The 144,179-nt window shown below is 39.2% G+C and overlaps 1 protein-coding gene across 2 annotated transcripts; it reads left to right on the top strand.

The window, feature by feature from the left end:
* Positions 1-4,369: 4,369 nt before the first annotated feature.
* On the top strand, positions 4,370-114,475 carry LOC101154949 (chemokine-like protein TAFA-2). 2 transcript variants are annotated; one of them, XM_004070474.5, is made up of 5 exons: positions 4,370-4,825; positions 73,258-73,358; positions 106,458-106,607; positions 109,679-109,803; positions 113,592-114,475. In XM_004070474.5, exons 2-5 carry the CDS (start codon positions 73,259-73,261, stop codon positions 113,601-113,603), a joined length of 387 nt encoding a protein of 128 aa, XP_004070522.1. In that variant the 5' UTR covers positions 4,370-4,825; position 73,258; the 3' UTR covers positions 113,604-114,475. The 2 variants fall into 2 exon arrangements, with proteins under 2 accessions (XP_004070522.1, XP_011475424.1); XM_011477122.4 differs by having other exon boundaries at positions 4,423-4,830.
* The last annotated feature ends 29,704 nt before the right edge of the window (positions 114,476-144,179 follow it).

The raw sequence follows: 144,179 nt of genomic DNA on the forward strand, positions 1-144,179 counted from the left end.
GTTGAACACCCTCAAAAGCAACCGTCCTATGACCAAGTGTCTTCATAAAAACATGAAGCATCACAACGTTTCAGAAAAAAGATTGTAAACTGTGAACTAGTGAAGGCTTGGATCATTGGATGTGGTAGTGCAGTTTTTTTCCTCACATTTACTTCACATTAAATCTTTTTTAGAACATTTAAAAGAACACATTCAAGACCCCAAAACTGGCAGATGTACCTGACGATGGCGTGGAAGTGTCTCTTTCATTCACCCACTGTGGCTCAGAATGTCCAGACCCATTTGTTTTTGAGTTGGTGGAAAGAAAATGAAATGGTGAAGTTAAGGTATGATCAGGCCACAGACTTTATGGGACCAAGGAGTGTCTAAACGCAATGACAGACATGATCATAAACAGTTGAAAGAATATGGATTCCTCGTGTACCCCCCCTTTCATGCAGTCTCGTGGATGGGGTATGAGAAAGACAAGTAATCAGATGTGACAAAAACAGCAAATCATTAATCATTCAGCTAGAAGAAAAGCAGTAATGGCTATAATGGAAAACAGACCGAAACATTGGAGTACTTAAATGATCCTAATGCGCTTCAAACCTCGGAAACTAAAATGCATATTTATTGTGGAGTTTGACATTGTGTTGCAACCTCCCGGAGAGTCTGTGAGTCAAGATTTATATTTGCTCATTATAAGGCAGCAAGTTTAGATTTGTTCTGATATGAATTATCAGCATGATGGAAAAAGTCTTGTGAATCTTCAGCAGAGATAAACGTTACAACTGAAGAAAAGAGTGAAAGAGGTTAATGATACCGTCATCTTTTAAGATGACGTTTCATGCAATCAGTGGAGGTTTGCTAAGGTAACAGAGGTTTACCAAAGCTCTGGTAGTATAGAGTCAGAAAAGTACAACTATTATTCAGTGATTGAACTTTAAATACCTGTTTGCAGCAGAATGGTTTCATACGGTTTATCTTATCGTGTTTTGCACAACATTCAATAATGCTGCATCAGGTTAAGAGGTCAAATCAATCAGAGCAATTTGATGGGGGTTTGATACCACCACTCTCAGTATAATTAAATTTGCTTTGTAGATTTCTTTGTTGATGTATGCTGTATATTTATTTCTATGCGTTTCTGAGGGGTTGGAACCTTTGTTTCATGCGGTGCTGCACAGGGAAACTTCTTTATTGTTGCTCTGTTCAGTCAATGGATTTTAAATGGCAGCTTTGTAAAAAAAAGAAGTTATGATTGGTGCTTTATTTTGTGTTTTTTGCTCTCTTGTAGTGTAAGGAGCAGTGGAGCAGTATTTTCTTGGTCTTCGAGCACTTTTAGGAGGTTGGCAGCAATGTTTTCTCTTTGCCTTTTCCACTTTTTACAGCCACTCAGATCACTGTGATCATTTTAACCACTTTAAAAAAAGAATGCTTTAAGTCATCATTTAATCTCTGCCAGTGTTGCTGGATAGATTCATGGTTTTCCAACCCAGATGTCATCTAAAAGCCACAAGACCAAACAAACAAACAAAAACACCCCAACTATTTATCAGTAATTAGTTAGCATGAATTAATCATCCATTATTAATTATTTCCTGATTTGATTGAAAGTACAACTTTAACACATTTTTAATAATATTTCATCCACCATGTTTGCAGTCAGAGTAAAACATGAAAAAAACGAACTCCTATTAAAATTTACTCACAATCACTGATGTTTTGTTCAAATATTAGGAACAATGAAAAAAAGGAAAGTGAAAAAACCCCACAAATAATTAAATACTATAGGAGTTGTAGTTTAACTTATTAGCCTATCATGGACAAGGACACACATGTCTATCATGGACAATAGTAAAATAAAGCAAATGTCTTTGTGAAACATAATAAAGAGGGATTTAATTTTCAAAAACCTGTTCTTGTGAATATAAAATTAAGAAATTAAGAAAATTACGAAAACAGTGAAAACTAAATCAAATATCACCTGATATGACTCCAAAAGGTATTTGTAGTTGTTCCAACACCAACATTAAAAATCTCCCCAAAAACGAAGAAATGAAGAAATCACATGTTGTCACTATCAGAGCACAACTGGCTTTACATATTCTCAGTGTGAAGTTTTACAAGTGACAACTGCCAAATAGTGCATTGTGTAATATAATTAATGGCTGTGATGATTACGAGTATTAGCAAAGAGCCATGTGGAAAAATCCTCATGTCTCTGAGGATTATCTTCTGGTCCTGCAGCGTTTGTCTCCATTTCAGCTGACTTAGTAAGCTGACTGAGGGAAATGTATGACAAATGAATTTGATTGGTCTATTCTGAGCTTCTCTATTATTACGTTCACACGGCCTGTCTATGTGCATGCTAGCATGTACCACTCGTGTACACTCAAAACCTGACTCCCTAAGGCTGTCATGTGATCCACAAAGCTTCTCTCTAAGGGAAATGATTATCTATTCTGTAACAGAAATGCACTGAGGTCTCCGATTGGCACACGTTAAATCCCTTTCTGTGTCATTGAAGGGCCACCAACTGGTGTGTAATTGAGTATAGTTTGTGTGCGCACATGTGGGTGCGTGGATGTTGGTAAATGCCATAGATCCCAAATGAACAATGTTGATTTTAGAGGGTTTCCAAGCAGTTAAAGGGCATTGCATGCATGTGAGTCTCTGTGTGTTATCTCGCAGTCCAAATGCTGACTTTGACTGTGCTGCCAGGGACCGGCACTGAAAATAAACGGTTGGGTTATCCAGGTTATCTAGCTTATCTGCGACTCACCAGTTTCACTTCAGTAAAAACAAGCAAAAAACACAGATAAATGAGGGCAATTTAACTTCCTAACAGGTAAAACAGGAGAAGGCTCTTGGGTATCCCAGCCAATAGGGAGAACTTGAGAGCTGAACATTTTTAATCAATATAAAATACAATTTGTGAATTCTGTAGTTTTTTTTTCCTACCAATGTATTTGTGTATATTTTTGTTATGAATGTTGTAGGTTGTTTGAAAGTCCTGTTCCAATCATCTTTTTATCTATAGTAAGATGAAAGACTCAGTGGTCATTTGCCCTTTTCAGCCAAAATGAAAATAAAAACCTGTGCTGTTTTCTAAGACATGGTTTCTGCAGAGTAGAAATTTGCCTCTAAGTTGTAGGCGACACCATTAACGCAGAGTAAGTATTTCTCCATTTCCCATTACCCATCTGTTTACGCTCTCCCCCGCTAGCTTACAGCCCTTCACAACTCCAACCTAACAGATGTGCAACAAAAATCACGAGTAATATTGGAGCTATCCAGCTGTACAGTTTAGAGCCAAATACCAGCTGAGAAAAGGAAGACGTAAATGGATTTAATCATCTAAAAGTGGATGGAATGGAGCGGAGCAGGGAGCTTGTGGCTTGCTGGTGTAGGTCTTATGTCTCATCTACAAGCTTTTTCCAATTAAATGTTTTCACTTGAAAAAAGAAATACTCAGAAATGCCATCAAAGTTGATATTCTTCATATGTCCTCCATCATCATAAAAAGGCTACAAGAATATGTTACAAAACACCATAAAACACAATTTAAAGAGGTCTATCTATCTATCTATCTATCTATCTATCTATCTATCTATCTATCTATCTATCTATCTATCTATCTATCTATCTATCTATCTATCTATCTATCTATCTATCTATCTATCTATCTATCTATCTATCTATCTATCTATCTATCTATCTATCTATCTATCTATCTATCTATCTATCTATCTATCTATCTATCTATCTATCTATCTATCTATCTATCTATCTATCTATCTATCTATCTATCCATCTATCTGACCCTCAAAGTAAGTCAGCACACCAGAGTCCACTGAGTGGTTTCTTGTGACTAAACGTCTTTGGGCAGTTCTTGTCACCCATGGGAACCCACAAACACACACAGAGGAAGCCACACATTGTGATGCTGGTCAGCTTGGTCTGCATGCTGTCCATCACCCTTCCATTCCTGCTGGTAGACTCTACTGGGGAATGCACGCAATTCATTTAAAGTGAATAAAGTCAAGAACACAAAGACATCCACCAATGTACAATCAAGTTTTATTTTCTTCACATCAAAACTGTCTTTTTCCAATCGAATCTGCATCAGCATCAGAGCTGGTCTGATGCACTATCTGCACGTTTGTGTCATTCGTGGTTCTTTCAGTTATACAGCCAAGCATACTGTCATCAGATGACTAATATCATGTATCCAACGCGTCCTGGCGCAGCCCATATGGCCTTCTTCACGTTACTGTACAGTATCATTTACGTTAATTGAAAGTGTACGTGAAGGAGGCATTCCCTCTTAAGCCACTAAGGGGCGCCAACCCGCCTCATTAATGAACATCACGCTCTGTTTTCCGGGCAAGATGAGAAGAATCGCAACGACATTCTGTGTGATTCCCCAGCAGAGCCGCACTCCTGCCCCGTCACAGGGCAGCTGTCCGTGTCAGTCCGGAGGGGACAGAAAGAACAGCAAAGATTCAAAAACACAAAAGACGTGGGTGCCCCCCTCTGTCGCCATGGCTTAACAACTTTCAGCTGAAGAAGACGGGAGAAGCGCAACTTTCAGGCGGACCCTCTGCTGCTCAGGAGCTGCTTTCACCGGGAAGTCACGTCATCTGCTGTCTTTTTCCGTTGCCGGGATCCGGAGGGGTGGATGGTATGGTGTAACTTTCAGTGTCCAGTCCAACCTGAGCGGACGGCGGAGCCGCTTTGAGGACTGCGCCGGAGAGGGGATGCGTGCGTCCCCGTCGGAGTGGCTATGAGGAAAGAGATTCACCTGCTGGGTTAACAGAAGAGCGCACCGCACCAACAGGTAAGGTACGGCTCACCTGACACCCCCTCACACCCGGGACAGGGCGGCTATTCCTTTGAGTGCACTTTTATAGTTATGTCTTTTTTTCTTAGGCTCATATTAGTTGGAGATCGGAGCCTCTCCATCCTGACAGCTTTGGGTGAGAAAGGGGTAAAAATAATATTTGAATGAATATCAGATAATGGGGAAGAGCTGACATAAGCTGCCTGATCTGGAAGCAATTTTATTGAGAGAGCTGTGATTTTTTTTTGCCTTTGAAGCGGAGATAAATGATTGCGGTGTTTCAGGTGTTGCAATGTCCGCGCGCACTCTCCACAGTGTCCTCTTTGCGCATTTTACACTCAGTTATTCCAATCTCATTTCCCCGTTTCGTTGGTTGCACCCCCCTCCTCTTTTTTTTTAAAGATAATGACACTTTTGTTCCTTATATTCTGGTTAAAACACTTTTAAATAGAAAAGGTTGGAATTGCACCGCCTCTCCACATACTGATGATAGGAGGATGTTTCCAACATCAGTCAGATGTTGTTGGAAAATCCTCCCATCTCCAGCATTAGAATCTTGGAGCAGGATCTTAGAACAGAAGCAGAAAAAAAAAACTCCTGATGCTGGGGATGATGCTATTTCCTGCACTGGAACAGTATTATTTTTTTTATTTTGGGGGGCCTAAGTCTGAGGAGCCCAGACTTTGTGTACACAGTTTGATATCAAACAAAGAAGGTCGTCTCAGCTCTGAATATCTTTTTTTTTTTAAAAACATTCTCCCTCCTTCCTCTATGGAGAACAGAGGAGGTAAGGCAAAGAAGCGGAGTGAGGGAGTAACAAAATGAGCAGGAAGAGAACTGACAGCCAGACAAGACTGACAGGAGAGGAGAGAGGCTGGGGAGGTGCAGTGAGAGGAGCACTCAGGGAGTTTGGATTGGATTTCTGGGCTTTATGGGGAGATAGTGAATACATTAAAGCAAACTAATTTGTGGTTGCTCATTGGTAGCTCCAGGAATGGTTCTCAAATGTATTTTTAATGTAGCCATAGAATGATATAAATCATCATATGTTGCTGCAGCATCGCAAGTTTATTCAATAAACAATTTTGGTTTTTCTGCTCACTGTATTAATCACAATCAGATAGATGTGTCAGGCAGAAGAGGGGTAGGCATGCAGAGAATAAAAGGAAACCAGGCCATCTGAGACTTAAGGTAATTGAAGCAGGAAATAGGAGATTTTTATTTGTATTTTGATTCAGTGATTCCGTAAAGCCTGTATGGATTTATGTAAGTTCCAAAGCCTAAGTATATAATTGCAAATGCTCTTTTGAGCCATATGATGTTTAATGTCTACTGTTGAGTTTCCTTCAGATAATGTGTGCATGCATGGGGCCGTTTTGAAGTAAATCAGAGGCTTTGATTTCATACGAACCATAAAATAATAAATAATACAATTTTTTCCTCTAATTGTAACTAGAGAACACATCAGTATCACTCATCATCTAATCTCCTAGAATAAACATGACAACAGCTTTGAGATACTCTGCTAGGTTATTTCTTTTCATGTATGCTTCTTTAGAATTAAAGAATGAAGTGATGCTGCCTCCCATTTCCACTGAGTTGTCAACATTTCCTCCATCTTCACTGGAAATGCACTTTCACAAAACAGCTTCTAATGCACTTTACTTCAGCTGCATTTTATTTTGTGTATATTTGGCAATTCAACAACAGCCAGTTGGAGAGGTTTGTAAATGTAATCTTTTGATGCCTCCAGATTTGTCATCGTTATCTGACAAAAACACTAATGAATGTTGTATTTTCCAGAGCTTGTTGATTCTCTAAAAAAGGTTACCACTTAATTTGAGTTCAGGAAAGATTGATCCTGCCTTCCTTGCCAGAAAACACCCTCCCTGCATGTAACTGGACATCCTTGGAATGTTTGTCTCCAATCAGAAGAGTTCTCAAAGCTTTTTTAATTGTCTGTCCCCAACTTAAACTGGACTCTAAAATAAATTTTACTAAAATAGTTGTTTTTGTTTTCAAATTGTGCATTTTTTGTTGTTTAGTTTAATGAGATTAAAAATATTAACTTAAAATTGTAGAAAGGCAACTTTTTAATTCCTTTTTTTCATGTAGCTTTTGAAGCTGTTGGCATTAGTATTGGAAAAAAATGTGCTGCCAGTGTCTGTTGCATGAGCTCCAGGGAGTAATGTCTTGGTTAATAGCCTCCTCTGAGTTTGTCCGAGTTGGAAGCCCCACATCGGAGAGTGTTCAGTTTGTCACTTCCGTCTTGGAAAACAACTTGGAAAATGAGTTCCAAGTGCAAATGGAACACAGCAGTGCTTCTCAGTTTTCTTTTCTTCCTTGCCAGAATCTTGTAGTTGCTTTCTGTAAGCTGTTGCGCTGCTTCCTGCCCCACTTGTATCTTTGCAAGTTTAGTTTCCTTAAAGTTTTGCTCTTGCAGCACTTTCTGCTCAAAAGTTCACTTTTGTTACCCAACTGACATCTATCCGGGGCGCTATGTGACTCCAAAGAGAGACAGAACCACAGAAGAGAGGGCAGTGGCTTCAGAAAAATGAATGAATTCGCACAAAGCCAGCACTTTAGATGACACACATTTTGTAAAGTAGGTTTATAAACACATTACAATACAGCAGGGTGGTTTTCAATAACTTTTAATCATATTTCTGAACTGTCTGGAACCTGTAGGGTGTTTATTGAGCCCATTTTGCAATGCAATTTTCTTTAGTCTGTTTGCCTCTCACTCTTTTTACAGCTTATTCGCATAAAAATCCACCCATCCATCCATGCCTACTTCCTGTGGAGGATGGTCACATGGGGTTTTGCAGAAACAAACTGACAAAAACGCCAAAAATATGCAGAAGCATGCTGATATCCAAATCTATAATAAAATCTTTGAGGTCACTCCATGCAGTCTGGAATTCTTTTCAAAAACGCTGGCACAACTACAGATGCCCTGTTTGCTGCTCACAGCATGATGTGTTTGATCTCGGCTATCTGTGTATTTTCATGTGGACTGGAAAATTCTAGCACAGTTATGGTTGGTGGCTCACATTGAGATGTGTGACAGTTAGTGTGAAATAACATACTTATTAGTGGACTTTTAATAATAACGATGTAGATGACCTCCCCTTTCTTGAAAGCTCCATCCCAACTTTCAGCTTAACAGCCAACACCTGGACACAGTTCTGACCATACCTCTGATATGTGGTTGTGACTGGAGTGTCAGATTGGTGAACAGATTGTGTTTTTTTCTGCAGTGTGCTTTACTCCATAAGCTCCATTCATCACAAACACATTCAAATGTCAGTTTCATTCTGGTGTACTGATGTGCCACAAAAGTCATTTGAATTCAATCTGAGTTTTATTCCAATCTGGGTACATTTTTAAAACAGCAATTATAGAATAACAGATTATAAAAAAATAAATAAATAAGATATAAAACAATTTCTAACAGCTTTGCAATTACATTCATTGAAATAGTCATCATTCTGAGAATGCATGAAGAGACAGTGAAGGAAATTGTCTTCCACATTATATGAGGCCATTTATAATATTATTGTCTTCCAAAAAAGAGTGAAAGAAGAGACAAAAACAGAGACCGGAACATCTGCTTTTTTTTTTCTATAACCAAACTTTCATTAATTGTTCCATTAGCAATCATGTGTTGATTGTAGGTTCAATTTTAGACTCTTTGGTATGACCCAACTGTAGGGGTGTAACAATTCAATTTACTAAGGATTCGATTAATATTGTAATTTAAGATTGCTGATACAATTTATAGTCAATTTTAGTTCATTTTGAATCATCCGATTCAATACGATTCACTGACCTAAAATCAATCCAGGACATTTTTAGCCAAAAATTCAAGTAGTGTGACTCTGGGAGAAATACCTGGGTACTGAATGGGGCAGGTTAAGTTTTCCAGATTCTTTGTTTTTATTTATGATAATCAAGTGCGAATTAAGTATGTGTACAAAGAAACAAGTAAACAAGAATTAATGTTGTTTTTCCACATCAAAATAACACAAACGGAACATTATTAGAACATTCTAGCACACTGGATGGTCACGTCTTTACAAAATTCAATGTTTCCACACATTGAACTGTAAGGATGGCTTGATCATTTTTGTTGATGACATCACGTGTGTTGTCCGTTGTGATGCACTTGTTTTTTTTCTTGATAGTAAAATAAACCTACTGTTTCTCAATCCAAATGGTATTTTCTAATAGAGATATCATTGATTTATTTCATTTTGGAACGATTTTTTGATGTCATAGATCTATTCGATGAACAACTTGCCTCAGGCAGATTGATCTAGTTGGATCGAATATAAACTGATTTATCGACTAAGGTGATTAATCGTTACACTCCTAATAAAAGGTTTACATAGGCATATGTTGATGCAATTCAATTTGCTTAACAAGAAAAAAAGAAAAAAAGTGTAAGAAAAAAATTTTGATTTAAACATTTAACTAATTTTTACACCCTAACCAACTAGCAAATTGATTCCACAATTTGCAGTCACTTCACCTATGGCTGGATAGTTAGATGCTTTAGGAGTAGTTTGGAGGTTTAGCACCTTTTTAATCACCTTTTGATGCCTGAAGGATTTCTATCTACTTACACTATCATCTTACTTCACAGATCCTAAAGGTGTTTGGAAATGGGTCAATTTGATGCATAAAGAGAAATTTTCTATTTTGCAGATCTCACTTTGTCACATTATTTTGTACTGTTAACATGCACTGTGCTATTTAGTATCCTCATCATTGACTTCAACCACATATCTCACTAATAGGCTCTCTGGTTCACAGATGATGTCAAAAAAGACAGAAAAAGAAAGTAAAAATAAAAGTATCCTGACAAATAATAGAGTTTGTATCTCACAAACCAGTCTTTCCACATTAGTCAGCTAAATATATTTGCTGGGCATTATCTGAATCAACATCACCAGACTAAGACTCTTTAATGTAACACAGAGGCAAGAAAAATAAGAAAAAAATAGACAAGCGCGAAGGATAAATGAAAAGAAGTAAAAAGCATGTGTCCTGTAAAAGGCTGTGCTGTATTTCATTAGCCATCTCCAGCAGCTGTGTCTGGTGCTTTGAGGCCCAACAGGGACGAGTAGCCACACTAAATGTGTGTAAGTCACATAAAGAAATTGTTTCTGGGAGATTGGGCCTCGTAAATTCATTTCTTATCTGTCAGCCTGTTTTTATCTTGCCTCCCAACGGTGGACTACAACATCCAAAGGCATTTATTTATTTTTTAGACTCTTTTTCTCTCTTTTGCATACACCTTTCTTCCACCAAACAAGCAGACGCTGCACCCAACGTTTGCCATGTTTCACACACACATACATACACTCTGTTTTAACATCCAATTCTTCCGAGAAAATGCACATTCTTGTAGGAAAAACATATGGACTTTGCATTACTCTGAAAAGGCTTGTACGAAACGGCAACAGTGACAGATGCAACGTTTGCGCCTGCTGAGGAACAGCAGAGAGAAAAGGGCGTCAAATGCTGCGCTCGCAGCTCCAGGATTACCTTAGCCTGAACAAACTCCATTACTGCCTCTATTACCCAGGCATACACAGCCCTGGAAAAAGCACTTGCAGAACTACTGTTTACTGTGGCACCTTTCTGCCCCACACTGTTTACCTCAACTGCAGAGTGAGGATGGGGTGAAGACCAGGAGAAGAGGTTCATTGGAAGAAAGGGGGATGCTTTAATCTGACTTGTCACTGTCTTATTAAGGCTGGTGTGCAGTGCAAATGCAGTACTTGACAGAGTTAGTGGTCAGATTAAATAAAATTAATTATAGACCAGTTAAATTCATGTGAAGAGCCTCTGACATATCCAAGGCGTGGGCTGCCTCTAGCCTGATGACGGCTTGGAAAGGCTCCAGCTCCTGGAACAGGAAGATGCAGGTGAAGGAGGAAATTATATTTAGACATGCAGTTAATTATCTACAGTTCAGATTTATTTCGTTCAGCTAATGGATTATAAACTATAACAATCTGCTGCTTCTTAAAGTTTAATATTCTAAAAACTAAGAAAATATAAGTAATATTAAGTTAACAGAAAAAATTGTCAATTGGGTTCTTTTAGACCAAAGGTGAAACTAACGGAAAAAAAAATTCACACTATTTCTGAGGAATTAGAAACATTTTTATTTTTATTTTAGATGAACTGCTGATTACATATTGATAAGCAAAACTTTAGCTAATCGTAAGCGTATTTTAAACTGGCACGTTCAACCAACAGCAGCTGAGATAGGCCCCAGCAACCCCACGACCGCAAAAGGAATTTAGCAGGTTCAGAAAATAAATGGATGAATTTATAAAAGTTAGTAAAAACTATTTAAGATTGTTTGACACCCTGATAAGATGATAGGTTTAGTAAAGCAAATAATGACAGAGAAAGTAAACTTGACTACATGTAACCTAGGTGCTGGTAAGAGTTCTAAATAATTTTAACCCTTCCAAGTTTGTTTATTTGATTTTATTTTGACAAATGAGGAAAGTATTTTAATTAAGGGAACACACTTATGGATGTATAAAGATGGATGAAGAGTGTGGTCATGTGACCTATCCAAATTTGTAGCTCCCTGACTGTCACAGTCTGTTATGGTCTGCCTTAAAACCATTGACAGACTGCCTTTTGTAAGAACATCATAAGCAAATAGACAACAGCAAAATAACACAAAAAAGCCTGAAATCTGTTGGAACACATCTTGCAAGTTGTAGAACTGATCTGTTGACCAAAACATGACACAATTTCATCGTAAACTTTAAAACCAAAAATCCAATAAAAGAGTACAGAACACAAAAGTTCATTGCGACTGTTCTGCATTTTTGGTTTGTTTTAGGTACTGATCCGTTTGTGGGGTGTTCTACCTTCTCTAGTTACCATACTTTTATTTTTCACAAGTGCTTCAAACTTCAAACTGGAAGTCAAAGTAGAAGGCATTAAAGGAGACAAGTGATTCATGTGATGAGGTACAGTTTGAAAGTGTGTGTGAGGTGAGAAATGAACTGCCATGTTTTTGAGTTAAAAGTCATCCATCACCCTCATCAGTAACTCAGGATTCCCGTCATTACGTTTCCCTTCATTTACACTTGTAATGGCCATTTTTGTCTGCTTTTCCAAAATGCTCCTTCCTTTTTAATCTACAAAATTGCACTACAGTTTAAATGCCCCACATTGCTGTTCATTTAGTGAAAATTATGTTGTTCATTAAATGAACGTCTTCCTGTTATAGTAAAGGCGTAGTCTCCTGGTTCATTTGTGCATTCACTCTGCTGCTCGTTGAAGCCGTTAAATTCAGTTGGGTACCAAACAAGGCAATTGCAAGCGCTGTTTACAAGGTTAATAGCCCAACACTGAGTTATTAATGCTTAAGTTATTATATAATGACTATGTGGTTGTCTGAAGAATTTTAATGAGCTATCAACTGGCAGTCACATGATGTCAAATACATCTTAATCACTAGTGGAGGAAGCACCAATGTAAAGTTATTCATATTCATTTTTTAAAGTCAATCTATATAATTCTGCATTCAAAAGAGGCAATTTGTAGTTTTCAATTTAAAAAGAAATAAACAAAAGTAAACAAAGTGTATTTTCTCCTTTATTTTTGTTTATATTTTTCCCAACTGTGTGTTAATCACTAGAGGTTTTAATTGGATTTTAAGCAGATTGTTGAAGATTTTTCATAAATTTATACATCAGCCAACATATACATTCATTGATAACTCCATTAAAGCTGCCCTCTATATGTAATAAGTGTCAAGTTATCCAAAGAGCAGCTGTAATGGGGGACTTTTGGTGTTGGCTTTGCTTCTGCTTTAATTCTGCAGGATCAGGACTCTTTGTTGGTAAATCAGCGATAAAATAGTATTGGTTTGAGCATCCTTTACGCACAGAACAAAACAACTACGCCATAGAGGAGCTTCAGTCACTGTCACTGTTCTTCTTAGGGTAAGTAACTAAAGGTTTTCTGAATCCACAATAAAACAACACACACAATATGTGTAAATAAACACATTTGGGGGCTTAATTTAACAGAAATATGTGTGGAGCTCCCTAAATTATAAACATTTTTTACATCCAATTCTTCTCTTCTCTGTTTGATTAATGCTTAAGAAAGTGGCACTTCAACCAAAATAGTTTAATAGTTCTATCTGCTTTTACCTTTATTTTAATCAGAATAAGATCTGTTAAGGATTTTGGATAGCTTTTTTTCCTTCTTTATTTATCTCCCCCATCAAGAATATTTATATTATGCTAACATTATATAGTTGTGAATTGAATGTATCCTGCTATTTTACTAGCCTTGAATATTCACGAGGAACCAGAGGCTTTGGTTTCTTTATTTTTATTTAACTTCCATTACATTTTTTTCAGGACCCTTGATAGAAAGATTTTACTCTGCCTAATGTATCTCGTCTCCCTCTGGATAGGAGAGTCCACCCCACCAGTAGAACCATGTCAATGTGGGAATTTATGGATGTTAAACCAATATGACAATAAACAAAAGTACATGAAATCATCATTATTATTTATCACTTTCAGGAGAATGGCTACATAAAAAATAAGCGTTTTGGCCCAGTTTTGTTCATGGATCAAAAGCTGCATCGTAAATTACATTAAAGTTATACTTACCATTTATTTTCTAAATGATGATATTACAAACACAATTCCCTTGAAATTACTGCGTTACCTGCAGGCACCTTTCCTTGATCCTCATAAAACCTTAACACATAATTTACCTGCAATGCTGTTGAGAAAAATTGATGATCCAAAAAATATTGTCATTGTCAGTAAATCATTGTTAACATACATGGAAAAATGACAAAATTTTGACCTCAGAAGAAGATAAGTAGTGTAACGAGCTGTTAGATCCTCATAAAACCTTAAGTTTTCATTGTTAGTGCTATAAATAGCCGCGTTGTAGCTAATCTTAATCCATTTTAAGTTTGGTGTGACTCTACAGAGCACATCACTGAAGTGTGGCTCATCTTATTGCTATAGTTGGTGTTGTTGATATAAACGGCCCTTGAGGGAAGTTACGGATACTGATGAACTGAGTCACTGTTGATGGAATATAATGAGAGTGGTAAACTTACTCACCCACTCTGTCTTATCTTTTTTTAATAATTTCCGCTGTATTTTTTTCCTGCTTTTTGCCCAGGGCCTGTTCAGCTGGCTGCTCATGTTTATCTTTTTATACACTTTTATCTTGTAGTCTTTGATTATGTTCTTACAAGTGGAACCACCAGCTATTTTACAGCAGCCTCATTAGTTTGTCAGGCAAGCCCACAGTGCATGCAATTATATGTAATTATGCAATTATGAATCGAGTATTAAGCGTTATATACTATAGCATATTTGAGCTGCAACACACACAGCAGTAATGGTTGCAGGTTGTGGATGTAGTTTGTTTTGGAAGAAAACAAAGTAAAAAAAGATTCATTAACACTTCGGCTCCTTTTTGAGTGACCATCGAAACGATGGTTTTGCTGGCACACAGTGCAGATGTGATTAATGAGGCGAATATTTGAGGCACACTTAAGAAGACATCAGGGTCATGGGATCAACTACGGTTCTGTTGGTTCTGAGACAGCGGTCTTCCTGTGTTCTTGTAGTGTTTCAGCTCATCACTGTTCTTTGGTTGCACACACTAGTTACATCTTTCTGAGACAAACTATTTTTACTTTGTTTATGAAATGGCCAAGATGTTTTTCATGCTGTCTTCATAAGACTTTGTTTTGGTTGTGTTAGATGTGTGATTTCGCCTGACAGTTTAGGAAATTAATTAGGAAGGAGAGACTCCACAAGGACCGCTCATTTTGTTCTTTTTAAATGTTTCTATTAATTTCCATTTTAATTCATTTTTAATAACAAGACAACAAGTAGTGATAGATGAGGGTTACAGAAGCATTGTTTGTGTGTGTTTGTGGCTAAAGTTTTGACCCCACAGGACCGTTCTGTATTTACTCAGCAACAACACACCTCATCCAACTCTTAGCTTGGCTACATTCCCAGTATGCTGCTTTTGTTCTGGGACTCTTGACTAGCTTTTAATGAGCTTATCCTGTATTAAATATTCCGACTGTGTACCTGAGTTCCTACTAGTAAAGCAATAATTTTCAGTAACAAAGATGAAATTAACGTGACTTTAAAAGTAAATCCTAGATTAATGTTCTGCCCCCATGATTAACAGCATAGATCGTTGGTATTGTATGAGTACAAGAAGACTGAAGCTCTGCATCCTCAGAAAACATTTTATTAATGAATTGAAAGACAAATGAAAAAAAAAATGGCTGGAAACATATATATCACACCTCTGGCTATACACTTCCCTAAATATTAGATGATGCAACCGCCAAAAAATAAAATAAAGCACTATTAGTCCACTTTTATCATGTATGCATTTCTCTGCAATATTTTCACCCCTTTTCTGAAATCAATCAATGAGACTATCAATGACTAATATAATAGTAATAATATATTACACTATTTTTTCCAGCCTTCTGAAAGTCAGACATGTTTAAACTGTACTCAGGCAAAAATAAATATTGATGTGAGTTACTTTTACACTTAGAGTAAAAATACTTCTTTATTATCATTCCTTTTTTCTGTTAATGATTTTAGGCTTTAGAATTTAATAATTTCCTCAATTAATCTGATCTGTTTATCAAATGAAACAAAACTGAGAGGAAACAATCTGTTTCTTTCACAATAAATCACAAGCTTTTTTATTCATGTGCCTCATAAACACAAATGTGAAAAAAGATGAATGTTGATCTGTTTAGTTTGTAGTTGAAATCTTTGGCATGGGCCTTTCTTGTTGACATTTCACATCTTTTTAACCTGACTATGTGGTTTCCTTCCCAAATACTCAAACTTCCAGTCACAGCCTTTTATGTTTACTGGTAATAAGCTGGAAGCAGGAATTTTCAATTTAAGCAAGTGGAGATTTAGATGTAATGCAATAAAATGTCAAAATTGAAAAAAACATTAGCCATAATAAAGTGATATCTCTTACATGAATGCTGCATTTTACAAAAATACCACAAACCACACTGAGAATTTTGTTCTTTTTGGTTCACAGAGACCTCATTCCTATTCATTCCTTTAGGAACTCCTCTGTTATTTTCTTTTTCAACTTTTTGCCAGCAGACACCTTTCACAGCAGCTTCTCAACAGGGTTCTGAGGAAGACGAGAATGAGCTACAATAGGTGGTGCTCTTCAGTGTGTCGTATTTCTCCACGTATGCTATTGGCGAAAGCATGCAAGGCTGCGAGGCTCCCAGTGTGTGTGAGAGACGGCGTTGACAGTAATACAAGCAGTATCCGGCACCCCGTCCCAGGGGATCACATTCTTAAAGTGGTTTCTCTTACTAATCCCTGCCTAATATGCCCAATATTATGACACTGCCATTAGCCTCAGCTCTCATCAGCTGAGGGGACATGCAGACATGAAAGACAAAGGGTTTTGCGTGCATTCACACAAACACAAAATGTGTGGGTAGATTTTAAAGTGTGCTGGATTTCCATATAAATAAGGCTCCTAACAACACTTCAGAGATCAGGCTTTTTTTTTGCATTTCCTGTTGGCTTTTGAAATCTTTAGTGCTTCCCATTTCTCAAGAAATCCATTTGTGTACACCTAATGATGTTTTGTGTATTTTTGCTGTCTTTGCAGGAATGTGATCATTAGATGCACTTGACATGATAGCTCTCCAAGGCTGTCAGTGTCATTTTTTTAAGTGTACAAAGGGACAAAACAATGAAGGAGTATTAGGGCCACCATTAAAGAAAAAACAAAACGCTCATATTATATATATATATATATATATATATATATATATATATATATATATATATATATATATATATATATATATATATATACAGTATTCCCCCCGTATTTGTGGGGGTTAGAGACCAGAGACACCTGCAAATCCACAGAATCCGCAACATGGAGAACCACCCACCACCCCTCACGGCCGAAGAATGTCCGTCATTGATCATTACTCATCAAAAACACTTGTGAAACATTTATGATGCTCTGTAAAACATTCATTAAAGAATATTGGAATATTGCTTAACAATTTTTCTTCCTTCATCAGTTAAGTGTGAGAGGTCATCTGCTACCAGAAGAAGCCTGTTTCATCCATCATTCATTCATACAGATGATAATTATTTGCGTGATTATCTTCCTCATTGTATCAGGATATTTTCTGGCTGCTTATGGGCCAGCCGTCAATTGGTAACGATTCATACCTGTGATATATTCCTTAAAGTCGTCCTATCATGAAAATCACGTTTTTGAGTTTTTGACATGTAAGTGTGGCATTTTTCTTAAGAAATAGAACAAATGTAGTCAAAAAGCATTTCATTTTTGCATTTTTGAGTATCTCTTTTTAAACCGTTGTCAATCAAACTGTCACAAAGATGCTTAATGTAAGTCAATGAGCCGTTGTGGTGTCACAATGGCCCAGTAGCTTCTGAGCATGCCGCAAGCTCCCTGATTTGCCCTGTGCAGCGTGCACAACTTCAGGTGCGTGAGAAGAGAAGATGGCAGATTAAAGCATTCCCCGCACACATTTAAGTGAGTCCGAGGCTGGATTCTGTTGTTGCACGCTCGTATTTAAAATGAAACTTTGTGTGAATGCAGCTTAGCCCTAACCTGTCATTCTAAATTTTAACCCTCCATCAGGGTCCGTGCAGCCAAGAAAAACGTTCAGCACGTATTTAGAAAATTACATGCGTATAGTCTAAGGTCTATAGAAAGGGTGTCAAACTCATTTTCACAGAGGGTCACTTCAGCATAGTGGCTGTCCTCAAAGGGCCAGAGATAACTTACACATGAAACTAAATGTAAAGTAAAATAAATTTAACTACTCCTTAATGTTAAAAAAATAAACATTATTTATTTATTATACCTTTTTAAAGTGACAATTACAGTTGTATAGAAAACATATGTTTGCTTTTTACTCTAGCATAAATCCTTTTAAATTGGATTCTGTCAGGTTAGATTATATGGACAGTGTTAAAGTCCTAATGTATAGTTGCCCGATCCGATATTTCAAGTCAAATTCCCCCAGATATGAATAAATACACACCAATTTTTAGTTTTTATTTTAAGAAATAAAAAAACTTTCATGCTCTCGCGGGCCACATAAAATGACATGGCGGGCCACATTTGGCCCGCTGGCCTCGAGTTTGACACATGTGGTCTAAAGTATAAGGACATTGAAAAGAATTAGCAGGATACTGCCTCTTTAGAAGAGGATTCTTGACCCGTATGGCGTGGAGTTTTGGAGGGTGCGCCATTTATGCCATCGGCAGTATAGTTGTGGAGGTCCAAATGCATTATGGCACATACATTACTGATGATTAACTAAAGTCTTATGGCATTGGACAATAAAGGGTAGATTGATGGATTAAGTCGGCATGCAATGTGGATGGAGGCTAAGACAACCAATTACATTTTTGAAAAATCATACCTTTTTCCTTGTGAAATGGCAGTTTTTTTAAAAATATTGTTCTCGTAAAATGTTTAATATTGTTTTATACTCTTACGACTTTATTCTTGTCTATTAATGTTTTTTCTTTCATGTTAGTCTTAACACTCCGTCATACAAAACACACATGCAACATCCCAGAGCTAGGATGAAATGGGCCCCCAGTGTCCTAGGAAAGGTTATGTCAAACTGGGGCCCTGTGATGAACAGCTTCCTTCTGGTGCTATACCTGTAGTTGCACCACGTAGAATGCAAAAAAGGGCAGTTAGACTGTCCAATCAAAGAAATCTAGTTGATATCCCTTGCAAGAAGGTTTTGACCAGTCCCAAGGAAAGTAATCTCAAACTTGCTGCACTCAATGTCAGATCTTTATGCAACAAATCATTTTTAATCAATAATCTTATCTCTTCTTTTAATCTTGATTTTATGTTTTTAACTGAAACATGGCTTGACAAAAACACAGGAAACATAGTTCTAGTCGAATCAACTCCCCCCAACTACAAACATGTATCGGAAATACGAGAAAATAAAAAGGGTGGAGGCGTTTCTGCACTGTTTAGAGATAATATTGCAACCTGCAGACTATCATTTGGTGTGTTTTCATCATTTGAGTATGTGTCCTTTAAGATTGAGTTAAAACAAACTCCTCCCTTACTCTGCATAGTCATGTACAAACCTCCTCAGCACAGCCAAAGTTTCATTGATGATTTCACTGAAATGCTCTCAGTTGTGTGCACAGACTTTGATGGTCTAGTCATTACAGGTGATTTTAATGTTCATGTTGATAATGTCAATGACAGAAATGCAAAAGAGCTCAATGCTGTCCTTGAAACCTTTGATCTAATTCAGCATGTAAGTTGCCCCACCCACAGCAGAGGGCACACTCTGGACCTGCTCATCACAAAGGGGGTTAATATTTACAATGTCAGTGTGGTTGATGTCGCCCTCTCTGATCATTTCTGTGTATTCTTTGACCTGTCTGTTGCTCCCAAACCACCGCCTGGCCCTGCAGTTGTCCAAAGGAGACAAATAAATGAGAGCACTAGGGCACAGTTTGTAGAAATGATAAACCCTGAAAACGTCTCTGGTGCCAATGTTGATGAAATGCTGAATTGACTTGTGGTGTGCCCCAGGGATCGATCCTGGGACCCCTTCTGTTCAACCTTTACATGCTGCCACTAGGGCAGTTAATACGCAGTAATAACATATCTTATCACAACTATGCAGATGATACTCAGATCTATGTGTCACTGACAACAGGTGAATATGGGCCGGTGGATTCACTCAGCCACTGCCTCCAACAGATCAGCGCGTGGATGCAGAACAACTTTCTCCAGCTAAACTCAAACAAAACCGAAGTTATTATTTTTGGCCCACAGAAACAAAGAGAAAGTGTCAGCAGCTACCTTCATTCTCTGTCTCTTAAACCCTCAAAGTCAGAAATCTAGGGGTAGTCATGGACTCTGACCTGAACTTTAACAGCCACATCAAGTCAGTAACATCAGCGGCATTTTATCATCTGAAAAACATTGCCAAAATCAAAAACATAGTGTCAAAGCCAGACCTGGAGATACTTATTCATGCATTTGTCTCCAGTAGGTTAGACTACTGTAACGGCCTGCTCACCGGCCTGTCCAAACGAGCTGTAAAACAGCTTCAGTACATCCAGAATGCTGCTGCTCGAGTCCTGACCAGAACCAGGAAGTATGATCACATTAGTCCTGTGCTCAGGTCTCTGCACTGGCTCCCTGTACCTCAAAGAATAGACTTCAAAGCAGCTCTGCTTGTGTACAAGTCTCTCCATGGCCGAGCACCAAAGTACATCTCTGACATGTTAGTGCCATATGAACCATCTCGTACTCTGAGGACCTCAGGGGCCGGCCTCCTGTTGATGGCCAGAGTCAGAACTAAACAAGGGGAATCAGCGTTTCAATATTCTGCAGCTAAAATCTGGAACAGCCTCCCTGAAGTCGTAAGACAGGCCTCTTCTGTGTTCATGTTCAAATCTAGACTTAAAACATTTCTGTTTAGCCGTGTATATGACTGAAAGGTCCTATCTGCACTTTTCTTTCCTTTCCTTCCTTTATTTTTAAATCACTTTTCAATATTTTTTTCCTTTTCTTATAAAGTAAATTTTACGTTGATTATTTCTATGATGTTTTGTGATTTTAATGCATTTTTCTGTTTTGTGAAGCACCTTGAATTACTTTGTGTACGAATTGTGCTATACAAATAAACTTGCCTTGCCTTGCCTTATGGGTTTTTGGATGTTTTACCTGAAGAGCATCCTGGACTGACCAGGCTCCTGGGGCACCAGACAGAAAGAGACGGCATCTTTAAAATGTGCATTTTAGAGGCTATCACATCAAAGGAGATTAGCATGTCGATCACTTTGTTTGTACCACAACATTCTTTTAGCCAGAAAGACTCACCCTCAGAAAGTTAGAGAGAGGCTCTGAATGCAAAATAAGGATTCTAATTTTAAAGCCATGAATTAAAGACCGCTTTCAATTTGAATGAATCAACCTTTATTAGCATTCTGTTTGCCTTTACAAGATGAGGCTAAGCCAGCCTTGTGTCCTCTCCAAGACTGCAGCTGTGGTAGTGAGGGCGGACACAAAAAGGGGCTTCACTTGAGATGCTGATCCCCTAAAGGCACTTTATCACAAGAGATAACATTGTCAATTATTTATTTATTTATTTTTTTGATATGTCTTTACATGTTTTCTGCTGTCATTTGACACAGTGTCTTCCAATTGAAGAAATCAGACTACTGGATTATATTGTGTACTATTAGTTACAATGAGTAAAAAACAAACAAACACAGTAATACATTTATTTGACTTTTTTGTAATAAACTGTCTTGTGGATAAGGTTACGGGGTAGGGTACATCTTGTACATCTTCATTTTCTTAACTGGCACAATTTAACTGTTCTCAAAAAGCTAAACTACACATAGGAAAGTTGTGGAAAATCCACCAATAATACCTATGAGAGACGTAGTTTATGTGCACTTGCTATAAATCATCAGCTTGTCAAAGTGGAGGAGTGTGAATGACTCTAGGAGCTCAATGCCCATGAGGGAAAAGCCAGTCTAAAAGTGATTCCTAAGAACCTCATGAGTACAAACGCATTAGGGCTCCAGGTTCTCTCCCCAGGACAAGGTCATCTAGGGGTCTACCTCGGACCTGTGCTTGGTGAAGTGAGTTTATTCTAATCTGAAAAGTTACTTTTAAGTTGTTTGAAAAATGTTTTATCTGAAATTTAAAGGTTTCCTGGTAAACACTACACACCCTATCCTTACTTTAAATTCCCAGCACTTATTAACTGGAATGAGTCATATTAATAATTATTGAGTCACAGAACGGCACTAAACAGATAACATCAAGATTAAGGAATAAAATACATCCTATTGAAACAGCTACAGTAAGAAAAGAGTTATAATGAGTGGGCCATTTTAAACAGATGCGTTTTGAGTTCATTGTTGACAATGAAAACGAAGTGTTTATTAATTAAAATCTTCTCACAACAAAGCTGTTGTAAAATAGCTGCTCGGTATCCTTCAGAGGTTTTAATTCTGTTGGGATGTAATTAATCTGTCTCTGAATGGATAAATTGATATATCAGGCAAAATTGTTACCCCCCACCCCTCTGCTGTGTACTGGAGGCAGTGGTGTCACACTGAGCTGAAGATATTCTTTATTATAGTGTGCTTTGAAGTGGAAATTTTCTGCACAACCTGGATGCCCACGACTTCTCTAATGACGTCCCTAAAGGCCCTCCGAATGCTCATCGGTATTCCCTGACTCGTGTCATTGAACGCCACTTTAGGAGATGTCCATGGTTCTGACCAGTGAGGCAGTGCTCTCTGATGGAGCTGTCCATGGTGGTGCAGGAGTGATGTGCAGCCTCACTACAGCAGCGGTCACTGTAACCGTCTTTGTATCCAAGTGTCTTAGTTCCCACCTGACAAGGACAAGTCCTCTGTTTTACCTGTGAAAGGTTCAGGGACTGTGGTAAACAAAATATTTTATTTACGATAGGAATTCCCAAGCAAAGATACAAGTTCTGACAAATCTCCTTTAGATAGTATGGTAACCTTAACTCCTAAAAATGCTTGGAAAAGAGATGCTGCTGATGTGATCCATGGTCTAAGGCATATCCATCTAATGAAGGCTTGTTTTATTAGGAAAGATAGCAGAGGACACTATACAACTGCAAAGAAAAAACTTGAAAATGTACAGCCAAAGCAATGAATTACAAACAAGACTATTAGACATTTGAAGTTGCTGTTGGATTTTTCTTTGAGTTTAGTTTACTAGAAATCACCCACACAATACATAACCTCTTAATTGTATGACTTTTATTTTATTCCTTGCTGAAAACTCAAAGTCTTTACATTTTTTTTCTAACTTGGGCCCAAATTTTCTGTAAATTTCGAGTTCAAATAAGTATATTTGTGCACATATTTGGAGTGCATGCATCTGGAAATCTCTATCTACATCTTTCTTAACAGAGACCTACCTTGGCTGAACTGAACTTTGCAAATGCATTAGGAACCTCTCAGACTGACCATAAATGGTTTTGACTTGCGAGGTTTGTCAGGACTTTAATGGGAATCGGGGATGGCGTTGAATTGAAGCTGGTGTAGATGTATACATGTGGGTGTGTGTTGTGTGTGTGAGCAGGGTAAGCCTAGGGGTAAGCTTTTAGAGCCTGAGCAGAAGGGTGTAAGTGAGAAGGAGAAGACAGATTTGAGCAGTTATCTCTCCCTGCAGACCTTCTGTCCAGCCTCCACGTATCCACAGAGACACACTTACATAAAGGGTAGAATATGTGGGCACACACACATGCATTCACCATTCCGATCTGTAATCATGTTTGGCATGCCATTTGCACGCACACACACACAGAGTTCAGTCAAATGGACAAATACATCAGGCTCTAAAAGAAAAATTATGCAGACTGAGTTTGCCTGCCCTCTATTTGTTGTGCAACCAGTGCACAATTTATCCAGTATAACTCCTGTTGCTCATTTAAAACAAGCCATGAGCTCCAAGCAAGACGAGCACTACCTGGGATTAAGGAATAGATGCTATTTTCTGTTGGGAGTGTGATGGGGATGTGCTGAGAAAATTATACACCCCTCCACCTTACTTTAATTAGAGCGCCTACACTTCTTGCTTCCTCATCTGTCTCTTTGTAAGACAAAATAATACATGTTAGAGTGGAGCAGTTAAATAGATGAACCAATAGCTAAATTGACTGAGAATACAATTTTTGATCACTTTTTTCTGCAAAAACAAAAGAAAAATTGCTTGGATCAAGCCTGTGACCATAGGTGCATGAAGACATATGTGTGTTTGTGCGTGTTTGTGTCTGTGGATGTATGTGTTTGTGTATAGGTGGGTGCGTGCATGTGTGCACATCTGTGTGAGCTTATAAACCCAATGCAGATGGGTTACAGTCAACAATGCAAATCAATGCAGAGAATATAGTGGCAATTACCACAGCGGCCTGCATGTGAATCTAGTGGAAGAAACTAACTAATGCATGAATAAATAAGCACAATGAAATGGAGATGTGTGTGTGTGTGTGTCTCTGTTTGTGTGCGCACACGTGTGTGTGTGGACTGGTCAAAGACTGTCCTCTGCTGTGCCTGCCAATTAACGAAGTGTGTAAACCGAGCTCATTAAAGAAACACAGTGCCGGTCACACACACTTTCACAAACACAGTCACACCAGCACAGTGTATGTAACAAGCCAGATGCTTCCCATCTTTAGGCATGTATCCTGCAAATGTTTATTTTTTCTCCAGAAGCGTAGGTCGCAGACAGCAGAATGTGTCTCAATTGTATGTGTGTGCCCTTTTCTGTGTCCACGTGCGAGTGTCTCAATGGGTCGGCTCGGACAAGCCGTAAAAGATTGATTTGGAGTTTGTTGCTTTGAACCACCTGCCAAGTGCTGCCTCGCTAACCCTCCGTGTTCAGAGAACAAAAGCTTTTCACGGCCCCCACCTGCTAAGCTTTCCTCTGTGTCTGTCTGTATCCCTCTCCCCACAGCTCTGTGCTTCTTGGCTCCTTTTCTTGTCTTACACTCATGTATTTTAATCTGGGTTCTCCATTTCTCTGACTCTGCTCTTCTGTTTGCTAATGTGGATTGAGCACAGCACAAACACAAGCTCTTCCTTTGCTTGGCAGTGTGGTATTACTGAGTCATGAAGGTGCTGCTTTTTTGGCAATGGCAGTGAGAGCCAGGTGCTCATGTGTGTTAACCTTACCCTGTCTGCCAGACTGAAATACAAACAGCCAAGACACAAAATACTTTATCCTCGTCTGCTTAGTAAGTGGGATTGATGATGGTATGTCGGCCATTAGTAGTACAATTTGAACATTTTGTAAACATCCAATGACAGTAATTTCAAACAGATTTTGATCAATATTGTGCCATTATCTGATATTTTAACTTTTGTTTAACCTGTTAATGGTAGGGGTGTAAGGATTCAGTTTAACAATGATTCAATTCATATCAAAATTTGTGGTTGCTGATACAATTCATAGTCGATGTTGGTTCATTTTGAATGATCTAATTTGATCCGATTCACTGACCTAAAATCAATACAGGATTTTTTTAGCCAAAAATTTAACCAATGTGAAAGGTGAAATTTTCCAGATTTACAATACAGACAAGTAGGAAAACAAGAATTAACGGCAAATCCGTATGGTCACATGTCTGCAAAATTACCACACGTTGGACTGTAAATCATTACAAGCCATGAGGCTTGATCATTTGTTGCTGTCATCACATGTGTGTTTTCCATTGTGATGTCACTTGGTCGTTTTTATGTTATAGCAAAATAAATCTATCATGTTTCAATCCAAATGGTATTTTCCTTTATCAGTTATTGATTTATTTTATTTTGAAACAATGTTTTTATTGTAGAGATCTATTCAAATAACAACTTGCTTCAGTCAGATTGATCTGGTTGGATTGAATATAAATTGTTTTATCGATTAAGTCAATTAATCATCGAACCCCCAATTAAAGGTTTACCATAAAGTCAGAATTCTACTTCCTAGGGGGTGGTGGTGCTGGGCCTGGGGTGTCTGCGCCTCCGGGGGTGGGGCCCCGGGGCTGGGTGGGCCTGGCCCCCTTGCTGGGGGGGGGGGGGGGGGGGGGGGGGGGCGGGGGACGGCTGTTTGACCACCGGGGGACAGTCTATCATCTGTCCCCAATTTACCCCCTTCCTCACATAACCTCATAATAGGGTGAAGGGGTGGGGGGCTTAGCCTGCGATGAGCCTTGGGGGGGGGGATTACTAGGCAGTGGCCCCCCTCCTGTGGTTGCCGTATGGAGTGGGCCCCCCCTCTTTCGGTTTTATTTGCACCTTAGACATGTAGGGCCCTTGGTAGGGGGGGTGCTTGGACATCACTGCCAGCAAGCAGCGGATGTCCTCCTAGCACCCTACCCGCCAATTTTAACCGCACCTTAGACATTTAGGGCCCCTTGGTGGGGAGGGTGAGGGGACGTCACTGTGAGTAATCAGGAGATGTCCCCTTAGTGCCCTACCCGCCAATTTTAACCGCACCCCCCTTAGTACACACACCCCTCCCCCCTCAATATATACATCCCAACATAAACACACACACATGCACACACACACTCTCTCAAACACACATACACGCACACACATTTTGCAAGGAAGGTGGGACCTAGGACCATCTGTCCCCTGCCTCTTCCCTGGTGGGGGGTACGGGCCCCTTTGCAACGGCGGCTGTGTCCCCGGGGTGCCGGCTTCCTGGGCCCGGCGGTGCTCTCTCCGCGCGGTGGGGGGGTTCACATTACATCTGAGCCGGGGGTGTTCGTGTCCCTGGGGGGTGGGTTCTGGTCCTTGCTCCTGAGTGCTGGGCCCCGCCAAATTTCCAATTGTGGCCGAGCCTGGTCGGGCCATATTTACAACACCCCTTGTGGGCCCTCTTTTTTCCCCGGGGTTCCCCCCTCCTGGGCGGGGGCGGCGGGCCCCTGCCTCGCTCCTCCTTGGACCAACCGTCGGCCGGGCGGATGGCTGCCTGGAGTGCGGAGTGGGTCTCCCTTGGGGGGTCCTGGCTCGTACCTGGGGTTGGGGCGGGGGGATGCCTGGAACTCCTGGGTGGTGGTGGGGTGCTCGTCTGGGGCTGTGGGCGTCCTTCTCCGGTGGGGCCCTGCGTTGGGTTCTCCCGGCGCGGCGGGGGGGCTGCTCTCCTGGTTGGGCTGGGGCGGCGCCCTCTTTCCCTCCGTGCCTCCCTGCTCTCTGGCTCTGGGGGCCTTGCGGCGGCCCTGCTGGCCCCGGCCTGGGTGGCGGGCTTGGTCGCCCGGGCGGCGGTTGTTCCCTGCCGGTTCCTGTGTGGCGTTGGGGGGATTCCGGCTGCCGCTGCTGGTGCGGTGGGGGTCTTGGGGTGGGGATGGCTGGGCACTCTCCCTCCTTCTTTTCACGTTCCACCATCCATTTTAGAAGAACATAAACACTCACCTGAGCACAGGTGTTAGCTCAACAGACTGAATGACTGAAATATTTCACACTAGTTGGTTTTAAGGCATAAGTATGCGTGTGAACACTATCTGTTTTGTGTACATGTCGACAGGTGGACATTTTTGCAACTAACAGGTGTGTTTATAACATTTGAGTGTGTGTGTGGACAGGCTCCGCCCTTTTTTTTTTTTTTTTTTACATTTAAACCTTACCATAATGATTAACAACCAGTAAACTTGTTGCTTCATGCTGCTTCATGGTCTTATCCCCCTTCCCCTCCTATTATCACCCCCTACCCCCCCTCTCTCTAACGTCCCTCTCTCTTCTTCCCCTCTTTCCTTTTCCGTCCGGTCCAACACCAAAGATTTTCAGACATGTTTGAAATTAATAAAGTTTGGCCTCAATTACAAAAGGGATTTATTCAGACATACCTTTGGTTTGTCTGAGGATTAATAACCCCTCTTGTTAAAGTAAAATATGTCCAACCCAAGAGGCCCTCAGCTCTCATCTGACTGCCCAGCTGTTGGACAGGACAAGTTAAAAAAAAAAAAAAAAAAAAAAAAAAAAAAGAATTCTACTTTAAGATTTAAGATTTTACTTTAAGATTTCAGCACCTGGCAAAACACGCAGGCAAATCAAATGTCCAAAACAAATTAAGCTTAATCCCATTTAAGGCACAAAAATTTGATTTCAGTTCAAGTCCCGGCTGGGGGACATGAAAAACACAACATCAACGGGGGGACCTTTCTGTGTGGAGTTTGCATGTTCTCCCCGTGCATGTGTGGGTTCTCTACGGGATCTCCGGCTTCCTCCCACCATCCAAGAACATGCTTCATAGGTTAATTGGTTACTCTAAATTGTCCCTAGGTGTGAGTGAGTGTGAGAGTGAATGGGTGTGTGATTGTGGACATTCTACCCTGCGACAGACTGCCGACTTGTCCAGGGCATACCCTGCCGTCGCCCACAAGTGGCCGGGATAGGCTCCGGCAGCCCCGTGAACCCGAAAGGGAAAAATGGATTAGATGATGAATGAATGAATTTGTCTGATATCTTCAGTGCAGGTTTTATTCATATTTATTGAATCCTTTTCTTGTAAAAACAGCTTACAGTTTTTGGAATTTGAGATGTGTGGGAGGCTACATGGAAAAACGGCATCTATTTAAGGACGGAGGCACAGCTAATCAATATTGACATGATCAATATCATTTCCTGTAACTGCTATAAAAGGTGGTGGTCCCAAACTTGAATTTAGTTGAGAACTGGGATAAGGCTCATAAACCAAGCCGTTCCCAACAAATTAATTTTCCACTTAGTTTGACCTTATTAATGGTCTAAGACAATAAGGGCAAGATTGTTTACTTAGTGCATCGTAGCCTTCAGGTGCTGATGTGAAAAAGCTCTGAATCTGAGGCCTTAGAGTTCATCTGCTAAAATGTAGAGGGTGCACGTCTCCCCTTCGGGTTAGATATAGGCCGAGCTGTCCTGTTAAAAGAGTGTTTGTAGAATATGGAAAATGAAATCTAGTCAACAGCTAGCTGAAGTGGTGCTGGGAAATCCAATCTCTGGTGTGAAAGCACTGCAGAGGTTGGGAAGAAAATTTTTAAAAAGCCTTCGAAGGAATTTATCAGACAGAAAGAGTCTAAATCTAATGACAGCTGCTTCTACAGCTGCCTGTCTTGAAAATCACACAAGTTATCAGTCCCTGCAAGTGGCTGGAAGTTTGAGGTCACCCACGGTCAGATGACTTATTTTCAGTTTATTTCCTGGAATAGACTACTGGTTTTGTGAAAAGCAAAGTCTGGAGAAGGTATCTACCTGTATATGGAGATGTTCCAAACTTTACCATTAAACTTACTAGGTTGGAATTGTTACATTTCTTTGACCAGATCTTTACTTCCTCTTATATAATTCATATAATGCTGAAATAGCATTGAGCAGAAAGGATAAATTAAACTAACGGATAAATTCCGTTCTGACATTGCAGCTCACACAGAGCTTTATGCTTTGGAATGACTAAATGTGGTCAGTTTTCAGTGAGTTTTGTTCAGTTATACAATTACTAATATCCTAATTTCTTCTAAAACATAGAAAAAACAAAGATGGGAGGAGAAACTTGGAGTATTTGATACTTGGGGCATGTTTGAAGTAATCTTGAACCATTTCCTTCTCTCCAACCAGTGGAAAAGTTCCATTTAGAGTTAGACTTTAAGGATGTTTAAAATTTACCAGTAAATAACCTCTGACCTTGTATTTCAGAGCAGGTGAAAGTGTGCAAAAGTACAGAAAGTTATCTGTAATCTGTGAAGCAAGGAAGAAATCTTCAATGTTAAAGTAAAGGCGAGTGCTAATTGTTTTATATCTGTGTTCAACCATGTACCACGGCCTCAGGGACATTGAAACATTTTATTTTATCTTATTTTTAAATGCAAAGTAAGCCACTCCTACAGTTTAATACTTTAACACTTTGAATTACCATAACTTTTTGACTGCAATTATCAATTACACTTTACAGTGGTTAAGTATTGCACATCAGTGCAAAGCTGCTTTTCACAGTCACAGTCAAAGAATTATGGTAGGTCATTAGACATGTATTATTTTCTGTCGTCAGAGACATCTCTGGCGGTAAAGGGTTTACAGCTTGTCGTAGTTGCCTTAGTCACAACTGCCTTTACACGGGGGATACTGGCTGTCTGAAGGCGAAAAATGGGCAAACCTGAACAGGGCACGCAGGACCCTCAGAAAATTCTAAGATCATAGACCACTCGGTGAGGCCACACAGCAAAAATGTTCATTCCTGCCGGTGAGATGTCGTAGCTAACGCTTAAACAACATGTAAGACTAAAGAAGGGTGGAGTCGGTGAGACCCAGGCACATCATACAGATTTATCATTTTTCCCAGTCCACCAAAACCTGGGCACTGGGCAATGATCCTCTTAGTACTGTTCAAATGACAAGTCTGTGCTTCTAGCACACCCCTTGCGTGCAGGTGGCACGCTCCGTGCTTGCTCCTGACTGTTAGAAATTAGGAAACTAGACCATCAGAGTGTTATTTGTATTGACAGCCTACGGGGGTCCTGTGGCACTTACATCTGCACATCCCATGCGTGCAACATTTGCACGGTAAGTAAGGACATCTTGCTAATGACTAAACTGTTGTATAAGGGCACCACACGTGACAAGTCCATGCATCTTACATTATCCTTGCAAATACTTCACAATACACACATCAGATGCATGACAATGGTACATTCCGTCGTCCCTTAAGTTGGCTGCACGAGCCACAAGAGAACTGCAAGATACACTTGCGCTTTCTTTTAAGATGTGTCTGTCTGTCTATGACCCTCCCTTGGATTGGAAAACCAAGAAACCAGCGGGGTCAACCCCTTACCGGGTGCATGTGACTAAGACATTACTTTGCTATAATCTAAGAATGAATGGGAGGAGAAGAGAGCTAAGCTAAGTAAACATTTGGCACAGATTCTATCTGGTCAACCCAGTGCATCCAGTGGACTTGTGGACTTTTACGACACAAAACAGGATTTTTGTCTCTCCATAAAATTCAAATGAGTGTATCAAACTACACTATCACTATCAGCATGCATTTAGCGTGAAAGTATAGCCAGCTAACTGTCATACACCAGATTGGAGGATTTATTGCAAGCTAGATTCTGCATAGCTCAAAAGAAATTCAACATTTGTATCATTTTTAAATGCTTGACGCTGTCTTCAATCATACTATAATACTCAAGAGCAAATCTTCGCCCGAGGCAAACTTTCATGAATTCGCATACACTATTGGAGCTATGCAGCCCACAGGTCACTCTTCACTCAACAGTGCGCCACAAAGCACAGCTGATCAGAGGGGTGCGGCAGATAATTTGTTCAAATAGCTCAAAGAGATGAAGGTACAGAAAGAGTCTGTGTGTACTATGCGCTCATGAGCTTCAACCTTCTATTTATCCATTTATCTCAAGTTTGGGTCCTTTTTACTGGCCTGCAATGTGACAATGGGAGCTGGCAGATTGTGGGGCCGTTGGGGTTGATGTGATGCCAGCAGTGGCAGGTGGTGAATCTGTGAGAGATTACAATGCTTGGTCACCAGCTACCCCTGCTCGCTGTCTGAAGTGCTACCCCTCGCTGATGGACCAGGGTAGTAGGTGTCAGGGGTTTGGGTGACAGGTCAAAGCTTGGCCTCATCTTCTTCCTCCAAAAGAGGTTTGCGGCAGGTCAGTCAGTAGTAACGCACACTATGATGTGCATGGCAGACCAGCTGCTCCAAACAAAAGGTTTTAAATTGTTTCTCATGTATAATTGGTTTCCATTTTTTTGTAATAGTCATAGATGAGAGATAAAAACAAATGCTATGTAACAAAACTTTAAGAAATGTTTTCTAGTATTTCTCATTCATATTTTTTTTTAATACAGAGAGCATGCTGTGACTGTCGCAGACCATTCTACAATTCACACTGGCCATAGACTTTACATGCCTTTTTGTTTGGTTTTCCTTTTCCATTCATACTACAGCGATCAGTTAGCTTCATTTTCACAGCAGATGTTCTTCCTGACACAACCCTCCACATTTTGCCGGACTTGGGACAAGCAAAGTGTAAACTGCTCCCATTTGGTTGCAGTAACTTGTTAGCCCCTGGTATTAACCCGGTTAATTATATAGATAAAATTCAATTTGATTCAATTCAATTATATTTGTATAGCCCAAATTCACAACAACAGTCGTCTCAATGGGCTTCGTACCAGTAATTGTAAGGTAAACATACAATCAAAAAGGATCATAAATGCATAGAATTCAATAGGATAATACTAAACTTTAACTAAACAGACTAAACTAAACTGGCATCACTGCCTTAGACCCTCCTTCACGGTAAGGAAAAACTCCTGAAAAAAAAAACGGACTCTGGGACAGGACGGATAGGCGATTTACCAGAACTCTTGGAGAAGAATTAACTTATCTAAATCTACAACTACATATTTAAAGTCCAGCAAATGATCTTCATCCAGATAAAGTTGGGGGACGGCTTGGGGCGCAAGACAAGCCGGAGACAGGATGTAGGTGTAGGAGCAGTAGTAGAGGCAAGCCAGAGACGAGGGACACGGTCAGGTACAGGAGCAGGTACAGGAGGGGAGTGGAAAAGAGGGACAGTACATGAATCGCACTGCACCAAACAGAGGCATGGAGAACTAAATGATAAATAAATGATCAAGAATAGAGGAGAGAAGGAGAGTAGAAGTAAGTGAGAATAGAGGACAGAACCCCAGTGCACCATAGTTACTCCAGCTTCAAACTTCTAGCAGCCTACTAACAACTTTTTGTTATTGTTAAGTTTAATTTAAAGAAATTAACAGTAAGGTAAATATTCTCTGAACACTAACTAGTCTGACAATAAGCCTGTCCAAAGAGGAATGTTTTCAGTCTAACTTTGAATGTAGAAACTGTGTCGGCCTCTCTTACATGAGCTGGGAGTTTATTCCATAGAACAGGGGCTTGATGACTAAAGGCTCAACCTCCATCTGTGCTTTTATAAATTCTGGGAACCACAAGCAGTCTTGCATTTTGCGAACGGGGTGCTCTGTTTGGTTGGTAAGGCACTATGAGGTCTGTAATGTAGGATGGGGCCATACTATGTAAGATTATAGGTTAGCAGGAGGATTTTGAACTTGACTATAGAATCAACTGGGAGCCAGTGAAGTGAAACTAACACAGGAGTGATGTGATCTCTTCTGCTAGTTCCTGCTAACAATCTGCTGCATTCTGAACAAGCTGGAGACTTCTTAAGGAACTCTTTGGACACGCTGCTAACAAAGAATTACAGTAATCCAGTCTAGACGTAACAAATGCATGGATGAGTTTTTCAGCATCACCCTTAGAAAGTATATTTCTGATCTTAGGAATATTCCGCACGTGAAAAAATGCAGTTTTACACGCCTGAGATATGTGAGCCTAAAATGATGAATCCTGGTCAAATAAAACCCCAAGGTTTCTAACTGTGGAATTGGGGTTATACTTACGCCATCCAGGGAGACTATCTGAGCAGACAGAGCATATCTGAGGTTTATAAGACCTAGTATAATGACCTCTGTTTTTTCTGGGTTCAGGAGGAGGTAATTAATTGTCATCCAGGTCTTGATGTATCTGGTGCAGGCATTCAGTTTTCTATATATGGTCATTTCTTCATATCATCTGCATAACAGTGAAAATTAATGCTGTGTTTCCTGATTATGTTTCCTAAGGGTAGCATATAAAGCATAAACAGGATGGGTCCTAAAACGCAGCCCTGTGGGACTCCATAGTTAACTCGAGTGCACTGAGAGGACTGTCCATTTACATTAACAAACTGGTACCTATCGGATAAATAGGTTTCAAACCACTGGAGGGCAGATCCTCTGATCCCGATGTCATGCTCTAACCTTTGGAGCAAAATACTGTGGTCGATAGTGTCTGTGAGGAATCGAGCAGCCAAAGAGGACAACAGAAGTTTAGCAAAAAATGAAACTGGGCCCTTAAAAGAGGTCAACAGAAACATAATTAACTCAGGCAACAAACTTAACTTTAACTTAACCAAATGAACAGACCAAGTAACAGAAACAAACTGACCTAACCAAAGACACAACGGGGTAACATATATAGTGGCTGATCAGACCACTTGAGAAACATGGGGGGAAACTAATAACTACACAGACATTTAACAAAAACTATAAAGACAATACTAAACACAAAACTTGGTCTGTTAGTGGAAAAGAAAAAATATATTTTAAATTTAATTTATAATTAGTACAATTTTTCTCTAAAAGACTTGTCCATGACTCTTACAACTGGTTTTTCCAAACTTTTAATTTAAATCTAATTAAACTAATGAGTCCAAGAACCATACCATGTCATTTTCTTTGAAGGGGGTTTTAAACAGGCTCTTTGAAATATTTTTTTATTCGTTAGTCTGAAGGTAATATACATAGAGTGAGAGGGAATATGGTGAGTGTCATACTGCGTTAGACTGTTGTGCCATTAGCTCACAAAGTGCTTTCAGAACAGTTGAAAGGAGAGTGGAAAGATGATATTTTTCCCTTGTAGCTAAAACCATTTTGTTGAAGGACCCTGCAGTGGTCTCCTTTGCATTGTGTCTGCAGTATCATATTTATGCTTGTCACTGGGGAGCTGTAGACCTTTTACCTGCTCTGGTCTGGCTGTGTTAAAGGTCAGATATGAGAGCCTCTCAAACACTGGTTTCGTGTATCAACACTGCCTACCTCCTTCAACTTGGATTAAGAGGTGAAGAGACGATGGCTGCCAGGACATCAGCCCGTCAGTAGCATTCTGTATCTCTGTCAGGAGGGAGTGTGTGGACAAGAGAGAATAAGACAGAGATGCGAGGCATGTGCACATGAGCTTGCAATATCAACACCCCACAGAGTGTCTTCTCACTGCTGTGAGTCTCCATGCAACTCTGTTTGCAAAAATGAGTTTGCAGACTGTGTGTTTGTGTTTTTGCTTGTGTGGGAGTGATGCCCAGGTGTGAGTCTGAGTGTAATGTTTGCAGTGAGAGATCTCAGTGTTGACAGGGTTGGTGCTGCTTATTTTTACATGATGCTATCAGGAGCAGCGGGAAACCTGCTTTGAGAGTTTGTGTGTGGAAATTCAGTTGCCCGTCTGAACTGCTGTCATGCACAGAATACGGCAGCCTGTAATTAGGCATAATCAGGTGATGCGAATAATGGTATGTGTGTGTGTGTGTTTGTGCGTTACTCTGAAAAAGCTCAGTAGGAATCAGGTTTAATTATGGACCCGCCCACACCTACACACTACTGCAAACATTTCAGACAGACAGCTGTGCATAAACATTTCTGACAGTCTGCTTCTGTAATTCTGTAATTCTGTAATCTCAGTGATCACTTAATTGTTTATCCACTGTTGTTTTTAGTAAAAGCAATACTGAACCTTCTAGCAACTTACAGCTGCTAAACACCAGAACCAATGAGGGGGCAAAGCAAAGTTGCCTTTGCCCTATAGGGAATTCCTGCTGCATGTGATTTGCACCACATGAATGGCAAACCACCAAAAATTGAGAACACACAACGTCAGACAGATTATGAAAAATGACAAATTTTTTCTCAGCTATACCACAAAAGCTAAGAAAAAGCATAGTTATGGCTGTGATAGTATATTCCTCCTCTTTTTATTTTTTACATTTTTTCAAATTTTTTTGTTTTTGTTTTTGTTTTATCCACAATCTTTGTTTCTGCCTTAGATTGTAAATGAGAACTGGACTGAGTAAATACATTAAAAACATTTGCAATTGCATGCAGCAGATGTTACATTTTCCAGCCTGGCCAGGTCAAACTATCATTTTCCATCTCAGTAAAACAGCTTATAAGGCAGCTGACTAAAACAAACAGCCTGGTGTTTATGCATATGCTCAGAGTTATGTTTTTAACAGAACATAACCATGACCCAAGTGTATCAAATCCAAGCTTTCTGTAGATACGAGACTATGGATACCATAAACAGTTTGAAAATTCAATCTGGGCAATTTTTATATAATGAGGAGGTGAAGATAAATATATAAATCCATAGGATATTGAGTTTTAAAATGCTTGAGATGTTTGAGTGATATTTAAAATTTGGGTTATTTTTTACGTTTTCCTTAAGCTCCATTGCACATGCAGAGGTGAAAGCACAGTCTAACGTAATATGAGTTCCACTGACTCCAGCAAATGCTTTCCTATGCTGAATGCCGCACCAGATCACAGCTATGGCAGATGGTGCTGGAAATAATGTGAGAGAAAGATGTGATGCATAAAACTGTGAAAGCGCCCAAAAGAACACTTTCCCACAGGAAGTTTAACTAAAATAGGCCCACGTTTTATTGAGTTTTTTTTTTTGCTATTGAGAGAATAAGGGAAGTATGAAAATAATTATCAAGTTAATGAAAAATGTACATGTACATAACGTTAAAAAAGCTTTAATCCAAAGTGACTTATAAATGGAGACATTGTGAAATTAGCTGCCCTGCGAAGGGAAACACTGAGTCAAAAATTAACCCCCCTACCTGCTAATTTGTTGACAGACTGGTCTAAGTAGGCTGTCCTACATTTTCTTTGTTTATGTAAAGACACACCTACATTCCTAAAGTTACTTTTTCTAGCAGTTTGTTAATATTATCTTTCACAATATTCTTAATTTCACTACAGCTACAGCCTCTTCCTCTATAGGTCTGACAAGGAGCATCATTTGGTAGATGAGGAACGCCTTCATAAATGATTTAGATGATCACAGAAATAAACAAGGCTTTGTGCTTACCAATTTACATGGTTAATTTGAAAAGATTTTAGAGATGACATGTCACAAACTGTTGTCGGTTAGCAACATTTTAAAAAACTGTTGCTTATGTAAACAATGCTGTTACTTGTGTGCATGTGCATACCTTCACTTCTAATGCAAGTGAACCAAGAATTGTGAAGTCTTTGGATCAACTTTGTAAAAAAAGTTGACTTTTGAAGACCTCAAAACATTCATTTAATGCAGAAAAGACCATTTCAGCACAGCACAAGAACGCAGGATAACTTCAGACAACAGTACCCAAGGGGTGACAAATTAAACAAGCCATAACAAAATCAGTTAGATCTGAGCAAGAAGGCCTTTTATTCATTTTTATTACTATCACTTATGCCATCAGGTTTATGCAAGACCAGAAACAGACACAAACAAATTAAATAGGACACAACCATAACACAAAGGTAACAAAAGTTGTCGACTGAAGATCAGTTCAAATGAAAGATTGACTTAAGTGCACTAAGGAAACCTACTTATACCTGAAGCGGCTGTGGTGTTTTCCAGCTGAAAGTGTGTGGGAACAAGACTCAGGGGGTTAAATAGTCACATAACATTAGAAACTTAGAGTAAATATGTATCAAATTAAACAAGACGACATTTTCAATCACCGCTGCTTCCTAGATCGGAGTTTGAACCTACAGTAACAATTTCTTGCTATAATTTGTATGTTATTTTTCCCCTTACACATATTCCATCAGGGGTCGCCGTGCAGCGAATCAAGAATCTCTGCCAAACCAGAGATTCATGATGCCCTTCCTGACACAACCCTGTATTTTTTCTGGGGAGACCCAGACTTGGGCCCCCTTGTGGCGATATAGTTAGGCAGTAATGTGATGGGTCTTGACTAGGGACCCACAATGGATGAAGCTCATCGTACCCCTGGGAAATGAACCCTGGTGTCCCATGCACCAGTGCTACACACACCCACTGTCCCCTGTAGCCGCTTATTCCAATTATTATCATATTGTTCTTATTTATCATTATTTTACTTCCCTAAATGAACTTTTTATTTAAGATTTAAAAAACTTTCTACAATGGCAGAGATTCCTGGACTTTAGGTTAACGTGCGAAAAGTTGGAGGTTAAACTTCCACCCTTAAAAGTTGAAGTGTACAAACTGTGATACAGCTGAAATAAGGATCACTGTGCAAACATTTGTTTGTTTGTGTACATGAGTGTGCCTGTGCACGTGTGTTCAGGTTCAAAAAGTGTCAGCTTGTGCATGCATGAGTGAAACACGTCAAATTTGTAAACTCTGGAGAGGACAGGCTGTCATGGGAATTTACAGTGAAGCCAACAGACAGGGATAGTGGGATGTGGAAAAGGTATGTGGGGGAAAAAAGGGAGACGGGAAGATAAATCCCATGTGAGCATGCTGCCTGTTCATTAGGGATGTGGGAATGTTTGTGTGTTTGTGTGAGTATGCTTACTGACTCTGTGTGCGCATGCTGAGCGTCAGAGTTTTAACTAGGACATATTGAAGCGAAGTCAGAATCCTTAATTAGACTTCTTCAAGGAAGTATTGTTTTACCTGTCCATCTGCATGTAAGATTGGCTTGACTGAATCTCCATTATTCCTCTTACCATGCTCCGTCACTGACTTGTTAATTAGACTTGTTTTCGATGAAACAAGACTGTGTTTTTTTGTGTCCACAGTGAACACAGCAGCCCAAGACGGGTAGAACCAAAGAGCCACCTGGCAGCCATTTTCTTTTCTATATTTTTACCCCACCACCAATCTTCAAGATGTCAACCTCTTAGCTTTTTCCACTTAATATTGCATGTGTTTCTCTCCCTGGTGTTTTGTGCTGTATTTGCCACAGCATTTTTTGCTCTTTGTTTTCAATTTTTCTAAGCCAGCAATTGTTTTATCCATCCCCAGGCAGATTTCCTCTCCCGGCTCTAAGCAGGACTTCCAATGGAAAAGGTCTTATTTATTCATAAGGCAGACATACTCACCTCAGATTGTTCCAAATTGCATTCATGTTTTTGGGTGTGCATTCTTTGGTGTGGTGAAGATTAAATAAGACTCGAGAAAGGGAATCGCCTTCAGAGAAACATGGGGGATGGCTGTGTTTCTCAGCGAGTGTGTTTGTGTGTCCCTGATAGTCAGAGGGAAGGATGTGTTCCATTAGACGAAACCAGTTTTCTGTGATCACAGCTCTGATAAGAATTGTGGGAAACCACTGTCACAACATGAAACCCTTGAGTATCAGCTACACACACGCACACACACATTTTCTGTGTATGTGTGTGTGTTTTACATACACACAGCTCCAAAGCATAGAGACACGTTTAAGCTGGAGGCAACACTTTGCATCCATGATTATTTATCCCTTAGATGCAGTTCGATTCATCACTTTAAATTAGGTTTTTTTTCTGCATACATTTTTAAAAAGAAACGGACTGTGTTTAGATGAGCATTAAAAAAAGACTAACTTCGTTCATAGTTGGACTTTCATACACTAGTCTTAACCCCAATTTCTATTATTTAAGATTTTGCATGAGTTTGGAATTCTTATGCATTGATCTCATGTTGCACTATTAAAGAAAAGGCTATAGCTGCAAACATTACTATCCATTGCAATGTTAGCCAGAGCAATTTGGTTTGTTTTCCAAGCATGGAGCACTTTATTTCTCTGTCTTTTAATCTGGTTTTGACAAGGTGGCGTCAAAAAGAACAAATCTCACACTCAAACACTTGATTTAGTAAGACATAAATCATCAACTATACCTTGTACACTTTGGACAAGGGGTCATCTTGAAGAGTTTTCTTTTTCCAAGAGAAAGAACATTTATCTGTGTTAGTTGCTTCTGTTTTTGCATATATCGTAAAAATGCACAATTTATTATTAAAACTGAGGATACAGATACTCAGGTCAAATAAAGACAGAATTTTTAATGATAGGAATAGACAGTGGACGAAAAACGCTAGGTTAAATAAATGTCTACAGTACGACTAAAACATTACATTATTTGAAAAAAAGAAAAAAAATGTTGATGTTGGTGACATGGCTAAAATATCTTTCTGGAATACGAAAACCAAAAATGTTTTTCTGAAAGTCCGGCAGAAATGATTCTGGTATTTCTGTCTTTGCTCATTATTGGCGGCTATCACATTATTTACAGAGAACAGACTGAGCAGATTAAACCTAAAAGGATACAAAAAGAAAAGTGATTAATTCAATTAAAAAAAAGATACAAATGCAGCACCTTACATGTTTATATTGAGTTTCTACTCATTCTTTTAATTCATAGTGGTCTGTTTCACTCAGGAAGTTAAACAGCACAGTCTGAAGCAGCGACCAGCAGACCAAACATAGAGAGCCAAATGTTTCTGCAGTATTTTGGACACAACAAGGAACACTGTGACCATTATCGATTGTATGTATTCAAATAAAACTCCAAATTATTGCCAAAATGCCTTTGACGTGTCGCTGCTTGCTAAAACAGTATTAACATGATACAGAAAAAGATGAAAGAAACCTGGATAGTTATTAATTTAATTATTGAATGTAACTATCCTATCCTAGGCACTTTAACATTGGGAGTTGGGTCATCTAGACCCACTAGACAGTGCGCTGAACCTTTTTTCTTCAATGATTTGTGATCTTCACTGGTGTCCATGGATTACATGAAATCTTTCCACCTTTATCTACCTTTGTCATGGTAGGAATAACAGATCAATGCAAGGGTGGGGTCATCTAAGATAGCACAAGGGTTAAATAATTAAAGCACATGAGTTGTAAACGCAGTTAATATTAAGTTCATAAGATTATTTAAAGTCCTTTTCTTCTTATCGCTCTGAGAGAGGGTAAGGATGGCAGTGGGAAGACTCAGACGTTTGTTGGTCTGTCTTTCTCCGATTTTTGCCAGCCCAGATGTTAATCTGTCTGGCCCAGTGGCTGCAGTTCTCTGTTATCATGAGTGATGGAGGAACGTGAAAAGAAGTCAATAGCTCATACTGATCTCTTGGCAATAGGTTGTGATGAGAGATGTGCCTGGGTGTGTGTGGGTGTGTGTGTATATGTGAGTCAGTTCCAAACATCTGCCAGCGATACTGGCAGAGTAAAGAAGCTCCTGCTGAGTAGAATATGCCATGACAGGATAGATTGTGGTTGATCGCTCCGTCACTAACTTCTGTACGAGTCTGTGCAGAATTGCTCTTTTTGGGATCAAAACAGACCCCCTCCCATGTTCCATCAAAGACTAAAAACAAATAAAAAGCCCCGGCTCTGCATGCAACCCCTTATCTTTTTAGTTTCTCAACATTATTAATGTAAGACAGCGTTTGCACGAGTGACTGTGTGCATGTGTGCGCAAATGGACTCCATCTGTTGTGGATGCTGATGTGGCAGCTGCACCTGATGGGGGGAGCTGACTTACACATTATGGAAACACAGACACCCTCCTCCTCCACCTAAACACACACGCAACCATTCACACATACTGAGTCGCTAACACTTGACACTGCAATTACAGCCTGTGATCATAGATCCTTTCTTTAGTCATCTTCCTTCGGGTGTGGAGTGACTTCCAATAATATCAGCACAAGAGAAAGAAAAGAAAAAAGGAGAGGGATGAAAAAAGAAGGAAAGGATGAGCGTGGATTGATTGAAATAATAAAGCAAAGGGAAATGTTTTTTTTTTTAGGAAAATGGGGGAGGATGGACAGTGAGCGATAGGCTGGGACACATGTTTACGAGCCGGAGGATGTGTGTGTGTTTTTGATTCATTCATGGTTGTGTGTGGCGTCTGCGATTACAGGCAGGTTGTTTTTGCACCATAGTCGTGTGTGTTGACCTCACCTGCTGCTTTACTGCTGCATCATTGCAATGAGTTATACGTCATTACTTTATTGCCGCTGCCCTCAGCTGCTGGTTGCAAATGCATCTCACACATCGCAGACGCACAACAGCACACAGGTCCCGCAGTTAACACAAAGAATGTCTGGTACCTGTATATAAAAGAAAATACAATACATAAGTTATGGGTGTCAGATTGTGAGGAAAAATAGAAAAGATACAAGGAGTAATCTGACAAGAAGTGTCAAAACAAAGGAAAGAGGTTATTTAAAGAGAGGGTCTCGCTGTGGAAGTGTTGAGGGGGGGGGGGGGGGGGGTGATGGCAGCACATAAGAGCAGAAACCATAGAACTCCAACAATATGATGTTGTTGATTTTTAATGGATATAAATGGAAAACCACCTTTTTAGTTTGGCTGATTGTAAAATCAATGTCTTGTGAGGTCTCCTGTCCATCAATTACAGTTTCAGTCCATGAAAAATGTATGTTTTACAAAAAGCCTGACCTAATTAAAAACAAAAATATTATTTTTATTATTTATTTTATGTGACCCAGACATTTTTCTACCAGTACTCCTGGAAATTGCTTTTCATACACCACAACTCTCATTTACCAAACCTGTGCATATAAAACTGAGGATCCAGACTGAAGTTTGCTATTTCAAAAACTGTCATGTGCCACACTATTTTTAAATAGTGGTGTGTATTCCTGTGTCTGTCAGCTTGAGCTTGATAAACATGGGCCTACAGGGACCACCCAGGCAGATGCTTCATTTACAAAATTATGCATGTAGGGCAGAGAAATAGGTCTGAACTGGGGGAGATTAGAGCTAAATAACCAAAGCCAACAGGAAGTCAACAGCAAGATGGCACATTGTTATTTTAATATTGTTCTAATAAAGAGGAAGAACTTTAGAAGAAAAAAAAGAGAGAATCTTTGCCAGGGTTCTTGTCCCGATGTTCCCTCTTTCACACATTTGTTAACATTGGCAAACTTTTTTTGAGGGCAGCTTTGAGATGAAGCCCCCCCCCCTCCGCCTCTCCTCATCATCACTCATCATCAAAGTCTCGTCTCTTCCTTCAGTGTCTTCTTCCAAAAGAACAATCTAACCCCCTAAAAAATGAAAATGTTGTGGCTGTTCCCTTCCTTAGTTTTCTTTATCATGTCCTGCAGTTTTGTCTTTTTTCTTTTAACCGGCAGCATTGGCAGACCTACAGTAATACACATTCCCTATTAATTCACTTTTTTTCACATGAAACATACAAATATGAAAGACTAAAGAGGCTTTGAACTCCTCACTATTTCAATCAAATATAACCTAAAATTTCAGACATTAAAAATGTGCCAACATTAAATTAGACCATTTAATAAGACAAACAAAGACATTTTCTATTGATTCACTTTTATAAAGTGAATCAAATTTTATAAAGAAAAGTGGAAGAACTATGTAAATTTGGAACCTTTCATGTGAAACTAAAGATTGATGAGTCCTTTCAAAGACCCACGCCAATGAAAATTTTGTTTTTGGTGTTTTTCTTGATGGATGACATTGTCAATTAAATTAAGAAAAACTGCATTTCTGAGTCTTTCTTTATTCAAATAGTGGTGAATCAGGACCAGATGAAAAAATTACTTTTGAAAAAGCTTGTAGATGTTGTGTACAAACTACAATCTGCAGGCCACAAGTTCCCTGCTCTGCTTCATTATGATGCATCCACTTGTAAACAACTAGATTCATGTACATCTTTGTTTTCCCCGTCTGAGCTGGTATCTGGCTCAAGCCCGAAAGGCGAGATAGTTCCAATATTTCTCGCCAGGTTTTTTTTTACATTTTTGCTAAAAACAGCATAATCATAATCAAAAGACCACTGGGAACACTTTAAAATAGATCAAAAGATGATTGAAGTGGGACTTCAATCTTTTAATTGCCTTTAATTAGAATCAGTTTTAATGCAACAGACCTTTTAGGCCACATTCAACACTGATAGGTGGATTTTTGCTGGATTCCTGAAAAATGCCATAGGTTAGAGTAGCAAAAAAAGCATGGCTAATATATATATATATATATATATATATATATATATATATATATATATATATATATATATATATATATTTCTTTTTTTTTCTTATCTGTCATGCATGCAAAAAGACAAGTCAAATCTTAAAAAGGGTTTTTTATTTTCTGAAACCTCCTTGACTGTTTTTAGTAAGTTAATGTCAGGAACTGGTGGTCTCTTGGCCGCACAGACCTGGAGGAAGGGTTAAGGTTAGGATTATGGTTGCAGTTAGTTTAACCACCAAATAGTTCCTGAGCACGGCTGTTTATTAAGCTCACAGCTCCTCCAGGGGATGGATTGAAGGCGGAGAACACATTTCACACACACCTAGGTGCCTGACAGATAATGGGACTTGTTTTTTAAACGTGCGGTCAACAACAAAATTCAACCTTGAACGTAAATTAAATGCGTTCAGGCAATGCGCATCTTGGCTGCACAGAATATGTGAAGACAACATGAATTTCAATCACTTTTTGTGATTGAAATTGATAAATATGTGCGAATAACATCAATCATAAATACATTTGAACACGCCAAGCCCCATGAAGAAACAAAAAGGTGACAAAGCAGCTGAGCTGACAAAGTAGAACTGAAAACCAGACACTCAAATATACTGAGGGTAGTTAACAGAAATGACAACAGCTAAGATGATTATGAACATGAACCTGGTGTGACTGACAGGGAGACAACTCAAGAGAAAACATGACCTGAAATCACTGAAACACCAAACTAAAGTGCATGATCCTCACAGTCGGCAGTTGTTATCTTAACCATACTTCTTTTTTTCTTAAAGGTGCTTTTATGGCAGTATTGTGTCAGTGTTTTCTCTTTGAATGATTTTAAATAGGTAAAATCATGCCTGTTCATTACTTTACAGACCTGAAGCAAAATACAACTGAACAGTCACTCCTATGACTAAAAATTTGGAAGTGTATTACAGATCCACGGATACCTCACATGTAAAGACTATCGATTTTTCAGATTTAAATATATATGAAATGTGATTTTTCACCAGGAATGGACAAAAGATCCTAAAACATGACAGTTTTGGAAGTGTTTTTCTCTAATATTGTTGACACATCTATTCAGCAGTTAATAACGAGAAACACAGCTTTAAGTGGGACACTGATGTGATGTGCATTGATGATGATTTACTATACTCAATACAGAAAAAAAAATCCAATTTTTAATTCAATTCCAATTTAAATGTATCTATACAGCCAAATATTACAACAATAGTTGTCTCGCTGGGCTTCATACCTGTAATTGTAAAAGAACATGACATCAGTCATAAAATCCAATCGATAATTGCTAAACTAAACAGACTAAGCGAAAAGGGCATCTCTGCCCTTAGACCCTCCTTCTTGGAAAAACTCCTAAAAGAAAAAACGTCCGGGAAAATAAAAGTAGAAACCTCAAGGATCCTGTCCCAGGATGGACAGGCAATGTACCAGGACTGTTAAAGAAAAGTTAGCTTATCTAACTCTACAACTACACGTTTGAATAGTGTAGCAGATGGGCTTTATCCAGATGGAATTTGGGAAGAGCTGGTGATAAATGACAAATAAATGATAAAAAAAAATATAGGAGAGGAGAAGTAAATGAGAATAGAGGACAGAATTTTGGTATAATAAATCACTTTCTCACAATACAGAAAAATGTTGCAACAGAGGAGAGTTTTTTTAGGATTTGATCTGGTTTTAGAAAGGCATTCAGGCAGAGCGGGAGGAGAAGCGTCCACAATTATTGCATGTGGAAGGTTAAAACCACTGTCATGAAAATATGCATTTTGGGACTTTTTTATAATGATTCCATATATCTAACATCAAAGAAAACTTCAGTATATTAAGTTTATTTAAAACACTTGTAATCCTTATGTTAACCAAATAACTTTGACTGTCAATCTTGAAACTTGTTGAGTCTCATACCAGCTATTTGCAGACTTATCCACCACAGCTACAACTTTATGGGATGGTTTTTATGGCTTAGCATCTGGATTTGAGCCTTACGCCCCCAATATGCAAAGTGATGGAGTGTTGCAAGGAATGATTTTCTATCTAGTAATCTGTTAGAAATCTGTTTTGTTGGAGACACCTAATGAGATATTCTGTCTGTGGTCTGGTTCCTGTTATTGGTATGTTCCTCCTTTTCTGATCTCTGCCCATTTCCTATGATTGTTGCATTTCTTTAGTGCTTTATTTAGGTAATCACAATGAATGGTGGCAAATACATTACATATTTCCAGTTAGTACCTGCCTCCTTACTTCACAACTTCTTTAGATTCTTATATATCAGCAAGAGATGGTAAGGTTTACCAAGGTGGCTTGAAAGTGGGACCAAGGTTTCTTAGTTACCGGTAATTCTGTTAAAGACAGATGCCATCTAACTTTTCTGAATGAATAAATTAGGATTGTTGTTGTTACCTTCTGTGAAAAAAACAGGGGCAACGAATACTAAAAATGTAAATCATACTATGCATTCAAAACGGATCTGAACTTCCTCTGTTTATGGGCCTTGATGAGAATTGAGAAATCTTCTTTGGACTGACTATTTTCCATCCATCCATTTTCTATTCCTACCTATTCCTGTTTTGGGTTCACAGAAATGCTAGAGTCTACCCAGCTACTGTCAGGTAAAGATGGGTGCACTCTGAACAGTTGGTCACTTCATCACTGGGCCACACAGAGAAATACAACCATAAGGATTCACATCTCAGGGACAATTTAGAGTCACCAATTAGCCCACAAATCATGTGTTCTTGAGTGCCTAGACAAAACCTACACACAAGGACATGCAAACTCTGTTCAGAAAGGACCCAGCTGGGATTTGAACCAGGTCCTCTTGGCTGTGAGCTAATAGTGATAACCACTGCACCACTATGGAGCCCTTGTGGTATTTTTCAGGCTGTATGTTATGTTATGTTATTCTTTATTTTTTATTTTTTCAATTTGTTTTTTTTACCTCTAAATTAAATTAAAATACAAAATATAATCCTTTTATTAAGATAGTTCTAGTGATGTTGTAATGGGACAGGAAATTCCTAAATCTTAATTTGAACAGCATGCTTATCGCTAGTAGGTCTAAATTAAAGAAGCTGTCTTAGCCCTCCTAAATGTCTGAGGCAGACTTCTCTTTTTTTTATTAGTGAGGAGCATGCAGAGAAGGTCATTTGCATTTACTTTCACATTTCTTTGCTTGGATAAATCTCTTTTTATTGTTTTTTGTTTACTTCAAAGTAATTATTTTTGTTATTTCTCAACCTTCAAGAATATTAGAATAAAAATGCAATGGAAGCAGTGTGCTGGCTGTGGTGTTTAAAGAGCCTTTGATGTTATTTTCACAGAGTTAAGTCAGCTGGCAGCAGTGGTGTAGCGCATGGCCGTAGGTGAGATCTGGCAATTCCCTTTTCTTTTATTGTCTAATGCAGTTGGACTAGTGGGTGATAGAACAGCTCAGACAGCATGACTGCGTTTACCACCTGGATCTGCAATGTCAGCAGACACACACCACACCAGGGTATTATTTTTAAATGTGTGTGCATCTTTGTGTGTATTTGGCCCAAGGATGTTTCAGCGGAAGCTTCATCGTGTGCTGGCGATGGATCGGTGGGGACATCGAGATTGTAACCTGCGGTGAAACAAGTTCTCCAGGTTAGCACAGCCATCAGCAGACCTAGATGGCGTTCAGATGGAGAGAGGATGGAAATGGATGCAGTGTGACACCCCGGGGTCAGAGCATCCTTTCGGCGTGTGTTAAAGAACACGAGCAAAGCATCAAAAGCTGATTTAAAAGATCAGATTGTCAAGTCTATGATGAGCACTCCGCTGAAGTCAGAGATTGTTAACAGCTGTGTGACAGATTTAGGAAAAGCCTGAGAAAAAAGGAGCAAATGGCCAAAAGCTTACCTCCCTATTTCCTTTTCTTTCCATCTTTTTTTTCACACAAAAATCTGCACACATGCACATCTTAAGTATTGAGTGTCCACAATGTTTAGTTAAATTGCAAGCTTAATTTGGAACCACTGGGTTTCAGTCTAGTCACATGGAGTCAATTTATCTGCAAAAGCAAAACTGGGGGTTTGATTAATGGAACACACACTTATGCACACACACATGGATGCTTGTAGCAGGATCAGGGAAGCCTAATCAAGTGAGATCTCCTGAGGTTGCAATTAGGTTTGGAGAGTCTTTGCAGCCCTAACTATGTCTCCAAAACAAAAGCGCCCTTTAACTTACAATAATACAGACTCCTTCTGACAAACCATCATTCAACTGTGTTTGTTTGCACAAACTAAGGGACAACCAGATTTGTGGTAATTCAGAAAATGAAAATGAGGGGCAAAACACCTACAAGTATTCCTTTTGTGAAGTTTTATCTTCTTCTCTTTTTTCAAAAATGTTATTTAAATAGTTCAATGACTAGTTCCTCTACTCACTGGCCAATTCAAGAGTATAAACCTGCGTATTTCAGTGCAATCCAAACAAGTTCCTTTTATAGTTTATCCACTGAAGGTTAGAAATTTATCCTAAAACTTAATTAATATAAGGTGATTAGGTTGCTTGCATGTTTAGGCCTCCTTAATATTCTTAAAAACATGCTGTACCGTATATAGTGCTGGATATACCTTAGTTTTTTGGGGGAATGATTACAAAGTTGAAATCAACATAGACAATGTGGTGTTTTTTAATGTGTGCATCGTCTTTTAGATGAATTACTTTAAGAAAATTTCAGAAGAGACAATTTCATAGCGCGCAGGGATCTGGTTTTTAAAACAGTAATTAACTGGGAGAATGAAAATTCCTAAATATTAATGCGTTTCCACCACCTTTTCCCTTTTGACCACAGGGAGCTCAAACACAGCTCCAATGCCTATAAGATGTCTGTCCGGCCCAAACTAACGTGCATACAAACACAAATCTCCACGCGTTCTTACAGAAATATAGAGTGGAAATGCGGTGAGGAAACTGATCAGCCGCATGGACCAGGGAGGGCATTCCAATGGGACTAATTAAAGAGATGGAACAGACTGCAGAAACCATTTGAGAGTACCACTCTTTCTCCGGCACGGTTTCTTTCTCCACTCGCTTTTCTATTCACTTTTGCTCCTCTGTGTTCTGTTAATGAAAGCAATATAATAAAAGGCTATAGGATCCACTGTGCCAGTGTTCTTTTCTTCTAATATTCATACTGAAAGACAGTAGCATAATTTGATCTTCAGCAACTAAGGTGTTTTCAAGGGGTTCCACAGAATCACAGCTAAACAGTTGTAGGAATTGTTTCAAGTCACGTATCCAAAGAAAGATGGATACCAAAATTTACATCTGGTTGTCAGTGCAAAAAGCATTTATGAGAATTTTAGAACAGATGTACTAGTGCGTTGATGAGTCAGTCGCTGATGGCTTTGAAGAGATGCCGACGAAGACTCAAGTTGTTCAGAAGCTATCGATCTGAATCCCTCTTTCCACACACTCAGATGCACATACATGATTACTTGCACCCCTCAGTTTTCTCCCTCTCTCTCCTCTATCATGCCCCGTTTCTTTCAGAATCCATTTCTACATCCCACACCCCCTCATTTTGCTGCAGACAGACCAACAACCAGGCATAATGAAGTGCCACTGCACCATCAAAAACACAGCTGTGCGTCTAAATGAGCTGGAGAAGAATCTGGCAGTGTCCCTGCTTTGTTCCTAATTATTTACTTCTCGCAGAGCAGAGGTGAGAACAGGAGGGTGACAGGAGTGGGGGATGGTAAGACAATATCGAAAAACTTAATGTAAAGAGTTGAGGTGAGAGACAATACGTGAATAAGTGAATAAATATATAATATTTTAAAGACCCACTCCAATGCAAATCTGTTTTTTGTGTGTGTTTTAACCTGTTCTTGTAGAATTTTATTAAACTTTTATTTTTCCCACGATGGGAAATTTTTCTCTGCATTTGAGCCATCTGGGAATTAAACCCTGGATTTCTGCATGGCAGCTCTTTGCCATACCAACCAAGCTACCCAGCTGCTGCCGGCATCATCATTTAACACATGACTGTACATATATAAAGAAAAGAAACCTTAAAATGTCCTTTCTGTGTATTTCCTTATTCAAATGTGAATTAGGAGCAGACGCGAAAATGCCATTTGAAAAAGCCTGTAGATGTGATGTAGGTGCTACAGTTGGCTGTCCACGAGCCCCCTGCTATCCGATGCATACACTTGCAGATGACTAGAATCCACATACGTCTTCATTTGCGTTGTATGCTTGTATGTGGCTCATAACTTTATGTCTGGGTAGCACCAATATTGCTCGGTGTTATGTTAGCTTGGGGTTTTGAGCTGTACGCTAGCGAGAGAGAGTGCAAACAAAGACCTGATGGGAAGTCAGGGCAGGCAGGCCGACTACATGCCATAAGTCCCACCCACAACTAGAAGAAAATTTCTGAAGAAGTACAGAAACCGCGTCCTAGAAAACAACACATATGTTTTGATTTTGGCCAAAAATGGCATAATCGTATTTAAAAGATCACTGGGAATCCTTTTACAATTGATCAATTGGGACTTTAATAAAACTTTTTAGCAATTATTACTAAGGATTTAAATAATAGTTCAACAACATTGTATCTTCCTGCAGGATATAGCTTGGTAAAATGAAATTTGTGTTAAAATGTATCTTGTATTTGTTAATGCTGTGGATGGTCTTTATATCTAAATGTGGTGGGGTGGTGTCGTTGTATGTTTGATGTCCTTTATAAAGAATCAACCTCCGCCCAGGCTGTCTGGCTTTGGAGCCTGCTCTAAAAATGCCTTGCTGCATGGCCAGATGACTCACCAAGCTTAGTAAAATTAAATCTGTGTTAAAACATATCTTGTAGGTGTTAATGCTTGTGTTAGAACTCAAGCCAGGACCTAGAAACTACTTACTTACTGACTACTTTCAAGATGAAGATTCAATTCTTTACTTGTAGACATTTGATGCCTTCAGTGTTAAGCTACGTACACACCGGGAATGTGATATGTGTTCAAGAACGTGCTGAATGCAGTTCTTCCGCTTTTAGCATATGGTGTTCACACTGGACAGTTCCCACCTAATATTAGCGCACGTAGCTACAGTTGGAAGACGCTTGGTGCGAAATTTCAATTTAGTGCTAATCTCGTAAATCTTGGTCCAGGCTTTTTCTTTTATGCCTCTATTCTGATATATAAAAGACTTGGTGTCACATAATTCCAAACCTTTGCGACTTCCATGAATTAGAATGGACGCCACCTATGAATACCTACCCTGATTGGTGAAAGTTCAACTGGTTTAACTTTTATCTCGCATTCAAAAGCCACACATTTTGGGCGTAAAGCAGAACACAAGTTTAATTAAAGCTACAAGTAGCATTTAGCGGGCCCGAGCACGTGCGACCGCATGGCACGAGCGACCGCCCCGTGAGCAACGCCCTGCTCGAGCCATTCTCGTCGTTTTTTCTTGTCCATTCTGGAGCTCCAAGCTATTGTTAATACGACAGCTGCCTGGGGGGGGGGGGGGGGGCTGTAATCTGTTGCCTTAAGGGACAAAGACTTTTGCATATAGCATGAAAAAAATTCAAGCAATGATGATAATTGCTATCACTGTCCCTAAGGATGAGAACAATAGAACTCATTCAATTTCCACTACAATGTCTAGATGAGTGTCAGCTATGTCTGATAACTTGGCCAATTAGCTGGACCGGGATCTTGCAAAGTGCAGGTGGTTAACGTCCAGTGTAATGAGTCTGTGGACGGCAACAGTACAGCATAGCTTTTGGTTTCCACAAGAGAAGAACTCCTGACACATCTGCCCTAACAGACAACTACAAGAGGAGTTGAAATGTATAACACGGTGAAGGAGTTTTTGTGCAGAAAAAGGTACAATTAGAAAAGCTGGTAGCAGTGACTGCAGATGGGACTCCTGCTATGATCAATAGACAAACAGGTTTCATCACTCACTGTAAAGCTGACCCAGACTTTCCAAAATGTCTGCATTACTGCTGCGTCATTCACCAGCAGGCCTTATGTGCAGAAGTGATTGGCTCTGGACATATAATGACTCTTATTCTGAAAATCGTAAACAACCTCAGCTGCAAAGCAAAACAGCACAGGATTTTTAAGGTGCTATTGGAGGAGATGTCTGTTGAATATGGTGAATATGAACATTGTGAATCTGAACTTGCATTCTTGACTGACATTACTGGAAAACTAAACCACTTGATCTGCGAGCTGCAAGACAATGGCAAAACTATTTTTTTTTGACCAGCCTGCCTGAGCCAGTGTTTTTCTTGTGGGGATCTTTTCTGCCAGGGCTTGTCAGCTTGGTCAGTGGATGTTGCTGCAGTTGTCTCCCTTGCTGGGACAGCTGGAGTTAAACACAGCAGCTCACGGCTCTGAAGTGGACCCCGTTGCTGTCCCAGTCTGGATGGGCACTGTGGCGATGTTCCAATGGCCAGGCTGGCTCCTGGTATAAAGAGATTCCCAAATACCATTTCCTAACCGCAGAGCCAAGGATGTGTTTACATGTTTAGGTCAAAAATGTGATGGACAGCTTCATTTTGTCTAAACATGCCACCCTGTTATTAATCCAGTTGATATGGTTCTCCATCTGTGTCTAGGTGATAGAAAAGCATTTTTTTTTATATTTACAGCTCTAAGCAAACAAACAGTTGTCTATATAAAAGAGCTTTTACAATTGTGCACTTTTAGCAGGTCTCTGAGTTCATGTGACCAATGTATGGTGGATTTTCACAGACCTTGTTTAAAACTGAAGGTGAGAGAGACTTAGAGAAATGGCTTCATTGTTCTGGAGTTCTTTGTTTCATCCACAGAAGAGTAGAATTGGTGATTGATTTTGAAAAGCTGATGAAAAAAGTATCTTTTCAAATTGCAATTTCTAACTTGGGTTTTACATTTTGTGTTCCATTTTTTGTGCTTTATTTGGGAAGCATTTGTTATTTGTTTGGTGTTTTTAAGGTTCTGCAAATATACACATCATTTTTTAGAGACATTTGTTATCAGTTGTGTTTGTTGATTTGTAGTTTAATTTCATTGGATGTATAGATGTCGTGTGGGGGGGGGGCTCGACAGCAGGTAGGACCCAGGCGCAGAGACGGGAGGCAAACGGGTTCAGGGCAAGTGGGTTTATTTAACTAACAAAAAGCGCTGCAGAGCAGGATGACAAAACTAAAAACAAAAACTTACTGTGGCATGGCAAGGGACATGGACGCCAGACAAGAAGACGTGATCAACATGAGCAGAAGTTAATGGACCAGCACAGGAGGAAGGCAGAGACAAGACTTATATACAGACAGGGCAGACAAGACACAGGTGAACACGATTAGGGCAGATGGGGACCAAAGGAAGTAAAACTCAAGAAACATGACAAGACAGGAAACCTTTCAAAATAAAACAGGAAACAGAACCAAACAAGACAGAACAAGAACTAAAGCGAAAAAAAAGACAACAAACTGAAACCATGACAATAGAAAGGAAAAGAAGTTCAAACATTGATTATAAAAAAGGATATAAGAGATAAAAAAAAAGAAAAAGGAAAAGAAAAAAGATAAAATATTGATTTAATTGCATTTTGAATGAATAAAAAACAATGATTAATAGAATCAGAAATCAGAAAAAGTTTTATTGCCAGGTTCAGTAGAGCGCACTTTACAAAACGAGGAATTTGACTTGGTGTATAGTGCAATTAAGAATAAGTTAAAAATTAAGTTAACAACAACAACACACTATATACAGTAGAGTAAGGTGAATTAAAGTGGGAGCACAGATGGGCTGGGATGGTGGGGCCTGTAAGTGGCACCGACAGTCCTTTGGTGGGCGGGGGGGGGAGGGGGGGTCACCTGGGGGAGTTGGGGTACTGTTCAGCAGGCTGACTGCAGTGGGGAAGAAGCTGTTCTTGTGGCGCGAGGTCCTGGTCCTGATGGACCGGAGCCTCTTGCCAGAAGGGAGGGGCCGAAAGAGATTATGTCCTGGATGAGAGGGGTTGGCTACAATCCTGGCTGCCCGCCTCCAGGTCCTGGAGATGTGCAGCTCCTGGAGAGACGGGAGGTGGCAGCCGATCACCTTCTCTGCTGAGTGGATGACGCGTTGCAGCTTGGCCTTGTCTCTGGCCGTGGCCGCAGCGAACCAGACTGTGATGGAGGACGTGAGGGTGGATTCAATGATGGCGGTGTAAAAGTCTACCAGCATCTTTTCAGGGAGGTGAAACTTCTTCAGCTGCCTCAGGAAGTACATCCTCTGCTGGACCTTCTTAGTGATGGAGCTGATGTTCTGCTCCCACTTGAGGTCCTGGCTGATGATGGTTCCCAGGAAGCAGAAGGACTCCACAGAGGTCACCGGGGAGTCACAGAGGATGACAGGGGGGAGGGGGGCTGGGGCCTTCCTGAAGTCCACTGTCATCTCCACTGTCTTCAGAGCATTAAGCTCCAGGTTGTTAGCGCTGCACTATGACACCAGCCTGGCTATTTCACTCCTGTAGGCCGACTCATCTCCGTCAGAGATGAGGCCGATGAGTGTGGTGTCGTCAGCAAACTTCAGGAGTTTGACAGACAGGTGACCAGCTGTGCAGCTGTTTGTGTACAGGGAGAGTAACAGGGGTGAAAGGACACAGCCCTGGGGGGATCCGGTGCTTGTGGTCCGAGTATCTGAGACGAGCTTCCCCAGCCTCACATACTGCTGTCTGTCCGTCAGGAAGTCTGTGATCCACCTGCAGGTGGAGTCAGGCACATTCATCTTGGAGAGTTTTTAATACTAAGTCTAGACAGATTTAACACAGGTTTTTGGATGAAAAAGGATTTTTTATAAATCATCTGTTACACTTTTAAGTCTGAAAAAAATATGGAAGGCAGCAAACACAGATCCCTACCGTTTTTAATTTTTTTGTGCTGATATTTGAAAGATAAGTTATGCAAAAAAATAGGTGTTTTCAGTTTTGCCTAAAAAGACGTTTTCGGACCTTTTTGGATCAAATGTTGTCTAAAAGTTCACCTGTAACTTCAATCATTCTGAATTTTTTTAGGAAAACTAAACCACTTCAACTGTGATCTGCAAGGCAATGGTAAAACTATATTTTTTATGGAACAGCCTGCAGTGTTTCTTGTGGGGATCTTTTCTGCCAGGGCTTGCCGGCTTGGTCGGTGGTTGTTGCTGTTACCAATCCAGTTGATATGGTTCTCCATCTGTGTCTAAGTGATATAATCAGAATCAGAATCGTTTATTGTCATTGTACATGGGGATACAATGAAATTGCAGCAGCCTTGGAGTGAAGGAGTTACATAAAATAAAAATAAAAATAGAATAGAAAAAGAAATACTGTATTTACAACTCTTAACAAAAAATGAACAATATGGACAGGAACTGTTAAATATTAAATATTTGTGAATAAAATAGAATGGAATTACATGAGTTGCTGTGAGCACAGCTTAATAAATATCAAGTTATTGCACAGTGACCCGGTTAGACAGTCAGGATATTGCACGCATTGTAGTAAAATTAGAGTGAGGTGTGGTTGGTGGACGTATGTGCATTCCGTATGATAATTGCCTGTGGAAAAAAGCTGTTTCTTAGTCTGTTTGTCCTGGTTCTGATGGACCTGTACCTCCTTCCAGAGGGCAGCAGTTCAAACAGAGGGAAAGCAGAATGGGTGGAGTAAGTGGTGATGCTAGTCACTCTGCTGAGGCAGCGAGACTGCTAAATGTCCTTCAGTGAGGGGAGGGGGCAGCCGATGATCCTCTGCGCTGTCTTTACCACTCTCTGGAGACTCTGCCGTTCTGCTTCAGTGCAGTGGGAAAACCACACTGTGATGCCATAGGACAGAATGCTCTCAATGGTTGAGCGGTAGAACGTTACCAGCAGCTCCTGGCTGACGTCGTTCCTCCTAAGTTTTCTCAGGAAGTGCAGGCGTTGCTGGGCCTTCCTGATGACAGTCATGGTGTTGTTAGACCATGTGAGGTCAGCAGAGATGGTGGTGCCCAGGAGGGTGAAGCTGTGGACCCTCTCCACACAGTTTCCATCGATGTAGAGTGGGGGTGGATCTGTTCTGTTTTTTCTGAAGTCCAGGATGATCTCCTTGGTCTTGGTGGTGTTCAGGATGAGGTTATTAGCCTGACACCACCTTGAGAGTTTCAGGACTTCGTCTCTGTAGGCCGTCTCGTCGTCCCCAGAGATCAGCCCCACCACAGTAGTGTCGTCTGCAAACTTCACCACGGTGTTGCTGGTGTGGGCTGGTCTGCAGTCTGCTGTGTACAGTGTATACAGCAGAGGACTCAGCACACATCCCTGTGTGGAGCCTGTGCTCAGCGTCCGGGTGGAGGAGAGGTGGGGGTCAAGTTTGACTGTCTGTGGTCTGTTTGTCAGGAAGTCCTTGATCCACGAGCAGGTGAGTGGGTGGAGTCCTAGTTCAGACAGTTTGTTGACCAGAATGTCAGGAATGATTGTGTTAAAGGCTGAGCTATAGTCCACAAAGAGCATCCTGGCGTAGGTGTCTCTGTGTTCCAGGTGGCTCAGCGCAGTGTGGAGGGTGATGGAAATGGCATCATCCGTTGATCTGTTTGCTTTGTAAGCAAACTGGTGGGGGACGAAGATTGGAGGGAGGGAGTCTTTGATGTGTCCCAGGAGCAGCCGCTCCAGACACTTTGTGATGACAGCAGTGAGTGCAACTGGGCGGAAGTCCGTGAGGAAGGCTGTGGATGAGGACTTTTTGGGTATCGGGATGATAGTGGATGACTTCAGGCAAGCAGGGATGAAAGCCTGAGCTAGCGACAGGTTGAAGATTTTTGTGAAGACCTGGGAGAGTTGATCGGCGCAGGCCCGCAGAACCTTTCCGGGAACTCCATCAGGTCCCGCCGCTTTCCTGGGGTTTACCCTGCTGAACATCCGTGCCATCCGTGCCACGTCCATAAAGGCATTGTTTTTATATTTAGAGCTCTAAGCAACCAAACAGTTGTCTATATAAAAGAGCTTTTACAATTGTGCACTTTTAGCAGGCTGAAAAAATTATCTTTTTAAAATTGCCATTTCAAATTTGGGTTTTAAATTTTGTGTTCCATTTTTCTGTGCTTGTATTGGAAGGATTTGTTATTATTTTGTTTAAAAGTGCTACATATTGTATATACACATAATTTATTTAGAGAAATTTGCTATACGTTGTGTTTTTTGGTTTTGTAGTTTAATTTCATTGGATTTATATTAAGGAAAAGAAGTTGCAGCATTGATTAAAAAAGGATAAAAGAGACATTTACTGTCTAAGTCTTATGTTACATCTGTAGAACTGTACTGAGAGTTGGGTTTTGTTTTGGAGCACATTCATATGTTTTGTTTGTAAAAAAAAAAGATAAAATATTAGGTTAATTGCATTTTACATGACTAGAAAAGCAATGATTATTCATAAAAATCTATGAAAGACATACAAAACAAATGAAAAAGCAGTCTGCCCTCCCTCTTGTGTCTAAACTCTTGTCACCTCACTTCTGGGTTAGTTAGCATATGAACTGGCAGCTGGTGTGTGTGTGTGGGGGGGGGGGGGGGGGGGTGAAATTTGACTCCAGCAACAGGGATGATTGAGGAGCAGGCTGCAGCATGAGGAAAAGACTTAAGCATGTAAGAGGAAATGACATCCTACAGTTGACCAGTTCATTTTATATCTGTAAAGAATATTCAAGAAGCATTTAGACATGTTCAGCTATATGCGTGTGAAACTTGGTGTGGATATTTGAAGCATAAGTAATTTTAAAACACACTTGTTTGGAGTCCAGACGGAAAAAGCACAGGTTTTGGGATGAATCAGGATTTTTTTAAAATCATCTGTTTCACCTGGACTTCTGAAAAAAATATGGAAGGCAGCAAACACAGATCCCTACATTTAAAAAAATAAATGGTGTTGATATATGATGATTAAGTTATGAAAAAAAATAGGTGTTTGTAGTTTTGCCTAAAAAGACGTTTTCGGACCTTTTTGGATGTAATGCTCTCTAAGATGTCACCTGTAACTTCAATCATTCTGAATTTTTTTAGGAAGCAGTAGCACATAAATGCCTATGAAAGTTGAATTCTTGGTGCTGATAACCTAAACAGAATTTATGCTAAAAATCTTTGTTCAGTCCAAAATTTCATTAAAAAAATCAAGTGATGAAGTTTCTCGTAGACCCTATAGTGTTACATATCAAAGCTGGAGGTTATTAAAGGCATCTAATTCTGAAATCTCAGCTTCCTGAGACAAACGGCTGATTTATAATAAATTTCTATTATTTGGGTGCACATAATCGACCACTTCCTGTTACGCAGGCACCGTCAGGTGTACACCCATGAAACTTTACATGATGAGAGAGGACCCTTCTGAGTATCTCCAGTTTTAATTTCATGCACATCGGACAAAGCAAAGAGAAAATACAGGGCAGAATGTGCCCAATGCAATAACTAGGTGGCGCTATAGAGCTCGTCCAAGATTGTCATATCCATGGGTTCAGAATAGAAGCTTCATCATATCCATTGAATTTCAGTGAGATTGGACAAGGAATGTGCACGTGAGAGCAACTTTTGTGTGCATAGCGAGATGCCCAACTTTGCCGCTCTGTCACGACCACACCCCCGCATTGAAAGTTATGGTTTTTTGTCAGAGTAAACTTCAATGGCTTTTCAACAGGTGGACGTCATTTTCAGGTGTGTCGGCTCATCCTACTCGGAGTAGTAATGCTCCAAGTAAAACATGTCATTTCCTCTTGCCAGCAGGTGGCGCTACACTTTTTCCAGATTTTTTCACTGCAGATGTGTTCAGAGTCAGACTACAATCATGCACATCAATTTTGGATCAGATTGGATTATGCATGGCTGAGTAATGGCCATTTTTCTTTTCATGGCGTGTTTTCGAAACGACCTCCAATTTTGACGCGCCGCCATGGTCACAAACATCCATAAAAACTTAAAAGCTTTGCAATTTAACATCGGACATGTGTCTAGTTTACAAAACCAAAGTTTGGAGTCATTACTCTCAAATCTCTAGGAGGAGTTCGTTCTAGAGCGAGGCCTGCAAATGACCAAAATACAGCAAAAATGACATATTGTCATCAAAATATCAGACTTCCTGTGCGACTGACAGCTTGGTCCCAAGAGACTTTTTTGTAGGTTTCTATCCGATGAACATGCCCTGTTAAAATCAGGTTTGTACTATAAAGCATATGGAGGTGCTCGCGAAAACAAATTTTGCAGGTGGCGCTATCGAGCCATTTTTGTTTACCTATGCCGTTCTCCTATAAAATATGAAATTTTTCGCGACTCCTGATGTGTATACAAAATTTGGTGAGTTTTGGGGTATGTTAAAGGCCTCAAAAAGGCGACGGAAAAGTCGGAAGAATAATAATAATAATAATAATAATAATAATAAACCTAACAGATACAATAGGGTCCTTGCACTCCGTGCTCGGGCCCTAATAATCCGAGTAAATACAATAGGGTCCTTGCACTACGTGCTCGGGCCCTAATAATAATAATAATTAAAGCTACAAGTAGCATTTAGCGGGCCCGAGCACGTGCGACCGCATGGCACGAGCGACCGCCCCGTGAGCAACGCCCTGCTCGAGCCATTCTCGTCGTTTTTTCTTGTCCATTCTGGAGCTCCAAGCTATTGTTAATACAACAGCAGCCTGGGGGGGGGGGGGGGGGGGGGGGCTGTAATCTGTTGCCTTAAGGGACAAAGACTTTTGCATATAGCATGAAAAAAATTCAAGCAATGATGATAATTGCTATCACTGTCCCTATGGATGAGAACAATAGAACTCATTCAATTTCCACTACAATGTCTAGATGAGTGTCAGCTATGTCTGATAACTTGGCCAATTAGCTGGACCGGGATCTTGCAAAGTGCAGGTGGTTAACGTCCAGTGTGATGAGTCTGTGGACGGCAACAGTACAGCATAGCTTTTGGTTTCCACAAGAGAAGAACTCCTGACACATCTGCCCTAACAGACAACTACAAGAGGAGTTGAAATGTATAACACGGTGAAGGAGTTTTTGTGCAGAAAAAGGTACAATTAGAAAAGCTGGTAGCAGTGACTGCAGATGGGACTCCTGCTATGATTAATAGACAAACAGGTTTCATCACTCACTGTAAAGCTGACCCAGACTTTCCAAAATGTCTGCATTACTGCTGCGTCATTCACCAGCAGGCCTTATGTGCAGAAGTGATTGGCTCTGGACATATAATGACTCTTATTCTGAAAATCGTAAACAACCTCAGCTGCAAAGCAAAACAGCACAGGATTTTTAAGGTGCTATTGGAGGAGATGTCTGTTGAATATGGTGAATATGAACATTGTGAATCTGAACTTGCATTCTTGACTGACATTACTGGAAAACTAAACCACTTGATCTGCGAGCTGCAAGACATTGGCAAAACTATTTTTTTTTGACCAGCCTGCCTGAGCCAGTGTTTTTCTTGTGGGGATCTTTTCTGCCAGGGCTTGTCAGCTTGGTCAGTGGATGTTGCTGCAGTTGTCTCCCTTGCTGGGACAGCTGGAGTTAAACACAGCAGCTCACGGCTCTGAAGTGGACCCCGTTGCTGTCCCAGTCTGGATGGGCACTGTGGCGATGTTCCAATGGCCAGGCTGGCTCCTGGTATAAAGAGATTCCCAAATACCATTTCCTAACCGCAGAGCCAAGGATGTGTTTACATGTTTAGGTCAAAAATGTGATGGACAGCTTCATGTTGTCTAAACATGCCACCCTGTTATTAATCCAGTTGATATGGTTCTCCATCTGTGTCTAGGTGATAGAAAAGCATTTTTTTTTATATTTAGAGCTCTAAGCAAACAAACAGTTGTCTATATAAAAGAGCTTTTACAATTGTGCACTTTTAGCAGGTCTCTGAGTTCATGTGACCAATGTATGGTGGATTTTCACAGACCTTGTTTAAAACTGAAGGTGAGAGAGACTTAGAGAAATGGCTTCATTGTTCTGGAGTTCTTTGTTTCATTTACAGAAGAGTAGAATTGGTGATTGATTTTGAAAAGCTGCTGAAAAAAGTATCTTTTTCAAATTGCAATTTCTAACTTGGGTTTTACATTTTGTGTTCCATTTTTTGTGCTTTAATTGGGAAGCATTTGTTATTTGTTTGGTGTTTTTAAGGTTCTGCAAATATACACATCATTTTTTAGAGACATTTGTTATCAGTTGTGTTTGTTGATTTGTAGTTTAATTTCATTGGATGTATAGATGTCGTGTGGGGGGGAGGCTCGAGAGCAGGTAGGACCCAGGCGCAGAGACGGGAGGCAAACGGGTTCAGGGCAAGTGGGTTTATTTAACTAACAAAAAGCGCTGCAGAGCAGGATGACAAAACTAAAAACAAAAACTTACTGTGGCATGGCAAGGGACATGGACGCCAGACAAGAAGACGTGATCAACATGAGCAGAAGTTAATGGACCAGCACAGGAGGAAGGCAGAGACAAGACTTATATACAGACAGGGCAGACAAGACACAGGTGAACACGATTAGGGCAGATGGGGACCAAAGGAAGTAAAACTCAAGAAACATGACAAGACAGGAAACCTTTCAAAATAAAACTGGAAACAGAACCAAACAAGACAGAACAAGAACTAAAGCGAAAAAAAAGACAACAAACTGAAACCATGACAATAGAAAGGAAAAGAAGTTCAAACATTGATTATAAAAAAGGATATAAGAGATAAAAAAAAAGAAAAAGGAAAAGAAAAAAGATAAAATATTGATTTAATTGCATTTTGAATAGATAAAAAACAATGATTAATAGAATCAGAATCAGAATCAGGAATCAGAAAAAGTTTTATTGCCAGGTTCAGTAGAGCGCACTTTACAAAACGAGGAATTTGACTTGGTGTATAGTGCAATTAAGAATAAGTTAAAAATTAAGTTAACAACAACAACACACTATATACAGTAGAGTAAGGTGAATTAAAGTGGGAGCACAGATGGGCTGGGATGGTGGGGCCTGTAAGTGGCACCGACAGTCCTTTGGTGGGCGGGGGGGGGAGGGGGGGTCACCTGGGGGAGTTGGGGTTCTGTTCAGCAGGCTGGCTGCAGTGGGGAAGAAGCTGTTCTTGTGGCGCGAGGTCCTGGTCCTGATGGACCGGAGCCTCTTGCCAGAAGGGAGGGGCAGAAAGAGATTATGTCCTGGATGAGAGGGGTTGGCTACAATCCTGGCTGCCCGCCTCCAGGTCCTGGAGATGTGCAGTTCCTGGAGAGACGGGAGGTGGCAGCCGATCACCTTCTCTGCTGAGTGGATGACGCGTTGCAACTTGGCCTTGTCTCTGGCCGTGGCCGCAGCGAACCAGACTGTGATGGAGGACGTGAGGGTGGATTCGATGATGGCGGTGTAAAAGTCTACCAGCATCTTTTCAGGGAGGTGAAACTTCTTCAGCTGCCTCAGGAAGTACATCCTCTGCTGGACCTTCTTAGTGATGGAGCTGATGTTCTGCTCCCACTTGAGGTCCTGGCTGATGATGGTTCCCAGGAAGCAGAAGGACTCCACAGAGGTCACCGGGGAGTCACAGAGGATGACAGGGGGGAGGGGGGCTGGGGCCTTCCTGAAGTCCACTGTCATCTCCACTGTCTTCAGAGCATTAAGCTCCAGGTTGTTAGCGCTGCACTATGACACCAGCCTGGCTATTTCACTCCTGTAGGCCGACTCATCTCCGTCAGAGATGAGGCCGATGAGTGTGGTGTCGTCAGCAAACTTCAGGAGTTTGACAGACAGGTGACCAGCTGTGCAGCTGTTTGTGTACAGGGAGAGTAACAGGGGTGAAAGGACACAGCCCTAGGGGGATCCGGTGCTTGTGGTCCGAGTATCTGAGACGAGCTTCCCCAGCCTCACATACTGCTGTCTGTCCGTCAGGAAGTCTGTGATCCACCTGCGGGTGGAGTCAGGCACATTCATCTTGGAGAGTTTTTAATACTAAAGATGTATGAAAGACATACCGAAAAGATATGTCTTTCAGTGTTTAACTGGCTGTCTTTGGATTATGCATGCCTGAATAATGGTCATTCTTACTCCTCATCTCTCTGTTCACTGCTTGCTAATTTACATAGCAGGGGTCCCAGCAGGAGGGGGCGGGGTTGTAACACGACTCCTTCAGCAGAGCCAGGCTGAGAGAGGCTTTGACATGTAAGATGTTAGATGTTAGAATGCCAGATGTTAGAATGACCAGTTCATTTTATATCTATGAAAATATTCAGGTAGCTATGGGACATGTTCAGCTATAGGTCTGTGAAAATTGGTGTCGATTGTTGAAACATAAGTTACCATAAAAAAATGTTTGTTTGGAGTCTAGACAGATTTAACACAGGTTTTTGGATGAAAAAGGATTTTTTATAAATCATCTGTTACACTTTTAAGTCTGAAAAAAATGTGGAAGGCAGCAAACACAGATCCCTACCGTTTTTAATTTTTTTGTGCTGATATTTGAAAGATAAGTTATGCAAAAAAATAGGTGTTTGCAGTTTTGCCTAAAAAGACGTTTTCGGACCTTTTTGGATGAAATGATGTCTAAAAGTTCACCTGTAACTTCAATAATTCTGAATTTTTTTAGGAAGCAGTAGCACATAAATGCCTATGAAAGTTGAATTCTTGGTGCTGATAACCTAAACAGAATTTATGCTAAAAATCTTTGTTCAGTCCAAAATTGCATAGGAAAAACACCGGTATGAAGTTTCTCGTAGACCCTATAGTGCTATCTATCAAAGTTGGAGATTTGTAAGAGGCATCTAACTCTGAAATCTCAGCTTCCTGAGACAAACGGCTGATTTGCTATGAAGCTTTGTTTTATGAGTAAGTGCAATTGACCACTTCCTGTTTGGGGGGGCCTTATGAAGGCACAGTCAGATGTACACCCATGAAATTTTAGATGATGAGAGATGACCTTTCTGAGTATCTCCAGTTTTAATTTCATGCACGTCGGACGAAGCGCAGAGAAAAGATAGGTCAGAATGTGACATAAAATGTATTTGTCAATATCTAGGTGGCGCTGTGGAGTTCGTCCAAGATTGTCATATCCATTGGTTCAGAATGGAAGCCTCATTACCTCCATTGAATTTCAGTGAGATTGGACAAGGAATGTGCACGTGAGAGCAACTTTTGTGTGCACGGCGAGACGCCCAACTTCGCCGCTCTGTCACGACCACACCCCTGCGTTGAAAGTTATGGCTTTTTATCAGAGTAAACTTCAATGGCTTTTCAACAGGTGGACATCATTTTGAGGTGTGTCGGCTCATCCTACTTGGAGCAGTGATGCTCCAAGTCAAACATGTCATTTCCTGCTGCCAGCAGGTGGCGCTACACTTGCTCCAGATTCTTCCACTGCAGATGTGTTCAGAGTCAGACTACAATCATGCATATCAACTTTGGATCAGATTGGATTTTGCATGGCTGAGTAATGGCCATTTTTCTTTTCATGGCGTGTTTTCAAAATGACCTCCAAGTTCGACGCGCCGCCACGGTCACAAACATCCTTAATACCTTTAAAGCTTCGCAATTTAACATTGGACATGGGTCTAGTTTACAAAACCAAAGTTTGGAGTCATTATTCATAAATCTCTAGGAGGAGTTCGTTCTAGAAGGAGGCCTACAAATGTCCAAAATAGAGCAAAAATGACATATTGACACCAATATAGCAGACTTCCTGTGCGACTGACAGCTTGGTACCAAGAGACTTTTTTGTAGGTTTCCATCTGATGAACATGTCCTGAAAAAATCAAGCTTGTATGTCAAAGCATATGCGGGGGCTCGGGACAAATGTCACTGTAGGTGGCGCTGTCGAGCCGTTTTTGTGCGCCCATGCCAATCTCCTGTAAAATACGAAATTTTTCGCAACTCCTGATGTGTGTGCCAAATTTGGTGAGTTTTGGGGTATGTTAAAGGCCTCAAAAAGGCGACTCTTCCGTCGGAAGAAAAAGAATAATAATAATTAAAGCTACAAGTAGCATTTAGCGGGCCCGAGCACGTGCGACCGCATGGCACGAGCGACCGCCCCGTGAGCAACGCCCTGCTCGAGCCATTCTCGTCGTTTTTTCTTGTCCATTCTGGAGCTCCAAGCTATTGTTAATACGACAGCTGCCTGGGGGGGGGGGGGGGGGGGCTGTAATCTGTTGCCTTAAGGGACAAAGACTTTTGCATATAGCATGAAAAAAATTCAAGCAATGATGATAATTGCTATCACTGTCCCTAAGGATGAGAACAATAGAACTCATTCAATTTCCACTACAATGTCTAGATGAGTGTCAGCTATGTCTGATAACTTGGCCAATTAGCTGGACCGGGATCTTGCAAAGTGCAGGTGGTTAACGTCCAGTGTAATGAGTCTGTGGACGGCAACAGTACAGCATAGCTTTTGGTTTCCACAAGAGAAGAACTCCTGACACATCTGCCCTAACAGACAACTACAAGAGGAGTTGAAATGTATAACACGGTGAAGGAGTTTTTGTGCAGAAAAAGGTACAATTAGAAAAGCTGGTAGCAGTGACTGCAGATGGGACTCCTGCTATGATCAATAGACAAACAGGTTTCATCACTCACTGTAAAGCTGACCCAGACTTTCCAAAATGTCTGCATTACTGCTGCGTCATTCACCAGCAGGCCTTATGTGCAGAAGTGATTGGCTCTGGACATATAATGACTCTTATTCTGAAAATCGTAAACAACCTCAGCTGCAAAGCAAAACAGCACAGGATTTTTAAGGTGCTATTGGAGGAGATGTCTGTTGAATATGGTGAATATGAACATTGTGAATCTGAACTTGCATTCTTGACTGACATTACTGGAAAACTAAACCACTTGATCTGCGAGCTGCAAGACAATGGCAAAACTATTTTTTTTTGACCAGCCTGCCTGAGCCAGTGTTTTTCTTGTGGGGATCTTTTCTGCCAGGGCTTGTCAGCTTGGTCAGTGGATGTTGCTGCAGTTGTCTCCCTTGCTGGGACAGCTGGAGTTAAACACAGCAGCTCACGGCTCTGAAGTGGACCCCGTTGCTGTCCCAGTCTGGATGGGCACTGTGGCGATGTTCCAATGGCCAGGCTGGCTCCTGGTATAAAGAGATTCCCAAATACCATTTCCTAACCGCAGAGCCAAGGATGTGTTTACATGTTTAGGTCAAAAATGTGATGGACAGCTTCATTTTGTCTAAACATGCCACCCTGTTATTAATCCAGTTGATATGGTTCTCCATCTGTGTCTAGGTGATAGAAAAGCATTTTTTTTTATATTTACAGCTCTAAGCAAACAAACAGTTGTCTATATAAAAGAGCTTTTACAATTGTGCACTTTTAGCAGGTCTCTGAGTTCATGTGACCAATGTATGGTGGATTTTCACAGACCTTGTTTAAAACTGAAGGTGAGAGAGACTTAGAGAAATGGCTTCATTGTTCTGGAGTTCTTTGTTTCATCCACAGAAGAGTAGAATTGGTGATTGATTTTGAAAAGCTGATGAAAAAAGTATCTTTTCAAATTGCAATTTCTAACTTGGGTTTTACATTTTGTGTTCCATTTTTTGTGCTTTATTTGGGAAGCATTTGTTATTTGTTTGGTGTTTTTAAGGTTCTGCAAATATACACATCATTTTTTAGAGACATTTGTTATCAGTTGTGTTTGTTGATTTGTAGTTTAATTTCATTGGATGTATAGATGTCGTGTGGGGGGGGGGCTCGACAGCAGGTAGGACCCAGGCGCAGAGACGGGAGGCAAACGGGTTCAGGGCAAGTGGGTTTATTTAACTAACAAAAAGCGCTGCAGAGCAGGATGACAAAACTAAAAACAAAAACTTACTGTGGCATGGCAAGGGACATGGACGCCAGACAAGAAGACGTGATCAACATGAGCAGAAGTTAATGGACCAGCACAGGAGGAAGGCAGAGACAAGACTTATATACAGACAGGGCAGACAAGACACAGGTGAACACGATTAGGGCAGATGGGGACCAAAGGAAGTAAAACTCAAGAAACATGACAAGACAGGAAACCTTTCAAAATAAAACAGGAAACAGAACCAAACAAGACAGAACAAGAACTAAAGCGAAAAAAAAGACAACAAACTGAAACCATGACAATAGAAAGGAAAAGAAGTTCAAACATTGATTATAAAAAAGGATATAAGAGATAAAAAAAAAGAAAAAGGAAAAGAAAAAAGATAAAATATTGATTTAATTGCATTTTGAATGAATAAAAAACAATGATTAATAGAATCAGAAATCAGAAAAAGTTTTATTGCCAGGTTCAGTAGAGCGCACTTTACAAAACGAGGAATTTGACTTGGTGTATAGTGCAATTAAGAATAAGTTAAAAATTAAGTTAACAACAACAACACACTATATACAGTAGAGTAAGGTGAATTAAAGTGGGAGCACAGATGGGCTGGGATGGTGGGGCCTGTAAGTGGCACCGACAGTCCTTTGGTGGGCGGGGGGGGGAGGGGGGGTCACCTGGGGGAGTTGGGGTACTGTTCAGCAGGCTGACTGCAGTGGGGAAGAAGCTGTTCTTGTGGCGCGAGGTCCTGGTCCTGATGGACCGGAGCCTCTTGCCAGAAGGGAGGGGCCGAAAGAGATTATGTCCTGGATGAGAGGGGTTGGCTACAATCCTGGCTGCCCGCCTCCAGGTCCTGGAGATGTGCAGCTCCTGGAGAGACGGGAGGTGGCAGCCGATCACCTTCTCTGCTGAGTGGATGACGCGTTGCAGCTTGGCCTTGTCTCTGGCCGTGGCCGCAGCGAACCAGACTGTGATGGAGGACGTGAGGGTGGATTCAATGATGGCGGTGTAAAAGTCTACCAGCATCTTTTCAGGGAGGTGAAACTTCTTCAGCTGCCTCAGGAAGTACATCCTCTGCTGGACCTTCTTAGTGATGGAGCTGATGTTCTGCTCCCACTTGAGGTCCTGGCTGATGATGGTTCCCAGGAAGCAGAAGGACTCCACAGAGGTCACCGGGGAGTCACAGAGGATGACAGGGGGGAGGGGGGCTGGGGCCTTCCTGAAGTCCACTGTCATCTCCACTGTCTTCAGAGCATTAAGCTCCAGGTTGTTAGCGCTGCACTATGACACCAGCCTGGCTATTTCACTCCTGTAGGCCGACTCATCTCCGTCAGAGATGAGGCCGATGAGTGTGGTGTCGTCAGCAAACTTCAGGAGTTTGACAGACAGGTGACCAGCTGTGCAGCTGTTTGTGTACAGGGAGAGTAACAGGGGTGAAAGGACACAGCCCTGGGGGGATCCGGTGCTTGTGGTCCGAGTATCTGAGACGAGCTTCCCCAGCCTCACATACTGCTGTCTGTCCGTCAGGAAGTCTGTGATCCACCTGCAGGTGGAGTCAGGCACATTCATCTTGGAGAGTTTTTAATACTAAGTCTAGACAGATTTAACACAGGTTTTTGGATGAAAAAGGATTTTTTATAAATCATCTGTTACACTTTTAAGTCTGAAAAAAATATGGAAGGCAGCAAACACAGATCCCTACCGTTTTTAATTTTTTTGTGCTGATATTTGAAAGATAAGTTATGCAAAAAAATAGGTGTTTTCAGTTTTGCCTAAAAAGACGTTTTCGGACCTTTTTGGATCAAATGTTGTCTAAAAGTTCACCTGTAACTTCAATCATTCTGAATTTTTTTAGGAAAACTAAACCACTTCAACTGTGATCTGCAAGGCAATGGTAAAACTATATTTTTTATGGAACAGCCTGCAGTGTTTCTTGTGGGGATCTTTTCTGCCAGGGCTTGCCGGCTTGGTCGGTGGTTGTTGCTGTTACCAATCCAGTTGATATGGTTCTCCATCTGTGTCTAAGTGATATAATCAGAATCAGAATCGTTTATTGTCATTGTACATGGGGATACAATGAAATTGCAGCAGCCTTGGAGTGAAGGAGTTACATAAAATAAAAATAAAAATAGAATAGAAAAAGAAATACTGTATTTACAACTCTTAACAAAAAATGAACAATATGGACAGGAACTGTTAAATATTAAATATTTGTGAATAAAATAGAATGGAATTACATGAGTTGCTGTGAGCACAGCTTAATAAATATCAAGTTATTGCACAGTGACCCGGTTAGACAGTCAGGATATTGCACGCATTGTAGTAAAATTAGAGTGAGGTGTGGTTGGTGGACGTATGTGCATTCCGTATGATAATTGCCTGTGGAAAAAAGCTGTTTCTTAGTCTGTTTGTCCTGGTTCTGATGGACCTGTACCTCCTTCCAGAGGGCAGCAGTTCAAACAGAGGGAAAGCAGAATGGGTGGAGTAAGTGGTGATGCTAGTCACTCTGCTGAGGCAGCGAGACTGCTAAATGTCCTTCAGTGAGGGGAGGGGGCAGCCGATGATCCTCTGCGCTGTCTTTACCACTCTCTGGAGACTCTGCCGTTCTGCTTCAGTGCAGTGGGAAAACCACACTGTGATGCCATAGGACAGAATGCTCTCAATGGTTGAGCGGTAGAACGTTACCAGCAGCTCCTGGCTGACGTCGTTCCTCCTAAGTTTTCTCAGGAAGTGCAGGCGTTGCTGGGCCTTCCTGATGACAGTCATGGTGTTGTTAGACCATGTGAGGTCAGCAGAGATGGTGGTGCCCAGGAGGGTGAAGCTGTGGACCCTCTCCACACAGTTTCCATCGATGTAGAGTGGGGGTGGATCTGTTCTGTTTTTTCTGAAGTCCAGGATGATCTCCTTGGTCTTGGTGGTGTTCAGGATGAGGTTATTAGCCTGACACCACCTTGAGAGTTTCAGGACTTCGTCTCTGTAGGCCGTCTCGTCGTCCCCAGAGATCAGCCCCACCACAGTAGTGTCGTCTGCAAACTTCACCACGGTGTTGCTGGTGTGGGCTGGTCTGCAGTCTGCTGTGTACAGTGTATACAGCAGAGGACTCAGCACACATCCCTGTGTGGAGCCTGTGCTCAGCGTCCGGGTGGAGGAGAGGTGGGGGTCAAGTTTGACTGTCTGTGGTCTGTTTGTCAGGAAGTCCTTGATCCACGAGCAGGTGAGTGGGTGGAGTCCTAGTTCAGACAGTTTGTTGACCAGAATGTCAGGAATGATTGTGTTAAAGGCTGAGCTATAGTCCACAAAGAGCATCCTGGCGTAGGTGTCTCTGTGTTCCAGGTGGCTCAGCGCAGTGTGGAGGGTGATGGAAATGGCATCATCCGTTGATCTGTTTGCTTTGTAAGCAAACTGGTGGGGGACGAAGATTGGAGGGAGGGAGTCTTTGATGTGTCCCAGGAGCAGCCGCTCCAGACACTTTGTGATGACAGCAGTGAGTGCAACTGGGCGGAAGTCCGTGAGGAAGGCTGTGGATGAGGACTTTTTGGGTATCGGGATGATAGTGGATGACTTCAGGCAAGCAGGGATGAAAGCCTGAGCTAGCGACAGGTTGAAGATTTTTGTGAAGACCTGGGAGAGTTGATCGGCGCAGGCCCGCAGAACCTTTCCGGGAACTCCATCAGGTCCCGCCGCTTTCCTGGGGTTTACCCTGCTGAACATCCGTGCCATCCGTGCCACGTCCATAAAGGCATTGTTTTTATATTTAGAGCTCTAAGCAACCAAACAGTTGTCTATATAAAAGAGCTTTTACAATTGTGCACTTTTAGCAGGCTGAAAAAATTATCTTTTTAAAATTGCCATTTCAAATTTGGGTTTTAAATTTTGTGTTCCATTTTTCTGTGCTTGTATTGGAAGGATTTGTTATTATTTTGTTTAAAAGTGCTACATATTGTATATACACATAATTTATTTAGAGAAATTTGCTATACGTTGTGTTTTTTGGTTTTGTAGTTTAATTTCATTGGATTTATATTAAGGAAAAGAAGTTGCAGCATTGATTAAAAAAGGATAAAAGAGACATTTACTGTCTAAGTCTTATGTTACATCTGTAGAACTGTACTGAGAGTTGGGTTTTGTTTTGGAGCACATTCATATGTTTTGTTTGTAAAAAAAAAAGATAAAATATTAGGTTAATTGCATTTTACATGACTAGAAAAGCAATGATTATTCATAAAAATCTATGAAAGACATACAAAACAAATGAAAAAGCAGTCTGCCCTCCCTCTTGTGTCTAAACTCTTGTCACCTCACTTCTGGGTTAGTTAGCATATGAACTGGCAGCTGGTGTGTGTGTGTGGGGGGGGGGGGGGGGGGGTGAAATTTGACTCCAGCAACAGGGATGATTGAGGAGCAGGCTGCAGCATGAGGAAAAGACTTAAGCATGTAAGAGGAAATGACATCCTACAGTTGACCAGTTCATTTTATATCTGTAAAGAATATTCAAGAAGCATTTAGACATGTTCAGCTATATGCGTGTGAAACTTGGTGTGGATATTTGAAGCATAAGTAATTTTAAAACACACTTGTTTGGAGTCCAGACGGAAAAAGCACAGGTTTTGGGATGAATCAGGATTTTTTTAAAATCATCTGTTTCACCTGGACTTCTGAAAAAAATATGGAAGGCAGCAAACACAGATCCCTACATTTAAAAAAATAAATGGTGTTGATATATGATGATTAAGTTATGAAAAAAAATAGGTGTTTGTAGTTTTGCCTAAAAAGACGTTTTCGGACCTTTTTGGATGTAATGCTCTCTAAGATGTCACCTGTAACTTCAATCATTCTGAATTTTTTTAGGAAGCAGTAGCACATAAATGCCTATGAAAGTTGAATTCTTGGTGCTGATAACCTAAACAGAATTTATGCTAAAAATCTTTGTTCAGTCCAAAATTTCATTAAAAAAATCAAGTGATGAAGTTTCTCGTAGACCCTATAGTGTTACATATCAAAGCTGGAGGTTATTAAAGGCATCTAATTCTGAAATCTCAGCTTCCTGAGACAAACGGCTGATTTATAATAAATTTCTATTATTTGGGTGCACATAATCGACCACTTCCTGTTACGCAGGCACCGTCAGGTGTACACCCATGAAACTTTACATGATGAGAGAGGACCCTTCTGAGTATCTCCAGTTTTAATTTCATGCACATCGGACAAAGCAAAGAGAAAATACAGGGCAGAATGTGCCCAATGCAATAACTAGGTGGCGCTATAGAGCTCGTCCAAGATTGTCATATCCATGGGTTCAGAATAGAAGCTTCATCATATCCATTGAATTTCAGTGAGATTGGACAAGGAATGTGCACGTGAGAGCAACTTTTGTGTGCATAGCGAGATGCCCAACTTTGCCGCTCTGTCACGACCACACCCCCGCATTGAAAGTTATGGTTTTTTGTCAGAGTAAACTTCAATGGCTTTTCAACAGGTGGACGTCATTTTCAGGTGTGTCGGCTCATCCTACTCGGAGTAGTAATGCTCCAAGTAAAACATGTCATTTCCTCTTGCCAGCAGGTGGCGCTACACTTTTTCCAGATTTTTTCACTGCAGATGTGTTCAGAGTCAGACTACAATCATGCACATCAATTTTGGATCAGATTGGATTATGCATGGCTGAGTAATGGCCATTTTTCTTTTCATGGCGTGTTTTCGAAACGACCTCCAATTTTGACGCGCCGCCATGGTCACAAACATCCATAAAAACTTAAAAGCTTTGCAATTTAACATCGGACATGTGTCTAGTTTACAAAACCAAAGTTTGGAGTCATTACTCTCAAATCTCTAGGAGGAGTTCGTTCTAGAGCGAGGCCTGCAAATGACCAAAATACAGCAAAAATGACATATTGTCATCAAAATATCAGACTTCCTGTGCGACTGACAGCTTGGTCCCAAGAGACTTTTTTGTAGGTTTCTATCCGATGAACATGCCCTGTTAAAATCAGGTTTGTACTATAAAGCATATGGAGGTGCTCGCGAAAACAAATTTTGCAGGTGGCGCTATCGAGCCATTTTTGTTTACCTATGCCGTTCTCCTATAAAATATGAAATTTTTCGCGACTCCTGATGTGTATACAAAATTTGGTGAGTTTTGGGGTATGTTAAAGGCCTCAAAAAGGCGACGGAAAAGTCGGAAGAATAATAATAATAATAATAATAATAATAATAAACCTAACAGATACAATAGGGTCCTTGCACTCCGTGCTCGGGCCCTAATAACTCTTACAGATACAATAGGGTCCTTGCACTCCGTGCTCGGGCCCTAATAACTTGCGTAGTGATGCATGAATGTAAAAGTTTTGATTGCAGAAGCCCAAACTGACACGCACGTTTACATAGACTTTTCATTGGAAGTGGTCGCTTTAATGCGTGTTGCCGAAGCTGGTGTAAATGTAGCATCACAGCTTTTATGTTTCTGTTCACCTCAGTTTTGGTATAAGATAGAACTACTACTAAAACAATAATGTAAGTTGCTTAGTAAGCAACATTTTTGCATTACAGAAACCCTAAACCTACAAAATCCTTAAATAATTCTAATGGTCTCTGTGGAATATTTTCTAATAATAAATGTAATTATAACATACCACGTCATTTGTATTTGGTCTTTGTACAACTATTTACAATATAGAAAAATATATTTTGATATTATTTTTAAAAAATACTGCTATCCATTTTTAGATTCACGATTTTTGTGTGGGAATGTAAACTTAATGTAATACATATAATGTAATAAACAATTATATAGTTCAAAAAATTTCTACAACACAAAGAACTATAGTGTCTATATTAAATGAACAAAAGTGAGTCAAATTTAAAACTGTGGTGAAAAAAATACTTTTGTGCAAACCATATTATTAAAATAACAAATAATTTTAAAAGAATGTATTTATTTTCTATTTATTAGCAGGTTGGGTAGGAATCTGGACGGGTGTAGCTCAGTGGGTCAAGCAGCTCTATTCCAATCGATTGGTCGGCAGGTTCAATCTCATGCATGACTGTCAAGCATAGATCTTTGCTAAGACCCATGCTGAGATTGCTGTCAGCTGTAAGAAACTTGTAAGTTGCTTTGGGAAAAGCCTCTATGAAATAAAACTGTTATTCACCTGTCAAAGTTTAAAATTTTAAAACGTTGAAATGTCAGGAAAAAAATATCAGGGACTGTGGAGAATCTTTTATGCTGGATGTGTTTGCAAGAGAACTATTCCAGCTAGATGATCATTATAGAATAAATCGTGTTGGGCACATATTGTGTTATTATTATTATTTTTTCTCATAGGAAAAACTATAAATATGGAGGTTATTTCTGTTGCATTCTTCTTCTAATTAGGACTTTATTTTTTATCTTCCAGAATGCGGGAAAAGGGTCCTTGCATTTGTGGAGTCGGTGTGTGGAGTCTACTGCTATCCCTTTGTTTGGCTTCCCTCACCCATGCACACCGGAGTCACACAGGTACGTGCACACACAACCACATGTCTGTCTCTACAATGAATTGGAAGACAAACGGGAGAGAAAGTGTACAGAACAGCAGCACTATCAAAGATTACAACAGGAGGGATTCTCTGTAGACAATTTCTTTTCACGTGTTGTTCAGTTGAAGTGAATAGGCCGTTTCCCACCAAGGGGAATGCCGAACCCAGATCTACAATGAAACACAGGTGTACGAGGACGCACACAACAACCTTCTGTAATGAAAGCAAAAAGAAACACAACTAGTTCAGCTAAAAAAACTTTACTCAAAGATGCTTGACATCCTTGCAGCGCCATCGTTGTAAGGTGACTGGGGTTTGTTTGTTTGCTCGAGGGTTACAACCGAGTCAGAGAGCAACAAGCTCTATGGATTAGTAATTCCCAAATGCGGGAAATCTGTGCTTCTTGGGCTGAGTGGTGATACTACTGCATGGCTGAGTGCAAACAGTTTTTATACTTCTTAGTTAAATTCCCAAGTGATATCGAAGCAATTCTGTAGCATAATTAAAAATAAAAGTCAAAATCAGAAATGCTTTTTCATTTTCAAAATGAAGCTGCATTTTTTGACTCAAAATTCAAATGAAAAAGCAATCCGCCAAAATGCTTTTTTATTTTCTTCTTCAACAACAAAATGATATAGAAAAAGGTTATTTGAAATTTCATTTTCAAAAAGTTATCTGGTAAATGTGTAGCAAAATTCATTTAGAAATGTCTAATTTGACATCTTAAATGGATTAACAGAAATGTTTTTTTTAATTTTCTACTTAAAAACCACTTATTCTGTGTCATAATTAAAACGAAAATGCACAGAGAGGGATTGCATTTTCATTTTAACATCCACCCTGCGAATAGTGTCGCATAATTCAATTCGATTTAGCATTTCCAGAGGGATGGCGGGGGCGATGAAGTCAGTGCTATCTCCGTGTTTCCTGCTGCTAAAAGAAACAGACACTAGGAGCAGTGCAGCCAAGCTTGTAGCTTCGTGATAGCGGCAAAGGAGAGGGCTTTGTGACTGTTGTGCACACCTGATGATTGTACACAGCTTCTCAGGACTACGTAGCAGCATTTCCGCGGTCCTCCTTTGGACGCATCGCGGTTCCTTAAAATTTTCCCCAGGACTAGCTTTGTCTTCGGACCGGCAGCCACCTTCGCATAGCGGAGCGCGAAGCCCCGCGATCCGAAGCTCCAGATCACCGAAGGCGGAAGTCCTGCCACGCAGATCTGAGAAACTCGAAATCATCACAAGAATATGTGTTTCCAGTGGTGTCCAGACAAAATAAAGGCTGATTGAATTCCCACATATTTACATCCAAGATGCTCATTCAAAATGAAAAAGCATTTCTAGTTTTAACTTATTTGGTGAAAACCAGTTTTCTTTTTCAATTTTAACTGTTCCTAAAGAAATAGCAGCACAGTTGCAGGCATCTTATAGACATGATTGCAAAGTGTTTCATCTGACACTTAAATGTGTCCAATGTAATTTTTTTTTTTTCTTTAAAGGGTCAATAAGTTGCAAGCATTTAAAGCTCTTTCAGTGTAAAATGTAGGACTATAGGAATAACTGAAAATAAACAGTACATACCAGGGCTTTATTACTGCACTTTGCAGAGTCTTTGCTGTTGAGTCCACCTACGGGTCCACTGACCTGCCGTCTAAAAAAAGAAACACTCTCCTAATATAGCACTTGTTTGAACTCAATAAAAATTTAAATGGCTAATTAAAATATATATGTGGGGGTTTGGTGAGAACTGTTTGTTGGTAACCTTTAAATTAATTTCTTTGTTCTTATGTGTTGTTTCTCTACTGTTTAATGCCATATAATGAGACAATTATGACACTGTGATATTGTAGAAAGTATTATTTCATATGGACATGGTCATGTTTATAATCAGTTCATAACTGGTTGTGTTTATTTTAGCAAATAGTTTGTAGATATATCTGTCAGGGTTTCCTTGTTTTCTGTGTTGTACATGGAAATTTATACTAGGAGTTCCTGATTGCTTAATATAACTAATTCAACAAATAATTTTTGTGTCTGATAAATATCTATATTATTGGTACAATCCAAATTAAATGGAAAAATGTAAATAAAAATAACAAAATTCTGTTGTAATTGTACCTTAGAGAGGTTTTGCAAACATTGTATGAAAAGGTGAGAAGAAAGAGGCCACAGCTGTTAGAAAATAATTTCATCTTTCATCCAGACTGTCTGCACAGAGCTCTCAGTGAACAATTCCCCTTTCTGAGCAAGAAATGCTTCTCAGTACTTTACCACCGCCCCTTTATACAGGCAGCTAGCAGCTCTGTGGCTGTGGAGAGAGAATTCATTGAAGGAGACATTATCTAAAATTTAAGAATAACTTATAACACCTTAATATTCTACCTGTGTGGACTTGAAATGTATTTAAACCATTGACGTTTTATGAGAACTGGACTTATCAACCCCCCCCCCCCCCCCCCCGACCCCCCCCACACACACACACACACATTCCAAGTAGGAAGTACCCGCTGGTCCCACAAATCTGAAATCCCATTTCTAATGACTTCTAATGAAAAATAAGCAGCTTTTACTCAGTCATTATCAAAGATAAAATACATCTAAAGATTTTTGTTTGAAATTGTCTTAGTGTGTATGATACCTGCAGAATTGTCAAATTGCCATAAAATGGGTTTTACAGGCTAAAAAGTGAAAGCGGCGTTTGCTACTGTGTAATAATGATTTAAGGACTCATCAAAGCTGCTGTCTCTTCACTTTTTCTCTCCTCTCTGCTCTCCTCACACAGTCATCATGTGAACTGATAGAGCAGCCAAACACTTACCTTCTGTCGCTGTTCAATCAGATGTGCTGAATCTGACAAGCTTATGGAAGACCTGGATGAGTGACTGGACTTGGGGCATGAGATAAGAATTCCCATGAGCTTCTTCAAACAGCTGTCACCTCCAGTGTAATAAATTACAGCAGTCCAACAAAAACAGACTTATTTCTAAGCTAAACATAGTTACAATGCAGAGGTACAGACTATTAATGAATCTTTAGGGTTACAGTGACAGTAAAGATGCACCTGCACACAGCAAAACACACACTCAGCTTGGGGACAGCAGCATCAGCAGGGAAGCAAGAACTGACACACTGATCTGAGTTAAATTAACTACTGGATCTGCACTACTAAATGCTGTCCTGTTATCTTTTCCCCTCTTTCTCTTTGTAGTTATTTCTTTTATCACTGCCAGACCAGCAACTTTACTTTATCTTGACTGCTCCAACTTGTTTGTTACATAAGAGCATACTTCCATATCCTTTGAAACTGATGGGAAATCCAGCTTCTGAGGTTGCAAAAACTTTTAAAGGAATGGAATGTTCAAAACAGTCACTGTCTTAGGTTGGTGTTCACAAATGTTTCTAAGCTAGAGGCCACAATGACCCTGACAGTGTTACTGTTTTATCTTGCTGTTGGCAATTTTAAAGAATTTGATTCAGTTCAGTACAGGGCAATACAGAAAGTTCTTTATAAAACCAGTAAAAATTGTACTTTTCTGAGAAATGTCAATCTTCAGCTGTAGTTGCAAACTCAGCATTGTTACTGCAGTTACCAATTAGCCATTGAGGCTACCCTAATTGTCAGGAACACAAGTCTATTTTACCTGTTGGCAGCTGGTGCTTTTGGCAGGTCAGTCTACTCATTGTGATCAATTGTTGTTGAGAAACACAGAATATCAGGAATGCAGACCTTGGAAAAGTAAAGGGTTAAATTTGACATTTTGTCATGGTTCTATATCTATTGATGAAGCGGTTGTAAAGTGGAGGATCAGAACCATAAAGTCTGGCCTTGTTTCTGCTTCCTGTAAACCAAAAAGGTTAAAAACAATTCTGACCTGTAATGTAGCATTTAGAAGAGATTGGTGCCCGGAGAGAGGTTGAGCCTATTTTTCAGGGTGGGTAGCTTGGGGATTCCCTGCAAAACATAGTTTCCAACAGAGATCATCAGCTCATGATTTCTATTCTAAAAGAAACAAGGGGAATCTTGAGGGACCATCTGCCCTCTACTGCTCACACCAGGTGAAAAATATGAGGGAATCGTTAAATACTATAGAATCCTTCTGTACGGGTGAAACTTGTTTTGTGTCATGCTTCAAGAAAGAAAAGAAGTACTCTACATAAAAGCTGTAAACGGAAAAAGCTTTTAGGAGCTGAAAGCTAAAGTATATTTGCAGATTCTTGTTTCTTAAAATCTACCATAAAACTTTCACCGCTTTCATTTTTCACCTTACTTTTAACCCTGTTACAAAGAGCATTTTCTCTAGTGTTTACATTCTTTCGACTATGACGACTGTTATGCAACACTTTACATTAGTAATGTGTTTCACATTGGTGCAAAGCCGATATATAAAGCCGCTTTTTTTTCGCATCAGAATCAGCTGATTCAGGTTGATCGCATGAACAGTCAAGAAGGTACAGTAGGTTAAAGAGTGTTAGTGTTTTATAAACATTAACCTTTCTCGTACAAATCACAGTGTACAAAACATGATTTTTTTTAAAGGATTTATGCCTGGACCTTAAAGTTGTTACAAATAATATCTACATTTTAGACAATGTTCAGCTCTTGTTAAATGTCTCAGTGGCTTTACCAGTAGTCTTAAAGAAAGTGCTTGGCCTGGACTTTATAGCGATTACTCTGATCGCTTTGCCACACCCTGTCAATTCATTGATCCTCAGCCTACTGGCTGTGTACGCCATACATTGTATCTGATTAGAGGCCAAAGATATCTTAATTTGCTCTGAGAGGTGTTGTAATAGCCAAGAGTGGAAAAACCGCTATAAGGGCAGAGAAATATAAGCCTTTGTTAAGCATGCCAGTCCAGCACGCGCTCAATGAGAGACATTTAATTCGAGTCTTGAATGCAGACAAGCCATGCACATGCAGCCATTAAACAAATACATACGCAAACTCACACACACACACACACACACACACACACACACACACACACACATCTGCATGCAAATGTTTTTTAAAATGATGAGTGCAGACGGGTTGTCTGGCTTCCTTAGTAGCACGCTGCAGTAAAGCTACACTCCATGCCTGGTTGCAGCATTGTTTTGTATCGTTTCTGACTTGTGAAAAATTTAAGTTGAAAACCACCAAATAGTTTGTTTTTTTTCTTTCCTTTACTAACCCACATCTGTACTGTCTTTAAAAATGTAATTCACTGGTCAGGGTGTCCAACACACTCTCAGAGTTACACATACAGTATGCATAAACATCATAAAAACCCATGATAACATCAGGTCAATATATATATAAATATTTTTTTTCATCTGTCAACCAGAAAGAGCTCTTTTATTGCAGAAATGTGCTCTGGCACTTCAGCTTTTCATGCCATTTTTAACAAAACAAGTACATTTTCTGATGTATGTGTGGACGTATGTTTGTAAAACAGCACCAGCTATATATCTTAGTTCTGCATTTTTCCTCCTAAAGGGAAACTCTTCCCACTCTGAAGTCTTTCTTTGACAGTGAATTTGTACAAAATGCCACTTACTCTTGCTATTTTGTGCAATTGATGACTACAATCTTGAAGTTAGTAGGAGCTTTATTAAAATGTAGAATTAACCAATATTTTATACCTAAGCCTATCATATAAAAAAAAGTACACTATGAAACACAGAGCCAAAGTTTCCAATAACTTTTTTTGCAGAAAATTATGAATGTGACAACATTTCTGATTGAATTGACATATTTGTGTGGGTTGCATTTGAGAGGGATTTGGATTTTGTTTAGGCATTTTTGTAGAATGCCTGAACTCAGACTGATAGCCACCATTACACTGTTCTGCTAAAACACCAAAATGCATCCTTCTTTTCAGGTGTGTGTTCTGTGTCAGCAGCTGCGTACAGATAAACTGATGGATACCTTCAAAATCAAACAAAGTCAAGATACATGACATCAAAAGACCCTTAATAGTTAATTGTTTTACCTTTTTTGTGCATTTCTTTGAACATTTCTTTGCAATTAGAATAGAATGTGTATTTTCCAAACGCAGGTAATTTATGTTGATTAGGGTAGCTTCATGACCAAATAGAATATTTTGTAGTTTTTCATGGCTGTTCTGTTACTTATTGATGATTTCTTTAGTCAAAACTAACATGGAAGACCCTCTTCTTCTCAAAGTCATGTTCTTTTTCATTTTCATCTCATAGATTTAAAGTTAACGTCCGCTGAGTTTATAAATGTTATTCTTTTATTAGTGTATGTAGGTTTTTGCACATGCAGAGATGTTTGATAGCTGGTGCCTTTTGCTCCAAGTCAGAATAATTACAGCTAAATTCAAACTCCTGTGTATTTTATCTTAATCCGTACAAGTAAAGACGGAAAGATGAAACACTTTTCTCTTAACCCACTAACTAACTAATTGGCATCAGATGTCAGCATATCTGTCAAAGGTCAACACTAAATAAAAACAATATGAGATACTAATATTGATAGCCTACTGCCAACCTAGAGTGCAAGTAATTCATTTTATTAAGAAATCTGTTAATCGAATCCGAGTAGATATTCTTAAACTAAATTGAAGCAGAGTTGTGTTAAGCAACACTGCTGATAGTGCTTAGCATAGTTGCCTTTTTAATTTGGGGTCAACAAACTCCATATAGAAAGTCAGCAACTGAAATATAAATCAGCACCTTGCTACGATGTAATGGTACTAACCACTACCTCGCCATTTAACTCTATATGTAGGAGGCAAAATGTGGTTTCTTTGCACATTTCCTGGTTTTCTTTGTAGTTTTGCATATTTCCCCTTAATTTGAGAACTAGCGACACCTGGGTTTAAGGTTAGGTAAACACCCGCCCCCCTTCACTTAGGATGCTGCTTATTTTTACCGTCGCTACTGTTTTCTTTGCAGTCACTTTTTCTGCCATTGGTCAGTCAGGTTCATCAACTCATACAAAGTCAACTTATTATTTTGTCTCTCTATTTTCTTTTTTTTATTTTGTAAATAAAAATAAACAATTTTATTGTTTAGATAAGCAAATATCTAAACTGTGGGATTGCTTTCCCAATCAAAGACAGTTTTCAATGAAGTGCAAATGATTAAACATTGTTGAGGGAGGTAGTTGTACTCCCCATGTGGTTCTATGTAAGGATTCGTTCTTGTCTGTCCATTCAAACGGAGACTGACATTTCTTATTGTCAGTGTATCGTTGCTATTCAATGTCTGACAATTTCTGAATTTTTTCAACCCAAAGTAGTGTTTTTGTCCCTTAAAAAGTTTTTTTTTTTTCATTTCTTTACCTTCTTCTTTGTTTTTTTTTCTTCTTGCTTCAAACACCTGATTACATTTCCATTATCTTTATGGATAACCCGTTCAGCGCACCACAAAAGCATGAACGTCACAGTTGTTTTTCAAACAATGACCACTCTTTCTCTGGTATAATGTGCAATTAAAAGATAAGCCTTTTGCTGCTTCCAACCCACTGGAGTTACACCATTTAAAATGAAACATACCTACAGTAAGATGTAAGCATAATACAGGACAGTATGCATCTTTTGTGGCATGATATAGGTAAAAATGCTTCTGATATTTCTTTGAATAGTGAACATGCTTTAATTCTTGCATTTCTCTTGTGCAAACAGATGGGGCTAAAAGGTTTAACAAAAGGCCTTTGCTGGTTACATTGACAGTGCGCCTAAGAGCTCAGATCAGCAACTAATTGTCAGCTGGTGTAAATTGAGAGTTTCCTGTGACTGCACAGCAAGATTACCACACTGGGACCCTCTCATTGCATTCATTAGCACAAATCATTACCTGTTGGCTCCTCAGCCAATGCGGCGTAGAACCAGATTGGTGCATCCCTATCATGTTTGAAGTCAAAGCCCATCCTCCATGGACCATGTAACTTTGGTTAAATCACTGAATGAAAATAAAACACAAATCAATCTCCTTTTACAAAGAAAACTTCATGAGGATGACATATATTGCTCTAAACATTAAAATGGACCAAAAGAAATTTCAAAAATAAGAATAAAAAAAAAACCTTATATAAAAAACTTCTCTGTGCAGACTTTTAAAACACTGACCACATTTTAATAATGACTGGTGATAATGGGTTTTCAGTGTTATTTACTTTGTCAGTCTGTCAGGTTCTTTCGCCTTGCTCCACTGCCACTCCTTTCTCGCCGTTTTCCTTCTGTGTCATATTCTCTCCTTCCTCGTTTTCCCAGCTTATACTTTATTTCACAGCTATTAAACCAGGAAATTTCAATCAGGTAGCACAGCGTGAATTTCTGCAGGGGCAGGAGAGAAAGACTGAACTTTTATTTAATGCAGCTGTTCTTTTCTCCTCTCCACCTCCATCTCATCTCTCTTTTCTTCCGCCGCTGAACTCAACCTTGGCTCTTTATAGTTTATGATTCAATTTCCAATTTGTCCTCTAGAGGTATTTGCCTAGTGGGTGGCACAGTGCTTTTGTTCTTACATGTTTGCACAATACTAGCCTTTGGTGTTTAGTGGAACACAGGCTTACAGATGGTTGCATTGGATTCACAATGCTGTCTGCAGCTCTTTTGTCCTCAGAAGAGACTTGAAACTTCTTTTTCCTCAAATTACTCCGCATCTTACTAAAATCAATGCATGTTATGTAGCGTTATTCAGGTGGAGAAGGGATCAGAGAAATTTACTCATATCACGGTGTGTTGCTCATTACCTTTCAAAAATAGAAAGCTACAATAGGTTTGGTTTGTACTCATTTAAATGTCAGTGCAATTTCAATTTTCTTTTATCTCCAAGAAGGGAAAATAAAAATACTAGTGTGATCATCTATTAAAGACATTTCTTTAAGATGAAAATCATTAAATAACTGTATTTGAGTGACCCAGTAGAAGTGGTAATGCAGTTTTCAGGGCATCTGCTCCTGAGCTTTTCTCTAAGGCTACTCAAAAAACAGACTCTAGAGATGAATCTGATTAGTTCACTGGTTTGTTCTCGCAACTATAAAATAAATAAATGACAGCCCACAGAGTCAAATATGAAGAGAACTCCAGGCTCTAACAGTTTGATTTAATAAAATGGTTTCCTAAGAGCAAAGGGGAAAAGAAGCATTAGTGGACTGATAGGAAAACAAGTAAACACCGATTTGGCTGTTTGATTGATACCAAGCTGGGCAGACAGTTTGGCAGCAGTGAAGTGGCTCTTCATGGCTTTTAGGTTTAGTGAGTGATGACTGAATAGCAAAAAGGTGGACTCAATCAGAAAAGGAGCCTGTCGGGACATTGAACATGGTAGTGGGAGAGGGAAAAAATGAGAAAGCACCTCGACATTCCTTCTGTACATCCCTCCTGTAGTTGGTGGCATACATATCTGTCCAGTATATGCCACTGTGATGGTGTGATGCTATGGGGGCAACACATTTAAAGGAAAACGGTTGGTAGTTGCTGAAACATAGTTCAGAGTTGAGGATTTGACAGTCAGGACTACTAAAAGATCCCACTCCATATTGTTTTGCTGCTATTCTTGGTCTCTATTGCACTGGAATAAACAGTTATTAACTGGCCTTTGTAACAAGCTCCTGGTGGTTTCTAAGAGAACTGCATTCATTTGAAGTTACTTTTATTATTTAAAGAGCTTCAACCTAGAATTTAAGACCCACTCCAATCATCGTTTAAGCTATTTTAACCCAAAATAACCCATGATGACATCACTTGAACAAAAGATATCAGAAATGTGTTATGTGGTCCACTTAGTCAGTGTATCCAACATCATTCTTCTTTTAAGGAAAAATGGCTCCCTCAGAAAGCTACGCTAATTCTTACATGTCCCAAAAAGGAAATAATAATATTGACAATAGTTGCATATATCACTTTCTGTTTTTCCATCCTACACACTTGGATTGATGAGTTTGTGTTTAATGTTGTGCAGAAATCAACAAACTTGTTTTATGGTGCAGATCCCTGATGCCTTTCTCTCACTGTCTTGCTTCTAAGTTGCCCCTCTCAGAGTTTCCCAAAAGTGCAGGCTTGCTAGAAGCTATGTGAATAATGAATGTAATGTAGTTAGCCTAGATTAGAACTTTTCATATGCTGGCACGAAGCCGTTGAAATGCAAGTTCACGAGTTCACCTCCCAAACCTGTCTGTTACAGAAGCAACAGGATTTTAATTAGATGTGGGCGAAACCTGGAGTTTGCAAAGTAGTTCAACTAGCCGTGTGACTTAATTACAAACTAACAAGTCTGTATTAGGAAAATTCAAGTGAAAGTGGATCATGGAAAACATTTACTTTGGTTTTGGGTTGTAACTCAGATAAATGGTGTCAAATCAGTTTGTGAAGATCATTATATGCATGTTGACTTGAATTTATTTCACTCAAAAGCATTGGAACCACACAAATCTGTTGTCTTTTGATATGATTATTGCTAATATCCTATGTTGGTGATTGGGATGGAATCCCATCACCATTTAGATGAAAAATCTTAATTTGTCATATTTTACTTGTTATGACAATTGAACAATCAATATCTGAAATAAAGCTGACTTAGTTTACAGTATCTATCACTGACTATAGAGCAGCCTCTGTTTTAAAGCCCAGAGAGACCAGATGAAGTTGCAGTAAAGACCTTAAGGGCCAATTTAGCAGCATCTTTAGTTTTCATGATAACTCTACTGGGGGGATTTGTTTTGTACGTGCCCTTTTGTTTTTGATTTGAACCTAACATTGTGCACAATTAGGGGGTGGGTAACTGGTGGACAGTTTTGTGAAGTCCTGAACTCCAGAATACTTCATACATGCATTCATATTCACCCCAGATGGTGATGAACTATTTACAATAATCTAATACAAATGAAAAAACAAAACAAAAGGCTATCCATGTCTATGTGCAGTCAATAGTGGGATTACATTAATTGACAAGAAAAAGTCCAGTTCACTGCTGCGGAGGTTATGCACCATAACTATTTTTGTGGAAATCTGTGGTGAATGTGAAGAGCCGTTTCAGTATTCTTACCAGGAGCGCCAGAGCCACTCACAGATGGATGGGTTGCTCTTTACTTTACTGATGTGCTGTGATCAATTCTGATGCATGGAAAGAGAGCATGATAAAAAGACAAAGAGAAACTGGGGGCGAACGTCAAAGTGCTGCCTCTGCAGATCTCTCCTGTTCTGTCTCTTTTGCTATCCCTCTACCTCCTCTCCAGCCATCCTGCAATAATCCATCCCCCTCTCACTAAGTTTCCCACTTATTTGATCCTGTCAATATCTGCATATGTTGCACTTTCACCAGCATCATTGCCGGAATTAAGTGGGCACTATTTTGTGCAAAGCCACTGGTTCACAGGACAACTTTTAAAAGATTACCAGATTAGAGATAAAACATGGGACACTGAGGATGTGCGAATTAGTTTTTTAACATTTATTTTCAGAGCTGGTCTTTAAAAGAGCACAGAAGTACCATGTTTATCTAGCTGTTGGACAAGCCTCTCATGTAGCCTAAATGTGTTTAAGAGGCTTTTATTTTTAGTCTTTTGCTGTTGTGCGTTAAATAAAGCAGCAGTAATACAGCTTCTCTAATCCTCTCATGCAACTAATCCCAGCAAAACACCACTGTAAATACTCTGTGGGCTGAATTAAAGCACCAATCACTCAATCCCTCTTTGGGTGTTTTATGCTTATTTTGGTGCAGATTCATCAAATCTTTTTGTTGTATTTTTTAATTTGTGAAAAATATTAAGAAAATATCTGGGTTTCCTTTAAACCTTTGTTGCTTTTGTGTTTATGTAAATGTGTGTAGTGAAGAACACACTGTACTTCTACACATTCTGATGATCAGTCAATACAGTGCTGGAATAAACAGCACTCATAAAATGAAAGTGAGATGACCCATGTATATTTAACGCCCATTACACAGAGGTCAGGCTACTGTTAATAGCAGCTGTTTCAAGCCTGTGTGGGCTGCTTTAAACGGCACTGCAAAGGAGCTTGAAGGTTATGTGTGCATCTGAATAACTTAAATCTTTAGATTTTTACAAGTTCTAACAAGTAGCATGAACACTTAATGGAGAAAATAGGAATCTGACTTAAGACTCGGACTTGAGTTGAACCTAAATCTCAACTGACATGATTTGACCTCGAAGACTTTAGACTGGACTTGGGAATTGAGGTTCGGGACTTGCGAAAAACATTTGTTTGTTTCCATTTTTTAGCTCCAGGTCATCGCTGCAGATTTAAATATAAAAGCTCTCTTTACAAAGTTTCTGACTATAAGTGACTATAAAGATTTCATTTTACTCAAGTTTTAAGACTTCCATCTTGACTTGGACTTCCAGAAAGGGGCTTTACAGATAGATATTTTTTTCTTCTGAGGATGTATTTGCTGGATCAAATAGGGCAGCATTTAGAGAGCAGCAAAAATGTGGGTTATAAGTGAAGTTGAGTCATGATTTTTGAGCAGAAGCAAAAGCTTTTTTACTGGTTTCCTGGATGTTTTGACTCTTAGAGATGGCTAAATCTAAATCTATTTTTAAGGTAATAGGATACCAATCAAAGTAAAAAGAAATATGCCCATAAATATCCTTCATGGGAAATGGAAGACTTACAATGGATCACTGTTAGAGCAAGCTGTACCTTTTACATTGAGCAAATGTTAAGAAATATTGGCTGATGCAATTTATACAGAGGCAATAATCAGGAAAACACCTAAAATAGATTTGCATGACATGGCATCCATCTTTGCAAAAGTTCGGATGTTGTTTGTTTTTTAGGGGGAAACGCAGACACGCTGTTGTCATGAAATGGGTGGCACCCACACGGAGCGAACGCTGGTGCCTCAGAGATCGATTTGTCTAACTTCTGGGTAGAAAAATAAACTGTGAAAATAACTGACATTTTTTAACAATTTTTTTTTTTTCTGTGTGCCAAAGGTATTATCATATACATGGATATAGTTTACTCTAAAAGGCATAAGAAAAGCATGTTATAGGCCCTTAAAAAAAGTAAAACTCCATCAAAACAAACATCAGAGGACTGGAGTGGCACTTTGCCAGAAATTTAGGGGATCTTACTAGTACACAGCTGAAATAACAGTATTCTTTTCATGTTTAAAACATTTCCCAGAGGGTTTGCTTCACTATTTAAGAAATTATACAGTGTTATCAAAATAACTGATTAAGGTTTTAGATTTACAGTGGTGTAGTGGATATACTTCTTGCCTCACAGTGAAAAGGCTCTGGTTTGAATCCCAGCTCCCAATAGTGGCTGAGACAGGCTCCCAGGATCCGAAAGGGACTGAGAGGGATTGAGTGGGATTAGAGGTGGGAGGGAGGGAGGGATGGATGGATGGATTCTTACCTAAATCAGACTCTTTATTTAAGACTTTCATGTATCTCAAAGTGCCATAAAAAAAAAAAAACCTTTTACATGTTTTTTTTTCTGCATATGTTGATATGCTACTATGCTCAGTAGTATGCTCATAATTTGTTATTAAAAACCCAAATGATCTAGAAATCTAAATTGGCTTATTTTCAAATAATATTCTTATTTAGGAAGTGGCTTCCTTAAAAATGTAAATGACTGTTAGTGTTTTTAGTAACATGACTGTCATAAAGATTTTTGATTTGATTTGAAATGGTTTATTTCAATCAATCAAATAAGAATAATACACAAAAACAATACAATCATCAGTTATACATTCATACAATAACTAATCAAACTTAGAATAATTAGACATAAAATTAAATATTGCTTGAAAGCGAGTGGAAGGAAGCGAACTTATATAATCCCACCCCTGTTTTTTACTGTAACCATTTTATTACATGATTTATCAATATCCGGTTCCTAGCTTTTAACAGAGAGAATTAAGAATGTTGAAGTATCAATAAAGCACATGACAAAGATGAATAACTTAAATTATTTTGTAAAAAATAAATTTTAGAAATCAACATGGCAATGATAACTAACAGTTTACCATCATTACATGTAAAGTAGTTGTGGCCAAGTGCATTAAAGTACCAGTAGTTCTGGTTAGAAGGGTTTTACCTAAAACCATTTCTAAACCTTTACAAAGCTTGAAATATTTAATGGGCTTTTTAAAATGAAACCAAATCAATTAAACATAACTCAAATAAACTGGGATGTCATATTTGGTGATTCTTTTTTCTTTTGTAGCAGAGCCAAAACTTTAATATCTCCACTGGTGTGCCTGAGGTGAAATTTGGAAGCCGCCTGAAGCAAATACAACACATTTGCTGCGCAGCAATGAGGCTGCTTTTATTTCCTTTGACAGATAAGCTAATATCTCCAAAATGCGGGAGTCTAACAAATACACACAGGCAGATACACATAAAGAAAAGACAGTAAAGCTACATTAATCTCAAGTACTTGCAGTTATTTTGCTGATGAGCATTTGCTTCAGAACAGGCAGAGCTATGCTGAAATTACAAAAATAGTTTCATTTTGTCAGTTCCCACATTCAGTCCTTGACTCCTCTGCTAACATCCTGCTGTTCTGCTCTACAAAATGCAAGTACAGGAGGTGAGGGCAGACATGAGGAAAATGGAAATGCGTGAGAGAAACTAAGATTCCCTTCCTGAACAAAGATTAAATATAATGACGACTTTGAAGATCTTGAGTTTGGTCTCTTATGCTGCATTTACTATGCTTGTGGTTCCTTGTAGTTACATTTTTTCAAAACAATGAAAAAGTTGAAATTATTTTATTTGATATTATTTTATTATTGCTAGTTTACATTATTTGATCTATTTATTAATAAAAGGTTCTGTATTTTCAAGAAAATTTCCATTCAGTTATATCGTAGTAAATTTTGTTGCCAGATTTTTATAGTTTATACATAAATTTAGAGTTGGGCAGAAAGTATGGTCAGTCACAGATTCTGCAAGTTGTCTCATTTAAAAAGATGACAGAGGTTTGGCCATTCTGCGTGTCAGTCAAGTGACGTATTACACTTTAATGGATTATTCGCTGATGGATTTTTTTTTTTTAAATATATTTTTTTGTTTCTTAATCTTTGATGGCTTGTGATCTACCATCACGTTCTTCTATCAGCGTAATGGGCACCCCTGCTGTAGCTGCTTTTTTGGATCACTCTTCAATGCAGATCTTCTCAAGAGCTGTGATGTTTTGGGGCTGTTGCTGGGCAACACAGACTTTCAAGTTCCTCCACAGATTCTCTATTGGATTTAGGTCCAGTGACTGGCTCGGCCACTTCTGAACTTTTAATTGCTTTTTATGTTGCCACTGCTTTGTTGTCTGCGTGGTGTGATTTGGATCATCGTCATGCTCGAAGATCCAGCCATATTTCACTGTTTCATCCTCAGTGCACATTGATGGAAGGAGGTTTCTTCCCCTAAATCTTGCCATATATGGCACGATTTGGGAATCACTCATCTTGTGCCCCTTGCAGAAAAGCAACCCCAAAGCATGATATTTCCACCCCCATGCTTCACAGTGGTTATGGTGTTCTTGGAACTCAACATTTCTAGCTTCTTTGGTTTTATGGATGGAGAAGTTGCAGTCTGACTGTTCATAGGTCTGGACAGATCTCTTTTATACTGATAATCAGTTCAAATGGGTGCTTTTTGTACAGGTAACAAGTGCAGGATAGAAGAGATTCTCAAAGAAGAAGTAACAGGCCTGGTAGGGACAGCAGTCTTGCTTATTTGTTGGAGCTTAATTCTTATTTTCTGCATCATTATACAATTACATTATTTAAAAATCACACAATTAGAACTCTCTTTGTTACATTTTGTCTCTCTTAGTTAAAGTGTATCCATGTTGAACATTACATATCTGTTTAATCTTTTTAGGTCGGACAACTTGCAGAAACAGGGACTGACAAATATTTTTTTGTTCCACTTGTATGAACTTATTTCAAACATTGTACTTGTGTGCTCTTCTCTTTGGTGCTGCTATACAATCTAAGACATCAGAAGCAGCTCAATCTTTTATTCTTGCAAAAATATTGGAGTTGTTCTTTGGTGGATAAACGTTTCCTTAAAAGAAAAATGTGTAGTACAAACACAAACATACACTTTTTTATGGCTATATTTCACTAAATAGTCCACATTTGAAAACTAATCAAAAGAGGATTTTTGTATTGTTTGTCAGTCCTGCAGCGCCTTACCAAAAGCTTTACAGGGACAGAGGTGAGGCAAAACAAGGGGACTGTCAGTCTGTTTGTCCATTTCAAGGTTGTGTCAGTCAAACAGACTCTTGGGCCTTCTCCACTGGTGAGCATTTGTGACCACTCACAACAGAAAAAGGCACCAACAGCACAGATGAAATGCATGATGGCTTATTTCCCCATTTACCAGTAAAATGTGAACCAGCATGCAGAGCAACAAGACTTCTTCCGCTGGTAATGCACATTAGTTTTCTTCTTTGATGTGTTTGCTCAGATGAAAACAAACCTATCAAGGCTTTCCATCATTTCAGAATCATTTATCTTTTGATAAAGTCTCTGTCAAAACAGATTATGGTATAAAGTAAAATCATTTGTGGAGTTTAGGACTTCTGCAATCAGTTGTCAAATAAAAGATAAGAGCAAAAATGATGAAAATTAAACAGGAAGAAAACTGAAAGGAAATGGTATAAATGCAATTGACAGTAGCTTGATCGGCACAAAATTCAGCCTTTTAAAAGGTTGCCGCAAACTGGCTTCAATTTCATACTGCTAAAAGCCCAACTTTGGTGCCACCTCGATTTCCTCCCCACAGAGTCCTAATTGAGACCAAGCATCCCTCTCACACAAGCCCTCCTTGTCTCTCAAAGCATTTACAGTCAGAGTGGGCTACACTTTTTCCTCCTCTTCATGTTTTCTCTTCACCTTCATCTCCCCTCTTTTGCTCTTCTCATCTTTCCACCCCTGGCTCTGCTGCGAGCCAGCCCCCCTCAAACACACCAGGGTTTCCCTTTCATTTGCTACTCAGGGATGGGATGAGAGACAGAGGAAAGACACAAGCTGGAGAAAGAGTGAGGGGATGTAATGATCTATGCTGATGAATGCAGTGGGAGAGAAAGTGCCAACACAACAGAAAAAGGAGCTTTAAGAGGAGATGAGCTCAGTGCATCAATCAAAGCGTTCGCCTGTCATCTCCTGTCAATGTTTGATGTCCTTTAGTGTTTTACTACATTAATAATAAATAAATGTATGAAGCATGCCCAAAATTATTTCTATAATGTCGTAGAATCAATACCATGAGTATCAGTCTTTTTGTGCAAATGGGGAAATGCATTATACTGAGAATGTGTTGAAAAATGTTTTATAAAACTAGTGGTATATGGTCTGCTTTATATAAAAGAGCCTTTGAGATGAGGAAAACGTAAGATGTTGTTCTTTAGGTTCAGGTTGTATATTTGATTTTTTTTTATTTGATTTGAAATGGTTTATTTCAAGCAATCAAATAGAAATAATACACAAAAACAATATAATCATCAGTTATACATTCATACAGTAACTAATCAAACTTAGAATAATTAGACATAATTAATAAATATTGCTTGAAAGGGAGTGGAAAGAAGCGAACTTATATAATCCCACCCCGTTATACTATAACCATTTTATTACATGATTTATCAATATCCGGTTCCTAGGTTTTATCAGACAGAATTAACAATCGTAAGGTATCAATAAAGCACATGCCAAAGATGAATTACTTAAGTACTACGTCAAAAATAACTATTTTAGAAATCAACATGGCAAATGCAGCATCTGAAATATATGCAAATTATGTTACTTTTAAAAGTAATTCATATGCTTTAAAACATAATACTATATCAGTAAAATAGACACAACACTGTTTCAGGAATTTTCATAGCAAAATTTCATCAAGTATCAAAAGTTAAAAACATGTGCAAAGTTATGCTACATTAGGAAAGATTTTCGAATCAATTTATAAATTTTAGGAGCTAGTGAAGTAATATCATCAAAAGTCAATCAATTTAACAATTTTCAATAAGTGATTAATCATTTGTTTTACTTTTTTTAAATATTTTTTTGTATTTTTATTTTATTTTTATTTTATTTTTTAAAAAAATTTTATAATAAAGAAATGCTGTAGGGGAAGAGTAAAAAGGGTCCATAACTGTCGATTGTCCAAGGTTGGTATATGAACTGTAGTTCATTTGGATGGGGTCTCTTTTAAGGAATATACCATTTATTAAAAAGATACTCTAATTTGTCAACTTCAAGTAGCAAGTAAAGAGTCTCATATGCTCATATACATTGTGGCTAACTTTGGACATGAAGAAAATGCATACAGTTGAATATATAATATTAGAATATGACAATCCAATAAAAAATGAATATATTAATGATTTTTTTCTATTTAAATATTCTAAATATGTTACAATTATGAAAATGTGTCATTTCTCTGGATGTCTTCTTCATTGTTTGTGTCTTTGAGGGTTGTTCTGATTAGGAAGCAAAAAGAAAAACTGTTTCCTTTTTTGTTTAATGTGCAGGATGTGACTGTTCCAGATCACTGTGTTCCCTCAAGTACCAGCTCTGTGAAACGCAGCTTACAAGTGAGGGGAAGTGCAAGCCAAAGAAAACCAAAGTGCAAAAAAAATCATTAACTTCACTATGCAGATTCACACGTCTACGGTGACGACACTTGGAGTGCTGTGTCTGACGTTCAGTTGAGTCAGTGTATCCACCAGTAACCGAGTGGATGTACAGAGTGAGACGGATGAGTTGGAGGCTGAACGTGGGAGCCACACTGGTGGTTTATGGGTAATTTAAAGTGGATTCTTTAGAACTTTGGCTTGGTTCTCTCTGTGGATCAGATTTCTTTTAGGAGGATGAGAGCATTTGAATGAATCAAGATTAATGAGTTGGAAAAGCTCTGTTCTTACTGTCTCTAAATTACATTGCGGCTGTAACTTCAGCTAAACACATAACCTTTGGAGGACAACATTATGGTAAATTAGCCTTATAAATGTACACATATTGTCACAAGAACAGCCAGACAGCTGGTTCCAATTGCAGCAGGTTAATTAGCTCAGCTAAAAGTCCACAAAGCTAAATCAGGATAAGGCAGTATGGGGTCAGTAATGAGCATGGGAGAGGAAACTAGAGTAGTCAGGATCCATGCGAGATTTGAAGCAGGCGACAGGCAAAAGGAGTCAGAGACAAAACACGGTCAGGAAATCAGAAGATCAGGCCTAGATATAAAACTCAGTGATGTAGGCAGAATAGCACAAAGAATACTTTGCACTGAGTGAGGCTGAATGTATGAATGATTGCAAGTAAAAGTCAGGTGTGTGGCATCCAGCAACTGTGCGCTGGGGTTGCTGAGAGATGAAGTGCACTTGGAACTCTGGAGAGGGTTCCCGCAGGTGACCAGAGGGGGAGACAGATTTATGACTTCTTACACATATAGAGAGATTGTATCCATTATATCTCTCAGCTGACCGAGGAACACATCACTGTCCTCCTAAACAAATTGAAAGAAGTATCTAGGGAGGCTGAGGTCTGGGCTTCTTTGCTTAGATTGCTTCCCCCGGTGACCAGAACCCAGATAAGCAGCAGATAATGGATGAGCAGGAGTTTTTGCAATTAATTACATGTTTTTACCTGGGCATCATTAGTCTTTGCTCGATATAAAAAAAAAAAAAAAGATAATGAAAAAATAGAAAATCTGTCTTGGACTTTTTCTTTTTGACTATACTAAGAAATAAGAGAGAGGGGGGGGGGTGTCCATTACATTAAGTTATTTATATATATATTCATTCATTTTTATATAACCAACACAAGGCAAGTGCACAGGGAAAAAATACTATAGTATAATTCACAAAACAGAAGAAAGGCAATAAGTAAAACTAACTACAACAGATACACAAACAAAAAATGTGAAAAACCAAAGCAAAAACGAAACATTTCTCCATTAGTTCATACATCATTATTACATCAAAACTGGCAGAACTTTTTATAGATAACCTCTGTAAAGTAAGGCGGACACATTGACACTTACATAATCCAAAAAATGTTTCCATACAGTATTTTTGAAAAATTGTCAGTTGTTGAGTTTACTACACAAGTTAGGTGGTTTAAAAGAATATGGTCCATCTTTGAACCATCCAGGTACTGTTGGGGGTTTCCAGCTGAGCAGAAAGTTTTTTTCCTGGCACAAAAGGTTTAGACATTAAATATTTTTTTAAGTTACATTCCCAATTTGTGTATCAGGAAGACCAATGAGAAAAATAAATCTGGTTTTAGTTTAATATTAATTTTCACCGTTTGCTGCCCTACATGGGCTATCAATAACTACCACCTTTGTATTTCAGGGCAGGGCCAATAACAGTGTGCTGGTGTACCAGTAGCTGTTCTACTACCGAACACTGCCAACCTGCCACCAGAGGCAAGGTGGGGTTCAGTGTCTTGCCCAAGGACACTTCGGCACATGGGCGGGCCAGGCGGGAAACGGACCCACAATCTTACGATTGGAGGTCGACCGCCCTACCACTGCTCCATGGCCGCCTGTAGACATGCAGAGGCCCCGCAAAAAAATCAGTGCTACTCAGCACTGAACAGTTAACATGGCTTCCAAAGAACAGGGCTTCATCCACACGTGCTGCCCCAGGTTAATGGTCGAGTGCTAATGCTGCATTAACTCATCTGAACATATTAACAATTTATATCCAATTCGCTGCCCTAATATCTTGCCTCTAGCACAAATTAGTATAAATTGTGTGCTGCGGGGTGGCAGCAGTGGTGCTCTTGGTGTTACTAATATGTCAGGACATGCCATGTGTCACCAGGCTCGCTCCAGCGCATTAACTAATATCGTGTATGATTTAGCAGGACGTTGGTGGTGCTAGTGGCTTGGAGATATATTTTTCTTGTCTTTGCTGCATTAAAGCTGCATAGAAATATGTTATTGGGAAAGAGGGGTTTGCGGTCTCAGTGAAGAGTGAAAATCTGGCTCAGGTTGTTTTCTCCTATTGGTTTGAATTACTGCTATGGAGATCTGGAGGCCTATTTCACATGCAACACCTTCACTGAAAAGCAGTCACTTTGTTAAAGGTGAAAAAGGCTGCAGTGCTTGACAGACCTGAGGGGCGGAATGAGTGCAATCAGAAAGGGATGAGTGTTTGCTGAGCTTGGGATCGTTTAGTTTGGTTCCTTTTAGTTTGATGCTGTCTATATGCTTCTTATTTGTTTTATTTTTGTCTTTGTTTACTAAAAAAGCAGAGACACAAGTGGAAGATAGCACCCATTTCAAATTGGGTCCACTAATAACTGAAAAAATGTCAACTTCCAACTGTAATTTAGACTATTATGGGTTAAGGGGTTGTTGTTTTGGACGCCCTCTGTATTTTACTTTTTTGCAACTTGAAATAAACATGGATAAAGCAGATGTAGTTACAATTAGAGAAGGAGCTACTTTTTAAAAAGCTTTGGTCCTTCTGTGGTCACTGATTCTCTCATAGAGGTCTGTTGAAACACTGTTGCCTTTCGTAAAGCAGATTCTTAACCAAATATTTTTTATAATGTCCTCTTATTTTCTTGTAAAGAAGGATCGGGTTATGTTTTTTTAGTAATTGCTTAGAATGATAAACCTTGAATTGTGTTTTTATTTTTCTGACCAGAAGATAAAGACATTTTGACAGGCTTTTCACATATTTTAATTGACTTTTCACTTGCCTTAATGGTCAGTCCATCGCAACATTTGCAAGTAGAAAATGCAATTAGCCATAATGTATTCTTCCGGCTAACCAAGTGGAAAACAGCACTAATTTTAAATTTTCTACTCCAATTCCGATCTGTCTTAAAATGTGCATAAGAGGAATTTATCTTATTTTTGCTTCAAATCTTTGTTCAAGGTCAAGGATGCCTGACTCCATCCCAACTTTTTTGCACGTAAGCAATCTATCACAAGGTTTTATAGCAACAGGGAACCATAAACAGTCAATGTTAGCACACCAATCAATCTGCTTTTATATTGTGTGGCTTTTGAAAGACAATCAGAGTACCTGAAGAGAGCAAACTCATACCCCTGAAAACTTAACACTTAAAAAAAAACAGGCTAAGATTGGATGCAGCCTGAGCCTCCTGTAAGGAAACAAGGTTTCTGTAACACTGTGAAGCATAGAAATATTCTGTAGAAGCCTATTTTTTCTCCTTCTTTGAAGACCCTGTTATAAAGCCAAAAAGATATGTTTAATGAGTTTCATATATCCTACAGCCCGACTAGTGATTTGATATTACTTATTCCTCAGATCTCGTCTTGTTCTTTCATGTTTTCGAACTACGAATTGTCGTAAATGCAAAACTTTGCTCTACAAGATAGATTTTACAGGAAATTACAGAAACTCTGATAAGAGCATTAAATGAGTGCTTCCCTGATACTTTCACAACACATATGTTATCTTCGAAGGGCTCTGCTGAACTTTGCTGTACAGAGGCTGGAAAAAATAAGCGATCGCATTATGCGTACTCACACAGTACGATGACTGTCAGCATGTTCGGTAATTTCTTTTTCACTTTCTTGGGAAAAGACACGTGTCCCTTTCTAAATTTAATAGTAAACTGTGAAACTCTCTTTTGCATATGAGGTATAAAAACATCCCCCTGGTATTTCATGCATACCGTGAGGCCATTAATATGTTGCAGGTGTTTCATTAAAATTGATACTTTTCCTGGCAATCCTTGATATACATCTGCGGCACAGGGGCCAGAATGGGCAGCTGTGGCTCTGGGAGCACTTCTCTCCTGGCCATGCAGTTGGTGGTTAGATTATATATTTGTCATTGCTTATTTCAGTTTTAAATAAAATGAAGGGACAAAATAGGAAAAATTGTGTCATTTGGATTATTACCTCCCTATTTTCCTTAGTTTTTAAAACCAGTTCCCGCTCGAATTCCTTGAAACATTTTTACACTGATGTAAATGAATATAGACTCACTCTGATCATCTTTTGATCTATTTTAAAAGCGTCCCCATCTTTTAATTCAGATTTTGCCATTTTTAGTCGAAATTAAAAAAACTTTGAGTTGTGGGCGGGACCGTTGGTGCCGAGCAACCCCTTTCACGTTGCTAAAAGTTCTCTGTTTAACGGAGCAGAAAGTGTGTGGCCTGCTCAGCGTATTGGAAGGATACTCACTAATACAATTTTGAGCTTAATTGTCTTATTACATGTCCTCCATCATCAGAAAAATACCACAATAACATGTCAAACATAATTCTCACTAAGTTCACTAAAAGTATCACATGTATTGTAGCTTGTGTGTTCTTATTTGATTATGTAGAGAAATATTTTCCTTCTTCCCTTATTATGCACCACTTGTGGCCTTTTTGTGATGACCGCTGCGCGGACACACAGTGGCAGTCTATGGGAGGAAAACGGGGACTGGAGCTGAACTTGCACAGCACTCATGCAGAGACATGGAAGAGAATAGAAAACAGTTGTTTCCCCTATTGATTCTCCTTGCTAGAGTTTATAGGGAAGACTATTAGGAAGAGTTTTAATTTCATATATCTAATTCAGAATAAATGGTAACATAGAAGCCACTGTCATAAAAGCATGGAGGTGAATGAACTGAAAAACCACCAGTTATACATGGTAGTTTAATGTACTTGGCACATTTTCCGAACTAATTTGCTATTTCAAAATAGGCCTTTCAAAATGGCCTTTATAAATAGAACATTAAGTACCTTAAGGAGGTATTTAAATATGCATAAATATGAATAATGTGATGTGTATATAGTCTTACATATATGAAATGAATACCTTATTATTCTAAAGCTAGATTATTATTCTGTCATTCATTTAGCTGAGACACATAATTGGAACGTAAATGGACAAATTGCAGGGTTCACTTGTACATTGTTTTTTGTGTGAAAGATTTAGTCTCTCAGCTTAAAAGCATGAAAAAGATACTTAATTTAATCAAAGCATTATATAACAGAACTCCCTAAACAAACAAACAATTCAGAGAAGATGTCGGCCTTGCTGGAATCTGCTTTTCTCGCTGCTTTTACTAATTAGACTAAAAACAGACTTCTAGGCTTTTGTAGCTGATTATCCTGGCAGCTTTTTAAGGTGTTGAACATGTGCAAATCACTGTTGAAGAAAAAAAAATGGCAGGGTGAAGTCTTGCATATGGCTCTCCTCTGTGCATTCATTGAGAGAAAGTGTTGATAAATCCATAAAAAGTGGGTAGTTAGTGAGATTTTTCTGCAAACCCACTGGAATGTGATCCTAAATCAGACACAGCAACTGCATTTTCTTGATGTTTTATTCATCTATCTGCTTTTATACTAACTGCTCTGTACCATTAAATAGATATAAACTGCACTCAATCCCCTTATATATAGTGTGGAAACCAACATCAGTTACCCTTCTGTACAAAATAAGTCAAATTAAGCAACAGAAATATCACCAAACCAGGAAACAAAAAAGTTGCTTTTTTAATTCTGTATTTTATTCATCCAAAGTTGTGACAAAAGCCATCATAATATAACAATCAAAAATGTATCTAAATATATATTTTAAACGCATATTTACTTTAATGGTACATGCTGGCGGTGTTGGTATCAAGACATCCCACATATTTTTATTTTTATTGACCTTCACTGCCTAAAACGTCTTTTGCACTCAATCTACAAAGCTACTGGGGGTGCTAAGGAGGCAGATAACATATTCTAACAGGGGGACAGGAACTGGCAATCCCATAAGTTCATTTTTTGGTTTTCTCGTATTTCTTTCTTCTTTTTTGCCTTAAATGATAGATATTGACTCCATCAACACCTGATATTTCTGGCCACAGGGGGATTAATTTACAAGTAGCGTCAATTTCTGGATCAGTTATGATTTGGGAATTCCCCAGAAAGAGGGGAGTAATCTGCTGGCAGAGTCAGTAAAGACAAAGATAGTCTGAGTGCTTGGTTAGAACAGAAAGTGGCACAGCAAAACTCATAACGCATGCTCTCTCAAGCAGCCATGCTGGAAGCTTGATGACATTTGACTACTTGCAGGTTGTCTAATAAAGCATGCTGGTAGCTGCAGCAGAGAGCTTTATTGGTGATAATAGTCATCACCATCGAGCTCGGAAAACAATAAATTATTTAGGCTGGCACACAGAGCATCTTCTGAATTTCTGTATTACCCATTACACAACTGGAGGAAATAATAGCCATAAGCTGCGATGTAAAAGCGGATGGTACAGCGGGACTAATGCACTGTCTCCGTCTCTGAGCTCCAGTTCTCTTCTGCTCATCCACAACATAAAAATGATTTAACAATTTGTCATTTTTAGGTCAAAATCTGTTTGTGCACAAAAACGCTGGATGGAGTTTTTATGACAGAGGATTCTGCTGTGGTGGTGGTGGGGGGGATATGAAATGATCTGATTTTGGACTAAAATTGTGCTTTTGTTGGATGCTTGGAGAGATTTACATATTTGCAGTCATCGCTAAAAACCATTTTACAACTCGCTTGGCTTTTTTTTTTCTTTTTGCTCTGTTATTCGCCGACTGCTGTGTCTGTGTTTGTACATGCAAATGGAACGAGGGAGCAGGCTCCCAGTGGTTGGGGTGGCATTTGAAAGAACCCACCCGCTGAAACCAAGCAACCCACCTCACTTATGAGTTTGTCACAAACACACACATTGTTGAGAGCGGTTTGTCCATCTGTCTGCCAGTTGCAGAGCATCTTTGGTTAATGGGGTTAACTGCCACTGCTGTGTTAGGAGAGGCAAAGATAACAAGTCATCTTGTCAGGAGACAAACTAGCCAAGAGGCAGGAAGACAACATGACGCTTAGGGGAGGGTAAAAGGGAAGACACATAATAGAAAGGGTAACTATTCTCTGATTTAGGGTCTGTGATTGAAGGTAATGGTTTGCCACCCTGCTGAGTTTGCTGTGCTGAGCCAAGACCCAGAGAGCAGGAGGACAAATGGGGCGCTGGGGTGGCTGACAGAGACTGGGAAAAAAGGGGGGGGGGGGGGGGTCATTTATAAAATGGCTCTTGATCGAGATGAGACAGAAAATAGAGGATGAGAAAAGAGGAGGAGGCCAGAATGAGACAAAAGCAGAAAAAAATTGTTCTCACAACAGAAAAAGGTCCAATTAGAGACCCAATCAGATAAAAATTGTGTTTTTGGTGTTTTTAACATGTTCTTGTGGCATTTTTCTAATGATGGAGGACATATATTAAGAAAATTAAGCTTAACATTGCTCTCCTGGGATTTTCTTGATTGAAATTGTTGTGAATCAGAAGCAGACAAAAAATAGAGTTTGAAAATGATTCTATTTGATACACTGAAAGTACGCTGGTGGGCCACAAGCTCCCTGTTCCAAAGTCTCAGCAACAGGGATGGGAAGGAGGGAAGGGTTCCCATTACTGATTTATGGGGTCCCGCCCATAAATCAGAGGCACATTTTTTAATAACCTACTGTTGTTCTAAAAAAACAAAGTCCTAGAAAACAAAATAGGTTTTTGATTTTAGCTAAAAACTGCATAATCATAATTACAAGACTACTGGGAACACTTCTACAATAGATCAAAAGATGATTGGCATTTTTTAGCTTTAGGAAAAAAATTATGAAAGAGTAGATTACAGTTTTTCTCCATTGGTTTGGCTCATTTCATGAAACAGAAATTACATTCTCAAAACAACATGGACAAACCTCCAAACCACTTGGCAATTGTTCACAACAGAATGGAATTTCTCATTAGTTTCATCAAATTGCCAATGTCTTAGTACATGTCTCAATGTCTCAGTACATCTTTACAAATGATTAAGTACAGGTAGCCTACATTTAGCACAATTTCCAAGTGAATAGATCTGGTTGATCTAAACTGATTGTTGATTCTCAGTCTAATGGTTGTTTGCTCCAAAATGAGTCAGCATCATTTCATTGTGTAAGTCATCACATGCACAATAGTCTGTTCCATTGTCAAAATTAGTCAAGAACATAATACCACGAATATGATATATGAATCTCTTGGAACATTTGATACATTTATTATTATTTTGATTTGATCCCTGAAAGTGCGAAAAGTCTCGTAGGGCCTCACCTATATGTTATTGCATGGGACAATTTGAATTTCCACCGTGGCCCGCACATCAGGGCCTGGTTCACTACTCATCCAAGGATGGTCATAGTGTTCCTACCACCTTACTCTCCTTTACTCAATCCTATTGAGGAGTTTTTCTCTGCTTGGAGGTGGAGAGTGTATGAGCATCAGGCTCAAGATCAGAGGTCCCTGCTCCAAGCAATGGATGCTGCGTGTGAGGATATTACAGGAGATCAGTATAGGGAAGGTTGTGACATGCACGCCGTTTCTTCCCTCGTTGCATCACAAGGGAGAATATACGCTCTGATGTGGACGAGAATCTGTGGCCAGACAGACGGCAGCGTGTGGATGGCCAGCAGGGTGAGGACGATGGCCAGGAGAGGGAGGGTGAGGACAGCGACCAGTGAAGAACTGTTAGTTGTGAAACTCGAGCATTATTTACACCACTGTAGGCTGCATATCATTTTCATTGTTTTTGTTTGTGTTTAAATTATAAAGTGTATTATGCTGTATACATTTTATTTTTACTCTGATGTATGAAAGTTACTTTATGTGTGTGAATGATAATGGTTACAATTTCCTTGGCAGTATGAGTGCAATGTGTGCTGTTACAGTAAACCTAAGAGGCTACTCTTACCCTAAAATCCTTTTCCTTTTTCTCAGTTTTATACAAAATTGTATTGTTAGCTATACAAAAACAGTACAGTAACCATTGTCAATAAAGGACTGAGCTAAGACTGAAAGGTGGAGATGAGGGTTATTTCAATGGTCCTCTGCTATAGTGACAAAACATCTACCGTAATTTCCGGACTACAAGCCGCTACTTTATTCCTGCGCTTACAACCTTGCGGCTTATTCAGTGACGCGGCTAATTTATGGATTTAATTGGCGGCCGCCATGTACGTACTTTCGAACTCAGTGAATAGTTTGAATTCCAGCACAAGGCATTTATATTCAACACACCTCTTAGCAGCCAAACAGCATGGACTTGACTTCAGGTCTTAGACACTTCAGTCATGGTTCAACAAAATGAAACACGCATGCCCGGCCGCATCCCAGAATCCTTTGGGGCCATTAGACCCAACGTGCATGTGATCGCCGCTACAATATGATGAAGCTTTCAAGTTAAAAGCAATCGTTAAAAGCAGCGTAAAAAAGTCCACCGTCACCAACGGGTTTGGAAAAGCCGGTTTGCTGCGTGACGGAGAGAACAGCGCATGGAGTGAATTTACATTCCATTTACGGTTTCTAAGGAAACCGTAAAAGCGGAATTTTGCTTTGAAAAACTCACAGCCTCCGTGTGAGCTGGAGACATCTTCTCCTGCTGATTGAGCTGCGGGGCAGATGGCAGTCTGAAGGCTCCCACACGTAATAACGCACCCGCCCCTCATACACGAAACGTACAGTTTTAAGTCCGATTGCTCTGCACAGAAACTATTTGCTCCTTACACCGGCGCAATGGGGACGAAGTGCTCCTCCTTGAAGCCGCCCTGGCCAGAGGTGTCGCAGTAGATAGCAAGGGGAGACAAGGAGCGCGCGGGGCGGGAGCGGAGCGCAGAGGCGTCCGCGGAGTGCAGAGGCTTCTGAATTCTGACGCACACGCCGCATTGAGGCGCGCGTATCGCGCTGAGGCGCGCGCTTTTCAGTCGCCGCTGCTTTATTTTACCGGTGTGTTTTTGAACCAGTCCTGTTACTCCCATAACGCTGCTGCGACACAAGCGGAAGGAGAGCTTTTCCCGTTCACCCCTCCATGCACTGCTGATACTTGCTCATTCTTAAACACATACAACAGTGTGGCGAGCCGGGCGTTGGCCCCGCCTTTAGCCCCTAAGACTCATGGGAAATGTGGAATCGCGGATGTAAATTTCCTCATTATAACTGAGGGATGTAATGTTGATTATATGGTTACTGTTTGTAATTTTATGTGTGATACCTAGATTGTCAATAAGTAAAAAAAAATGAAATAAAAACACCATAACTGAGGAACTTGTGAACAGAATATAGGTCCATGCTGTTTGACAGATGTCGATACACTCAAATACGTGAGCTAGAGGCAAAGCTGGCACCACCCACAATGTGCTAATAAATTGCACTCACTCTGGGATGCTGGCCTTGATCTGTCAGGATGAAAATATCGCCTAACACATGCGCAGCTTGTACTCTGACGCGGCTTGTGTATGTATAAAAGCAGTCAAACACGTGAAAATGGGTGGGTGCGGCTTGTAATCGGGTGCGCTTTGTAGTCCGGAATTTACGGTAATCATTTTGACTTGCAGTGCCTACACAATGCCAAAGGGACGAAGTATTTTGGGGGCACTGTCTGTTTAAATGAGAAGGAAACTTAGTTTTGACACATGAGTTCATTGTTTTGGGAGAGATATGAGCTTTTGCAAGTGAACCATGGTGTCCGGTCTGCTTCAAGAAATGAGCCAAAGCAATTGAGAAGGATCGTTGCTATTTTCGTGGCACTGACTCTTTACATGGGAAAAGAATTTAGTTTCTGAAGCATGAGTGAACAGTTTTGGGAGATATATTAGATTTTGCAAGTGAGCTATAGTGTTGTGCTGAACTGTAAGACTGTTTTGCCAAATGATCTAGAATTTTGAGAATGTAACTTCTGTTTCAAGAAATGAGCCAAACCAATGGAGAAAAACTGTAATTAATAGGAGTAATTAGACTAATTTGTGATCTTTAAAAAACTGCAAGTTCTGTTTCTGAATGATAAAACATTGGACCTAAACTCCACATTCCGCACTTAGTGAAATTAAAGCTGCTAAAGTCTGTGAACCCACAAATGCAAGTCTATCAATGTGGAATTATGTTAAAAAAGTAAACACGGGGTTAAAAGTTTGTTGTGAACATTATTTCTTAGACAATAATATATCTTAGAGCCTGACCCGTTAACTCTCATTTTTGAAGAGCTTGATGTGAACACACTCACAGGAAAATCTTTGGACCCCACAGTGCTGTTGCTGTGGAAACACAGAGGTAAGAGGATAGATGGCAAAACACCAACTTTTTCTTTTTGTCCATCAAATTTTGCCCTGAGACCAGAAGAACCGATCTACTTGAACATTATCCAAACCCAAATATGTACGGTTGCTGATGTCTGGGCTCACAAATCCATTCTGATCAACATTTAATACGTCCTAAAGATTTGATTTGTCAAACAAACTCAGTTTGAAAGAAAAAAAAAAGTTTTATATAGTTTAAAAAAAGCCAAAGCTAAACTAAAACAGATTTGTTTTCATGCAATAAGCTCTTAAAGTCCAACACACACACACACACAAAAACAGAGAGGCAGCCCATGCTGAATGGTAATGACTCCGGAGACAAGACATCTCAGGGTTTCCTTTTTTTTTACATTTTTCATATATAACTGTAAGCAAAACTTTCTCTTAAGTAAGTGGGTTATGTTGGTCTCTGTGTGTTTCTGTGAGAACCTATAAAAAATGTAACAAACTATGCACGATCTGCCAGAACTGGGTCTTTATAAGGATGTAAATAAGCAGACAAAAAAAAAAAAGGTCTCTGCTAATTCTGCTTTCCTATTCTTCTTTAGAATTTAAATTCTGGTTTGGAGGACTGCAGTTTTATTCAGATTTCAGACAAAAAGAAAAGAAAAATGCCATCGCTGATGGAAAAAGGAAAATGTTTCTCCTTTGTGGGTCTTCTGTGCTCTGTACTTTCAAAAGCTGAAAATAATGTTCTGTGGCTGGAAAGACCCATGCTTTACAGGTTGTACGACTGAGACTATGAAGTTATATTTGTGACACTACAAAGAGAACAAAAGTCCCAGTTTTGAAATATAAATGTCTTAAATGGCAAAGTAAATGTTCACTTTAAAAACAAAGCTTTCCAATTTCTAATTTGCCTTCAAAATACATGTTTGCATTTGTGACACAATTGTCAAATGCATTGTCTCGCATCTTACTTTCTCTCTATATTTGATTTTGTGTACTCTGTCTTTTTAAATGAGACAGACAATAATTTGGCCGCAAGAATGATGTTCTCTGTAGATGTAGACTACAGAGTTTGATCATTCAGAAACAGAACTTGCAATAAAATATTTTTCAAAGATCACAAATACCTGGTTGTATGGAACAATATTTGCATCTATAAGCTTGTTATTTGTAATGAAGCTGTCACCTCTGTAAAAATGATCACCCTTGTATCATTACCTGCTCCTTTAGCAGAGAGATCAGTGTGCTACCGCACTGACTCACGTCTGATCAATTATCACTGCAGGGACTCAGCCTGAAAATGGGCCTGGAGGTGTGTTTTTGTCAGTGTGTGTGTGTGTGTGGGGGGGGGGGGGGGTCACAGTGCTTGTTTATCTTCTTGTTGAAATAATGCTGTACATATACATATATATATTTTTTACTCTGTCAGATTAGTTGAAGGTAATGTGAATGTGAGGAAAATACCTGCACAAAGTAAAGTTTTTACTTTAAAATGACTTTATTGATCTGATCAAATTTACTAAAACAAATTTTATCACACTGATCTAAAAGCATTATGCTGTTTAAAGTTGTAAAACAAAAGTTTAGTGATTGAATAGTTTAGATCAAATTCTGGGAAGGCATTCAAAGGCATCTTTATTTAAAAACTATTCATTTGTTCATGTACTAATGGTCATAACATTTAGAGGCTATAATTCCAAAATGTTCTTGCTATTGTTTTACTATCTCCTTACAGTTGAAAGGTAATATACATTATAAACAAGCAACTTCCATATATTTATCTGTATCCTTTAAGATTTTGATTCATTTTTTTTAATACTATCAAGTAAAGCACTTTATTTACAATGTTCAACTGGGTGTTTCCGATTTTTTCAACATGACCATTAAAAACTTAAAAAACAAACTAAACCACAGAATCCTCACAGTTGTCTGCTGATTTAAAATAAAAATAAAGATGGAAACCAGACATACTCTACAAAGAAAACCCCACTTAGTTTTGATTTAAATTAAACACTACAAATTAAGAACTATGTGAATCTTTGTTTGTCTGTTTATCATTATTATGGATCTTTCAGTCCAAAACGCCTCTTTTGTAAACACTCTTTGGACAGACTAAAGTCATTGTTTTCTTCTTTTCTGCCATGCTGCGTGCACTCTTTGTTGTGTCGCGGGTACACTCTTTGTTATGGAAATGACAGTAACTTCCAACAACTGTTTGAAAATGCTCCCACACACACACACAGCAAACACTGTTGTGAAAGTCAAAAAGGCTGAACATGAGAGTGCATGCACGCCTACAAGCACACACTCCTCTCCAGATATGGCTTATTGTTTGTCCTTGACATTTTTATGTATTTGATGAAAGGCGGGTATGAAAGGGCCACATGTTCAAGTCACAAATCTTCAAATGTGGCGTTGTTTTTTTGTTCCCTCTCATGCGGGCGACACAGGGGACTCCTGTGCTCGGTTGGACTTGTTGTTAATCAGCCACATGGCAGAAATGTGTGCGCACATAAATAAGCACATGAAGTGGCAGGTATAGAAAATGTTAAAGTGTATATTCACCGCAGGGCTGTAGAAGGCTTAGCAAATGTTTTCAGTATAAATCCTTAATGTTTTTCCTGGTGGAAAATAGTAAAAAACAGATTTTGAGAAGTGCTTCAAAACCTCCAATGTGTTTGGACTCTCAAAGTTTCGTTGGTGCGAAAAGCTTGTAAATAAAGGATTCTAAAAACATGCAGAGTTTGATAAATCTAAATGCAAATTGCATTTCTTTTGTAGCTCACGGCTTTCTAAAATCATCCCAATCATTTGGACTGCATTGTAATTTTGTTTCATTCTATTATCCAGTCTGACAACCTGCTCTTGCAACTATAATTTTAAAGTGCCGGAGGGAGATATTTTATTGTAAGCACTATTTAGGTGCTGTTATTTTACATCTTTATACAATCTTGCGTTTGTCTATCTGTATAGGAGCAAATTTACCTTTAATGTTGCTGATTATGTACTTGGTGCTAAAACAGCTACCGGTACTTGTGTGGAAAACAAGTGTAGCCCATTGCTTAAGAAAAATGTGTTTCTTTGACAGTGCACGTGAAAGCAGGAACGTGTGAAGTGATAGCTGCACATCGGTGCTGCAACAAGAACAAGATCGAGGAGAGATCGCAGACGGTCAAATGTTCCTGCTTCCCCGGTCAGGTCGCTGGCACAACTAGGGCAATGCCTTCCTGCGTTGACGGTTTGTATTTTTGTTTGAGTGTTGATTTTGATGCATCTGCGGATTCACACTACCTGACACACATTCTTCCTCCACTTTCCTGTTTGCACGACTACAGCAGAGTTCTGGTGTGGTCACTTCAGACAGAGCACACAATATGACTGAAAGGAAAAATGAGCTAACAGGCACCGTCCTGCCTGACATTTACCCTGAATTAGAGGAAGACTTTTCCCCTATACCACATGTGCAGATAAGTTGTAGAGCAAGTCAACTCTCTCCCAATATCCAGTGTTGATTTTTCTAACTTCAACACCCTGAGTCCTTTCTGGGGAAGGCTCTCTGTGTATTTTTCTTATGGTTTTGTGAATTTTTTGGATAGCAGAAGCTCAATTATTCCAAAGTGTTATATTCAAGCTTCATTTAAAAATGATGCAAGAACAGCACAACATAAGTATGTTGAACACACAAAGTTTTAAATCAGATTTCTCTTATAAATTGAATTGAAGTAGGATTCAGGTGTAACAAAGAATGAAAAAAATATTCAAGATTCATATGACAGAGTTTACACTCCTGCATTTGTGTCAACAGTCCTGATACTTCAGCAGTGAGAAAAGATTTGCAGAATCTGTCCCTCACACCCCGCAGACTGTGGAGTTTGTCACTAAGGCCGCTCTGCAGGGATGTCGCAGTGAATGGATTCTGAAAATGAAAATAAATTGGCATTGGCAGAAATAATATAGATTAAAAATCTCTCCAAAGGGAATTTTTAGTGGTAGGGATGAATAAAATGAGAATGGATTGGCGTAGTACTGATTAGAGTACTGGAAAAGTGCATCACTTCACACCAATGATCCATAGCTAGTGTGTTTGACAGATAACCATAGTGACTGTGATAATGGCTGACGGCCAGGACAAGAAGCTCAGGTATGATGATATTGCCTGCACCAGTTCCTGACATGATGCATGATAGCTGGCATATAATTTAAACTTGATTAAGAAAAAAAAAAAACAGCCAGGATGATCATAGCTTAGATAGTTCAACTAGTCCAAAGGGGAGACAGAGGATGTTGAAGATAAACCACCTTGGAACTTCGCAAGCCAGCGGCACAAGTGTAGTCTTTAGGGAGTCTTCCACTACCCTCCAGCCTCCAAAAAATGAAAGAAAAAAAAGAAAAATCTAGTTAATGGGAAGAAGAAAGTCAGAGCCACCAATGCCTTTGCCCCCCTTGTGACTAGGTATATTAATAATGCAAATAAGTTGATCACATGATGAGATGGAAGTCACTCATGCCAAGACAAGAATGCATGAACTTTCCCCTCAAGGCCAGCAACCTGAGTCTGAACGCCAAGAGGAAAGAAATAGTTTATACTGCACTGAGCATTCAGAATACAACAGTACAAGTTCTGGATAATTATTCAGTTATAGAACCACAACTACAAACTGTCAAATATGTGCCTCAGCAACAGAAACCAGAAAGACAAATGAGAAAAAGTACCAACAGAGACTACATTGAGGAGTACCACCAGTGGCTATAAAAAAAGAGAACAAAAGAAGATCCTCCGGGTACAGGCTTTCCAAAAGTACCCCAAAGATAATTCAGGACAGTTCAAGATGCAGGCAGATCAGGTGTAAAGGAATTTCATAGCTGAGTGGGAGTAGTTGTGTAAAAACATCTGCCCGAGTGTTCCAAACAAAAACATCATTAAACTTCAAAATGATCATTTCTAAGATCACATATCTTAGAAATGATCATTTTCACATGATCACATGTTTTATGTCTTTCAGATTGTTAATTATCTCTTTTGTTTTCTGGAGAGTTAGTCTGAAGTTCAAACAGAAAGAAGTATTCTCTAACAGAGCATACATTAGAAATGCCTTGCCTGTAATCCAGTCTTTTCTGCCAATCGCATCTGCATAACCATTTACCACAGTGATATAAGGTTTACTGAGTGGCTGCATCTAAACACCTAAATCAAGGTTGGAATCACCGCTACATACTGCATCAGCTCTTATCAACGAGAGCAGACTGAAAAGTTGATTTAAAGAGCCAGGAAGGAAGCAGCGTTTCACTGGGAGGGTGGCAGGAGCAGCCACAGAAATCATCAGTGTTCTTTGAACATTACACCCTGCTACAGTGGAGCTCCAAATAGCACCAAAAAGTTGTAAATGAGCAGAAAAATGTTTATTTAAGAAGCAAAAAAAAGGGACATTTTACAGACAGAAAAGATTTGTTTCTGTTTCTTACTGTACTGAGCTGTAACCAGAATGGGAACACAGCAGTAGTCCTAGCAAAAATCATAAAAAACATGGGAAACTTCAGTCTTTGGACAAACTAGAAGACTTTGCCATTCTACCATCTCTCACTTTGATTTTCATTCTTTTGACTCTCTATGTCCCTTAATAAATATTTTTTTCTGGCATTTTGAATCTTCAGATTCATGCAGCCTGTCACTTTAACACTGAGGTGTCGACCACAAATAATACTTGCGAACACTTTATCACCGTTCACATTTGAAAAATGCTGATTTTCAACAGCTGAAACAAACGGAAAAACAGCAGAGATCAACTCTGAATATTAATAAGCCGTAACATACATGAATCATGTTCCTGAAACACATTCTTAGTCAAATGGGCTCATGAGAAGCTGAGGCGCACAAATCATCAGATCTCTGTTGAGTGATGAAAAAAAACAACATTTTCTAAATGAATAAATGATACAAACAGAAATGCAATAATTTCCACTTCAAGTCAGGATTTTGCTCATTTGAGGTTTCTGTGTTCTCTTAACTAAATAATCTCACCATGACCACTTCCACAGGACGGCTTAACCACAGACAAATTACTGTTTCTAACTGCTTATCTTAGCGTGCCAAACTCTGTTTATTCATTTTTTATGCAGAATTAAACTGGATTTTAAAAGCACATTTCTGTTTTTGAAAAAATCTTTGTTCATTTGAAATGAGATAAAAGTGTGGCTGGGGAGGGCTGGCTGATAGAATTCACAAGCAAGCAGTCTAGAAAGCAAACATGAAAGCGCAAAAATAAAATCACAGCACACACTGAACTTTTGCACAACTCTCTGTTCTTCCAGCATCCATCGTTGCCCAGAAGTGGTGGTGTCAGATGGAACCATGTATGGAAGGGGAGGAGTGCAAGGTTCTGCCAGACCTCACAGGATGGAGCTGCAGCACCGGCAACAAAGTCAAGACCACAAAGGTTAGTGGGTACACAGTCTCTCCCCAGAAATGTGTCTTATTGACTCTCTCACACTGTCTTTCGATCTCTCAAACACACACACACTCTAACAGATTTTCACTTTTATTGCATTAGTGAATATTTCTTTTTCCTGTTTCCTTTCTCAAACTGTGCTCTTTTTTCTCTTCTCCACAGCCTATTTTGTTCTAGTTTTATTAAGTATTTGTTTTTTTTACATCTAAGAACACTTAAAGAGCCACTCCAGTGAAAATTGTGTTTATGGTGTTTTTAGCATGTTCTTGTGGCGCTTTTCCTGTGGCCTTATAAAAAGACAATTACGATTAAAATGGCATTTCTGAATAATTCTTTATTCAAATTGTTGGGAATCAGGAGAAGACAAAAAAATGCCTTTGAAAAACACCTTCATCAGTGACATTGGTGCTACAATCGACACGGTCACAAGCTTCCTGCTCCGCTTCATTCCGATGCATCCACTTGCAGACTAAAGCCAGATAGCTTCAATATTGCTCAATGTTTTTGTTCTACTGCTAATGTTAGGTTAGGGTTGTGAGGGGCTGTAAGATAGCAGGAGAGAGTGTAAAGGGATAATAGGAAATGAGGGAAGGCTCCACCGCAACTCAGGCAAATTTCTAATGAAATATTGCCGCTCTGCAAAAACTGTGTCCTAGAAAACAACACATTTTTAAATTTTGGATTGGAGTGGGACTTTAATATTTTAACTTTAAAACCACTTTTAAAATACCTAATGAACTGAAATGTTTGATACACTTAATTCTTTGCATATTTTAACGTCTGCTGTGAATAATTCTCTATTTATTGCATCAATATTTTCTCTTAATTTGTTTTTTTTCTTGAGAAAATAGTAACCATGGATGGACATTTCTGATCCTCTCATGTCGTCATGAACAGCCTCTCATCTTTTTCTGCCCTGTAAGGGACAACAATCACCTCCTGTCAGTTTAGACTTCTGCTTCCACCCTCCATCCCTCTCTCAGCCTGCCCCAATTTAATTATTAATGGCTGGGTGCAGACCTTTGTTTTTTGCCTAAATAATTGATTGAAGGTGTGGTCAGAGGATAGCATCGGGAGTCGTCTCTTTGGGTAAAACAAAGAAATGTGAAAAGGCTAACACATGATCTGCCATTTGTTTTTTTTCTTCCAAATGCTGACATTTTTGAAAACATCTCCAATGGGCTCAGATGATCTACCATGCCATTTCCTTTTCTTCACAAGTTTCCTCCTTGATGAGCAAAATAAATCATGTTTCTCAGTCTTTGATTTTGAAGAAATGCTTTCCTGATGTCTGCTTTAGCTCTAATCAGGATCAAAGCAGATAACATGGTTTCCTTATAAAATAATCCATTGAAATCTGTTAATTGAAGTAAAAAGACTGCAGGCTCCACTCAATTTTTATTTATTCATTAATGCAACCTACTGATGTTAATAACAACATGATCCATCATATCTTCAAACTCAAAGAGGATAGGCTTTACTTCATTACATGCTTGTTTGGACGTTAAAAACATTTCCAAATGTTCCAAAGTGTGTTTATAATTTCCCTGAACAACATAAAAGCAAATCAGATCCATCTTCCTCTGTGACAAAGTTTAGAAGAGAGCAAACATTTGGTGTTTCTTGGATTGAGGTCTTAGATCAATGATCTGTGTGTTGGTTAATGTGTTTTGTGTGTCTACGTTATTTGAGAGTGTAAGCTGATGTGTTTGCCCGATGATGAAAAGAGGGATTTTTTTTATCTCCTCTAGCGTTGCATGCTGAGGTCAAGATGTGCAGGCATCCAGATCAATAGCATCGAGCGTTCTCTTATAGTCCCATTAAGACCTGCTTGTAAATTGAAATTGACGATAAAGCGCGAGGAAGAGAAAAGATGAGAGGCAGACATTGAAAGTGCCTAAAACGAAGAAGAAAGTGATGGAGATGTGCAAGTGATAAGAATAACTTGCAAAGAAGAACGTGGAGAAAAACTGTTGAAGAAGTACTTGAAAGCTTGCTGGTAGAGCTGCTGCTTTTACAATAAACACTAAACAATATGGCCCTCTCTATTGGAGCTTGAGGAACAGAACAAGGGAGGAGAATAGGTGGCAGGAGGAGGGAGAGAGGGAGGAGATGGATTAGTCATTGTCAAATGATTGCTTATGGATGAGTAAACATTGAAGCCCGCAGCGCCAAGACATGAGCTGAAACTAAGACATGTGAACAAAGGATTAGACAGACATTGTGCTCACTTTAAATTTCTTATAAGGTTAAATAAAATTGAGTTTACCGGTTGGTAAAATACCAAACGGTTCTTTCAGCGTTCTGAAAACTAAACCAAAATGATTAAATAACTACATTTACATACATTAGTATGTAGTTCCTTAATACAACACATTCTAAACATAATATAATTGTTAACTTATCCCTATTTTTTTTGTTATGATAAGTCATAATTTCACTTTACATTTTAATATTGAAAGTTTACGTGACTTTGTTTGACAAAAAATCCAACCATGCTAACAAACCACCTTTTGAATTAAAAGTGTTTGGTAAACTCTCAAGGTAGTTGGTAATTGATTGAGCTCAGTTTTAAAAATTAGTAAATTAAACAAATTGGATTTCAATATTATTTTTGATTTACATTATATAAAGATTAATTTTAATTTTCCTGTTGTTTTGGGCAAAAAAAACATGTTTTTGTTGGCGTTTTATGTAAAAATGAATAGTTTTATAAATAAGAACTCCACTTTTGTCAATTGTTTAAACTACTGTCTGTGTGAACAAAGCTTTTTAGTTGTGAAACTATCAATATTGAATAAAGAGTAAATTATTGTACATTTTTTAAAGCAAACTGTTCAGGAAGTTGACAGTAATTCTGTTTTTATGAAACTTTAAATGAGGAAAAAAGCCTTGAGGAACAGTGTAGTTGTGCCGACTAAATCTTTAGAAAAAGAATCACAGTGTTCTATAGACTTAAGAGACACTGAAATAACACTCAAGTGTTTTGTGTGTGGTTTGTGCCATGAGATCTAAACATCTATACTGTACATCGACTCGCGAACAAGGCAAAGAAACTGATATCTAAAAGCATATTTAAACAGGCAAGGGACAGCTTCCAAAGAGACTGACTTCTGCATTTTGAAGCAAAAACAGGTTCAGAAAGACTACAGTGTATGTGCGTATTGAAAAGGGAAGACAACAAACGCCTGCAGACTCTTTGATCAAACGCAGGAGTGAATGCCTGAAGGCAATGGGAATGAGCCCAGGAAGGCTGGCCCGAAGCCATCAAGAGCAGATACAGTAGATCCGTTTCAGATGCCAGCTTAGAGGACACGCTGCTCTGTGCTCGCACAGCGAATGCTGGCTTTTTACGTTCGTTCACTGGCACCTGGTTGGCTGATAGAACAAAAGAAAAACTCCTTTAAGACGCCACAGGGGTCTCAGAAAGACATGCATGTCTCATCTAGTCAGGATTATTATTACATGCTCTGAACTGGGCAGTACAGCAGTCTGTTTGCCTTTTAGGAACTTGAAGTTAAGCAAAAGTGACTTATTAAAATTTTTCCAAATTAAAGAAAAGGTGAAGATGCTGTTATTCAGGGTAGATGTCTGAACGCGTAAGCATTATTCCACCAATAAAAACCCCTGTCAGTTGTTTTAAAATAGTCACTGTTGCTGCACAGCTATAAAGCCCCATTCACTGGTATAGTCAATTTTTTTCACATATTTACCATATTATGTAAGCTTTTCTGGACACATCATTATTTTGACAACCTTCCACTTTCTCATTTTAGGTGACCCGATAGTCTTGTCCATCTCAAAAGAAGTAGTCTGGCAAGTTGGCGAAACAAAGCACAATGGACCTATCCAGTTACGAGGAAAAGCACTGACATGAGTCCCTAAAGGGAAGTAGCGATTGTTTCATTTTTCCAAGGATAACGGAGAACTGAGGGCAGAAGAGGAAGGACTCTACTCTGCTTTCCATCACCATACACACAGCTAGGTCCCCTGTGTGCTCTATAGCAGAGGAAAACTTTGCGCACACTAAAGAGATCTTCGACCTAAGACTCAATCGGATGACAGAGCATCAACAACTTTACAGATTTAAAATATTACAAATCCTTTATTCTTTATTCTGCTCCATACGTGTAAATTCAGTTATAAAGCATTTATTTTTCTTCCTTTAGTTCTGTTTCCAAAGGGAAGAGGATCACCAATGCTTGCTCGGTGTGATGTGGGTGACTTATTCAAATGAAACTGTGCCACATGTAACCCCTCTCACTTTTCTCATAATGTATCCCAGATCTGCAAAGGAACCTTTTTCTTTCCTGACCCTGATTTTTTTTCTTATTTCCCCTTCAGGAGAAGAGGAAAATATTTTCCCTTTGTGGGTTACCACATGCCATTTTTCTGATGCATATTGTTTATCAGTCTTCTTTTTTCTCTTATGTTTTTCAAAGTCCTTTCAAAGTTGAGGTTAGACTAATACCAAGTAGATGTAATGATGCACTACAACATTTAAAACCTGTAGAAGAAGGGGTCTTGGAATCACCTGGGCTAAAGGTAAAGTGATGCTCTAATGGTTTTAATATCTGTGTTTTTAAAACGCCTGTTAACCTCTATTGAGTACATGTGTCAGTATTATATGAAATGAATTAAAAAGTTCAAATGAAAACAAGTCTGGAGCGTATTTTAGTAGATTTGTGGAGGCAGTGATAACAGATTTGACCCAAAAACTGGGAGTGACAGAGAACGGGTGAGTTTGTAAATGCTGATTTTCACTGTGTTGGCTCCCAAAAGTGCTTTCAATAACAGGTAATTATGTTTCAATGAACTTTACACATTCAGTTTGGTGGGACCCAATCTGGCTGTGAGCAAACACCTCTAAACAAATGCTTTGTTTTAAAAAAAGAACCCAGAGCGAGCTCTCCTCCCTGGTGGTCACATTTGTTACGTGAATGACAACTCATTAATCAGGGCTCATTGTCAGAAGAATACCTTTATTTAATGAAGAATTTTCCACCAACATTCTGAGGAAATAGGGAAATAAACTAAACTAAAAAACTAAAGTAAACTTAAAAACAAAACGTATGTCTCTGTGAGGACATAAGATTGTGACTAAAATTGTTGTAGATGTGTGGGAACAATCATTCTCTGTTAACTGGAAAAATAGATCTTTTACATTTAAATTCCACAATCTAACTCTCTAAATCTGGAACAAGTTTGCCCAACATCACAAAACCGGCTTAACTTAAAGACCATAACTGTCCTAAACCTAAATGTTTTTGTAAACATGAACAAAATCATATTCTGTGCTTTTCTGTGTAAAAAATGTGAAATAGATTTCTGTATTTTATTATTCCTTTTATTTCTAAGAAGTCTTGTGACTTGTTTTGAAAATGAGTCAAAATTAAATTACTTAATAAAAACAGAACAAAAACTAGAAAAATAAACACTTCAAATTAGATTTAAAAAAATAAATTTGTGTTTGAATTTTTCTGAAATGTTTTGCTTGATACGCAGAGATATTTGAACACTAAGGTAATGTGTGTTGGTAATGCTCCGTCATTCTAGTGTTTACACAAAAAAGTGATGTGATGCAAAACTTAAAACAGCTTTTTACAACCCTCAGTGCTGCACTCAGCCAGGGCAAATTAAGTTTCATTCCATTTTGACAACTTCTTAGGAAAAAATCCAAGAAAGAGTCCTTATTTTTAGGATTTCATGAAAGAAAGTTATTATTAAAAGTAACTTTAAGGCTCTGTTATCTTTACTATATTTGCAATTAAAAATGTAGGCACAAAAACGGGAAAACAATGTATTTTTTGTCAAAACAAATTCATTTAAACCTTTTTACACAACGGTTATTAAAAAAGAACATTATTCATTTAAACTACAAAAGGCATCATGATGGCTTTCCACTATAGATTTTTTGGTAGAGCTGCAGTTTAGTACAAAATGGGTGTCAGTATCATTTCTTTACAAATTCGTTTTTTCTCTGAAACCATTGAGCCGAGCAGGTTTATTTTTCAGAAAGGGTGCTTTAAAAAATGGTGTAACCCATGGGATTCAAACCACAACTTGTTTCTTGTTAGGAGGATTAAAATCCATACCTTTCAATTCATCAGTCAAGTTTATTCTAAAGAAATCTATTAAAATGATTCCAAAAGCAGTCAAAATCATCAAGGCAAGAGAAAGAAGAAGACAACGATGAAGGCAAACTGCAGAGGAACCGTTGGAAAGCTTTCTCAAGTTACACGTGTGCACACACACAGACGCACACACACACACACAGGAGTGGAGGTGGTGAGTGTTGAGTGGACTGCTGTAATTACAGAGAGTAAAATGTGTAAAAAGGTTTTGACATGAGAGTCTGACAACTTCAATTTTACAGTCTTAAGTGCTTGCAAGGTGTTTCTCCAGCTGCACCAGAATCCAATCAACAGTCAACTAAGTGCGGCTTGTTGAAATTCCTTCGGAGAACATCTAATACCACCGTGCTCTCAATACAACACCAACCATTAAGCGGCAGTGATGAAGCCAGGCATCAGGTGTAGCTCCAACAGCCTCCTCATAACTGTCTGACAGTTACGATCATCAACCCTGCTGCAACCCACAAATCTTGTCATCTGTGACCATCCTCTGAAAATCCAAACCATACCGTTATAACTCAGCGGGCTTTCTGGTTAGCTTCAGTGATGAAATAGGGGCTGTAAGAACAGATGCCGGAGCAGATGCTGCAGCCAGCAGAGCCATTAGATAAGCTACCCTGTGTTGATACATCAGTGCAAGGACGATGATTAGGAGAAGGTGATGGATCGAGGGCTGAATGTCATTCAAAAATGTGCTGAACTTGGTCCGTATGTTCAGTAACTCTAAGAATGCTGGGAACATCGAAAATGTAATAAACAGAATTTAATATTTGCCTCGCTGCTTGTATTAACATTTCTAAATTCATTTATCCTTTATTATCTTGCTGTTGTTTGTATGATAAATTATTAACAGCTTTCAGTACAATACTTTTCAATTGCTGCGAAGCTATTAAAACCTGAGATGAGTTTGCAGCGAGATGAGTTTAAATACAATATTTTTAGTTCTCCCACACTGAGGTAAAAAGATTTGATCAAAATCAAATAATATCAAAGAACAGGCACATTTGAAACTTGTCAAACATGATCAGGAAGCATAAAACTGAAGCTAGTCTGAGTCCTAGCAGCAGCAGAAGACCTAATAACCCAGGTGGTTTAAAATGGAAGCAACATGTCTGAGATGTTGCTTGGTGCCAAGCTATACACAAATATACAATGTGTTTTGGTATATAATGTTTCTAAAAACAATTTTCTTGGGGGAAGCAGTCAAATCAGATATGAATAAGTATAAAAACACAAGCTCCACTTTAAAAACACCATCTCCACCTAGAAAAACACCAATGACAACCAATTCAATTGTCTTTTTCAATTGCAAACCAGGCTTGTGGGTAGCCCAAGCCTGGTTTGCAATTGAAAACATGCTTGGTTTTAACTGCAAACCAGGCTTGGGCCACCCACAAGCTTTTACTAGATTGTCTGTGTCTGATTTGATTTGATTGCTCATTAGTTGTTCTCTCATCAATGTTCTGGTGGATCAACTTTCTCAAAGACATCAGACACAGTTGGATTCCCAAAGAAAAATTATGTAATGAGTCTTACATGCATGTTTTTATTAAAATCACACTTCATAAGTAAAAAAAAAAAAAAAAAGACTTTTATAAAAATGAAATTATCAGAATTGATTCATGGTTTTTTGAAGGATGCACTGAACACTCATTCCTTCCGGTGGAACTCTGCCCATAAGGACTTTAAGCAAAACCATTTGAAAAAAAGAAAAGACAAATGTACCTTTGAATATTTTGCGGGAGCAATCAAATAAGGTTTTGGGAACATGTCGCATCATCTTTTTTTGTTTCTTGTGCAACTCTCCATTGAATTTGCAGGAAAGTCCAGTCTGCGTGCACTGCAGGCACCCAGTCTAATTTCAGTGTTCCCACCCTTAGACAAAAGCATGAGAGGATGACGAATTTAAAGGAAAGAAGGTAAAAAAGGAACAAAAATAACTGAGGAGGACTTTTGTGATCTTCCTGCAAAGTGATGACCTCAAGGTAATGTGGCTTTTGTTGTAAGACCCGGACAGCAGAGCAGATTGGAACAGGTTACAGATGAAAAAGATCACAATGATATATAACACACCGTGTGTGTATGAGTGTGTCACTTTTTGTGTGGAAGCTGTACAGAGTGCAAAAAAGGAAAGCGTGTGTGTGGAACCGATAAGCGGCATAGGCCCAAAGGGTTTCTGTACATGCTGGTGTCAGCCTTTCATTTTCCTCGGACACACTTTGTGCTATCCAAACCCTCACACACGAATGCAGATAACCTCAACCTCGACTGTGTCATTCATATCATGGGAAGTATGAAAGGAGGCGTGTTCCTTCATTTCTATTGAAGTCGCTCCTGGAGGAACACTGAATATGAGTCACGGTGATTAAGGTTGCAGTGATGACTCACAAAGATTGCATGACCTCTCTGCTGTATTTGCTGCATAAATTGCACGTGTAATTATCATTATGCTAGGTATTCACAAATTCATTAGCATGACACTGTAACCACACTGAACAGCAGGAAGACACTGGAGAATAGCCTGGCTAAAAGAGCTCAAGATTTTTTTTGTTTTTTATCATCGTCGTCTGGCTTCTGAGGTGATGGCAAAGCGTCATCTGCTCCTATAGGAAGACGAGTGAACCCTGCCCACACAAAAACACTGCATCTCTCTCTGGATGCAACTCTTCATCATAGTATTTAGGCCTGTAGGTCTTCTAAATTTTTAAAATGTGTTAAAACTTCTAATCCACCATTCTATGATGTACATTGATCACTCTAACATGGCAGTTTACACTAGTTTGTTGTGCAAGCAATGCTGACTTTTTATGCACAATCTTTCAACCTCAAATATTTTTCTTAAAGTATTCTTTAAGAATAAAACCTTATTTTCAGCTGACAGATATAAAAATGCTTACTTAATTCTTTTGAGGGATCAGTGCTGGAAAAAAATGAAAAAATGTTATCTCTGGGATTGTTTGTGCGCTAAGCAAGGGTTAATGGCCAAAGAAGTGTGCATTGTTACATTTTAAAGTCCGACGCGAAGTGCGTTAAAAAGCAATAATGCACACTTTGAAGGCCATTAACCCGCTTATACCATGGTCACTTACAAAAAGAAATAAATATTAACCAGTTTTTAGTCCTTAATTCTTGTTTTTTTTCCGATTTGGATCGCTTTTCCCACAAAAAGCGGACTATTCGTTACATGGTGCGGCGCGATGCACCGTACCGCGTAACAAATAGTCCGTGTCGCGCCGCACCACCGCTGCAGTCATGATTCTGCAAGATATATATGCTGATCTTTCCGATGGGTTGAATCAAGCATCAGTTCAGGGAGAAAGTTCACCTCTTACCGCTTGTTTTTGTGATCATCTGGCAAGTTACAGTGATCCTGATTTATCTTAAAAAGGTTGAATATCTACATAAAACATGTTTACCGTCATAAATATATTCAGTCATTAGCAGCAACCATAGCCTTTTTGATCTGACCAAAATCACTATGAAAATGGTGGCAATATTAACTTTAAAAAATGAATTTGTATTGATAAAGTATAGAATTATTTAACAAGATGGTGGTGATGTTGTTTCTCAGCATTGTAACTTAACAGCGGAAGGTTCCCTGCTCTGAATCTGTGCTTTTACTTAGAAATTCTGTCTACCTCCAAAAATCTAAAACATTTTCCAAACACATCATCTAATAAACTGCAACCCACTTCATAAAATGTCTTATTCAACTCAAAAAAACTTTTAAAAGCCAGTAATGCAGCCAAAACACACGTCGGGGATATCAAAAAAATGTTTTAAAATAATATTGGAATGGCCACAGGAACTACGGCTTGAGGGCCATTTTGTGGCCAAATCTGAAATCTTAATAATTTTCACATTTTTACACAATGTGAGAAAAAAAAGCTTACGTCCACAACCATAGCCAAAGTTTTGTTGACCTTTGACCAGAGGAAGAGACATCCATCTTGAATATTCTAAACAAAAACACCTTCAGTAGCAGTCATTTAAACTCCTCCCATGGGTTTTGATATATAACCATTTGACTCCTTAAGCATCATTGGGAGGCTACTTAGAAAAAAGAGTTGGAGAAGTTGTACATTTTGAAAGGTGTTTGAGTGGCGAGCTCACAAGAGTGGTGTCCCCCCATTGTTTGCACGTCTTTTACCAGATTATTGTGAAATTTAACATAAGGATGAATTTTTGGCTCAAGCTGAACGAAACGATATGACAGATGACATGAAGATATTAGAAATGTGAGCGTTGTTAACAAAAACCCCACATTGCCAAGGAAATCCAAAAGTTTTCTTTTGCAATTTTTTCTAAAAAACACATAGACCAAAACATAAAACAGTTTCTATGGAGATTAAATTAACAGAAAAGCTGAAATAAAAAATAAATAAATAAATAAAAAATATGTTTTTTCATGAATTTCTTACGTGGGGGTCTGACCAGAATGGCAAAGACAGAGGGGGAGAGTGAAGAGCCTGCAGCAACTCCTCAGCCAGTGAGGGCAGGTAAAAGGGGGGTTGTGAGGGTACAGCTAGGGCGAGGCCAGGTAGCGCCTGTGGGCAAAAAAAGCCGCTCGTGACGTTTAACTTGCCCTTCTTTAACTTTCAATTCAGAGGTTATTGTAATATGACTAATACAGTTGTAACTTGTATTTATATTTTCATTGTAAAATTCAAGCAGAAGATGAATGAAAATTTCAATAGGTTTTACTGTGACTCTGGGTCCCACTGGGCGGAGGCCCCGGGGAAGACCCAGGACACGCTGGAGAGACTACGTCTCTCGGCTGGCTTGGGAACGCCTCGGGGTCCCCCCAGAGGAAGTGGCCGGGGAGAGGGAAGTCTGGGCATCTTTGCTTAGACTGCTCCCCCCACGACCCGGTCCTGGATAATCAGAGGAAGATGGATGGATGGATGTAGTGACTCAATTACCTATGGAGCTTCAAAGGTCAAACCAGGAAATAGCAATATTGATACTTAATGGAAGTCTGTGTTCACCTGTGAAAGTTTGAGTTGGGCTGTCGTTGACTGCACAGTAACCCTTGGCTCACACTGCATCCAGTCCGGCTCCGGTGCAGCCACCAGAGCGGTCTAGCTACAGCAGATGACTCACATTGGCTACGGATGGCTGCAGTCCTGCTGCAGCCCAGGCTCTGTCATTTTTGTCGTTATCCTTATGAAAAGCATGTGCAGTATCATAAAGGATGGGGCGGTTCTGGACCTCTGCCATCAGCGTTTCGTCATCCATGGTGTTAAATGATTGATATGACGCTCTACCACACACTTTGTGACCCTGTGTCAGGAGAAATAACTTAATGTTTACACCGCTGTGAAAAAGTGACAAGTACAGCAGAAAATAGGTTTTATTTGAAACTGTATTGGATGCACTTTATACTTGCTCACATTATTTCCGGTTTAGGTCGTTTAATTTGGCCCAACTTCACAAAAATGTGCTCCAGCTCGCTCCAGCGTCCGGCTAAAATTTGAAGCCAAAGAAACGAATTTGGAGAGCCGGAGGATGGATGCCGTGTGAGTGCCTCTCGCACTTTTCAAGTTACATAAAGACTCTGACTTGCCGCACCACCGCTAGACCAGATGCATTGTGAGTTAAGGGTAACTCCGTGCCACTGACTTTGGACTATGACAGTAAGCTAAAGCTATTGAAAATACATGCTGGGATCAGAATGATTTGACTCAAATGTTTAGTATTTCTATGCATGTATCTCAACCTACTCAACATTCTGCAACATTTGACAAACATTTAAAAAAAGATGAAGCCCCCTGAGCTTTTATGAAAAATATGTTGGGTTCTCTCCGGGGTCTCCGGCTTCCTCCCACCGTCCAAAAACATGCTTCATAGGTTAATTGGCAATTCTAAATTGACCATAGGTGTGAGTGCGGGAGTGAATGGGTGTGTGATTGTGGACATTCTATCCTGCAACAAACTAGCGACCCGTTCAGGGTATCCCCCCTGCCTTCGCCCTCAAGTGGCCGGGATAGGCTCCGGCAGCCCCGTGACCCCGAAAGGGATAAAACGGTATAGAAAATGAATGAATGAATATGTTTACTTTAATATTTTTTTACCCTATTTTTAAAGCAATTAAAACAATTTGAGATCGGTTAATGAGATTTAAAAAAAAATAGGGCAACTTTGTTCGTCACATTGTGGGAAATCTCTGCTGTCAGTTTTTAAATTGAGTCCTCTGCATAGCTGAATTCTCTGAGGAGTGATGTTCAGCTGAAGAAATTATGTGGTAATTTTGTGTAGGGAAACTGACTTCCAAAAAAGGACTGGTGGCCAATCTAGGAAAGAAGACTTCTGTTATCCTAACATTTCGGTGCCATTGCACTGTTTTAATGTAATAAATTTAGAAATTTGCACTGCAGAACTCAGAAAAGATTCAGCTTGTGTGGAGGTTCCAGCAGAAATCCTGTGACAGACCTCAGATGCAGGGGAGCAATCTCTGAGTTTCTTTTCAGTCCAGGGGGTGTGGAGAAACGTGATATTTTGCAGAAAATGAAAAGTTTATCGTGGGTAATGCTGATATTTAAATCTGCTACTAATCAGTCTGCCGAATGGGGTAAGAAGAAAAAATTCCCTGTCTGCGATGAGATTTAGCGAGACGGGGGGGTGGTGTCAGCATTGTGATGAATATTCAGTTGTTGACATTTGTGTGGAGAACTGAGGATGAGGGTGGGATGATGCCAAGTTGGAGTAAAGAGCATTACAGAACATGAAGGGAATAGGGGGGTGTTGAGAAGTAGTGGGGATTATGAGGAGATGGGGACAGCAATGGAGAAAGACATTTCTATCTCTCCCACAGCAGACACAGAGGAGTTGGTCAAGAGCGGAGACGCATGAGTGTAACCACGGTAATTAATGAGACTTGTTCTCAATGATTGTTATTGTCTGTTTGGTTTGTGCAGGCAGCTTTGTGGCAGTCTAGAAACTAGATCTGGGTCACATTGCCATAGTCTGCTCATTAAACCTCTCCAGCTCCCTTGCTGCACCAACAGCTGTTTATTTTGCTGTTGCGATAGTCTGCATAGTTTCTCTTTTGACTTCAGAAAGCTTCACATGCTCATCAGCGAGGCTGAAACACCCCTGAATATTATTTGGAGGGAAACAAAAGTAAAAAGCCACGGAAAAAGATGAGAACCAGCAACTTTAAAAAAAAAATAAGTCATAATTATTATTAATGTTTTTCAATCAATTATTTATTAATCTGATCATTATTTTGTAATATAACGTAATTAATCATTTTAAGGACTTTTCATTTACATTCATGATATTGTGGTGCAGTGAAAGATCAAAATGCAACTTAAAAAAGGCTTTATGAAGTTTTTTTATTATGAAAAAAACATCCGTTTACTTTTACACCAGCAAAACGTTTTTTTTTTTTAAATCTCTAACAATTAAGAAACAGGCAACCAAACATACAAAAAAAAACTCGAGTCCAGATCTAATGCTCTAATTTACCACATCCAAAAACAGTCCATCCTCACAGCAACGCAAAAATATTTGACTTCTTAGTAATACCTTACTCCACAATTTATCAGAACAGCAAGACAGTAGGCATGAGTGATTTTGTAGTTTCCTTTAACATGCAGCAGAAGAGAAAGAAAGAAGAGAATCTTAGAAGGAGATGAGACAAGAGGAGGTGACACAGCAGGAACTGAACTATTTAGACTTTGGACTTTTTTGCATTGAATCAAACATTTGCTTCATCATCTAGACAAACAAGCGGTAAGAGGTGAACTTGCCCTCTGAAATGACAATTTTTTTAATTTATCATGACATTGGCATATTACTCAACTGCAGCAGAGCAAAGTTGGTGTGGGCTCAGTTGCTGTTACCATGACAGCGCATATCAAAAAGTCAGTTTTTTAGAAAAACTGTTCAAGTTGAAAAATATGACAAGACTAAAGTACAAACAATTTATTTAATATTTATGTATTTATTAAGTGACAATGGTAAAAGCAGGATAGTGCTCTTCAAGGTGTCCATTATCAAAAACAAATGGACGTAATCAGGCCTCCACATCCTCATTTAATTTAGCATAATGGACACCTCGATGGGCATTACTATCCCTTACATAATAGATAATAGTAATAGATTATAGATGAGATTAATGGGATTTAATGGGATAAAAAAGGGGGTTTGTTGTCATATGCACAGTAAGGAAACTGGTTTCCGTTAAGGTAAAATGAAAATAAAGAATAATTACAAAATATCTGAAAAATAGGAAAATGCTGTAATTTATTACAATATCAGTCCTTTTTGCTAACAAATTAAAGAAAGTATTAGACTAATTTTTGGGATTTAAAATATCAAATTACTAATACCATAAACTCAAACCCCTTGATGACTAAATGTCATCCTAATTATAGTTATCTTCGCTTATATTTCAGAAATTGTTGTCTTATATAATCAAAATGTTTTATGGCTACATCAACAAAATTCTCATCTTTTATCTAAAACATTAAAAAGACCAATTATCAACTGCATTTTTCTCCACATCTCTCTATTTACTATTTGATTAGTTTCTAAATTGTAACAGTGCTGCACCTACACAATACAACACAATACCTGCAAATATGCTGCAGTGCTCAATTATGTTGGTATTAATTAGTTTAATTATTATCCTGCAGCTTTTGTTTTGTCTTCGGAGAGACTTCAAATGTTCGATACTGGCACATTGTTCAGTCAAGTGCACACACTACATCAATACAATACGCCTGCACCTATTAAAAAAATAGAGAGAGCATACAAAACTGTGCACACTTGACTGCTCCTCAATGAGCACTCTCGCACCTCAACTTGCAGACTAATGAATATATTCCACAAAACTTTAAAGTTGGTGTTCATAATGAACTTTATTTGCATAATTAAGGGGGAAGAGTCCAAAAGGACCTTACAGTTCTACCTTGTTCTTGGCTAAAATGTAGACTAAAAGAGTAAGAGGGAGGTGCAGCACAAAAAGCTTATGTTGAAGAATCGGTTTGGATTGATGGGTTTAAAAAACGAGGAGCCATTGTCCTAGTGTATTAACAATGTCATGACATATTGACCTTATTAGACAGAAAAACTCATAATAACCAAATAGAAGCAAGATGTGCAATTTATCATCTGTACAGACACACAAAAGCATACCAATATCTTCCAGTCAGTTTTCCACACCTTCCACTGCTTTCATTTTTCTTTCCATCCACCCATTTCTCCATCCATCCCCATCCAAAGCCTCCAGTCAGCAGTCAGGTATAGAATTCCATTACAGCCTAGTGATGCAGCACTTCAAAGAAGGGAGAACTGCATGTGTGTGGAACGGAAGGAATGTGTGAATGTGCAGCTCAGTGTAAGTGAGATTTTTCTGCTACATACAGAGAATCTCATCATCAGACACACAACAGTGATGTCCCCAGCCAGTATCTATCCTGCAGTGTGTGCAAACTGTTTCTGTTTTTTTCCTGATGTGGAATGTGCAGTAAGCAACTTTGGTCTGGCTCAAAAGTGGAGATTTTAACTTAGTAGATTTTTTCTTTATGCTTGATTTAATGAAAAGTCCATTTGAAAGAGAAAAAAAAAATGCCATCAAACAGTGACTTTTTTTCTTTTTATCCAAGAAGTAGATGTTCTTTCAAGTCAATCTAATATTTGAGTATAAACTGGAGGAGTTCATCATCACTGATGTGGACATGTTGCCCAACTGGTATAATATTTTAGATTTTCAAAAGGCCAGGACAAAGTAACAGGTACATTTAAGAAGATTTTTGTGATCACTAAAAGAAAGGCAAAAACTCGACTGCTTCTGATGAGCAAAAACTATTTTCTCAAAACAATTGAGCCACCTGAATGTCAGAAACTCTTTTGAAGACAAAGATTTGAATATTTGTTTCTGGTACACTCCTGTCACAACTTGATCAATGACTACTGTTTCATAGATTACCATGGTTTCAACAGAAACTATGCTTTGAATCAGAATGTTTTCTGAAGGATGTTTGCACGTGGGCTTCCCATGTGTTTCCAAGCAGATTCAGAGAATTACAAGGTTGACTATGTCATTTGCAGACAATTCTTGTTGATTACTTTGAATGTGAAACTTTTGGGGATAAAAAAGAAAACCATATATCCCAAAAATAAAAATAACCACCACCATGATTGTTATTCTAAGATTTTACTAAAAGAGCTTATTGTAATAGTTTGGGGTTAAGAACTTTTTTGTTATACCCTGAACCCATGAAAACTAAAAGGTGGCTATTCATAGCCAGGTTTCACATGTTAATATGAATGGAAGTTCAGGGTGAAAATGAACAGACTAGGGGGTTTGGGATGTTGTGTTCAAAACACTTTTTCAGATGATAAGCACTCATTAAACTATGAGAAAATTCTGTAAATACTTTTGTTTTCTACGGAAGCTGACAACGGCCTGCCCTACTTTTTCTTGGACTGTTTTTTCATGATAACTAGCTATTGAAGAATATACTGTAGCGTCGCTCTCTCCCTTTCCCGCACTGATACGCCAAGGCTTTACCAGTTTTACGTTTTTAGTCCATTTTTTCATGTAATAGTGGATCCATCCTTCTTAGACCCCTTAAAGCCGTCTCTTGCACTACCCCTCCCTTTATTTCACTAAATTCCCCGACAACAGGTTGAAATACGGAACCCAGGTCTGATGAGCGTCTGAGGAGCGTAGATTCACAAAATTATTTTACTGAAACAAAAAAATAGCCCAAGAAAAACATAAAAAAGTAGGGTACGCCGTTTACGGCTTCCGTAGTTTCAGCACTGTACATGTTGTAACTATGAAAAAGGTGCTGACATGCTAAACTATTGCAAAAACGTATTTAAGCCCATGATGATATTACCCAATGTTACATTCACACCGGTCTCTGCAACATGCATTTAAGCACCCACTTCCGATGAAAAGTCTTAGTAAATGCATGGAAATGCACATTTCAGGCCTCTGCCTTAAACACTCTCGCATTCACACGTAAGTAAACAAGTTTTTAAGTTTGTTTCTGGGCTCTATGTACAAAATGCAAGGGCATAAATGTGTATTTTATGCTAAACCAGTGGAACTTTAACCAATCAGGGACTTGGATTTGATAGTGACATATGGGTAGCGTCATTTTTAAAACATGAAAGTGCCAACTGTTTAAAAATTGATTATGAAAGGGAAATCGATAATTGTTTGTGTCTGGCTGGAATTAGCTTAACTCCCGTTATTGACACATGGCCAGTATAAATGTATAGGATTAGATCAGGTAAGTCTGTATGCATTGCAGTGTGGATCGTGACCCTAGTTGGGATAAGTTCAGAATATTGCCATTCATGTGAACTTTTCCAATATCTCTGCATGTTTGTGATTAAGATTCCCTTTCGTTTTCACTGTTCTCCAGCATCGTTCGGGTGTGTTTTCTTTGTCCCACAGTCTTTTTGATTTGTTTTTGGCAACTTGTGTTTGCATATAGGCCAGTAACCACTATTACATCCAGGTTTTGGCGGACAATGTGCATGTTCGATTGACTGTTACTGGGGTTGAGCTGTTTTACTCCCCTTACATACTTACAGACCATTGTGCCAACTGGCAGTGCTGAATGTCTCCAGTTAGTGCAGAGGTTTCCCTATTTATAATCTGTCCTCAATTTATGGGAAAAATCAAACAAAAACCTATGCAATTAAAGCAAAGTAGGTTTAGAGCAAGAAATCCAGAAGGAGCACTGGCAATGAACAGATGCTGACATGCCAAGGTGTTCATACAGCAGCTATTCAACATCTGACCACAGAAAAGTGTGCAGGTAAAGAAAGAATAATGACTTTACATGATATCCAGGCTCCATGAAAACCAGAAACCAGGTATACCTTAGTAATTTAAAAGACTGGTAAATGGATATAATTAGCAAAATATAACACAACCAGGGATAGAAAAAGAAAAAATAACTGAAAAACCTACATTTCTGAGGCCCTTATTTGCAAATTGACAGTTATCTGAGTTTGCTAATTGATTACGTAAAACACTTCAGTTTTTTAACAAATAATCTGGTTCTACGCTGGTTGCTTGATGCATTGACCATTTTTTCTCATCCTTTTCTCAAGCGCTACAGGACAATGTGTCCAAGCAGAAGTTGTAATCTTGCTCCAAACTTTTTTGCTGCACATTACTCATACTGGAGCACTCATTAAGTGATTCTGGCTAATGATGTGATGGCAGATGAGTCTAGACAACTAGGTTGAAAAATGCAAACTGTCACAGACGACCCCAGCAGAACCTGGGCGTATCAAGCAGAATTCACAAATAAAAGGAAAGAAAAACATACCATCTCCAACAGTTTTCCCTCTCTTCAATTAGATTGTTCCTGCATTTCTATTGGTAAATAATTCAGAGGCCTCAGCAGACAGGCATGACTGTATAAATGTTTTAGAGGGTGCGTTGGGAGGGAAGTAAGTGATTTTTAAGATGGTGGAGTAGTTTTTAGAGTTGTTTCCTGTGCTTTCAGACATTTATTTCTCTGTCTGTCTTCCTGTATCGTCTCTGATGGAAGAAAGAAGGTTCCCTTTCCATCATTCCCTGCCCAGAAATCAAAACGGAAAGAGCTCACAACTTGCTAGAAAGTAAAGGAAGCAGGCAGCTGAAAATAGCAACAATTTTAAATGGGCTTTAGAAAAAAATGACGGGAGGGAGTCAGCATTCCTGGGCATGTTTGGTTTTCATTTTTATAATTTTATCTAATTTATTGCATTTTTGTGTCATTGTGAATACAATAATGCAGACTGACTCGATTTTTAGTTTGAAGAATATCTGAAAGAAAGGTTGTGCTCACTTTATAGGTTTGCATAATAGCATTTTAAAGAGCACTGGTTGCAAATTGAAATTGAGACCAAAAATGTACATTTAATTCAAGGAGTTGCAAATTTTTGTGCAACAAAAGATTTAAAAGAATTCTTGATTTTTACTCAAGGTTTTCTGCCACTTCACTGTTTACTCATCCTTTACAGATCAGTCTTTCATCGTTAAGATCTTAAAAGCCTGACCTTTGTCCTAAAAATAACTTAATGAAACCAAAAAAATGTATCTCAATTATTGCTTCTTCTTTGATGTGAAATACATCCCTTTGTGTTCATTAGCTTAATTTTTGTGGTTTTTGACTTAATTTGTTGCACTTGCTGTTTTCTCTTCTCCGTTATTCTTGCATGTTAAAGTGTATATTGATATGACACTCTGTCCTTCCCTGAATCTTGACATTCATAACAGAATTGATTGATCTTTATAAAGCAGTTCCAAGTAGGAACTGTACAATAGGGACACAAAAGCAAAGGTTTATTTGCTCTTTGGAAAATGCATCTGATTGTAAAAATTAAATGTTAACACTGAATGGAAGTCATCATAGGAATAATCCTTATCTGAAAAAAAGGTTAAATTGTTTCAGTTTATTCCATGAACACCACTCCACTACCTTAAAACAGAGAAAACTCCTTCCTGTCTTACACTATATAATCATATTTTAAATCCATTTTTGATTAATCTCATTTCTATTTGCTTAAGTCACAATACAGAAAATGCAAAGCTGTATAGGATGCAAATCCTGAGAATTTAAAAACAGAGAAGCCACTGAAAATGCTCCTTTTGGCATGAAGCCAGAAACTGAAGTGAGTGTAAATGGGGTTTGATTCACACTCTGTCAGGAACACAATCAACTTATACCATTCTTATCTGATCATCCGGAGTTGTGCAATTCTTACAGCCTAAGATTTTTAAAAATCACGAAGAAGAATCCCCTTTGAACTGTTTATTTTTGGATGAAAAACAATGGCATTAACCCAGACAAACAGTTTACCAATGCACACTTTGAATATACTTTGGTGACAGTCAAGGGTTAAATTGTTAAGCAATCACAAGATATAGCAACTGTAAATGAGATCTGAACTGATGAGCTTTCAAAAAGACTTTTGTGCAAGTATTTGGAAAAAAATTGTATTTAAAAAAGTTTTATGACAAAAACAGCATGATACTAGAGATAAAAATATGAAAATATTGTATGATCATAAATCATATGATCATACAATCCTATTCAGTCATCAAGCACAAAGGGAGATTCTGTAAAAGAGTGTTTTAAAAGAGGGTGCCAAATAAAGTAACTTTACCTTTACTTTATTTCAGAAGATTACACAATTAGATACTATTGGTTTGACAAGTGTAAACATTTGGTTTGTTTACAAAAATCTTGCCCAAAAAAGTTACAGATTATTCATGTTTAACTAGTGCTGTACTACAGAGTCATGGTGCATCTGGCAGTCTCTCCTCCCCCTCCCCTCTCTGTTCTGCTCCTTGACTCGAACCAGCTGTGACCACTTACCTCATCAAACACCAAACCCTACATAAGGTGATCCAGTTCCAGCATTCATTGCCAGTTAGTTGCCCCCTAATGGTGCTTAGCTTGCTTGATTAATTGATTTGGCCATCTTAAAATAAAATAATAGTCACAATGCTTTTAACAAAAGTCTGCACCACGGCCGCAGTCAACTTGGTTTTCTTTTATTGCTGAAAAGGTTTTACCTCTTCTCCAAGAGGCTTTTTTGCTTGAGAGGACCTCTAAAAACTCAGATGTTTTTCCTTTGACCAAATAATGTTGCTGCACATACACAATTGTGGAAAGATGGGGACTTAAAGCTCTGGAAGTGTGTTTGATGATCCTTCCTTAGTGTCTGAATGTGTTCTCATGAAGTGTTTTGAGCGGCAAGTCATGCATCATCATATCAAGTCTACCCCCCCCCCCCCCCCCCCCCACACACACACACACACACACTCTGGACCCCTACCAGTTTGCATATCGGTATAACCGATCTACCGATGATGCCATCTCCAAAGCCCTCCTTTCCTCACCCACCTGGAAGATAAAAGACTCTCAAGTCAGAATACTGTTCATCGACTTCAGCTCCGCCTTCAATACAGTCATCCCCCAGCAGCTCATCCACAAGCTGGACCAACTAGGACCCAACACCTCCCTGTGTAACTGGCTGCTGGACTTTCTGAGAGGGAGATCACAGTCAGTTCATGTGAACACCTCCAGAACAATCACAAGGAACACAGGGGTCCCCAAGGATGTGTGCTGAGCCCCTTCTCTTCACTCTGCTGACTCACGACTGCACCCCAACATCAAGCTCCAACCTCTTCTTCAAGTTTGCGGATGACACAACAGTGGTGGGTCTCATCAACAACAACGATGAGACCACCTACAGAAGTGAGGTGAGCAGGCTGGCTCTGTGGTGCAAAGACAACAATCTCCACCTGAATGTGGAGAAGACAAAGGAGATGGTTGTGGACTTCAGGAGAACTAACACCCAGCACGCTCCACTGATCATCAATGGGGCTGCTATGGAAAGGGTGAGCTGCACCAAGTTCCTGGGGGTGCACATCTCCAACGACCTGTCTTGGAACCACAACACTGCATCACTGGCCAAGAAAGCCCAACAACGCCTGTACTTCCTCCGCAAACTGAAGAGGGCCAGAGCTCCTCCCCCCATCATGCAGACCTTCTACAGGGTTGCCATCGAGAGCATCCTGACCAGCTGCATCACCGTGTGGTACGGAGCCTGCACCGCGTCCTGCCGGGAGACTCTGCAGCACATTGTAAAAACAGCTGAGAAGATCGTTGGTGTCCCTCTCACTGGCTTCTCGGACATTTATCACTCCCGCCTCACCCGCAAAGCCATCAGGATTGCAGGGGACCCCTCACACCCATCCTAGAGTCCCTTCCTCCTGCTGCCATCAGGGAGGAGACTGCAAAGGCTCCAGGCCAGAACCAGCAGACTCAAGGACAGTTTCCTCCATCAGGCGATAAGGAAACTCAACTCCCTCCCTGGCCTCCCCCCTCTGCCCCCTCCACTCCCTGCTACAAACTCTCACTGAAAAACTTTCGCACCTGTTCAGAACATCATCTTCACCAAAGACTGCCATCACCGACTCATCTACTTACTGTTCTTAGCACCGTTGTCACTTTAAACTGCCACTTTGACCATCTCATTGCTCTTCTGCACTGTTCAGATTGCTTTTCTTCTAATTATTACTGTTATTTTATCTATTTTACTTTATTTTATTATTTTATAAGCTGCTTGCACTGTGTGGCGAGAGGAAAGTAATTTCATCTGTGCTGTATGTCTTGTGTATGCAGCATATTTGACAATCAAGCTAATTTTGACTTTGACTTTTGTTCATCAGAAACATGTTTCCTATAGTTACCACAAAAAACATTTTTTTTAGAAAAACTGAGTTTTTTCACATCGTTATCATGACTGTGCAGCGCCTGATGTAACAAAATGAAAATGCTTATCTATCCTTTTACTCAGGCGTTCATTAATAAATTAGCTTGCTGTTTCTTGCAGTTTATTGCACAACCCTTTTTGAGAACTTGGTGTAAAAAGGCTCCTTAAACCAGCAGATAGTGAGGTTGGCCTGGGTACTGATGTAGCAAAATCAGATCAGTTATTTAATGAGCTAGAGCTTCATTAGTTAAAGCAATAAGGGATGCAGAATGTGTGCCATTTTAATTTTCTATCCATTATTTTACTGTCTTTATGTGGTACTCAAAGAACATAAACTATACAAAGCATTGAAAAATGTAAAGGTAGGTCGACATTTTCATAACAATTTAAAATACTATACATGATTGATTTTTGTAGCTTATCTAATTTCTGTTTGCTTTTTTTTTTCTTTTTACCTTGAAGAACAACGATTAATAATCATGAGAGATACACGTTGGAGTGTTAGTAACGATCTCTATGCACGGATCAAAGACATTGATTAAAGCAGCCGTCTCACCTAACGGCAGCTGCCAGTTAAATGGAAGTGGAGGGTATCTGATAAAGATCTCAAAGAAGAAGAGACCACATTAAGGCATAAAGATGTGCTAATTCATGACGAACTTAAGTCAAAACCCATGCTGTCTTAACTGAACAAAAGGATAAAAAGGTTTTATGAAGATGACCTTGAAAAACGTCTGTGTATTTATGACAGTTATTTGGTCTGGGTGCCCACTATTTACTTTTCTTGATTTTCTCGATTTTCTTGACATCTCTTCTCTACCTGTTTTTCATTGATTGACTGAACAAGGCTGTCAGGCCCCCCTCAAGCATTTGTCCTTCACACTTTGCCGGCATGCCTAGAACCACTCTTAGATTAGCCAGGAGTTGTTTACCTTTTGACTTTCTTAGAGTCACATGAACATGTTCCTGATTCACAACAATTTGAATAAAGACCTACTCAAATATGCAGTTCAATCTTCCTTTTCCTTACAAATATGTCCTCCATCATATAAAAAAAAAATGCCACAAGACATTTACTAAAATCACCAAAAATACACTTTTCATTGGAGTGGGTCTTTCAATGCCATCCACGTGTTAATGCAAAAATGGACTTTCTGAATTTCTGTGGTATTGTAATTTGATTGCATTTGTATAAATTGGAAATGTTAAATGCTACAATGTACAACAATAAAGAATGAACAAAGAAATTTATTTTTTATTTTTTATTGGTTGCTTTGACAAAAGGATTCTGCTCATGCCCCCTGCTATCAATGTGTTTGATGTTGAGAGCCTTTTCACCCAAAGCAACAAGTTAAAAAAAAAGTCCATGTATTGGAGAGTTTTAATAATACTGCGAAGAGAAGACATGAGGTCATACCTGCTGCTCCACATACCTTCACATACTCTGCTGTACGAGCGGCTGAGCTACCATCCCCTCCTCCAACTGCCTCCAGCCCGCAAAAAGGTGATGGTTCTGAGGAATTCCACCTGCACAGAGAGTAAGATGCAGTGCAGGAAACCTTCATACTTTAACCTCTGGCAGAACATTAACTTACCTGTCTTTCTTGTAATTTGGCTCTCCTCTCCGTTCCTTCAGTCATTTCTGGTCCTTTTCAGTCATCCATCCTAGCAAAGATAGAAGTCAGCAAATTGAAAAGTTTAACAAATCCAAGCAAACAAATACACTTACTTATGTGTCGGGAGGTTTTCAAATGCCTGTCTCTAAAATTGTCGACGGGCTCATCTCATTTGATTGATTCACCTTGAAGTAATGGATTAAATCGTCAGTCGACTGTCCTGGGATTTGCATTTAACCTTCTAAAAAAATTGAGGTTTCTGGTTTTTTGTGCATTTATAGAAAGCAGAATTAATTAGTTGTAATTCTTTTTTAAGTAGATCAAAGCTGGCTTTTGTTCTGTTGTGTTTTAGAAAGAACGGTTTAGAAAAGATGAACTCCAGATTCTTCTCTTTGTGGAAAAGGTCAAACAAAGCAGTAATTCTTCCAGCAAAGGATCTGCTGAAGTTTAAACAAACTCAAACTTTCAAATGATGTTCATTCAAATAAACAAGTGGATTAATTTGACCTCAACACAAAGTTTACCATCACTATTTTTTGCCATAAAAATGTTTTAACGCTTATTGTTTTTTACAGCAATGGATAATACAACAAAACGATAAAAGTCACAGAGAAACTATGCCCCAATAGATCTTTACCTCTATAAATCTTTACAACAGGTACCTCCATATCTTGTAAAAATTATTTTTAAAGTTTAAATAATCCTAATTATCTTTTATTATTAGCAAATTGAAGTCAGTCAGTGCTTGCAGACAGTGTTTGAGTAGAGATTGTCTGTTGGGTGAACTTGTCGTTCCCACAGTAAGTAAGTTTTAATGAAGGGGTAATCATGTGGAAATTACAGTTGAGCAAGCGCTGATTAACAGCTCAATGTTTTACAAGGATGTCAGGGATTGGTGAAGTTACACGGGATTTCTGAGATTAACGACTCTGATTGGTTCAGTAAAACAGTCAACCATGTGTGCAATGACTAGTGTTGAATAAATGAGCTCATAACTTCCTTAAAGTTCTTTTCTCCCCCCTTTCTATCCCCCCTTTCTATCTCACCAAGCCCTTTTCTTCATTTGTATGCAAAGTCCAATCCCTTAGGCTCCCTCTACTTCTCTTTAATTTCCAGCCATCTTTTTTTAATCAATTTTCTTTTATCTCGGGGAAGTTATTTTAATACTCCTACATCTTATTTCATTCTCAGCAAGACTGTGTGGGGATATCAATTATTCAATGGAAAGGGAGCTGAGGAACATGTTAATATTGATTAAGCTTTCGCCACACCTAAGTAGATTACACTCTCTTATCACTATGCTTGAGAGCAGCATTAGGCAGGCAAATGAAAGGACAAATAGATACACTGCGTTAGATATATAGACTTGTAGGAGCATTTCTGCATCTTCCATGTTTAGATCAGAGATTAAAAGCCTATTTAGGTTACATGAGGAGCAGTGGAAAGAAGACATGACTCGCATTAAAAATGAGTCGTATACTATATAAAAGCTTAACCCCTTCGCTTCACCACCGACAAATAAACTTAAGGATTGGCCTCGATTTAAAACAGAGTGAAATGCACGGTGCTAAGCTCAACTGCAGTTGGAGTCAAGGCAGTCCAGTTTGACTTCTATTTCCTTTGTTTGTCTGAAAAAAATATTTTTCCTTTTTTGTGTTTTATCGTTTGATTCCAGCCATTTTCATGTTTGTGTACTTGCTGCTGATTTATAGCCAGAGGCTACAGCGATGGTTTTAGCCAGTATCACTGCGGACACTGTGGCATTTGTATTGCATTTCCCCAGAGCCTGTTGGGGCAGCCAGGAGCTGTATATTTGTTGGAGTACAAAGTAGACAGTCACATGGCTAAGGGAGATGGGAGTATAACGGAGATGGGCTTTCAGAGGAAAAGATGCAAGTGTGGACTTCGACAGGAGCTTCAGGAGTCAAAGGGTTGTTTGTGTTCCCCAGCTTCAATTAAAGCTAGTGAATGGCATGTGGATGGAAATATACAAAAGCCATTATAAACACATTTGTTGATATTTAATTATTCTATCATCTTGAATAATTTCAATGAATGCTGATATTTTTTTTTAAAGCTAGAGAAGAAGGGATGAAGGGAGGATGATTGAGGAGATGGAGAAGACAAAGACGGTTAAGTAACCACAGACAGGAGGAGGTAGAGGGGAGGAGAGCCCCCTGCTCTGCGTTAATTCTCTCCTTGCCATTCAGAGCATGCTCTTTCCTTTGAGATTCGTCTGATAAAATGAATGTATGTATCAGCAAGTGCATGTCCGCACACACTCTCGTGCGTGACTGGGTGGAATTTTGCCTGTGTGTTCGAAAACGCATTTTCCTGAGAGATTAGGTGCATTTGTCAGTGATGCAGAAGTTCATCCATGATTAATAGCCCAGCATGCAGGGAACAATGTTATTCCGCATTAGTTACCTGTGGGACATGTTGTACGGCTGCATGTGTGCTTCAGTCCATGAGCACAAAACAGCAAGGGTAACATCTTTGTTCTAAATGCATTGATTGTTGTGTACAAAACTTATAACAAAAACCTAAAAGGGAACTTTCTGCATGCAACTTTAGAGTTGTGAATTATTTTTAGATATTCTCACTCCTGTAGGAGGCTGTGGCGGACCACATTAACCTTTAAAAGGACAAAGGGTGTCAGCTTAGTGCAGGTTTGCATATCAGCTTTAGAAATTCCGCTTGATATCACTCAGAAAAGATAAAAATGCCATAATAAAGGTAAGCCACTACAAACACAAAGCTATCTTAGAATTTTTTGAAAAGTTAAATAGTTTATGGGCATTAATCATTAAAATAATATGCCAAATAAAATAAATTCTTGTAATTGTTGTTATTTACATTTTCTTATATTTGATGGGAACAACATCATCTTGGATGATCCCAAAGCATTCTCAAGCTAGCCGAGACTTTTCTCACAAGTGTGTCCTGGGGATGCGGCAGAGGCTCTTACCAGTTGAACATGTCCATCACACCTCTGGAGGCATCTTTGCCAACTTCAAACATTATGTTGATTTGTAGAGTGGTAATTTTGACGTTTAAACCAAACCAAAATGTTATAATCAATATCCTATAAAAATCCTTTAAAAGCAGTTCTACAAATGTTAACACAAATCAAATGGTTTAGCTTGAATAAAAACGTATCACTCAGTAGGAATTATTTTTTAAACCTTTGATAAAATATGAGAAAATACAGAGTTGCTTTCTTTTTTTTTATTAAATAAATCCACATTATTGAAAATACTCATGACCAAAGTAAAATCTGAAGGTTGTAATAAACAGACCTACATGTTTGACTTTTACAAGTTCTGGCCATTTTAATTGCCCAAGGCTTTGTAAGAGACTTCATAAGAAGCCTTTGTATAAGTAATTGTCTTCTCCGGGGTGGGTATGTTTTTTGCGAGATTCTGTCAGGCCAACTGATAGAGACACTTGCAGTAGATAGGATAACTATGGGAAGTAGAATCTGTGAAGCTAAGAAAAAAGGGATCAATACAAAATGTACTTTGTGAAAACTGAGAGCTGAGAAACTCTGCAGCCAATTAAATAGAAAGATCAGTCTAAGCAAGAGAGTGTAATACTAGAGACCCACAGATGAAGATCCATTATTTTCACTATGCACATTGTATTGATTCAAAGGCAAACAGACTCACCCTTGTTACTGCATGAGTGTGATGTTTTGGGCTAATCGGGCATGTTAACGTGTGAAAACTTGAGTTCATAACTGAAGTGTGCATCTTTCATTTATTTTTGTGGTGCTCTGGTTAAACACATAGTCTTTTAAAATGCTGTTATGCACAGACACAGATCATAAACATAATAAATTCTGTGTAACCATCTCATAGATAATGAGTAACATGTAAAAACATTGTACAGAAGACCTATTCAGGACAACCAGTTATGTCAACCAATGCATGTCTAAAAAAATGGAATAGGTACCAAGCAGAGTGAAAAAATTATTGTGAACCTACAAATAATTAAGAACGTGTTATTTATAATACAGCTAGTAGCACTATGACTGTTTTTACTATGATGCAATGATGATTAATAACCAACAGATGCTGGGAACAAAAAAACAAAAACAAAAAAAAAACATGATAAATAAACATAATCAAACCTGCTGAGATTTCTGCAGAAGAGCATCTGAAAACCATTCTCCTACCATCCACGATATGGCAGATAGGTGCTGTTTATCCATGGCTCTCTGGTTTCCTTCTGATCCTAACCATCCTAAGCATGGACTTTTCACCCTGCTTAAATCTGGAAAAAGGTTCTGCAGCAGATACTGTGAAATAAACAGATTCAGAAACAGTTATGCTTCCCATCAGTTTGCTCAAAACCAAACAACTACAAAACTCTGCAATATTAGCATTGAAAGATGGGAGGAAATAATTACAAACAGTTGCCTAAAAATTTGATCCAGACAGCACATGTGTATAATGCAGATTTATATATTTATAAATAACTACTGGCCAATAACCTGTCTCTCCACAACATGGAAGCTCGCGTCAGACATAATTAAAACCAAGATAAATAGGCACAAGGATCAATACATGAGCAACAGACAGTAGGGCATTGGTAGAGATTCCATAGGAGCCAAACACCAACTCCTGGTTGACAGAACAGTCGCTCAAGACTGCAGGTCACGACACACCAACCTGTTCACAGCCTGGATTGATTACACAAAGCCTAAGATTCACTCAATGCTTGGAGCTGTACAACATCAACAGGACTCTGAGAGCCTTCATAGGAAACTCGATGAAGCTGCGGAAAACCACCCTTGAAGGCACTGGCAAGCCACTTACACAAGTGTCTATAAATGTGACATATAGCAAGGTGACACTCTGTCCCGCTGCTGTTCTGCATAGGTCTAAACCCCCTCAGCCAAAAAAAACCAACAAGATTGGCAATGGATACCGACTCAGAAATAGGGCCACCATCAGTCACCTCCTCTACATGGATGACATCAAGCTATATACTAAGATCGCGCGTGACATTGACTCCCTGATCCCAGGATCTACAGTACTGACATTGGGATGTCATTCGGGCTCCAGAATTGCAGTCAGATGGTGACAAAGCGATGCAAGGTAGTCCACACATAGGGGTCTCACTCCCAGAAAGAACAAAAGTAGACATTGAGGACAGCTACAAGTACCTTGGAATTTCACAGGAAAATGGCAACCTGGAACAGGTAACAAGGAAAGCTGCAGCAACCAAACACCTACAATGAGTAAGGCAAGTCCTGAGCAGCCAGCTCAATGGCAAGAACAAGACCGGACAATAAACAGTTATGCACCGTCAGTTATCAGGAACCCTGCAGGAATAATGAGATGGCCAAAGGAAGAGATACAGACCACATATGTTAAGACACGAAAGCTCCTCACCATATGTTGGGAGGGTTCCATCCCAAATCCACCACCCTGAGACTGTAGGCTAGGCACAAGGAAAGAGGCTGAGGACTAGTGAGAATGGAAAACACTATCCAGGATGAAGCATCCAAGTTGCATGACAAAGTCAAGCTCAAGGACCCAACTGACAGTGTGCTCAGTGAATGTCTCAGGCAATGGAGAGCTGAGGAAGATCCTCATGGGAGGACAAGCCCCTGCATGGGATGTACCACCGGACCATAACTGAAGTGGCTGATATCAAGAAGTCCTACCAATGGCTAGAAAGGGCTGGCCTACAGGACAGCACTGAAGCACTCATCCTGGCAGCTCAGGAACAAGCACTGAGTACCAGAGCCATAGAGGCTCAGATCTACCACACCAGACAAGACCCAAGGTGTATGCTGTGCAAAGAGAAGCCTGAAACAATCCAGCACATAACTGCAGGGTGTAAGATGCTGGCAGGGAAAGCATACATGGAGCGCCACAATCAAGTGGCTGGAATAATATACAGAAACACGTGTGCTAAATATAACCTGGAAACCCCAAAGTCAAAATAGGAAACACCCCTGAAAGGGGTAGAGAATGAGAGAACAAAGATCCTGTGGGACTTCCAGATACAGACTGACAGGATGATAATGGCAAACCAACCAGACATTGTAGTGGTGGATAAAGAACAGAGGAAAGCCGTTGTGGTGGATGTGGCAGTGCCAAGTGACGGAAACATGAGAAATTTGAGAAATACCACAGACTCATAGAAGAACTGGAGCAAGCATGGAAAGTGAAGGCGACAGTGGTGCTCGTGGTAATTGGAGCACTCAAGGCAGTAAACCCAAAGCTGGGGGAGTGGCTACAATAGATACCTGGAAGGACCTCAGACATCTCAGTCCAGAAAGGTACAGTGCCAGGAACAGCTAAGATATTGCACAGGACCCTCAAGCTCCCAGACCTCTGGTAGAGGACCCAAGCTTGTGTGAGAAACCACCCGCACAGGGTGAGATGGGCATTTTTATTTATATATTTTTTATATACATATTAATTATCACACAGTGACTTCAAACTAATTCCTGTTAACTGCAAAATTCCCTGTTGTGTTTTGTAAAACTCCCCTTTGTTGTTTTGCAGTGACAATAAAGTAAGTCTCTAATAGTCTGCAGTTTTTCTTATCTCACTATAGTGCTCAGACAGTGTTCTGTTACTTTATCTGATGGTAGCAAATCTTCATCTCTTTTTGTGTGTATTCCAGACAAGTCTTTACACTTTTACTGTGTTCCCTGCTCTAAGCAGGCCAGAGTTTACCGTACCACCTCATTCCTTTTTAATCTGGCAATATAAAAATAGATCACACACTCACTCTTGACCTTTAGACAGAATCAGACACACAGGGACTTTCAATAGTCCCGCACGCACAGGATCTTCTGTCTTGATCTAACACATCGTCTCAAGTGTATTCTCAAAGTTAGCCTTTCTAACCTGAAGAAACATGTACACTGACTTGATGCATTTCTTGGAAACACAAAATTTTTCAGCTAATAACACAGCTACTCTTATTTCAAGGTAGTTTAAAGTTGTAATGGAGTGAGGTTACCAAATCATAATTTCCTGGTAAGTTTAGAATATTATTTGTGATTGTTATAGCTTTTTTTTTTTTTAGTTGTGGCTTATTAACAGTATTATTTATTATTGTTTTTTTGTTGATTAATCTCACAAATGATTGATTTATTTCAACAAAAAAATTCTCGTCTATCCTTCACCCATTAAAATATTTCTTTGAAATTCTGATTGTAGAGGCCGGGATAGGCTCCGGCAGCCCCGTGACCCCGAAAGGGAATAAACAGTAGAAGATGAATGAAAGAATGAACATCTAATTAAGAGAAATTCCTTAAGTTCTGACTAAACTAACGTGTTAGCAGAAAAAGCATTAAAAAAAAAAAAAAAAAAACGTTCTCATGAAACCACACACATACAAACATCCTGATCCTGCCTTGAACCATCAAGTCATTCACATTTCCTGAAGCAAAGCTTGACTCAAAGGCCGATGTCACTTTCATCATAAGAGAATATCTATCAAAACAACTAACTTCTTTTTTCAACTTCTGCTCCTTTCGGCAGATACATTCATTTTTTAGAGCCAGCATGAATATTTCAAGGCTGACTGACAGATCCACTGAAGAATGAAAACAGAGAAGAAATGGGTAGAATAGGGAGGGAGATCTGGGAGTGTGTTTGCAATCATTTTTTGGTATTTCAAGACTTATCAATGACTTCATTCCAGAAAAATGAAATCGATAGTTATCTTAATCAAATCCTTTTTTTTTTGGGACTCCTCTTTGTGCATTTAACTCTTGCCTTTATCAGAACGGTATCTTTCACAGTAATACTGATTCTGTAAATGTTTAGGGTAAGAAATTTACCATGCTGCAGTGAGTGTGTTTTTTTTTGCAGGAAAGATCTAAGAAGAGCTTGACCTTTTTCATGCAACATCTTTTATTTTAAACCATACATTTACACCGACATTTAAAGGCATGCAAAATCAAAAACAAGTCAGTTAATACAATAAAGAGGGTAACTTAGTGTTATTCCTCAAACTATTGCTGGGTGACTTTGGATGTTATTAGAAAGTAATGAGCAATTGCGCAAGATTGATTTGGAAAACTTTAACTTTAACAAACATGACACGCTTGTGTTTTCTTCACGCTATCCTCCTACTTTGATTGATTTATTTTCTTGCAGATACACCATCTATAACGGGAATTGCATGCTTCCAAAACAGGTAAATGGAAAATCTAAGAAGCTCTAATTTATAATGTTGTGCTTTTACAAACACAGATAAGAATAATACTCCCTCCTTTCTTGGAAATTGAGGTATCACAAACATACAACTGATTTTAAAATAATTTCCCTGGAAATGGAGGAAATAATCTCTCCTCTTTAAACTGCATTGAAGGAAACTGTCTGGGGGGTGGGAAGCAAATAAACATGTTTGTTGGCATTTCTGTGAGAATAACTAAAAATGTGGATAAGGGGGGGGGCAAAGAATTTTATAGAAATTTGGCCCTGGTGACTCTCATGGTCACAAATGACTGCAAGGGGGAAGTACACTCTCCACTTGAACCGCCAAATAGGAACATTTTCTTGTATGCCCATTAGTCTAGCCTTTTCCGTCTGTTAAACATGAGCACACTGCACTCCACCAGTCAAGACCAGGAGAAGCACGCTTTTCAGCCCTGGAGTTTGCTTTCTAAGAACATTGTGCTTCTTTCCTGTTAAGGGTAACCCAGACAAATTGTTCACTTCGGAGCAGTAGTTTTGTATTAATTCTTTATCTATATGGTGAAGTCCTGCTAGCTTCTCCAATTCAAAATTACTCTTGGGCAGTACAGAAGCAGGTTTCCTCATGAACTTCATGCCTACACCTATAGTTGTGGCTATTAAGCATTATACATTCTTCTTCTTCACTTTGTTCTTAAAAAATGTGTTTTGTGACATAAAGTACAATGGTCCCTCGCTAAATCGCAGTTCACCTTTCACCGTCTCGCAGAATTTTTTTGGTACAATTCTGTTTTTTTTTTTTTTTTACAGTGCACTGTGTTCTGCGCCCTGATTGGTTTATGTACCTTGTCAATCATTCTTTTCCATGCAGTGTCTCCTGTACAGAATGCACTCAGCTTGCTGCGTTTACATAAAACTTCAATCACAAGCAGATCTTTGGTTTTGTTCTACAATACTGAACTCATTTTTCTTCAAAGGTTTCAGCTTTTAGAAATTAAACAAGAAGGAAAAGTGTGTAAATGTTGATGCTGGTCTGAGTGTGATAAGTGTGTAGTGAGGGATTTTACAGCCTTAAAACACCACAGGTGGTATTTAAAATGTAACCCACTGCAAAAAAAGGAACACTGTATATCACATTTAGTTTTTAAGAGAGAACATTTAAGAGTTTGGGGAGTTGATGAACTTATTGCAAAGACTCACCAAAATATTTTCTTATCTAAATTAGAGCACACTGAGCTCTGCAACACTGAACTTCTGGGCTGACATTTACTGAACATTTTCAAGGTGAAAGGGTAAAATGCTTCAGCTAAAGTTTGGGATCACATTTTTTTTTCTAGTATTTTAAAAACATGAAATTGACTAGAATCCTTTACACTCATGGTATACTTTGATAAATTCAGAAAAGCCAGTTTAACTTTAGCTAAAAGAAAAGAACGTGTTCCAGCCCTTCTTTTTTTTTTTAGGGAAACTTGATTTTCACATAATATCTCTTTCTACTGTGATATATTTCAAACATTAAAAATCTTTTTACTGCATTCTAAACTTGTTAAAATGCAGCTAATAATGCATCAGTTGTAATATGTTTCTAATTAAACTAATTATAGGTAAAACATGTTTTTATGCTTTGGAAAACTAAGTGTTCCCGGTAGAATAATGGTCCTTAAAATGTTTCACCACTTTCTTTAATAACCATTTATTAGTATAATTGCTTCATTCATATTTAGTTTAGTGTAGGCAAGTTTGCTAATTTTATTAATCAAAAGTGAATACATTTTACAAAATATTACAATTTGAATTAAAAACATTTGACTTAACATATATATATATATATAAATGCACTGAAATTTTTCGCCTCCAAACACTTTGTATTATGCAGAATGAAGACTAACCAAGAGGAAAACTCGACTGAGTATTCAACGTCATCTGTTTTCACAAAATATCCATCCATTTTAAGAACCCGCTAAATCCCTCCTGGAGTCACGGGGTTGTTGGAGCCAATCAAGCTCATGTTGGCCAAAGACAGGGTACACCCTGAACAGGTTGCCAGTCTATTGGAGGATAAAGCAATTACCCAGGGCCAATTAAGAGACATATACTAACCTATAAAGGATGTTTTTATATTGTAGGAGGAAGTTGGAGTGCCAACCACACAGTCCACACAGAAGAGTCCAAGCAGCCATTTGAACCAGGGT

This window comes from Oryzias latipes, chromosome 7 (genome assembly GCF_053564925.1).
Source record: "Oryzias latipes strain Hd-rR chromosome 7, Olatipes_Hd-rR_3.1".
Taxonomy (NCBI): Eukaryota; Metazoa; Chordata; class Actinopteri; order Beloniformes; family Adrianichthyidae; genus Oryzias; species Oryzias latipes.

Bases quoted from the DNA above. Each gene is read 5' to 3' on its own strand.
- LOC101154949 (XM_004070474.5), top strand. From the start codon at position 73,259: ATGCGGGAAAAGGGTCCTTGCATTTGTGGAGTCGGTGTGTGGAGTCTA. The intron at 73,359-106,457 runs GTACGTGCACAC...TTTCTTTGACAG, and splicing joins TGCACACCGGAGTCACACAG to TGCACGTGAAAGCAGGAACG. The intron at 106,608-109,678 runs GTTTGTATTTTT...CTGTTCTTCCAG, and splicing joins AATGCCTTCCTGCGTTGACG to CATCCATCGTTGCCCAGAAG.